Consider the following 144179-nt stretch of genomic DNA (forward strand, 5'->3'; position numbering starts at 1 on the left):
CAGGGATCTGGGAATGAGATACGTGATCTATGCTTCTGTCTTTGAAAGCCCTGATCAGAATACATTCACTGCAGGGGAAAAGCCAACATTCTCCAGTTTGCCCCCAACACTGGTATCCTTGCTGAGCCCAGTTATAGAACAAGATTATTTACTATGCTGGGCAATCCATTACTGAAATGGGGGAAATGGATAGGTCTCAGGAATGGACATGGGTGACTGGGAAGGCTAGATAGAGAGGAAGCCCAGAAAGCCAAAAGCCTATCTCAGGGGTCTAGTCAGAATAACCTGAAAGCAAATATGTTTGCTTTCAATGTCTCATTGCAGGGGCCCTGCCTAAACAGATAGATTGGGTTGGCCTATGGAAAGCCTTAAAACCTGAGCAATGCTGAGCCTTAAAACCTGTCTTATCCGCTCCTATCATCCCTTATGCCCTCCCTGTTCCAGAGGAGGCCTCAGGGATACAGACTTATTTGGGATGGGTGCCTCCCTCCCAAATAAGGCACAGGCCAAGACTGCCTCCAGGTGAGGGCCATTGGAGGTGATCAGAGGTCCCATGTTGGGTTCACTATTCATTGACCCTCCAAAAATGCATAAAATGGTGACAGCTCTGGTGGATACTGAAGCTAAATGTATTTTAATATATGGTAACTGCCAAAGATTTTTTCTGTCCCCTTCAGTGCCACTGATAGTTATACAGGACAGACAGTTATGGTCAGAAGGATCCTCTTGGGCATTCCCAACCACCCTGAGATTATGAGGTTTTTATCTCTCCAATACCAGAGACCATATTGGGCATTGATATCCTCATCAAACTCTGCAAATCTTTGATGCCTCCAGGTTAGAGTAATCAAACTCATGCTGAGGGGAAGTGCCACTTGGGAACAAATAAGCCTGCCATCTCCACATAGAATGGTAAATATCAAACAATATAAACTGCCTGGGTGCATTGGGAAACCAAGAGCTACACTGGGTGGGTATTTTACACCCTGCCCATAGTAGTTTCAACATCCCAGTATGTCCAGTAAAAAAACCACATGGCTCATGGTAGGTGTTGATGGACTACTGGACACTGAATAAGGTAGCATTCCCCATCCATGTGGCTGTGCCCAACATTGTCACTATCTTAGATACCTTAACCACATCCTAGGAATGTATTATGTTTTGCTGGATTTAGCAAATGCCCTTTTCAGAATATCCCTGGCCACTGAGTCACAAGATCAATGCCTTTACGTGGAAGGGTGACAAGGGACCTTTCAACTGGTTCCCCCAAGGTTATCTGCATAGCCCCCATGGTATGTCATGGGGTGGTAGCCTGAGACCTGTCTCTCTTCTCCTTCCTCACATCAATGAAATGTCAGGAACATACAATATGTGTGTGTGTGTGTGTGTGTATTTACACACATGAATAGCCTTTATGTTATGTTATTACAAGACATCCTATGTTTCCATTTTTAAAGCATTGTGGTAAAATATATATAGCACAACATTTATCATTGATGTTATAATGTTAGCATATGAAGATTTGCCTCCATTGCAGCACACCTTGTAGGCTTTATTGGAGCATCTGCAAGGGAGAGCTTAGGCAATGAACCCACAGAAAATTCCAGGCCCAGGCACCACTGTAAAGTTTCTAGGAGTTGTCTTGTTCTGTAAGACTGGTGTTTACTCTGAAGCAGTGATTGATAAAATGCAAACCTACCCAACCCCTAAGAACATGAAAGAGGTGCACGCCTTTGTAAGGATGTTAAGGTTTATGGAGGACTTTTATTCCACACCTGGTACAGTGCCTGCATCTCTTATATCACCTGATAAAGAAAGGACATGTGTGGGACAGGGCTGCCTTTGAGAAGGCAGAAATACTAGTGAAGCAGACTAAAGCTCTGGGCATCTGTCAAGTAGGGATCCCATTTGATTCCAGAAGGTATGAATTGGGCACTGTGGCAGAAACAAGGGACGGAGACAATTTGTTCAAGATTTTGGTCCAAGCTCTTGAAATGGGCAGAAAGCTGATATACCCTCATAGAGCAACAGCTCCTAGCACTCCACTCCTCCAGTGGAGCCTCTTATTAAGGAACAACACATTGTGATAATAACTTCCCTATTAAGGGTGGTTAAATATATGTTTCATTGACCACCTTTACCATGGCTCAAACCCCCAGTTGATTGAGTGGCATATCTGTTTGCAGCAGAGGAGTGCCCTGTTCAGGAGTGCTCTGGAAATGGGGGTACTGCTAGGCCTTATGGAGTATATATATCCTCTAGATGCCCCACACATATTCCTATGGCGGACCCACAGCCTAAGGAGTGGACAGGGGAGATTCCTGCTGATGCCTGGTATACAGATGGGTCTACTCAAGGGAACCCACCCCATATAGACTGCAGTCCTATTCAGCCCAATACTGACACCATCTGTATGAGAAAAGAAACCATAAACTAGTGGACTGAGCTCAGAGCAGTCGGGCTGGTGATTGTTTACTCATGAGCCCTGGCTGTTAACCCTCCCTCACTGACACCTGGGCTGTTCTAAAAGATTAACCCTATGGCTCAGACAATGGGAAGCTGAGGGGTGGATAATTATGAATAATCTCTTGTAGAGTCAAGATATATGGAAAGACTTTGGGTTCATCTATAAGAGCCTAAGACAGACCTCACTGTTTTCCATGTCCTGGCTAAGAAGGTGCTGATACCCTCTTACAATCAGGAAGCTGATGCCCTAGCTGAGGTACAAGCTTTAGCTACTGACAGTAGATAGGACAGATTGAGTGCATAGAAAGAGTGGCTGTTGCAGTACCCAGGTGTGATGGCATATTTCCAGGGGTGCTGGATTGCCTTTAGTTAATGCAGCAAGAGCCTGTCCTGTATGTTCTAAACAACACCCAAGGCAACTGACAAAAGTAACTGGGACCATTCACTGGACTGGTTCACCCAAGTGGTGAGGAATTGGAAAATTGATTATATCCCCCTTCCCTCATAAGTAGGGGTTCTAAATATGCCTTGGCTTTTATGGGCACTGCATCTAGCCTAACCCCGGCTATCTCCTGCCACCATATGAGCCAGGCTGCCACCATTAGGGGATTAGGGAAACACAATACTGCATATGGATACCCTCATTGAGTAGATAGTAATTGGGCATCACATTTCAAAGGTCATGATATGCCAGACTGGGCAAAAAAAATATGCCATGAAGTGGAAGTTTCATCTCTCCTATAGCAGGCAAATAGCAGGGTTAATTTAAAAAAAAGAATATTAAAGCAACAGATTAAATTGTTAACAGGTAAAACCACTTTGGCTAGATGGACCAAAAAGTATTGTCCCAGGCTTTAATACATTTGAATGATCAACCGAGAAGGCCGGACTGGGGGAAAAGGAATGATTTACTATTGAGTTATCCAGGAAATGATGAGGAGATAAGATGTTAACCTTGCTCAGTGACCTCCCTGAGCCACCAGTTTATGACAAGGGTACTTCCTAAACTGTACAGTCTTTGGGGCTTAAGATATAAGACTAGATGGAATCTCTCTTGTCAGGGAGCTTGGTGATTTACAGAAACATGCCTTTACACAGAGGGACAGATATCTCTGGAACATATAAGAAAGATCCAGATCCTCCTGCATTCAGGATACTCTCAGCTGATCATTAGAATGGTCACTAATTCACTGGGATCTAAAAACACAAAATTCAGGGAGAGTAAAAAGAGCATTTAGGTGAATGAATACAGATAACAACTCCACTATTTTCTCTAGTGTGGACGTGTGAGAGAGGCCTGGTAGCCGACTGTCAGAGATAATGGAAGTTGTGTCTAAGATACAGGAAAGCTTTAAGAGTCTGTTTTCATTTCTATTACATTAGAAAAACAATTCTGAACTCCTTGCCCATCTTAACCCTATCTAGAGATACTGAGTTTTTGCAGTGTTTGGATTTATTGCTACTTTAAGAAAACCTTGGTATCTTTGTTGAAAAATCAGCAAGAAACAAAAGGATTGAGTTCTAGTCTCTCAATTTATCTGTTAGATGTAGACTATGTTATTAAGTCAAGGAAGTTCCCTCCTACCTCTATGTTGTTAAAAGCTTTTGTCATGAACATTCATTTATCAAGTGCTTCTCCTACACCTTACTGAGATGATCTTTTTTTTTTTTTTTTGCCCTTTATTATCCTATATGATGTATTACATTACTTGGCTTTCACATGTTAAATCAACTTCACATTCCTGGTATAAATCCCAGTTAGTATGAGATAGTTAAATTTAGTTTGTTAATATTTTGTCAAGGATTTTTATGTCTTTGTTCAGTGAGGAATAATGGTCTATAGTTTTGTTCATATCTTTGTCTGACTTTGAAATCATGGTAATACTGACCTCATAGATTGAGTTGGCAAGTTTTGTGTCTGATTAGTATTTTTACCTTCTTAAATATTTGGTAGAATTTACCAGTAAAGCTGTTTCAACTTGGCTTTTCTTTGTGGACAGATTTTTAATTACCAATTCAACTACTTTACTTGCCATAGGTCTAATCAGATTTTTTCCATTTCTTCTTGAGTAGTTTTTGATAATTGAGGCCCTTCTAGGAATTTGTTAATTTCACTTAAATTGTCTAATCTGTTGGTATAAAATTATTCATAATGTTCTTTTATTACCCTTTTAGGTTTTGTATGATCGGCAGTAGAGATATTCTCTCTTTCATTTCTGATTTTGGCAATGTCATCTCTTTTATTCTTGGTTTATCAATTTTACTAATGCTGCCAGAAGACTGACTTTTGGTTTCATTGGTTTTATGTTCTCTACTTAATTTATTTCTGTTTATCACTGTGTACCTTCAAGTGATACTATACCACTTCATATATAGTATGAGATCCTCACAACAAGGTGAAGGCTAAGACTTCATCTAGAACCTTGGGACAGAGTCATATACCCTCATATCATAAGGGTTCTTCCTTAGTTATTCAGGTAAAAACACTCCAATTTATTGATTTCCCAAGGAAATGAGAAAACCCCAAAATGAGATCCCATTAAATGTACTCCCATGAAACTCTCCTGAACCAGAGGCTGATCTGTTCATTTGTCATAGAACTCATACAGTTTCCGTGGAAGAAGTGCTATTCAATTGGTCTTAAAAACTGGGTAAGGTTTTAAAAGTGAAGAAGGGGACAGACATTTCAGAGTGATCAACCACAGCAAAGACAGAGAGTTGTAAAAATGGCAGGACTTGGGCTGGGAACTGAAACTCTTCACACTCAAGCAAAGAAGGATGGGTTTTGACCACATGCCTGGAGGCGTGTAATGCTGTGATTGGGTTATTTTTCTAAGCAACAGGAGTCCTTGACAAATCTTAGAATTTGTCAAAACAATTAAATGGTCCATCTAGAAAAGAGAATGCTATAATTTCTAGGATTAAATTTTTAAAAAATAGAATAAAGAGGGAGAGATAAAGAAATATATTATACACGGCAGCCCCGGTGGTGCAGCGGTTTAGCACCACCTGCAGCCCAGGGTGTGATCCTGGAGATCCTGAATCGAGTCCCACATCAGGTTTCCTGCATGGAGCCTGCTTCTTCCTCTGCCTGTGTCTCTGCCTCTCTCTCTCTCCGAATAAATAAATAAATCTTTTTAAAAAAAGAAATATATTATACAATAGTAATAACTCTATTTGAAATCTTTTATCCTGGCACGGAAAGACAATCTCTATCATTGGAACAATTGTATCCCAGAAAATATATAACTATAAACAATAATGTAGTAAATGAGTAAGATTACATTTTAAATCAGTAGAGAAACTATGTATTTTTCAGTAAATTTTGTTTAGAAAACTTGACAACCATTTGGCGAAATAGAAAAGTAGATCTCTCCTTCACACCATATACGGAAATAAATCACACAGGAATAAAATAGAACAATAAAACCACTATAAGTTGAGTTGATTATATCTTCTTATTTTCTGTATTTCAGTGTTCTGGCATTTGAGGCCTTGATCCCAGAGAGATAACCCCTTCCTAGGGCTAGCTAATTTATAGATTGCAAACTACTTTATGAAGGTGTCTTTGATATACAAAGCAAACAAACAAACAACAATCCAGAGCCCACACCCCCAACTATGTCCTTTATCAAACTCACATACCAGCACAATATTTCCCTGCCCTAAATCAACCCAGGACCAGGTACTGGACACCCAGGGACCACACCTATGTCCCAGAGCCCATCAAAATTATTTAAACTATCCAATCCTAAACTTATTCATCATATTTACTCTGATTCACCCATTCCTTCCCATGAAAACCCAATAAAGGCTCTAGACTATGTTCTCCCCTTCTCTTCTGTCTCCTGACCAACCCTGGGCCTTCTCCATGAGGTCCTGAGCAGCAATGACATACCTTCTGTTTCTAGGGATCTGTGAGTATAAGCTTGATTTTTCATGACTATCATTTCTATATCTATGTCTTATCATGCCTGATTAAAACAAATCTCAGGAACATTTTTAGAACAGAAGTGAATATAGATGTGTACTCATTGGATACCAGGGAAGGAAGTCTTTGTAATTATACGGAAAAATACAGAATCCAAAATGAAAAGACTAATCAATTTGATCAAATAAAGTTTTGGTGGTTTTTAAAAACTTCTATATGGAAGTCCAAACTGGAAAAAATCATCATATGGGACAGAGTCAATACCATCTGTATGCAAGGAGAACTTACAAATAAATAAACAAAAGATAAAAACGGATAAAGGGCATAAAAAGGCAATCTACCCACCACTGACATGTTGACATTTATTCCACATCTCCATGAACAAAGAAATGCAATCAATAAGGAGACAGCATGTTTGGGCTATCAAATTGGAAGAAATTAAAGAAAATGACTCTTCCTAGTTTTGACACACTGAGATCGGAAGTCTAACTTCATCGGTGGACAAGGTGGTGACAGATATAAAACTAAAGAATCCTCAGCAACCACTTAAAATGAATTTATTATTTAGTGACTTAGAGAGCTACCCATGATACATGAAGTGGGAGAAAAAAAATTCTAAATATTATGATGCCAATATTGTGGGGACAAAATTTTTTAAATATACATTTACTCAAGGAGGAAATCTGGAAATACACAAGCCAAGATATTAATGATGCTTGTTTCTAGGTGCTCGGATTACAGAAGACTTTTAGTTATCTTACGTTCCCCCTTGCTTTTTCGGAACATTCTTTTCTTTTTTTTCCTTTTATTATACTTTTCTTATCAGTGATCATGCGGTGCTTTTGAAATTAAATTATATATAATATATATTTCATATATATAAAATTTACACCAAAACATCAATTCTTTATATCCCCTGGTGATGGGAATATGGATTTGTTTGTTGAAGCGTGTTGTCAGATTTTCTACAACCTGAACATGTTAGCAGCGAGTAGTAACTGTTTTTTAAGGAAAGAGAAAAAAAGGTGTAGTTAGTTATGCTCCAAAGCTGAGCGCCAGAACACCACACGTCCTCCCGCAGGCCAAAGTACAGCTGCTGCGCCTCCGCCTTTCACCTGCGCCTAGGGCGAGGCTCCAGGTGTACGCTCCTTTACGCCACCCTCTGGATTCTAAATAAGACCGGGCGTGGCGCAGAGGATTCTGGGAAATGTAGTCCGGGTCCACCCAAGCTGCCCACTTCCGCTTCCGGCCACCGCAGCGCTGCCATAATTTCTTCTGCGATGGTGAGTAGGTTATGGGACGTGGGGGCTTCTTGGAGGTCTTCGTTCTGGCCGCAGGGGCGGGGGCCGGGGTCTCTAGGATCTGCGGGGGAGAGGCGAGTGGCGGAGGTCAGAACCAGGGGATTTCGACAGCTCCACGCGGCGAGGGAGAGGCGTGAGGAGGTGGATGCGCTGGGCATCCCGGGTTGGGATGGGGGGCGGGGCTCGGGCCGGCAGCGCCGGGCGCCCCCAGGCTTGGAAGGAGCAGTTCGAAGTCCGCAGCGGTGGCTTCGAGAAGGGCTTCGCTCGGTTTGGGAGACTCCGGTCCAGGCAGTCTCGGATTAAATCTGCCATTATTTCACGGTAGCCGCACACCCACTTCTGTAGGAAGTCTGTATCAGACTTTTCTGTGAAGTTCTTTCCATGAAGAGCTGCAGAAGTTTTTCACCTTCTGTATGTGTTCCCTTGAGAATTATTAAGCGCCGTACAAGTTTTAAGCGATTATTTTGCTCATGTAGTGGTCCTAGGTCTCTTTGTTGCAGCTCCCGAGGCACATGGGTTGAATTCCACTTCGTCACACAACATATGAGAGTCACCGCTCTCAATTCAAATATTTTTTTAAGTAGTAGACCTTTAATCCATATGGCATGAATTTTTGTGTATTTTTTTTAAAGATTTTATTTATTTATTCATGAGAGACAGAGAGATAGAGGCAGAGGGAGAAACTGTCCATGCAGGGAGCCGGACGTGGGACTCGATTCCGGGTCTCCAGGTTCACGCCCTGAACCGAAGGCGGTGCTAAACCGCTGCACCACCGGGGCTGCCCTTGTGTATGATTTAAGGAGGGGTGCACAAGAATTTTCCAGTTGTTCCAACTCCATACGTTGAAAAGACTCTTCTCATTGACCTATTTGTCCATTGTTGCCAATACCACTATTTCTTTTTTTTTTTTTTTTTTTTTTTTATGATAGTCACAGAGAGAGAGAGGCAGAGACACAGGCAGAGGGAGAAGCAGGCTCCATGCACCGGGAGCCCGAGGTGGGATTCGATCCCGGGTCTCCAGGATCGCGCCCTGGGCCAAAGGCAGGCGCTAAACCGCTGCGCCACCTGGGGTTCCCAATACCACTATTTCTTGATTACTGTAGCTTTAGAATAAATGTTAGAAGGAATGAGTCCAAATTTTGTCCAGATTTTTCCTTCATTGAGTATCAGGATTGTTTTCGTTATTCTAGGTGTTTTTTCATTTCAATGTAAATTTTAGTATCAGCACGTCAAATTTTGCAAAAAGATTGAGATTTTGATCGAGATTGCATCGGAGAGAACAGATAACCTAAAGGCTTTAATTGCATGAACATGGTATATTTGTAGGTATATATTTAGGCATTTAAAAAATGTTTGAAGGGCAGCCCGGGTGGCTCAGCGGTTTAGCGCCGCCTTCGGCCCAGGGCGTGATCCTGGAGACCTGCGATCGAGTCCCCACGTTGGGCTCCCTGCATGGTGTCTGCTTCTCCCTCTGCCTGTGTCTTTGCCTCTCTCCTCTCTGTGTTTCTCATGAGTAAATAAATAAAATCTTTAAAAAAAATAAAAATAAAAAATGTTTAAACATACACCAGGTGCATAATGATTCAACAGTTCTGTACATTGTTCAGTGCTCATCAAGATATGTGTATTCTCATTCCACTCACCTCCTCCATGGTTTGTTCTCTGTGTTTAAGAGTCTGGCTTTTTATCTCTTTTTTTTCTTTGTTCATTTGTGTTTTTTCTTAAATTCTACATATAAGGGAAATAATATCATATTTGTCTTTCTCTGATTCATTTCACTTAACATTATATCCTCTAGGTCTATCCATGTTGCAAATGACAAGATTTCACCTTTTGTATGGCTGAGTAATATTCCATCATATATACAAATACCACATCCTTTTTAGCCATCCATCTGTGGATGGACACTTGGGTTGCTTCCATAAATTTGCTGTTGTACATAATGCAATAAATACAAAGGTGTGTATCTGTTCAAATTAGTGTTTTTTATTTCTTTGGGTAAAAACCCAGTAGTGGGATTATTGGATCATATGGTATTTCTATTTTTAATTTTTTGAGGCACCTCCAGACTACTTTCCACAGTGGCTGCACCAATCTATATTACCAGGATTCCTTTGTCTCCGCATCTTCACAGACACTTGTTACTTCTTGTCTTTTTTATTCTAGTCTTCCTGACAGGTGTAAGGTGATATCTCATTGTGGTTTCAATTTGCATTTTCCTGATGAGCATTTTTTTCATGTATCTGTTGGCTATCTAATTGTCTTCTGGAAGCTACAGTGAATGCAGGCTTGTAGATGAGGCCTACAGCAGGAATGGCATGGCCTGTCTGTCTGAGCCCCATAGGGATGGAGGTCCCCTTCTTGGTAGTAGGAGTGGATTACAGGAAGGCTAGATTACATTCAACTGGTGCTCAGAGATTTCTCCCTGTTGTGTGTTGGGATTGTGAAAAATCATGTTCTCTCCTGCCTCTTTTTTATTTCATGGCCTTGCCTTCTTGGGACTGTTCCTTTCTCAGAACTGCATAGAAGAGAAAGGAATAGCCCTTGGTCTCTTGACATTAGAGCTCCAAGTAAGTAGAATTTTGATTTCTTACTGTTTTATGGCAATGTCAGCTCTTTTCCCAGACAAGACTCTCCTTTCTGGACCTTACTTTTCATACCACGGTCTTGACAAATCCCATACAAGCCCCTCAGCCATGGCTGCCTCCCCACCCCCACTACCCCAAAATGATTTTTTTCTAAATTTGGGGCAATTTCCTGATGTCTTGATTTAGTGTACTGTCTCCCTGGCTTGTAGTATTGGTTCATTTAGTCAGTAAATCACTCAGGCTTACACTGCTTCAGGACTGTGCTAGGTGGAGGGAAGAAATAATTACAGTAACTATAATGGTGTGTATTAATTAAGTCCTTATTGTTTGCCAGTTAGGCTAAGGGCTTTCATTGCTGTATCCCTAGTACCTAGATAGTGCTTGGCATAGGGTAACCTGTCAAATACTATTTAATTTGCTCAGCAACTTTGTGAGGTAGATACTGTTAGTCCCATGTTACAGATGAGAATGCTGAGGTGTTCTAACTGGGAGTCAGGGCCTTTGCACCTGCACCTCCCTCTGTACTCTTCCTATCCCAGATCTTTGCATGGCTGATTTATTTTCATTCAGGCCTTGGAGACCGTCCTCGACAACCTGATTAATGTTGTCCCTCCCACACCTGCCACCTGTGTTCTGTCCCAGAGAACTTATGTTCTGGTTAGTAAACAAGAATCTGTTATGTTGGTCTTACTTTCTTCATTGCCCTTTTTGTCCTCAGAAATCACCTTATTTGTAGATTTGTTTACTCACCAGAATGCAAGCACTGTAAGAAGAAGTATCTTGTCCATCTTATTTGCTCCAGTGTCCGCAGTGTTTGTTATAGTCCCTGAGGTGAGATGCTGAATGTGTCTTTGTGCCTGTATTCCTAGGTTAGTGCTAGGATGAATGAATAACAGCAGTGATAGAGGTTGGCTAAGGATTTTGTGTGCCACGTAGTAGGCTATGAGCTTTATTCAAATAGGTATCCATGTGTATATGTGTGAAAAAGACAATTCTTTCAACTCTGAGTAAGAAGTACTGTTTTCACTTGACAGCAGAAAGAACAGACTCATTCAAAGATTTGTCTCTCTTCTAGTGTTAACACAGCTACAAAGCAGCTGAGCCAGAACTTACACCCAGGCCGTTTGACAGCTCCAGTATTGAGAGTCAAGACCTGCAACGTCCCAACCCTGCCTCTCGTTTTACTCTCTGGATTAAAGCGCCATAATTTGCCTGTTTTCCTTAAACTTTAATTCCAGACTCATATTTGATTTCCTTTCACCTGCGTGTAGTTATTCATCTATTCCTGTTATTTCTACCTTTGTAATGTCTCTTATTCCCATTACCCCTTTGTCCCACTGTCTGCTTCACCAATTATATTGGTCATCCTCTTTCTTTCCCCAGTGTGAGCTCCATATGGCAAAGGAGTGTATCTTTCTTTAAACCTAAGCACCTAAAAAAAAAAAAAAAAAAATTAAACCTAAGCACCTGACACATAGTAGAATGTCAGGGAATGTGTTCCCAGCTAGAATGTAGCTGCTCAAGCGCGGTCCTTGCCTGCCCTGATCACCACTGTGTCCCAACAGATCCAGCATGGTCCTTAGCACATAACTGACGAAGCGAACGCATGGCAGAAGAAAACCATTCTGCTCCATTGCTGGCATCAAAGAACCCAGGATCCAAGTATCAGCAGGCTGAGTTCACTTCAGTCCCAGTTTCCTATTTAAATATGTATTGGGTACCTATGTTGTGCGCGGAGCAGACTAAAATCCCAGCCATTGCATTCTCGCGGACACAGGAAGATAGTAAAAAAGAAAAACAGTAGGTTAGGTGATAAATTTCATGGGAAAAATGAAGCAGGGAAGATGCTTTGGGAGGGCTAGAAGAGGGGTTTGCAGTAGTAAGAAGGATAATTAGGGATGAATTCAGGGAAAAGGTGATGATATCACTGGAAAGGTGGTGAGTAAGGACCCAAAGAAAGTGAAGGGTCTGTGATACTGGGGAAAGGGAACATCAGTGAAGGCCCTGAGGCAGGCACAGTCCTGGAGCGTCCAGAGGAGCTGATTTTAAATGGCATTGGTCTGAAGGACAATGTTAGAGATCTGACCCCTGCTCTTTGTCCTCCACCTTGGAGGTTAGTAGGTGGCCCAGTGTTCCACGTTTGCTTCAGACAGCAGTCCCTTGTGCAGGGCAGTGCACAAACTGGGAGACGGGGAGGTGCTTGCCATAGTGGACTACGTAGAGGTCTGAGGGCAAAGTGGAGATGTGAGTTCAGGAAATATCTTATAGTGGGCACCCCAAAGGTATGTATCTCTCTGAACCTGCCCTGTGGCTTGGGTCTCAGGAGAAAGCAGATCAGGCAAAGAAGGGAAAGGAGGGAACTCACCATCAGTGTATTTATATTACCTACTGACTGGCTCCGAGCTGGTTCCAAGAGTTCTGTTTGTCTCTGTGCTTCACATCCCATTGATAGAATTTGTAAAATGTGTCCCATGTGCCAGGCCCATGCAAAATGGAGAACATGAATAAAGAGAAGGGCCCATTCCCTTGATGATTTAGAGATATCTCTCTCTCTCTGTTTTTAAAGACTCATTTATTTCAAAGGGAGAGAGGGTGAGAGCGCATGAGTGCAAACAAGGGGTGAGAGGCAGAGGCAGAGAGAATCCTGAAGCAGACTCCCTGCTGAGTGCAGAGCCTAACACAGGGCTTGATCCCAAGACTCTGACTGAGATCATGACTGGAGTTGAAATCAAGAGTTGGCTGCTTAATCATCTGAATCACCCAGGCACCCTGATGATTTATTTATTTAAAAAAAATTTTTTTTTACGATTTTATTTATTTATTCATGAGAGACACAGAGAGAGACACACAGAAAGGCAGAGACACAGGCAGAAGAAGAAGCAGGCTCCATACGGGGAGCCCGATGCAGGACTCGATCCTGGGCCTCCAGGATCACGCCCCAGGCCGAAGGCAAGTGCTGAACTACTGAGCACCCAGGGATCCCCCACCCCGATGATTTAGAGATCTTAACAGGGCAGCTGTGTTAAAGGTTGCAAGCCAGTAACCTAAAGTGGTTCAGGGTCTCAGAGTGACTAATTCAACTTGGTGGTGGCAGGAGAAGGATTCACTTAGAAAAGGAGTTCTTGAACTCCAGTCCATGGGCATAATGCAGGGGTGTTCATGAACTTGAGAGGGAAATATACACAAGTTGAGTGAAAATTAGCATTTCTTTTAATTATGAAGGCAGGTGACAAACTATAAAAGTATCATCAGAACCCATGGCTCTGTTATCCATGTAAATCATAGATATTTTTATATTATAGTTGATACAGATGTTTTAAAATATTACTTGCTCATTACTATTTTGAAAATACAGTAGTTAATAAATTCTTAATATTTAATGTGTAAAAAAACACATCCCTGGTGTTTTATTATTTTTTTAATGTTGTATTCCAGTGTAATTAGGCTTTAAAATAATCCTGTGTTTTGTTTTGTTTTTTTTTTTAAGATTTTATTTATTCATGAGAGACACAGAGTGAGAGAGAGGCAGAGACACAGGCAGAGGGAGAAGCAGGCTCCATGCAGGGAGCCCGATGCAGGACTTGATCCCAGGACTCCAGGATCACGTCCTGGGCCAGAGGTGGTGCTAAACCGCTGAGCCACCCAGGGATCCCCTGTTTGTTTTTTAATGCACTTACAATGTTACTCTGAGTAAGTCTGTGAGTATCATGCCAAAGGAGGCTATGGAACAGAAAAGATTACAAACCCTGAGTTAGAAGGCCATTGCTAACCTGTGTCTTAATTTACAGAATCTTTGAGGACAGAGATTTTTTTTTAAGTTTATGTATGTATGTATGTATGTATATGTATGTATGTATGTAATCTCTACATCAAACATGGGGCTTGTACTCATGACCCTGAGATCAGAGTACCATGCTCTTCTGACTGAGCCAGCCAGTACCCCCAGGACAGGGATTTTTAATCATTTTTATTTCCTCAGTGCCCACAGTATCACCTTAGTAAAGCTTTCACACTCTAGATTCTCCTTCACAGAACACAGGACTAATGTGTTGGTAGCATCTCCACCCTTCTGTACGGCTCTGTGTCTCACTGTGACTCTACTGCTGCTAGGCCTTCCCAGCGGAAACTTCTCAGACTGTCCACAGCCATCTGCAGTGTTCTTGGCTCTGTGGACTGTGAGTCCTTCTGGAGCAGGGATGATGCATACAGCGACTCAGTAAGCGTCCACTGAATGAGTGGTATCCAAAAGGTGTGCATCCAGAAGGGAGACCCAGAGCTCTGGGGTCCAGAAGAAAGGACTAGATCAAGTCAAGTTCCCCTCTTGAGCCCAAAGGTCCCTGGAGCATGGGAACGAACCAGGCTTGGAACGTGAAGTGGAGACAGGTCCTCCCTTTGGAGCCCAGCTAGCCATCTGACACTCCCTTGTCAGAGCTTTGAGAACCTCAAGAATACAGAAGGCCCAGATCTTCTCTTCTCTAGCTTAAGAAGATCAGAGGAGAACTGATTAAAAATTACTGCCACCCTGGGAAAACCTAGAAGGGACCATGGAGACTTGGACCTTGAGGCCCGGGGAGAGAGGTGAGAGCTCAGGAGGGGAGTGTGGTGGGAGAGTTGGAACCAGGTGTGGAGAGAGGAAAAGTGAGGCGGAGGAGAAGAATCCAGCATGTGAAGCAGCAGACATTGCTAGGGTCCTGGTAGATGGTCCCAGGCAGGGGCCACCCCTTCTCATGGCTTCCTTCTCCTGCAGCTGTCCACTCTCAAGCCTCAGCCCTTTCTCAGGATGGGGAGGACAAGACCCAGTTTCAGGTGGGTTGAGATCTCTTTTCTCTCCAGAAATGACACATGAGGTGTCAGAGCGTAAAAATATCCCCCTCCCTTGGGAGAAGAGATGAGAAAACAGTGTATTGAGCAAGTAATGGCATTGCTCATTGCATTTATGCACAAAGTAGCTATGTGAGAGAGATGGTAGAAAGGAAGAAACGAGTGAGGAATCCTGGGCTTGAACCCTGGTCAGTATGGCTATAATTTGCCATTCCGCACCTTGTTCTCCTGCCAATCAATAATCATTTCATCTAAAGGCCTGAGCCTAAATCATACAGAGAGGTGATGCTCAAATAATGAATCTTTCTCTGCCTGAGCTTTTCTCCTCCCTGGGACGTTTTCTCTGACTTCTTTACAGAGGTCATATTCTCCAGGTAATACACCCTACTAGTACCCCATAAACAAAGTTAAAAGAGAACATACTAGGGTCACCTGGGTGGCTCAGTGGTTCAGCGTTTCTGCCTTGGGCTCAGGTTGTGATCCCAGGGTCTTAGGATCAGTCCCCTACAGGGAGCCTGCTTCTTCCCTGCCTATGTCTCTGCTTCTCTCTGTGTGTCTCACGAATAAATAAATAAAATATTTTTTAAAAAGATCATATTAGGGGAAAAAATGTCATCTATGACAAAATTATAATCTTTGTTTTTGAAAGAGAGGTTCAAATACTCAAGCATTCTTAGGAAGGAAGAAAAGAAACAAATGGCCTATAGTTATATGAAAAATGATCAACCTCTATCAGTCAAGGTAGTACAGATTGAAACAAGGTACGATTCTTTTTTTTTTTTTTTTTTTTTTAGCAGACAAAGATTTGAAAGATCAGAGCTCAGTGTGAGCCGAATGGAGAAACGGGTATATTGCACAAAATTGCAAAAGACATTTTTAGCCTTTAGTTCCACATATGTTTACTCCAGTATCCCCCAGTCTACAGGTTCATTCCAAATCAGAGCAAGTGTTTGCAGAATAATCATTGCAGTGTTGTTCATAACAGCAAAGGAAGAAAAAAAAAATGTAGCAGAGTGGACTCCATATCCATCCTTTGGGTTGATGTTAGATTATTATAGTTTCATTTGTTATCTTGTCTAGATTTTGTGCTGCATCTAGTGAGATAAAGTGGATGAAGCTATTAGGATGTAGAAAGATATGCGCGTGCATGCTCTCTTCTCTCCATCTCATACACACCCACACACAGTACATACCTGCATATGTGTTAACATTTTTTTTAATCAAAAGAAAAAAATCAAAGCAATTGTAAAATTTTAGCTGCCTATTTTTTTTCAGCACATGCGAGATTCTTTTATAAAGCTTTCTTTTTTATGGAAAAACATTATGGAAGAATTTGGAAACTTAGTCACTTTTTTTCAATATAATTTTAAATATGATTGGTGAACTTGCTCTGAGAGCTGAAAATACAGTTAATTACTGTCATTACCTTCTTTTTTTTTTTTTTTTTTAAGATTTTATTTATTTATTCATGAGAGAGGCAGGGACACAGGCAGAGGGAGAAGCAGGCTCCCTGCGGGGAACTCAGTGCAGGACTCCATCCCAGGAACCTGGGATCATGCCCTGAGCCAAAGACAGATACTCAATCATTGAGCCACCCAAGTGCCCCCGTCATTACCTTCTGATTTGTCAGCATGGATCCCCACAGTGGACTTGTCTCAGTTGTGTATATAGAAGTCGTCTACCACCTGTCCTTTTTACCCGTTTCTTCATTCCTGGCTTCATTTTGATTTATCTGTTGGTGTGCTTAATGTCATTCCCCAATTTGCATTTCCCAGAGAAAACTTGTAGATGCCGTACCCACTGAGCATTCCCATGCTGAGAAATGTCTGTTGCCTTTATGCCCAAATGGCAAATTGCCTGAGCTGAAAATTCATCATTCATACCTTGAGAACTGGTCTTCAGTCTTGTGCTGGCCTTTTTTCTCATGGCCTCTCCATTCATCTCCTGGTGAGCAGAGTTTATTCTGGGTTCTTAGTTCCTTCAGCAGTTTTTTTCCAGAAAGGTCTGTTGTGTTTATACTTGACAGCGTCTTGGCTGAGTGTCATTTTCAAGGTCATACCTTAACTATCCTTGCTCTGCAGTCTTTTGGCATTAATTCTTTTTCTGCCTGGATGTTACTATTATGACTATTACTGTTAGTAATAGTTACTATTATTTTATTCATTTGGTCCTACTGGAACTCCTGTTATTAAAGGTATAAATTCTGGATCTGCCTTCCCTATCCTTTAATTTTTAATCTCCTCTTTGGTTTCCATCATATTCCAGGAGGCTCTCCTTTCCACTGCTTGTGCTTCAGTGATGCTCATTCTGCTGGTTAGCTCATCTCTTGAGCTTTCATTTTCCCATAATCATAGCAGTGATTTTTTTTTTTTTTTTACATTTCTAAGAATTCTGATTAAATCTGAGGGGGGCAAGATTTTCCCCCAAGGCTTTATCAGTACTAAACATTTTTGCTAATCTTATAGAGGAGGGGGTATGGCTAAGACCTTCCATGTCTTTTGCAGTTCCTCACACAGTAGGTACTGATGAGCATCTTCCCTATGTTTGCTGTAATTGTATTTTCTCATCTGCAAATTCCTTATGAAATGCTTTTGCCCATTTTTCATTAATGAAAGGTGCTCTTTCAAGAGTAGGGTTGTTAACTTGCCCATCAAAAGTGTTACAGTTAATTTCTCTCAATCTTGACTTTGTGAGTGGTGAGTTGACCATGTGGAAGTGTAACATTTTCACAGTTAAATGATTTGTTAGTTCCCTTTTGAAAATGTGGTTTCATGTCCAGCTGCCAAAGGCTTTACCCATTCTAAGCCTAACCGTAAAGGCACCTAAATAGTTTTTATTTAAAAATGTTTTAGGGGGGGATCCCTGGGTGGCACAGCGGTTTGGCGCCTGCCTTTGGCCCAGGGCGCGATCCTGGAGACCCGGGATCGAATCCCACATCGGGCTCCCGGTGCATGGAGCCTGCTTCTCCCTCTGCCTGTGTCTCTGCCTCTCTCTCTCTCTCTGTGACTATCATAAATAAATAAAAATTAAAAAAAAATGTTTTAGGGGTCAGGGCACCTGGGTGGCTCAGTTGGTTAAGCATCTGCCTTCAGCTCGGGTCATGATCCTGGGGTCCTGGGATCGAGCTCCATGTCAGGCTCCCTACTCAGCAGAGGAGTCTGCTTCTCCCTTTCCTTCTGCCCCTGCTCATGTGTACTCTCTCTGTTTCTCAAATAAATAAATAAAATCTTAAAAAATATATGTGAATTTAAAAAAATGTTTTAGGGGCACCTGGCTGGCTCAGTGGTTGAGTGTCTCCCTTTGGCTCAGGTCATGATCCCAGGGTCCTGGGATTAAGTCCCACATTGGGCTCCCTGCAGGGAGCCTGCTTCTCCCTCTGTCTATGTCTCTGCCTCTCTCTGTGTCTCTCATGAATTAATAAAATCTTTTTTAAGAAATTAAAAAAATAAAAATGTTTTAATCTCTAATATGGCTGTTTTTGTAAGTGGTGTAAGGTTGACATTTATTTGTTGTTTTTTTTTTTTTGACATTTATTTGTTTTTAAGATTTTATTTATTTATTTATTCATGAGAGACACAGAGAGAGAGAGGAGAAGCAGAGACACAGGCAGAGGGCAAAGCAAGCTCCATGCAGGGAGCCTGATGTGGGACTTGATCCTGGGACTCCAGGATCATGCCCTGGGCTGAAGACAGCACTAAACCGCTGAGCCACCTGGGCTGCCCAAGGTTGACATTTAATTTCATTTTCTTCAAGATGGATAGCCAATCATGACAGTGCCATTTATTATATTTATCATTTATTTGCAAGTCAAGAAGTACTACTTTTATCATTTATACATTTTTGAACATATTTATGCATATATATATATATATGTATATTTAGTAGTATGTTATGTATACAGAGGAAGAGAAAGATCAGTTGATTTAGCTTTCCTCTGATGGGACCGTTCCTGCATTCTGTACTCTGGTCCACTGAGTTACTTGTACGTCTTTGTATTGTTTTACTATTCATATTGAACATATGCTTTTGAAGTTCAGGAGTTGCTATTCTTCCTTTTTCTATTCATTCAACATTTGTCAGACACTTACTATGGGCCAAACATTGTTCTAAGTAAGCCCTGGTGATGTATCAGGGAGCAACACGGCTAATACCCCCGCTTTCATGGGGCTGGCATTCTAGAAGGTAGCAGACAGTTTAGAAACAAGATCGTCACTCTCAAGTGTCTTGAGCAACGTAGGCAGGGTGAATTGAGAGAAGATTTCTTCAGTCATCCAAGCAAAGGATGGTGATGAGTTGGATTAGAGAGGTGGAAGTAATGATGAGGAGAAACAGATTTGAAGTATACTTTGGAATAATAATTGGCAGAGTTTGTTGTTGTTATTTTTTTTTTAATGAATTAGATGTAAGGAATAAGGAAAAGGAAAGAAGGGTGCCTTTAAGGTAGATGGTACTTGTGTTTACCCACACCAGGGAGATTAGAAGAGAACTATTTGGGAGGAAAGACTCACTTCAGATTGGGCTGTTTCTGCTTCACGATACCTTTCAGACATCCAGGTGGTAGTTGAGTAGGCAGGGCTGAGTGTAGAAGGCAGAGCTGGATATAGATTCGGGAGTTAGTGGCAGGTCCACATCTGTTTAATTAATTGTCCGACTGGCTGCCTCTGGCCCAAGCTTTCTCCCCATCGTTATGCTGCCTCTAGTCTTGGGGTTGATCTGGGATTCTGCTCAGAAATGTACTCTGTCGGTGCCACTCCTCCAGAATGGGGAGGTCGGTTCCTTTGGTTTGGCCCTTCTGATCTCGTTGGGGCGGCAGGATAGTAGAGTGGTTTCAGCATGGTTAGCCAGGCTGCCCGACTTCAGTCCTGATTCACCACGACTTATTAGGTATATGGTCTTCGACAAATAACATTCCCTTTCTGAGACCGCAGTTTGCTCATCAGTGGAGGGGAGATAGTGCTAGCAGCTACCTTGTGAGTAGTTACTGATAACAGCAGATGAGAACATTCCCGATACTCCAGAAAGTTCTCACTTTCCATGAGTTCTGAGACGATTGAGATCAATCATGTAAAAATGCTTAGGCTAGAGCCTGCTTTACAGTCATTTTTCTATAAGTAGACGGTATTAATGTCATCTGCTTTATAGACTCGTTTCTGGTCCCCTGGTGACACACATCTTGGCCTTTACAGGACTGCTGTTAAAGTACAGTGGCTCTGCAACTAGGTTCTGTGTGTTCAGCTTGAACTAAACCTCTATCTCTAACCAGCTGTGTAACTGTGGCTGGGTTACTTCACCTCTTGGTTCATGCAGGAGTCCCTGAGACCACCCCCATGTTCAGGGATTTGCCAGGACCCAGGGGCTCAGTTGTTGTTTTATTCATGGCTAAGACTTGTTAGAGCAGCACACCTGGTTGTACCTGGCCTCCTCCAGACCTCACCCCATATACCTTTTCCCTTTGCTGATCTTGCTTGGTTTTTGTTTTGGGGGGTTTTTTGTTGTTGTTTTTTAAAGTTGTAGCTGTGAGTGTGATTATGTACTGAGTCCTGTGAGTCCTTCTCGTGAATCGTAGAACTTGGAAGTGAGCTTGGGGACCACCAGCACAAGCCCCATGGAAGCAGGGCTATTTTCTTCCTTATCTCTTTAATTCCTGTGTCTAATACTGTCTTATAGGTACTGAATATTTATGGAATGAGTAATATGTAGACAAGCATGCATTAAACCTTACTATAGCTACTTCAACTTCTTAAAACCGTATCCATGAATTTGGCGAAAAAGTTAAGTATGTATAGAATCAGCTCAACTTGTACCTTGTAATACCTTGTTACAGCTGTTCCAGGGACAGGCCAGAGGTAAAGTATAACTCTGAAAGCCCTCACATGCACTTGTCTCCCTCTTAAGAAGGCATGCCACAGTCTAAGTGAAGACAGTGAAGCTATCACAATATAGTCGATCACCATGTTTCAGGATTTACAACTGCTGTCCATTGTTTTCCTCAGTGGACCAGAGCAATCTGCTTAAAAACCTTGGGCCACAGTTCATAACCGAGGATGACACAGTGTGATTTGAAACTCCGCAGTTTGAGATGCTGCTTTAGAGGCCTCATCTGGTTGTGGACATGGTTACATAAACATATCCATTGGTCACTTCTGTTAAGTGATAACATGGAAGCCCATAAAAGGCGTGTGTGTGTGTGTGTGTGTGTGTGTGTGTGTACACACGTACGAGTGTCTGTAGGGGGCTGCAGGCTAGGGCCACAAAGAGCAGGATTCGCCGAGCTGCTGATGGAAGGGTGAGTGGCTGGTTGGTGAAGAACAGTCACTCTGGCAGAGAGGGTGATTTTGGGGTATGTGCAGACATGCTCACTCCTTTTTTTCTTTTTTTTTTAATTTTTATTTATTTATGATAGTCACAGAGAGAGAGAGAGAGAGGCAGAGACACAGGCAGAGGGAGAAGCAGGCTCCATGAACCGGGAGCCCGACGTGGGACTCGATCCCGGGTCTCCAGGATCGCGCCCTGGGCCAAAGGCAGGCACCAAACCGCTGCGCCACCCAGGGATCCCTCACTCCTAACGTTAGGCTGTGTGGGAGCAGTTATTTCAGAGGAAAAATTGTTATTTTACCACTTGGAGTCAAATTGTGAGATGGACAGACCATGTGATTGAAGCATTGCAGTTTGATGGAATTGCCCTCAGCAGTGCTCACACTGAGCAGAGAGTCGTGTTCCTTGCTTTCTTTGCTTGTTGGGTAACCATGGTTACCATTGGTTGGTTAGAATTGACATTATTGGCATCAGACATCAACAAAACTTAATTTGACCTGCCAGACTGAGCAACTGCCTGCTTTCTTGCCTGCTTTCCTTAGTGACTCTGGGTTTACCTTTCACCTGGTGGGTGTTTGTGTTTCACGGTGTTCCATGTTTTAGGAGCCATTGACCTTCAAGGACGTGGCCGTGGTCTTCACTGAGGAGGAGCTGAAGCTGCTGGACCCTACCCAGAGGAAGCTGTACCGAGATGTGATGCTGGAGAACTTCAGGAACCTGCTCTCTGTGGGTAAGGGGATTGTCTGGGTAATGGACGCTTACCTTGATTGGAGTGTTCTTGTTCCCTGGGGAGAGGGCGTTTTTGGTCTTTGCATACAGATTCAGTCCTCCCTTTTTTATTTTTATTTTTATTATTATTTTTTTTTCCTTTTTTAAAAAGAACAACCAGTTATAAAGAAGTTTCACTTGGCCAATCTTGAGTCCTTTCTGTGTCCTGCAAAGGCTTGAATGTTTTGGGATTTGGGCTACATTTTCTGACTATTTTTTGCATCTCAAGAATGTGCTTAATTAAGCCTTTTATTTTAGAGCAACGACCTTCCAAACCTGGTAAGATACCCACTTTGAAAAAAGGCAGAAAGACTTAGGTAACAGAGAGAGAAAGTCCCAGAGATGCACACACAGGTGAGAGAGAACCTTGGAACTTGGAGTCCTGAACAGGCAGGGAGGGAGGGAACTTGTCATGTAAAGGCCCCTTCTGACCCTTAATCCAACCTGTAGAAACTACATACTATTATAGGTGATTGTTCTACGATTTCATTTTTGCTACTCAGTTCCGACCTTCTCACAATTCCTCATGCTTTTCAGACAAGGACATACCCAGAGTGATCAAGGGGTACCTGGACTTGCCTCCCTCTGATAAGAACAGCCACGCAGTGTAAGACAAGCCAGTTAACTCCTCTATCCTACTTATACCCATTTAACCCCTTTAACCTGTATATCCTACAAGTGCTCAGTTATAAAAAGATACATGTGATTTCAGCCCCTGAAGGTAAAAGTCACACCCATTAAGAACTTCAAAAAGCAGGGACAGATTTTTTTTTTTTTTTTAACTTATCTGGAACTACATAGTAAACATGACAATCTGAAGACTTGCAGTCAGTAACAGGGATATGTTGGGTATTTTTATGCCTCTGTATGCTGTATCATGTGGATTCCTACCAGATATGCTCCCAGAAGACTGGGACACAGCTGGTACACTTTGGAGGATTTGCTGCTTCGTTCGTACCCCTGGGTTCAGCTCCTACATGCCCAGAATTAGAGTCATGCTGGGAGAGAGCACTAAGTGTGGCTCTAAAACCCAACTTCTGTGTTCGACACCTCGCCTACCCCTACCTCACAGCATGGCAGGGTGACTGCACCAGGTTACTCATCCTCTCTGTGCCTTGGGTCCCTCATCCGTAAAGCAGAAATGGTAAGGATCCTTATCTCCATGTTATTCTGAGGGTGAAAGGAGTTAATGGGTGTATATCATCAGCATCTAGGGAGTATTATGATAATGTTAGATATTATTATTTATAATTAGCAACAATGGCAGTAACTGGAGAGGTGAATTTTCTCAGCAGAAATCTGTTCTGAATTTCTTTCTCTCTTGGCAAGTAGATGATGAGATGTAGTTTGTTATAGTAGGGTCATACTCACATTTAGCTTCAAAACTTGTTAACAAGAACGTTGTCTTTTTTTCAGACACAAAAGAAGTGCCCTGGTAGTGATGATACATACAGGTGATTTTGCTCTAGGCTGATTACCAGTCTGAGCCTGAAAACCTGACTTGGCTTGAGATCCCTGAGCCAGTCTTGTATTTGTTCTCATCTCTGAATTGTCTTTCACCCCATAGGAGACAAGAATGAAAAAGTCCTGGAGTATATTCAAGAAAGAGAATTAAAGTGCCTTTCCTACAGAGAGCTCTCCTACTGGAAAATCTGGGAACAGGTGGCTGGTGAATTAACTGGGAGTCAGGACCATAGAGTAAATCTTCAAGGGAAAAGTTCCCAGTTCTCAGAAGACGCTTCTCCCTTCCAAGGGTGGCCAGGAATACCCACTCGGGGTTCACCAATGGATAGTTTTGTGGCCAGTCTTCAGGGACCCGTTGGTTCAGAAAATCAAGAATTTCCATCCTGGAAAGGTGTAAGCCTGGTATCTGTTCAAGATTCTTGGATGAAAGCCTTTGTGAATGAGCCATGGAACACTGGAGAAAGGTGTAAGAAACTCGACAGGCAAGATACAGTATGTAAACATGAGGGGGACAGTTACAGCTTCCACTGGATATCGCCTTGTTGCAATGACCATGGATTACCTGAAAGAGAGAGACCCTGTAATTGCGATCAGTGTGTTAAAAAGTCGATTCTTCATCGCCCCGACTCCCAAGAGGATGACTGGAAAAGACACGAATGTGGAAATGGCTTCAGGGGAGATTCACACTTTCCCACTCATCCAAGAGGGCCCTCGAGAGAGAAACCCCATAAATATGAGTTTGGTCCAGGCCTAAGGCCTACTGCCCGTCTGGAGAGACCTCAAAGGACTCCCTCAGGTGAGAAACCCCCTACAAGTAAGGAGTGCGGTCGGGGCCGAAGGCTGAACCCACGAGGGCCCAGCCGGCCCCGGGCCCCTGCAGGGGAGATGCCCTACCGGTGTGAGGCCTGTGGGAAGGGCTTCCGGTACCAGTCGATTCTCCTCATTCATCAAGGGGTCCACACGGGAAAGAAGCCTTACACGTGCGAGGAGTGTGGGAAGGCGTTTGGTCGCAGCTCCAACCTGCTGGTCCATCAGCGGGTCCACACTGGTGAGAAGCCGTATAAGTGCGGCGAGTGCGGGAAGGGCTTCAGCTATAGCTCAGTGCTGCAGGTGCACCAGCGGCTGCACACAGGGGAGAAGCCCTACACGTGTGGTGAGTGTGGCAAAGGGTTCTACGCCAAGTCTGCGCTCCACAAGCACCAGCATGTGCACCCAGGGGGCAAGCCCTACAGCTGCATCCAGTGCGGGAAGGGCTTCACCTGCAGCTCGCACCTCAGCAGCCACCAGAAGTCGCACACAGGACAGAAGCCCTACCAGTGTGACAAGTGCGACAAAGGTTTCAGTTACAACTCGTACCTCCAGGCACACCAGCGAGTTCACACTGGCCAGCGCCTCTTTGAATGCGACGTATGTGGGAAGACTTTCAGTTACAGCTCAGGGCTTCTCCGGCACCAGAGGCTGCACACAGGAGAGAAGCCCTACAAGTGCGAGTGCGGGAAGGGCTTCGGCCGCAGCTCGGACCTTCACGTCCACCAGCGGGTCCACACCGGGGAGAAACCCTATAAGTGCATTGAGTGTGGGAAGGGCTTCCGGCGGAATTCAGACCTTCATAGTCACCAGAGGGTCCACACGGGAGAGAGACCCTTCGTGTGCGATGTGTGTGGGAAGGGCTTTATTTATAGCTCTGACCTCCTTATCCATCAGAGGACCCACACGGGAGAGAAGCCCTACAAATGTGCCGAGTGTGGCAAAGGCTTCAGTTACAGCTCGGGGCTTCTCATCCACCAGAGGGTCCACACTGGCGAGAAACCTTACAAATGTGAAGCGTGTGGGAAGGGGTTCAGGTGTACCTCAAGTCTCTACAAGCATCAGCGGATTCACACGGGAAAGAAGCCCTATACGTGCGACCAGTGTGGCAAGGGATTCAGTTACGGCTCGAATCTTCGCACCCACCAGAGATTGCACACGGGAGAGAAACCCTACACGTGTTACGAATGTGGCAAGGGCTTCAGATATGGCTCCGGCCTCCTCAGCCACAAGAGAGTGCACACCGGAGAGAAGCCATATAGATGCGACGTGTGTGGGAAGGGCTATAGCCAGAGTTCACACCTTCAAGGTCACCAGCGGGTCCACACTGGCGAGAAGCCCTACAAATGTGAGGAGTGTGGGAAGGGCTTTGGTCGAAGCTCCTGTCTTCATGTCCACCAAAGAGTCCACACTGGTGAGAAGCCCTACAGATGCGGGGAGTGTGGGAAGGGCTTCAGTTACAGCTCAGGCCTGCGAAATCATCAGCGAGTGCACATAAGTGAGAAACCTGACAAGTAGGCATGCGTTGAGATGGAACCTGAACTTATTCACCTGGCTGCCAGCGCAGGAGGAAGACTTTGTGAACATGATGTGTGGGGTTGGCTGCAGTGGAGGCTGACCTGGTCACCATGGCCTGGTCTGCAGAGGAACAGAAGACCCAGAAGTTTGAGAGATGGGAAGGGAAGACCCAGAAGTTTGAGAGATGGGAAGGGAAGACCCAGAAGTTTGAGAAATGGGAAGAGCACTTGAGTTTCACACTTCCATCTCCAGAGTCTGTCGCTGGGCAGACTGTCCTCAAAGAAGTATGACAGGGACCTCAGTAAAAATCATCACTCTCATTAGAGTCGGCCCAGGAGGGAGTTTTTATAAATAATACGAGTGAGAATGGATCAAGGGCAGGTTTTGGACATGGATTCCTTGTGGAGAAAGGGGAGGAATACCTACAAATGGGACAAATGTAGGAAAAGGTGGTCACTTTAGTAAAACCAATATTGTGTGTACTTTTTAGATTGGTTTTACAAAAATTGAAAGATGATTTTTGCCATTGGTTGAGGGAGGCCAGTTGCTTTTAGAAGACCAGCAACAGTTAGAGGGAGGGTCCCTCTCTTGGCAGGTCTGGATGATGTGTCTCCATCACGTTTTTTTATATCACGTTGTGGTGGATATGTTTTATCCCCTAGAGATAAACTGCTGTCTTGGAGAGGTTGTACTGAACTGCAGGGCCATTTCGTTTTATCAGGTTGTTTTGTGTAAAATAGGCTCTCTGCCCAGCATGAAGCCCATCATGGGGCTTGAACTCACGATCCTGAGATCAAAACCTGAACCAAGATCATGAGTCAAATGCCCAACTGACTGAGCCACCCAGATGCCCCTCATTTTATCAGCTTTTAAAAACAAACAAACAAAAAAGCTGATTGGCATTGCATTGAATTTACAGGTTAATTTGTTTTATTGCTATCATGAGTATAATACTTCTGCCCTATTTCATTTTATAGTGTTTTTAAACAGGTGAGACAAAATACTAGAGCATTTGAAAAAATCAGAAATACCATTTTAACTTGTCAGAATAGCTGTGGTAAAATAGTCACCACAGAATTTATTGATAGGAGTGAAAAAAAAGTCTTTAGAAGGAATTTGTCAGTGTCTCAAGTTTAATTTGTATAGTCTTTGAAGTGGCAATAAGTATGTAGTAATTGATACTTGGGAGATAATTGCACATGTGGAAAAAGATGTATGCATATGGCTGAGTTTCTTAGCGTTTTCTTACTATAGAAAAAAAGATGTTAATACTCCAAGTGTAATAAGTTAAGGCACATGTAAATGAGTGAAAATCACTTAAAATGCTCAAGTACACCTACGTTGACATTGAAGATTGCCCATAAACTATTTTGTGAGCCAGGAAAGTTGTAGAATAATTTTAGTATGACCCTATTTTGTTAATAGTTTTTTGTGTGTGTATGTTTATTGAGAGAGAAAGAAAAAAATTTATGAAAGGTTAGTATGATATCTCTATCATACTATGCCTATCTCTAGTAAGTGGGATGCAGGATGTGTAATATATTCGTGTACTTTTATGTGTTTCACTTTTTAACAAAGTATATATCAATTTTATAACAATAGTAAAGCTATTTTTTAAAAAATTAATCGGATGGAACGGTGCCTTATGGTCAAAGATCCATGTCATAACCTCTATAATTTTGTTGTTGCCTTTTCTTTCTACTGTTTACTTAGCACCTACTGCCAAATATATGGTATGCAATGAACTGAGAAATTTGTGACAGATACTTTCAGAGGCTGCATAATTTTTGTTGGCATGGTCAGAAATGAGGGTGGTCTGGATACTTGGGAGGAGCTTTGGTGCTCCACACTGCATCCTGGCTCCCTGGGACCTGCACCCCCAACCATGGCTTCACAGAGGGCAGTACACCTCCGTGTGTTCCCTCTACTCTGACTTCCTCATCTGGGAGACGGGAGACCTGGGGCACTGTGTGGGCTGAGCTCCTCTCTGCTGCCTATAGGAAGGTGGGGAAAGGGCCACTTTCTATCTAAATGAATAAAGAACATGTCTGGGGGTCAGAAGCAAAGTGGCGATAGCTGAAATGGTTAGCTTTCTGAAGGGGCCTGGAAAAAAGATCTCAGGTGTTTTTTGGAAAAGCAGCTGCATCGTTCCAGTCGTGGAGTGAGTTTTATAGCCAAAGAACAAATGTAGACACCATCCCTGCAGCTCAGACTCTCAAGGTTTGTGGTTGAAAAGTTCACTAAATGGATTTCCAAAGGATGATGGCAGATTCTTTTTTTTTCCCCTCTAGTTTTATTTATTTATTTTTAAAAGCTCCAAAATTTGAAAATTTTTTTGTGTTTGTTTAGTTTCAGGGGTAGAATTGCATATAACAGCCAGTTCTCATTATATCATGTGCCCTCCTTTTGCGTCTGCCTGTCTGTCGCCGAAACACAACATGTCAGCTCATGTGCCCTCCTTAATGCCTGTCACCCATTTAACCCCAGTAGTAGAAGATGAGGTCAAAAAGGAGAGGCTGAAAGGGAATAAGTTAACACAGATGTGGAAGATTGACATAGTTATTGCAGTTATTATCAAGGCATTTGTTAAACATCCTCCTCCATCCAATAGACTGTTTTAAGATCTGCCAAAATTAAGGGTGACTCCCATCTCTGGCAGATCTTACTAGATTTTTTTTTTTTTTTTTTTTTTAAGATCCCGATGAAACTAATGTGAAGGGCTAGGCCAGAAGAACTTCACTGTCCCCTTTATGTGCCATGAGTTGCAACACCAAGCTGTATAGCTGGATATTAAACTTCAGCTCCTGCTCACTGCTTGGTGGTGGGGGCTCTTCAATTATCTGCCTGGTTTAGGACCTGGGCTGGCAAAAAAGAGAGTATGTTCTCACCCGTTTTTCAGTCCTTTCTTCCAGGCCAGAACTGTGGGCCTCTAGTGAAATAATTATTCAGTTTTCTTACTCCATGAAGGCACAAAAAAAAAGATACTTTAACAGTAATCTTAAAATGCAAAAAATAAGTCCCAACGGGGGAGGCTTCTCCAAGGGAATATAAAAACTTTCCATGTCTTCGTGATTTGTGGAAATATGTCTCTTATAAGACTCCCACCTACCCAGACTCGTGCTGACCCCTGATTCAAAACAGAAGGCACTGGTGGTTGATTCTGCTTCTCTAGAGAAAGGGAAACATGATGGGACTGTCAGCTCTCAAGTGCGGAAGATTTTCCAGAGTGTCTTCAATAGAAATGGAAAAGGTATTTAAGTTTTAATTGAAAAATTGCATGTGTTAAAATTAGTATGTCCGCAGATTAAGAACCTGTAAGGGTTTTTCATTAGAATGGGGGAGGCAGCCGGGTTGCCCAGGTAGTGTTAAGCATCTGCCTTCAGCTCAGGTCATGATCCTAGAGTCCTGGGATCCAGTCCAGTGGTGTTGGGCTCCCTGCTCCGTGGGGAGCCTGCTTCTCCCTCTCCCTCTGCCTGCCACTCCCCGTTTGTGCTCTCTAATAGATAAAATCCTTAAAAGTAATAATTAAAATGGGAATAATTGCTCATTTGCGGGTGATAGGATATTGAATCTTGCCCCTCCTTTATATCATGGGCAGAGAATGATTTGTCTTAATTATTGTTAACATTTCGCTTATTTTATCACTATTCGGATTGTTATTACTGTTTTAGATAAATGGGCAGAGCACAGGTGGCCCGGCAAGAGGGCCACGGATCCCCAGACTGCCACCCCTACCCCACGTGCGGTTTCTACGGCGGCGCAGGGGCTTCTGGGGATTGTAGTCCACAGGCTTCTCGCGCCTGCGCTGTGGGCCCGGGAGCTCGCTGTGGGCGGCATTGTTCGGGGCGCTGAGGTGAGTCAGGCCGGGACCGCGCCCCCCTTCGGAGGCGTCCCGAGCGAGGAGGGGGAAAGGTGTGTGTGTTGCTGGGACCGGCCCTATCGACGTGTGGGAGGAGTTGGAAGCGGGGACTGGTGGCCAATGGAGGAGCCTCCTGGGCGGGGCGGAGTGTCGAGGGGGTCGCCCGGCATTCCCTGGGAGGAGGTGGGAGGACTGGAGCCGGGTTTGGGGGAACTGACTCCGGCAGCGCCTCTGCAGGCTCGGGATCGGGGCTGTGCGTCCCCGCGTCGGGGTTGCTGTCAGTCTCGGAATGTGCGTCTCTGGCCCGGGACCGGCACAGGAGGGCGTTGGCTCAGGTTTGAGGGTTAACGGTTTGGGCCAAGCATCCCCTGACTGTGGAGAGGGATTGGCTCCGGCCGTCATCCCCGAGTGTGGGGACGGCTTGGGCTCCTCATTCCTGGCCTCGCTTGGCTCAGCAGCCCTAGATGCTCTTGGATTCTGAAGTTTGGGATTTGGCAGATTTCTCTTGAGTCTTGGATCTCCGAGTTTGGGACTTGGCAGGTCCGACTCTAGGGGGGCATCTTTGTTACCCAAAATCCATCTTTGTTCACTACTTGGTGGGTGTTGAGGCAAAAGACACAACTAAAGCCGGATTATAGGAAAAGGAAGGATTTTCCTTGCTACAAGTAAAGGGGACGGGGGGGGGGGCGGGCGGTATTTTCCAAAGCAGGGTCTCCTGGAATAACAAAACTGGGGAAGTTTTAAGCTAATGGCTCATACATATTCATGAAGGGGCTTGCGTGCAATGAGAAATTCAGCCTGGAATTGGGGGACAAAAGTCATCCCTAAGGTAACAGAGCCCAGGTCTAATCAAAGTCATGAGGGCAAGGGTCAGCATCATCAGTTCTCTGGATCCAGTTGGTCTGGTATCTCGGTGCTCAAGTGGCTTTAGATCCTAAAAAGATAACTCAAGAGTGTGCTTCCCCTCACTTCACTTTGGAATCAGCACCATAGAGTTTACCATTGATTGATTGTTCCTGACCTGAGCAGGCTATCTCCAGCTTGATAGTGACTGTTTATTTTTATACTCTTAAGTTCCTTTAATAAAAAAAAAAAAAGATTTTATTTATTCATGAAAAGCACACAGAGAAAGGCAGAGACAAACAGGGAGGAGTAGGCTCCCCGCGGGGAGCCCGATGCGGGACTCGATCCAAGGACCCCGGGATCACACCTGAGCCAAAGGCAGATGCTCAACCACTGAGCCCAGCAGGTGCCCCTTTTTTGTTCCTTTAAATTACTAACTACTGAGGTCTATTGTGCAATTTCAACATATCCCAGGAAGTTCTGTGAGGAAGGTGCTTTGGGCATAGTGCCAGTCAGGCTTAGATCTCAAGATGGCCAGGACCTAGAATGACTGAACTGACTTTTTTTATGTCAAGAAGCTATGTCTCCTCTTTCTTGGGGGACCCCTAACTCTTTCTGCTTACCTCTTGACTTTTCTCCTCTCTCTGATTAGAAATCTGGTCTCTGAATACTGTTTGAAGAGAATTGCCTCAAATTATAAACCCCATCCTCACCTTGCATGTAGTGAGGCAGGGAATGGAGACTTTGAGGCTTATGGGATACAGAGCAAATGGCAGATTGCTCAATTGCTGTCAACAAATTAGAAATCTGAGGGGCATCTGAGTGGCTCAGCAGTTGAGCATCTGCCTTTGGCTCAGGGCGTGATGCCAGAGGTCTGGGGATCAAGTCCCTCATTGGGCTCCCTGCAGGGAGCCTGCTTCTCCCTCTGCCTGTGTTTCTGCCTCTCTCTCTCTCCCTCTGTGTGTGTGTGTGTGTCTCATGAATAAATAAATAAAATTTTTAAAAATTAGAAATTTGAACAGTGACTCTACATTTGATAAAATCAGAGAATTGATGTTAATTATTTTAGGTGTGATATTAGCACTTTTAGAACTATTTCATATCTTTTAGAACAACATAATGAAGTATTTCTGGATTACACAATATGGTGAATATGGTGTCAGGGATATGCTTCCAAATAATATGTATGTGGGCAGTGGGTAGAGGTATAGTTAAAACAAGAGAGACCAAGTGTTGATAATTGCTTAAACTGCATGATTGGTACCTGGGGGTTCATTAGACTATTCTATCTACCTCTGCATGTGTTTGAAATTCTTATGATAAAATATTTTTGAAACAATTTTCCAGTTAACCAGCTAGGAAGTGCCCTGAGAAAGCAGAAAAAGTTGGATTTACTTGTAGTTGCGTATAGTATGTGGTGGCTAGATGTTGCGAATTCCCCCTCAAACTAGACCCCTGGGCCCTGGGAGTCACTGTGAGTTCAGGGGTGTGGTCAGAGCGTCAGATGTTTCAATAAAATCCTGAAGTTTTCTTCTTTTTGTAATGAAACTGATTCATAGGTATTTTATGTCTCTTCTTTCCTTTTGAGAATGGGATAATTTTATCTTCTATCTCTGCAAACATAGGTGTGTTTTTCAACACCTCAAACCTAATATTTCCAAAACTGAGCTCCTGATCCTCTACAGAACTGGCCGCTATAAAACCTTCCCCATTTCTGTTAATGGCAGCTCCATCCTTTGAGTCATTGAGGCCAGAGCCTCCTCTCCCTGCTTTCCACCCCAGATGCAAGTGATCAGCAGATCCCATTGACTGTATCTTCAATATAAAAGCAGACCCCAGCAATTTCTCACTGCCTCCACCGCTACTTCCCTGACCCAAGGCACCATCGTCCCTTGCTGGGATTATCATGATAACCTCCTACCTGGTCTTCCTGCTCTCCTTCTTGCCTTCCTTAGTCCATTCTTAACAGCAGCCAGAGAAATCCTGTTGATAACTACATTACATCATGTAGTTATCAAGTTCAGAATCATTCCATTGTTCCCATCTAATGAAGGTAACAGCCAAAGTCCTTAAAACAGCCTAGAAGACTGCATTCCATCTGGCTCATGTTTACTTCTATTTCATGTCTGATGGCTCATTCCCTGACTCATTTCACTTCAGCCACATGCCATGTATGCTGCCACTTCTGGGTGTTGATGCTCACTTGCTGTCCCCTCTGTCTAGAATGCTCTTCAGACACATGTTTGTATTGTTCATTCCCTGACTTTGTTGGGCCTTTACCTACAGATCACCCCCGTGAGTCTTCTCCTGACCACCCCATTTCATTTCCTATCCTCCTGCCACAATTTTTTCCTTCATAGCCCTATATCTCCAGTGTCTGGATCACTGCCTCGCATATAGTACGCACTTAAGAAATATGTGTTGAAGGAAGAAATGCCATTCTTGTTCTCTCTGAGCTTATAGCCGAAGGTGGAAGATGATTAAGCAGCTGTCGTATAGTGTTATAATAGGAGAAATGCCAGCCACAGTACATATCTGCCATGGTCTCAATATTTGTATCCTCTGAAATTCATATGTTGGAATCCTAAGGCCCAATATGATGGTATTAAGAGGTAGGCTTTGAAAAGTGGTCATGGCATGAAGGCAGAGCCCCCATGAACTAGATCAATGCCCTTATGAAAGGGGCTCTAGAGAACTCCCCTGCCCATTCTGCCATGTGAAGATACAAGAAGTCTGTGATCCAGAAGAGGGCCCTCACCTAATGGTGCTGGCACCCTCATCTTGGACTTCCAGCCTCCAGAACTATGAGAAATAAATTTCTGTTGTTTATAAGCCACTCAGTATGTGGTAGTCTGTTATAGCAGCTTGAACAGATGAAGATAGTACCTAAAATGGTGATGGTTATCAAGGAGGACTTCCTGAAGAAGTAATACCCAAACTGGGACTTGAAGGATGGTAATAGTAGTAATACAGCGTTTAGACTCTGAGATTCTCCAGGATTTGGCCCCTGTTCATGTTCCCGCATTATCCTAGCCACCCTGCCCTGTGAGTCTGCGTTCTGGTCTGTACTCAGTGTGTCCTGGCCTTTGATGGGACCCCACGTGTGTGTGTGTGTGTGTGTGTGTGTGTGTGTGTGTGTGTGTGTGTGTGTTTTGCCCACACTGCCATTGTTGCTCATTAGCCTTTTCCTTCCTTGTGAGTTTGGCAAGTGCTTATTGTTTCTTCAGGCATCAACTACACAGCTCAATTATCATCTCTCAAAAGCCTCCCTGACCAGGAGGGGTTGTGTTGGATTCCTGTTCCTTGGGTCTTTGTTCAGTTATGTGGAATGTCTGTTGCAGTCCTTCTCACATCCCAGTGAATTTATTTGCTCACCTCTCTGCCTCCTCGTTTGCCTACTTTTAGATCAGGGACTGAATTTTACTTTTACATCTGGGGCTCTTAGCATGCAACCCTGTACCCAAGAGCCAACACGTATTGATTGGTTGTTGTACACTAGACACTGCTCTGAGAGCTTCACGTGTAATGACTTACTGAGTTCCCACACAACACTAAGAAATAGGTTCTCTCAACATCCTGTCTTATACACAGGAAGAAACTGAGGCACCAGGAGATAGTTTGCCCAAGGGCACACAGCCAATGGATGGTGAAGCCAGGCCTCAGACCTAGGCAGACTGGTCTCAGAGTCTACTTTTTTTTTTTTTTTTTTTTTTAAACAGCTAAGCTCTGCTGCCTTTTCTGAGTCAGCACTGAATGCGTGGGTCACATACAGGCAGTTTTCCTTGCACTTCTGATCTCGTGATCTGATCTTTTCAGTCTGAGAATTAAGTCTGGCAAAGGCCCAAACTTCTCCATTCATTCATCTATTTGGCACCTATTGCTACATGTACATGACTAGCATAATTTCCACTCATCAAAAGCACACATTACAGGAGAGAAAACAAAAAGTAACCAGAAAAATTGCCGTACAATGTGAAGAGTTATAGTGGGTGTCAGTACAAGATCTTGTGATCTGACCAAAGAAATAAGAATGATTCCCATGGACAGGGAATTTGGGAAGATCATTAGAAAAGCCCTCCCAGGGGTGCCTGGGTGGCTCAGTGGTTAAGCATCTGACTTTGGCGCAGGTCATGATCCCGGGGTCCTGGGATCAAGTCCCACATTGGGCTTCCTGCAGGGAGCCTGCTTCTTCCTCTGCCTGTGTCTCTGACTCTCTCTGTGTGTCTCTCATGAATAAATAAATAAAATTTTTTAAAAAAGAAAACTAAAAAAAAAAAAAAAAAGAGAAAAAGAAAAAAAGAAAAAAGAAAACTCTCCCATAGTCCTGTCCTTTGTAGTCACTTGGACTGGCCAGTGATGGGCTTTGTCACATTCACACAGCCATGCCTCACCAGTCTTACATTTTGTTTGTTTGTTGTTTAAAGATTTATTTATTCGAGAGAGCATGTGGGGGTAGGGAGGGGCAGAGGGAGAGAGTGTCTCAAGCAGACACCCCACTGAGCGTGGAGCCCCATGTGGGGCTTGATCCCAGGACCCTGAGATTGTGACCTGAGATTGTGACCTGACCAAGAGTTGGATGCTTAACTGACTGTGCCGCCCAGACACCCTTTAGAGATTTTAGTTGTTGTTTTGTTTTTTGTCTTTTTTTTTTTTTTTTAGATTTATTTATTTGAAAGAATGAGGAAGAGGCAGAAGGAGGGAATCTTCAAGCAGATTCCCTACTCAACAAAAAGCCTGACATGGGGCTTGATCCATGAGATCATAACCCTGAGCTTGAAACTAAGAGTTGTATGCTCAACTGACTAAGCTACCCAGACACCCCCAGCCTTAGGATTTTGGATAAGCTTTCTGAGGGTATGACTGCTGTATACATTTGTGCAGGTTGGATTCTGCACAAGGAGACCACATTGAAGCTGTGCCATTCACATAGAAAACACACACAGTTTTTCAACAAGTAGCAGCAAAAGTGCTTTGTTTCTTTGTTCTAACAAAAGTAGTATAAGAATTTTCCAACAGGTGGGAGAAAAGCATCTTAAAGAAGGGATGCATTTTTCTAATCAGTCCAAAGGTAAATGAGCATAGACAAGAGATAGCCCTGCCACAGGCCCTTAGAGCTGAAGTTAGATCTCATAGAGTCCTTTGGCTCAGATACTCACAGATCCACAGATAGACACTTTTGTCATTATCACATGACATTTACTCTCATGCACATGGAAGAAATGGCCTTTATCCTGTTCCCCAGGTGATTACACAGGATTGCTAGGTACATCCGAAAGAGTTCAGGTTAGTCTCTCTCCTCATCCTGGATCCTCTAGAAATTCTAAGAAAAAGAGCCAGGAATTTAGAAGCAGGATTTTGGGGAAGAACTTGGGGCTTAGAATTCTGACTGTGTTTCTGGGCAATTGCAGTTCCAAATTCAACTGCTGCTTTCCCCATGGATCCTCTTCCCCTCAAGAGGTTGCTGTGGGGCACCTGGGTGGCTCAGTGGTTCAGTGTCTGCCTTTGGCTCAGGGTGTGATCCTCAGGTCTGGGATTGAGTCCTGCATCAGGCTCCCCCTGGGGAGCCTGCTTCTCCCTCTGCCTGTGTCTCTGCCTCTCTCTGTGTGTCTCTCATGAATAAATAAATGAAATCTTTTTTAAAAATGACGTTTCTATGAATACCTGGTCTCTATCCTGCTGCAGTGACTCAGATAAGAGTGATGATCAGATTGAGTGAGTGAGAGGAGCATTTGCGGGGGAGAGCTGCATACACCTGGGCAGGGTCTCAGGGCATCATGCACCACATTCTCTTTGTTTCCCACTTCCAGTTCCACTTTACCTTTTTAGCCGGCCATCTGGCCTGGTTGTCTTCAGTCAGTGGGAAGTCAGAACCTGGGAGTTTGGAGAGAGAGAGAAGAGTGAGTTGGAGTATCCAGTCCTCCAGTTCTCTCTCTATAGGCTGGCTGCACTTCTCAACAAAAAGTTACAGTTCCTGCCAAGGACATTTTGCACACAGTACTCTGTTCCAGCTCCAGGGAATCCCCCTCCTGTTACCCCTTCAGGCCCAGAAGTAGTAATGACACCTTCCTGTCACTCCCAGCATAGTGCCTTCTCCCCTGTGGTTTCCTTACACCCAGCCTACACCACTGTGTAAGTAGTCTGTTTATCAATTGCCTGCCTCAAACTCGAATGTGCCATCTGGTTCCTACCAGGTCCCAACTTTATAAAAGCAGGGAGGGCTTGAAACCAGAAATCTAGGAAACCAAACTCCATCCCATATATGTGTGAGTGCATGTGTGTCCATGTGTGCATGTAAATCAACCTGACCCATTGCTGGCTCTTCAGGGAGAACAGATTTTGGAAGAGGAGAACCTGGTGTGCTTGTGTCTTTGCATGAGCACCTAGTATATCAGAGCAGATTCTATTTATGTGTTTGTTAATCTCAAGAAACTCTGAGTGCTTGATAAATGGCAGGATCTTTACCAGGTACAGCAGATAAAGGACTAAGGCTTGGTTTTGTCTTCAGGATTTATAGGTTTTTTTGGGACAGGGTTAGAGAGAAATGTTACTTGGTAGGTTTTATAAAACTATGTGATTGACACCGTACTACGAGATTTAGCAAATCTTTGTTGGAGCCCAGAATAAGGGTGATTGAAGCTTTCTAATAAAGGCAGTGAAGGAGGGGTGGAAGAGTGAAAATTTGCAAAAAGTCAATTCATATTCTATTAACCTGATTCTGTCACCCTGTAAGCTGCTAGAACATGCAGCTCAAAGGAAGGCCACCAGGCTGGTGGCAGTTGGAGAACTAAATGTTACTGCTCTATGACCAGATAATTTCAGAAATTGAGTGTATACATTTAAAAATTTGTAGAACAGTTTCAGTGATCATATGATGATTGATTACTCGAATTTTATTTTTATTTTTTTAAAGATTTTATTTATTAACGAGATGCACAGAGAGCGAGGCAGAGACATAGGCAGAGGGAGAAGCAGGCTTCCTGTGGGAAGCCCAATGTGGGTCTTGAGTCCAGGACCCCAGGATCACAACCTGAGCCAAAGGCAGACACTGAACAACTGAACCACCCAAGTACCCTTTAATCACTTTTAAATGGGCTTGAAATTTATGTCTCTGTATTTCCTTTTTCTATAAATTTCTTTTAAACTGTATTTTACCAAAATATTAGTGAAAATAATATGAAACTTGTCCTTTACCACAGATAGTTTTATTTTATTTTTTAAATAAATTTATTTTTTATTGGTGTTCAACTTACCAACATACAGAATAACACCCAGTGCTCATCCCGTCAAGTGCCCCCCTCAGTGCCCATCACCCATTCACCCCCACCCCCCGCCCTCCTCCCCTTCCACCACCCCTAGTTCATTTCCCAGAGTTAGGAGTCTTTATGTTCTGTCTCCCTTTCTGATATTTCCCACACATTTCTTCTCCCTTCCCTTATATTCCCCTTCACTATTATTTATATTCCCCAAATGAATGAGAACATATAATGTTTGTCCTTCTCCGATTGACTTCACTCAGCATAATACCCTACAGTTCCATCCACGTTGAAGCAAATGGTGGGTATTTGTCGTTTCTGATGGCTGAGTAATATTCCATTGTATACATAAACCACATCTTCTTTACCCATTCATCTTTCGATGGACACCGAGGCTCCTTCCACAGTTTGGCTATTGTGGCCATTGCTGCTATAAACATTGGGGTGCAGGTGTCCCGGCGTTTCATTGCATCTGTATCTTTGGGGTAAATTCCCAACAGTGCAATTGCTGGGTCGTAGGGCAGGTCTATTTTTAACTCTTTGAGGAATCTCCACACAGTTTTCCATAGTGGCTGCACCAGTTCACATTCCCACCAACAGTGTAAGAGGGTTCCCTTTTCTCCGCATCCTCTCCAACATTTGTGGTTTCCTGCCTTGTTAATTTTCCCCATTCTCACTGGTGTGAGGTGGTATCTCATTGTGGTTTTGATTTTTATTTCCCTGATGGCAAGTGATGCAGAGCATATTCTCATGTGCATGTTGGCCATGTCTATGTCTTCCTCTGTGAGATTTCTCTTCATGTCTTTTGCCCATTTCATGATTGGATTGTTTGTTTCTTTGGTGTTGAGTTTAATAAGTTCTTTATAGATCTTGGAAACTAGCCCTTTATCTGATATGTCATTTGCAAATATCTTCTCCCATTCTGTAGGTTCTTTTAGTTTTGTTGACTGTATCCTTTACTGTGCAAAAGCTTCTTATCTTGATGAAGTCCCAATAGTTCATTTTTGCTTTTGGTTCTTTTGCCTTTGTGGATGTATCTTGCAAGAAGTTACTGTGGCCGAGTTCAAAAAGGGTGTTGCCTGTGTTCTCCTCTAGGATTTTGATGGAATCTTGTCTCACATCTAGATCTTTCATCCATTTTGAGTTTATCTTTGTGTATGGTGCAAGAGAGTGGTCTAATTTCATTCTTCTGCATGTGGATGTCCAATTTTCCCAGCACCATCTATTGAAGAGACTGTCTTTCTTCCAGCGGATAGTCTTTCCTCCTTTATCGAATATTAGTTGACCATAAAGTTCAGGGTCCACTTCTGAGTTCTCTATTCTGTTCCATTGATCTATGTGTCTGTTTTTGTGCCAGTACCACACTGTCTTGATGACCACAGCTTTGTAGTACAACCTGAAATCTGGCATTGTGATGCCCCCAGATATGGTTTTCTTTTTTAAAATTCCCCTGGCTATTCGGAGTCTTTTCTGATTCCACACAAATCTTAAAATAATTTGTTCTAACTCTCTGAAGAAAGTCCATGGTATTTTGATAGGGATTGCATTAAACGTGTAAATTGCCCTGGGTAACATTGACATTTTCACAATATTAATTCTGCCAATCCATGAGCATGGAATATTTTTCCATCTCTTTGTGTCTTCCTCAATTTCTTTCAGAAGTGTTCTCTAGTTTTTAGGGTATAGATCCTTTACCTCTTTGGTTAGGTTTATTCCTAGGTATCTTATGCTTTTGGGTGCAATTGTAAATGGGATTGACTCCTTAATTTCTCTTTCTTCAGTCTTATTGTTAGTGTATAGAAATGCCACTGATTTCTGGGCATTGATTTTGTATCCTGCCACACTATCAAATTGCTGTATGAGTTCTAGCAATCTTGGGGTGGAGGCTTTGGGTTTTCTATGTAGAGTATTATGTCATAGGTGAAGAGGGAGAGTTTGACTTCTTCTTTGCCAATCTGAATGCCTTTAATGTCTTTTTGTTGTCTGATTGCTGAGGCTAGGACTTCCAGTACTATGCTGAATAGCAGTGGTGAGAGTGGACATCCCTGTCTTGTTCCTGATCTTAGGGGAAAGGCTCCCAGTGCTTCCCCATTGAGAATGATATTTGCTGTGGGCTTTTCGTAGATGGCTTTTAAGATGTTGAGGAATGTTCCCTCTATCCCTACACTCTGAAGAGTTGATCAGGAATGGATGCTGTATTTTGTCAAATGCTTTCTCTGCATCTAATGAGAGAATCATATGGTTCTTGGTTTTTCTCTTGCTGATATGATGAATCACACTGATTGTTTTACAAGTGTTGAACCAGCCTTGTGTCCCGGGGATAAATCCTACTTGGTCATGGTGAATAATTTTCTTAATGTACTGTTGGATCCTATTGGCTAGTATCTTGTTGAGAATTTTTGCATTCATATTCATCAGGGATATTGGTCTGTAATTCTCCTTTTCGGTGGAGTCTTTGTCTGGTTTTGGAATTAAGGTGATGCGGGGATCCCTGGGTGGCGCAGCGGTTTGGCGCCTGCCTTTGGCCCGGGGCGCGATCCTGGAGACCCGGGATCGAATCCCACGTCAGGCTCCCGGTGCATGGAGCCTGCTTCTCTCTCTGCCTGTGTCTCTGCCTCTCTCTCTCTCTCTCTCTCTCTCTCTGTGACTATCATAAATAAAAAAAAAAAAAAGAAAGGAATTAAGGTGATGCTGGCCTCATAGAATGAATTTGGAAGCACTCCATCTCTTTCTATCTTTCCAAACAGCTTTAGTAGAATAGGTATGGTTTCTTCTTTAAACGTTTGATAGAATTCCCCTGGGAAGCCATCTGACCCTGGACTTTTGTGTCTTGGGAGGTTTTTGATGACTGCTTCAATTTCCTCCCTTGTTATTGACCTGTTCAGGATTTCTATTTCTTCCTGTTCCAGTTTTGGTAGTTTGTGGCTTTCCAGGAATGCGTCCATTTCTTCTAGATTGCCTAATTTATTGGTGTATAGCTGTTCATAATATGTTTTTAAAATCGTTTTTATTTCCTTGGTGTTGACAGTGATCTCTCCTTTCTCATTCATGATTTTATTAATTTGGGTCTTCTCTCTCTTCTTTTTAATAAGGCTGGCTAATGGTTTATCTATCTTATTAATTCTTTCAAAGAACCAACTCCTGGTTTTGTTGATCTGTTCCACAGTTCTTCTGGTCTCAATTTCGTTGAGTTCTGCTCGGATCTTTATTAACTCTCTTCTGGGTGTAGGATCTATTTGCTGTTTTTTCTCTAGCTCCTTTATGTGTAAGGTTAGCTTTTGTATTTGAGTTCTTTCCAGTTTTTGAATGGATGCTTGTATTGCGATGTATTTCCCCCTTAGGACTGCTTTTGCTGCATCCCAAAGATTTTGAACAGTTGTATCTTCATTCTCATTAGTTTCCGTGAATCTTTTTAATTCTTCCTTAATTTCCTGGTTGACCCTTTCATCTTTTAGCAGGATGGTCCTTAACCTCCACGTGTTTGAGGTCCTTCCAAACTTCTTGTTGTGTTTTAGTTCTAATTTCAAGGCATTATGGTCTGAGAATATGCAGGGGACGATCCCAATCTTTTGGTATCGGTTCAGACCTGATTTGTGACCCAGTATGTGGTCTATTCTGGAGAAAGTTCCATGGGCACTTGAGAAGAATGTGTATTCAGTTGCGTTTGGATGGAAAGTTCTGTAGATATCTGTGAAATCCATCTGGTCCAGTGTATCATTTAAAGCTCTCGTTTCTTTGGAGATGTTGTGCTTAGAAGACCTATCGAGTATAGAAAGAGCTAGATTGAAGTCACCAAGTATAAGTGTATTATTATCTAAGTATTTCTTCACTTTGGTTAATAATTGATTTATATATTTGGCAGCTCCCACATTCGGGGCATATATATTGAGGATTGTTAAGTCCTCTTGTTGTATAGATCCTTTAAGTATGATATAGTGTCCCTCTTCATCTCTCACTACAGTCTTTGGGGTAAATTTTAGTTTATCTGATATAAGGATGGCTACCCTGCTTTCTTTTGAGGACCATTTGAATGGTAAATGGTTCTCCAACCTTTTATTTTCAGGCTGTAGGTGTCCTTCTGTCTAAAATGAGTCTCTTGTAGACAGCAAATAGATGGGTCCTGCTTTTTTATCCAGTCTGAAACCCTGCATCTTTTGATGGGGTCATTAAGCCCATTCATGTTCAGAGTTACTATTGAGAGATATGAGTTTAGTGTCATCATGATATCTATTCAGTCCTTGTTTTTGTGGATTGTTCCACTGAACTTCTTCTTAAAGGGGAATTTTAGGAGTCCCCCTTAAAATTTCTTGCAGAGCTGGTTTGGAGGTCACATATTCTTTCAGTTGCTGCCTGTCTTGGAAGCTCTTTATCTCTCCTTCCATTTTGAATGAGAGCCTTGCTGGATAAAGTATTCTTGGTTGCATGTTCTTCTCATTTAGGACCCTGAATATATCCTGCCAGCCCTTTCTGGCCTGCCAGGTCTCTGTGGAGAGGTCTGCTGTTACCCTAATACTCCTCCCCATAAAAGTCAGGGATTTCTTGTCTCTTGCTGCTTTAAGGATCTTCTCTTTATCTTTGGAATTTGCAAGCTTCACTATTAAATGTCGAGGTGTTGAACGGTTTTTATTGATTTTAGTGGGGGGGGGGATCTCTCTATTTCCTGGATCTGAATGCCTGTTTCCCTTCCCAGATTAGGAAAGTTTTCAGCTATGATTTGTTCAAATACGTATTCTGACCCTCTGTCCCTTTCAGTCCTCTCGGGAACCCCAATTAAACGTAAGTTTTTCTTCCTCAGATTGTCATTTATTTCCCTTAATCTATCTTCATGGTCTTTTAATGGTCTGTCTCTTTTTTCCTCAGTTTCCCTCTTTGCCATCAACTTGTCTTCTATGTCACTCACTCATTCTTCCACCTCGTTAACCCTCGTCGTTAGGACTTCTAGTTTGGATTGCATCTCATTCAATTGATTTTTAATTTCTGCCTGATTAGCTCTAAATTCTGCAGTCATGAAGTCTCTTGAGTCCTTTATGCTTTTTTCTAGAGCCACCAGTAGCTGTATAATAGTGCTTCTGAATTGGCTTTCTGACATTGAATTGTAATCCAGATTTTGTAACTCTGTGGGAGAGAGGACTGTTTCTGATTCTTTCTTTTGAGGCGAGGTTTTCCTTCTAGTCATTTTGCTCAGTGCAGAGTGGCCAAAAGCAAGGTGTATTGGGAAAAGGAGAAAAAGAGAGGAAAGAAAGGAGAAAAAGAAAAAAGAAAAAAGGAAGAAAAAAAGAAAAAAGAAGAAAAAGAGAAAGAAAAAGAAAAAGAAAGAAAGGAAAAAAAAGGGTGGGGGAAGCAAACAGAAATCAAAAAGCAAAAAAAAAGAGGGGGGGGTATCTTCTGATTCTGTATACCTTAAGTCCCTTGACTTCCCCTGGAACTTGTCCCTCTAGTTGGTCTTCTGGGGGAGGGGCCTGTTGCGCTGATTTTCAGGTGTTAGCACTTGGGGGAGCTGCTCTGCCCCCTGCCTGGTGCAGGGCTCAGTGGGGGTTGTTTACCCCGTGAGGCCCCAGGAGGAACAACCCCAGTGGCGGCGGCCAGTTCTGGAACCCTGGCTTCAGCTCCCGCAGTAACTACAGAGCTGTCCTCTCCGTCTGCAGGGGCCTGGATGTTCCGGGGCGGGGCGACTGATCCCAGCTGGGGTCAGGAGCGTCCTTGCGGTCCTGGGCCCTCCCGGCCTCTTCCTTTTGGGGAAGAGGGGGGAGGAGGCCGGATCCTGGGCTGTGTCCCGGCGCCCGTTGGATTCGCGCTCTGGCCGGCCGCGCAGCCCCCTCTCCGCGGAGCCGCCACCCGAGCCCCTCCGAGCTGCTCCCGGAGCCGCACAGCCCCCTCTGCATGGAGCCTCTTCCTCTGCCGGAGCCGCCTCCGAGCTGCTCCCGGGGCCACGCAGCCCCCTCCGCGGAGCCGCCGCCCGAGCCCCTCCGAGCTGCTCCCGGGTCAATGCGTGCGCGCGCTGCAGCCCTTTAGGGAGCTCAGCGCACTCTCCCCGGTGCGCAGTTGCTCTGTTAGTGTACCAGGGAGCCTGAGGGCATCCCCGCCTTCCTGGGGTCCTGCTCTAACTTCCTGCGAGCGCCTTTCCGCCTGGGAAGGTTGGTGCAGCTCCTGCTTCTCCATGACGGTGCTTTCCTGTCCTGGGGGCGCTCGCCCCGGCCTTAGCCCGGCTCCTCGCGGGGCCCCTCCCCCTTGGAGGCCTTTTGTTTATTTCTTCGCCACCCCCCCCCCCCCCCCCCCCGTCTTCCTACCTTGATAGAAGCACGAACTCTTCTCACTGTAGCATTCCAGCTGTTCTCTCTTTAAATCTCAGGCCGAATTCATAGGTTTTCAGGATGATTTGAAGATTATCTAGGTAATTTGGTGGGGACAGGTGATTTGGGGACCCTACTCTTCCGCCATCTTGCCCTTCCTCCTACCACAGATAGTTTTAAACTGCATTACTGGAGAGGATAGAGAGGACAAAGACCTGGTTTTGGGGTTTTATTTTGTAATCTTTGAGGTTCCCATTCTAAGGCAGAATTTTTATACTCCTAAGTTTTTCCTGAAAGGCCAGAGGCCACCATGGTTACAGAGTTTATCAGACAGGAAATAAACACCACAGTCAAAATGATAACTTGAGAAGAGCTTAAAATAAAGGGACGGTTTATAAAAGTGCAGGCAGGGCATGGTCATCAGGAAAGGATGTTGCAATATCCCAGATCTGGTCATAGCAGGGTAACTTACCATCCCTAGGGTGGAAGGGCTAAGGAGGAAGTGGTTGCCAGACCTGGAGAAAGATTTGAGACAAGGGCCACTGACAGGCACTATGACCTTTGGTCAAAGGACATGAAACAGAGTCAGTCCAAAGCAACCTCCAAGGGAAGAGCTGGGTGAATAAAAACTCTGACTTTACTTTTGTCCCTTCCCCTGACCACCTGCTGACTTTTCCTGTTGGCTGAATTCAACCAGAAGGTAGAGGGCAAGGGGGATTCCCTGATACAGGTGGGATGGAGAAGAGAACTGAGTGGTTGTGGAGCAGCAAGTTCCCATAGCTTCCATCTACCTGTTTCAGTCCACCTACAGTCTTAGAGAGTTCCTAGTTCAGTAGCCTGTGAGCTTGTCCAGAGCAGAGCATGTGCCTTTCATGTCCTAGGTATATCGTCACATATTTGAAAAAGTCACAGGGCTCCTGAGGATAAGGACAGGTACTGGAGAAAGAGAAATCATTTTGGAAGCCAAGAGTTAAAATCTTAGCTAACTGAAAATTCTTCAGCTTACAGGTCCTAATTACACAAGAATAAGCATTGTATGCGAAAGTGCAATCAATGGAAGGTCCCCCATCATCCTGAGATCACTGTCCAAGTCAGAAATTCTAGAGCCTCTTATCCGGAGTTAATTAGGATATAGGTGATGCCAATACACTCACAAGTCTGAGAAATGAAAAAGTGTGGCAGTGTGGACCCAGAAGCTTGGGGAGGGAGATAGGATGAGAGAATCCATGAGAATCTGGATGGAGTGGGACAGGGGACAAGGCTTGAGGAGGTAGGATGGAGTGTGTTGGGAATGAGAAGAGAGGTGAAGGTATCTTGGGAGAGAAGAATGTGTGTGAAAATTGTACAGGTAAGGAGAAACCAGGATTCGCTCACAATTTATTAAACCCACGTTCTCATGGATTCTTTCTTTGCAGTTCTGCTTTCACAGGATTCTGCTCTTTCCAAGACAAAGACAGTATGATTAAATTCCAGGTAAGTTAGGGCTTCCTTTCTCTCTCTTGAAGGTCTTGTCACTTTTTTTTTTTTTTTTTTTTTTGGTCTTGTCACTTCGAGGAGCTAGATACCTCTATTCTCTGAAAGGAGGTCGCCCATTTTTGAGTGACAGCTCTGTTAGGCACTTTACCTTGCTTATAACAGCTGCATGAAATAGGTGGTTTTACTCCCTTTGCAGAAATGAAGAAACAGGCTCAGAGATGTCCAGATGTCTAGTTCAGTGCTACTCCAAGTGAGGTTTGCACACAAGTGCTAGTCCACGAGCTGCTTGTCACTGAGCAGATCAATATAGCAATCAAGAGTAAGAGTTCAGAGCCCCTTTAAAAAAATACTTATTTATTTTAAAGAGAGAGTGTGGGTGGGGGAGGGGCAAAAATAGGGAGAGAGAAGCAGTCTGAGCATGGAGACTGACGGGCTGGATTCCACTACCCTGAGCTCATGACCTGAGCCAAAATCAAGAGGTGGTCACTCAACCAACTGAGCCATCCAAGAGCCCAGCATTCAGAAACTCTTAGAGCAATGTTGTATTGCCACAGCATCCAAGTGCCTGTACATGACTACACATGGAGTAGCGCTGGGTCCAGTCCACAGAAGTAGCAAGATTTGAGTGTGTATGTATCCATATCCATCAGGGTTCAACCAGTAAAGCAGAAACAGTATAAGATATATATTGAGATTTGTAAGAGATTTATTTTATATGACTATGAGGGCTAGGCAAATTGTTAAGTCCCAGGGCAGGCTAGAACTCTTAGACTGATGCTACTGTTTACAGGTAGAATTTATTTTCTTAGGGAAGCCTCAGTTCAGGTCTTGAGGCCTTTCAACTGATTGGATCAGGCCCACCCATCCAGATTATGTAAAAATAGTCTTCCTCCCAAGTCATCTGATTATGGAATTTAATCACATCTACAAAATATTTTCACAGTAACACCTAGATTAATGTTTGCTTCCATAATGGGACTGTAGTCTAGCCAAGTTGATGCATCAAAAAAGGCTATCAGAGGGTAGAACAAGGATTTTTTTTAAATCATGAAAAATGTTTTAATTATGAAAATACACAAAAAGAGAAAATAGTACTATGAATCTCTGTGTGTAGTACCCATAATGCAGGTTCAGCATTTTGCCACATCTGCTTAATCTATCTCTTTCACTTTCCTTTTTTCTTTCCCGAAGCATTTTGTTTATTTTAAGGTTGGTTTATTTATTTGAGAGAGAGAGGCTTAAGCAGACTCCATGTTGAGATGGAGTTTGATGCAGGGCTTGATTTCATGATCCCAAGATCACGACCTGAGCTGAAACCAAGAGTTTGATGTCCCAAACATTTTAAAAGATCCTGGGTGTTATTTCATTTTATATTGATTTTGTTCTGAGCTCATTACTTTCTTAGAGTAGCTTGTGTGCAAGCTAAAATAAATGAGCTCTCACTCATTTCCTCTGCCTGGAAACCATCTTTTTTTTTTTTAATTTAAAGATCTTTATTTATTTATTCATGAGAGACACACACAGAGACAGACATAAGCAGAGGGAGAAGAAGGCTTCCTTCAGGGAGCCCTTTGCAGGACTGGATCCCAGGACCCTGGGATCATGACCTGAGCCAAAGGCAGATGCTCAAACACTGAACCACCCAGGTGCCCATGCCTGGAAACTATCTTGCCTGAGTCCACACTGAGTCCCATTAGGTACATTTTCCCTCTTCTACATTACTGCCAGCAGCTGTTTTACCAAATATTCCACACCGTATCACCCTACCATTTCTCCAGCCTCTGATAAGTTTCCCAAAGTATTGCTGCTGGATCCCAAAGTCAGTGCCAGAGATATTTATTTGGTAGTGCTCTGCTTATGGTAGCAGTTTTTGTATTGGTTAGTGTAGATGTGTTGGGTGCTGGCAGAGGACCAAGGAAATAAGTGGAAACATGCTAGACCTTTTAAGGCCCAGGCTCAGAACTGGAACAAATCACTTGGCCAAATCCAAAGTCAAGAGGCAAGGAAATACACACTGGTCCTTGAGTGGAATTGGGGAGCATGAGGGAATTTTGCCAAATTGCAAAGTGTAGCTATTGCTATTGAAAATACAAAAAAAAAAAAAAATGGCTGAGATTATCAGTAATTCTTTGGTATCATCTAATACCTTGGCAATAATCATCTTTCCCTTATCTCAAAAATGCCTCTTTTTGGCTTTTTGGTGTAATTCAATGGGTTCCTCTAGGTACAACGTTTTCTGTAAGTGGAAGCACTATGTGCTTGAATAAATTTAGGTTCCAGATTTTACAGGAAGACTTCATAGATGATACTGTGTGCTGAGAAAAAAGGATTTTAAAGTCTTTGATTAGGGATCCCTGGGTGGCGCAGCGGTTTAGCGCCTGCCTTTGGCCCAGGGCGTGATCCTGGAGACCCGGGATCGAATCCCACGTCGGGCTCCTGGTGCATGGAGCCTGCTTCTCCCTCTGCCTGTGTTTCTGCCTCTCTCTCTCTCTCTCTCTCTCTCTCTCTGTGTGTGTGTGACTATCATAAATAAATAAAAATTTAAAAAAATAGTCTTTGATTATATCTGTATTGGTTTATAAATTTGGTTTATTAATATTTTTGGACTGTCCTTGTACTTGCATCATATGGCAATCTCTGCATAGGATCCCAGCAAGGGACCCACCCTGCTGCAAAAGGTGGTGGGAAATGGGTGTTTTGTTTTGCCAGACAGTTGGAGCCAAGAAAGGAGAAGGAAGTTAGGCTGGTTGAGCTTGCATTCCTAACCCCTTTTTCCTACTGTCTGTCCTACGTGGGCTGTCGGGTATCTGTACTTCCTGGTCCACTCACTCCAACTCCATTTTTTCATCATCCACTGAGAAAAGCAGTGCTGGTAAAACTTACTGAGTGGTTTAAGAGCATCTGACGCTTATTTTCTCAGCTCTGAGGACTAAGAAATCCAAGATCAAGAAGCTGGTAGATTTGGTGTTTGATGAAGGCCCGCTTTCTGACTAATAGTTCGTCCTCTTCTTGCTGTGTCTTCACATAGCAGAAGGGGTCAGCACTCTAGCAAATCTTTTAGAAGGGCACTAATCCCCTTCATAAGGCTCCACTCTCATGACCTAACTACCTCCCTCTGGGCCTCACCTTTTAATACTGTCACTATGAGGGTTAAGATTTCAACATATGAATTTTGAGGGTACACAAACATGCAGTTCAAAAGCCTCTCCCCAGTTTTTTTTTTTAATAATTGTCAGGTTTAAAAAAAAAATAAAAAAAAATAATTGTCAGGTTTTGGTTGTTGAACAATAGCTAGTAATAAATTATTTGTGAAATACATTGTAACTACTCACAACTTTAGTTGGAAGTATTTTTGAGGTACAGAGTCTATTGAGAGAACATGTAACTGGGTAGTGTGATAAGTGCAGTGATAGTATTTTAAATTTTTATTTATTTATTTTTTTGGCTAGGGGATGACTGGGGTTTTTTTTTAAAGATTTTATTTAAAAAAATAAAAATAAAAATAAAGATTTTATTTGTTTATTCATTGGAGACACAGAGAGAGAGGGAGAGAGGCAGAGACACAGGCAGAGGGAGAAACAGGCCCCATGCAGGGAGCCCGATGCGGGACTCCATCCCGGGACTCCAGGACCACGCCCTGGGCCAAAAGCAGGTGCTAAACCACTGAGCTACCCAGGGATCCCCAGGGGATGACTGTTAATACTAGATTACTGTTTTCGGTTTTTTATTTTGGAAATTTTTAATGTATAGAACAATGGAAAAAATAGTGTAATGCATAATCACCTATATTCACAAGTTGTTAACAGTTACACAAATGTACATAATACACCTATATACACACATAATATCTATATTTCATTTTGCTGACCCAGTTGAGAATAAATTTCAGGCATCATTATTCATCCCTAATACTATAGCATGTATCTATTAAGAATAATGTTTTCCTACATTTCCACATTATTGTCATCACACTCAAGAAATTTATATTTTTATTCAGATAAAATTAACAGAGTATTTTATTAGTTTCAGGTGTACAATGTAATGATTCAACAATTCCATACATTTCTCAGTGCTCACCATAAGTGTACTTTTAATGCCATTTATCTGTTTCCCCACCTCCCCGCTACCTCCCCTCTGGCAACCCCAGTTTATTCTCTGTATTTAAGAATCTAGTTTTTTGTTTGTCTCTTTTTTTCCTTTAATCGTTTGTTTTTTCCCCTTAAATTCCACATTTGAGTGAAATCATATGATATTTGTCTTTCTCTGAGTAACTTGTTTCAGTTAGTGTTATTCTCTCTATATCTATCTATGTGGTTGCAGATGGCAAGGTTTCACTCCTTTTTATGGCTGAGTAATATTCCACTGTAGATGTATACTACATCTTCTTTATCCTCCATTCATCTATATCAGTGGGCACTTGGGTTGGTTCCATTATCTTGGCTATTGTAAATAATGTTGCAGTGAACATAGGGGTCCATTTATCTTTCTGAATTAGTATTTTCATTTCCTTTGGGTAAATACCATGCATAAAAATAAACTCAAAGTGGATTAAAGATCTAAATGTGAGTCCTGAAACTATTAAATCCAAGAAGAAAACATAGGCAGTTATTTCTTTGACATTAGCCATAGAAACATTTTTCTGTATATGTCTCCTCTAGGAAGGAAAACAAAAGCAAAATTAAACCATTAAGACTACACTAAAATAAAAAGCTTTTGCACAGAGAAGGAAACCAGCAAGAAACCAAAAAAGAACCTATTGGATGGGAGAAGATATTTGCAAATGCTATCTCTGATAAGGGGTTAATATCCAAAATACATAAAGAACTTATACAACTCACCAAAAAATCCCAAATAATCCAATTAAAAAATAGGCAGAGTACACAAACATTTTCCCAAAGAAGACATGCAGATGACCAACAAACACATGAAAAGACACTCAACATTACTCATCATTAGGGAAATGCAAATTGAAACCACAGTGATAGGGCACCTGGGTTGCTCAGTTGGTTAACCATCTGCCTTTGGCTCAGGTCATGATCCCAGTGGCCTGGGATCATGGGTCCTGGGAGGGAGCCCTGTGTCATGCTCCCTGCTCAGTGGGATTCTGCTTCTCCCTCTCCTGTAGCCCCTTCCTCTGCTTGTGCTCTCTCTCCTGATCACTCGCTCACTCTCGCTTTCTCTCTCAAGTAAAAAACCTTACACCTGTCAGAATGGTTAAAACCAAAACCACAAAAAATAACAAGTGTTGGCCAGAATGTGAAGAAAAAAGAACCCTTATGCACTGTTGGTGGGAATGAAAATTGGTGCAGCCCCAATGGAAAACAGAATGGAGGTTCCTCCAAAATTAAAAATAGAACTACCCTATGAGCCAGAAATTCCACTACTGATTCCACTGTTTTTTAATACTTAGTTGATACCCAAATGCTCCCAATTTTCCCCATAATTTCCTTTTTATTTTTTAAGAAGTCTGGCAGCCAACGCTCTTAATTGCCTTATCTGCTTAGTCCAATAGAAATAGATTAATTTGCCATGACAGAGAAAATAAAATATCCAGTCTTGATGTATGATAGGGAATGAACACCCAGACACTACTAGGCCAATGTATCAGCACAACCTTTTTGGAGGACAATTTGGACAATATCAGTCAAAATGTAAAATACGCATACCCAAGTAACTCAGTAGTCTCTGGTCTAGGAATTTATTTTATAAAAATACTCTTATAAGCGCTCAAAGACAGATGTTCATGGATGTTTACTGGAACATTCTTTGTGTGACTGTGGATGGTTAATGGGGACATAAGCAATGCAGAGGAAAGAAGAGAAACTTGGCCTACACAAAACTTTGAATTTTTTCTGTTTCTCAATTTTTTGTACTAGTAAGGGTCCATTCAGGATAAAAAGGACACTGGCTTTTTTTTTTTTTTTTTTTAGATTTAATTTATTTATTTGAGAGAGAGATCACAAGCAGGGAGGAAGGGGCAGAGGGAGAGGTATGAGCAGACTCCCCACTGAACAGAGAGCCCCATGCAGGGCTCCATCTCAGGACCCTGAGATCATGACCTGACCTGAAGGCAGACACTTAACCTATCGAGCCACCCAGGTGCCTGAACACTGGCTATTTGAACAGGAAGAATTCAATAGAATTGTTGATTAGGCATGGAGTTGTGAGCCAAGACACTGATGGGTAAAGAGAGAACTCTATTATGGGAGTACCAACTTTGGGAAGTAACTACTAACCTGGTGGAGGGAACCAAAGGGAGAGATTGAATTATGAGAAGTTAGAGGGGGGGGCCTTGTGGGGCTGAAATGCAGAATTGTGAGGAGGGGGTGCTGGCTGGCTGGTGTCTCTGAGCTCAGCGAAGAAACCTAGGGGCCAAGGACCCAGACTTCAGCTATTGGTACCCAGAAGGACTGCTGCCACCAACAGTAACACCAGAACAGAAGGCAAACAGGCAGGAGCAAGTCCCTTCTTTCTCCCCCAACCTTGCAGAATTCCTCTTGTGCCCCCTTGGGGCAGACAGAACCTCACGTAGAGCCAGTTCTCAGATTGAAAGCTTGATTTGCAGAATGGTGGCTCCAGCACTACAAAGTGAGTTTAAACTGGAGAGTTTGGAGCAGAAAGATAAAACCTAATGACCCACACATCTTCCAGCTCTGCTCTTCTGCCACTGGTCGTCTGTGGATGGTCCATTTGGCATGTGCTCAATGTTTTAGGAAACTGTGACCTTCAAGGATGTGGCTGTGGTCTTCACCGAGGAAGAGTTGGCGCTACTGGACAAGACCCAGATAAGCCTGTACCAGGACGTGATGCTGGAGAACTTCAGGAACCTTGTTTCAGTGGGTGAGGACAACAACTCTCTATAACTAAGCAGCAAACCACTGGTCCTGTTTCCTCAAATAATCAGCTTCAAACCAGATAGAGCATTCCAGTTGGAGGACAAAGAGAAACTTTGCCCACTGGAGAGAATACCTGAGGGATGCACATGCTAAGGAGACCCCTGAAGTTAGTGAGTTTTAATAGATTAATGTGAGCAATGGCCCCTTGTGAAGTGTTGGTGAGGGAACCCTCACATCCTGCACCCCCTGGCCCCATGGGCCTCTAATACCGTTAGCGAGACCATCCTGGCTTCCTTTCACTCTAGGTTTCCATTCTGCTCTCATGTTTCTCAAAGCGAGGTTGATAAAGTTCACACCCTACCACAGGCCTTGGTCCCTTGGTTGCTTCTAGAGAAAAACCAGTGCTTTGGGCAAACTAGTGTTCAAGGAACCAAAACCAGGATCTGTGTATAGTGAGTGTGATAGGAGTATCAGCTTATTTGCTTTCTCATTGATAAATATCTAATTTTTACTTCTCAGAGGCTCATATACAGATATGTATTACCTTTTAATTTATAAGATAGTTGCTATTCCTTCTTTTACAAAAGAAACAACTGAGGCATAGAGTAGTTAAATAACTTGCCCATGGTCACATAGCTTGTAAGAACTAGATATGAACCCTCCTAATCTGGTTCTAGACCCTATGGGGTTTTGTTTTGTTTTGCTTTTTTTCTAGAGAGAGAGAGAGAGAGCAGAGTGGGGAGGGGCAGAGGGAAAGGGAGGGAGAGAATCTCAAGCAGACTCCCCACTGAGTGAGGAGCCTGACTCAGGGATCGATCTCACCACCCATAGACCATAACCTGAGCCAAAATCAAGAGTCAGATACTTAACCAACTGAGCCACCCAGGTGCCCCTAGACCCTGTGTTTTTAATAACCATATGAAACTAAGTACCACTGTGTCTATAGATTATAGACATATGGCTAGTCTGCAGGATTCAACTGTCAGTGAGTCTGAAATCAAGTTACTCTATCAAAATCAGCAGCTTTTAAAAAGCAAGACAGATTAATGGACCAGAACACAAAAGAATTTATCAGAGTACATTACACCTAGTAAGGTAAGTATTAGCTGATAAAAGTGTTGTAGTTAACAGTCTATTTGTGCATACTGGGTCACAGTACAAATGCTTTTCTTACTATGGATACAGTTGAAACAACTGGAAAACTGCTCCTTTAGGCCCCTTGTGGGTAGCTCCAAGTCCCCCTTTCTCTGATACTATCTTACAAACTACATCACTCTCAATAAAGTGACTCAGAAACTACCTTGAGCCAGAAGCAGTGTCCAGATGGTCTTGACCATAGTATTCATGTCATTCTGAAGCCCATTTTAGGGAACCAAGGATGTGACGACCCTCTTCTACCTCATCTCCCTATGTTTTGTGGCCCTGTAGTACAAATCTTCCTTCTCTGGGGCCAGGCCATTGACAGTGCCACATTGCCCATTCTCATAGTCATAGCTATTTGAGGTTCTGCAACTATTTAAAGAAAAGATGTTAAGGAAATAGTTTACAGAATCTTAGAGCATGCGACTCTTGATCTCAAGGTCCTGAGCTCAAGTCTTACATTGGGAGTAGAGGTTACTTATTAAAAAAATAAATAAATAAAAGAAAAAATCACTTTATCTCTTTGTGGAATCCAGAAAATCTCAGAGAAAAGGGTGTATCTTTAAGCCTGCCTCAAAGGTGTACATGTGCCTCCCCCCACCACCCCAGGACCATATTTCACAATATTATCCCTATATCAGTTCCCAGTGCTGTTTTAGGCCAACTATATACAGTTGGGCAGGTTGTAAGAAACACACATGATATTCCCACCTCATGTGACAATAATGTGAAGGAAGGGACATTAACAGGAGACAAGACTTGTTGCTTGTTTCTGCAATTTCATATGGTATCTTGGAAGGTCTTTGTGTCTGTTACCATGTCCAGCACTCACATTATTATCTGTACACACAAATACACCATGAATCATATGGGAGCCTTCCCTGTACCTTTTTTGAAAGAGAGAGAGAGAGCAAGCACAAGTGGGAGGAGGGGCAGAGAGAGAAGGAAAGGGAAAATCCAAGCAGGCTCCATGCTCAGTGCAAAGCCCAATGTGGGGCTCAATCTTACAACCCTGAGATCATGACCTGAGCCAAAGTCAAGAGTTGGATGAGATGCTTAACCGACTGAACCACCCAGGTATCCCTTCCTCATTCCTTTTGTAGCGAAATGATTAAAGGTGTCTTATCAGCTGCTCTTACAGCAGGAGAGTGAATTTCTTTATAATTGTTCCCAAAATTTCCTTTGATTTCCCTGCAACATCTGATTTTTAATTGGCAGTTCATGGATTAGAAGTACTGTGATTCTTATTGTTTCCTATAGCAATAGAAGCCAGTGGCAACTTCCCACCCCATCTTACTTCATTTCTCAAAACCTCTGGAGGTATGACTTACTTGTTTTCTTAGCCAAATTCTCTTTCTCCTCATAGGAGACAGGATTAAAAACAACATTTCACATCTTCAGGGGAAAGGGTTGAGTTATCTCTCACAAGAAGTGCTCTACTTCTGGCAGATTTGGAAACAAAGGATCAGTGAATTACCGGTGAGTCAGGAGCATGTCATGAATCTTCAAGGAGAGGGTCCCCAATATTTAGAAGATATTTCCCTCTGTGAAGAGTGGGCGAGAGTCTCCCTTCAGATTTCTGAAAATGAAAACTATATAACAAATGCCATTAATTTAGAAAATCAAGATGGCACATCGTGGAAAGGCCTGACACAAGTCCTTACCCCAGAATCTTGGAAGGGAGCCAATATGATGACTGAGCCCCAGAATTCTCAAGGACAATATGAGAGAATTCATGTGAACAAGAAACTGTATGGATGTGCTCAATGTGATGATGGCGTCAGTCAGACATGTGATCATGGTGATTCCCAAGAATGTAAAGAAGAGGAACCTTGTAGACCCACTGATTGTAGAAAACACTTGGCTACAGAATCAACAGTCAAACAGCATAACGTGGTCCCTGTGGTAGCCCAACCTGTTAAATGTAATAACTATGGTGTGGGCTTCATAGATGGTGCAGACCCTCCTGTTCATCACAGCACTCCCATAGGAGAAAAGTCTTGTGCATGTGACCAGTGTGGAAAGGACTTTAGTCAGAGCTCAGATCTTACTGTTCATTATAAAACTCATTCAGAAGACAAAGCTTATGAATGTCAAGAGTGGGCAGAGGGCTGCAAGCAGAGCTCAGAACTTCCCAGATATCAAAAAGGACCCTTGGGAGACAAACCCTATAAATGTCTTGAATGTGGCAAGGTCTTCAGGCGCAACTCGTCTCTTCACAACCATCACCGGGTCCACACAGGGGAGATGCCTCACAGATGTGATGTGTGTGGGAAGGGGTTTGGATTTAGGTCGCTTCTTTGTATTCATCAGGGAGTACACACAGGGAAAAAGCCCTATAAATGTGAGGAGTGTGGGAAGGGCTTTGATCAGAGCTCCAATCTTCTTGTCCACCAGAGAGTCCACACTGGAGAGAAGCCCTACAAATGCAGTGAGTGTGGCAAATGCTTCAGTTCAAGCTCTGTTCTTCAAGTCCACCAGAGGCTGCACACAGGGGAGAAGCCTTATAGGTGTGGTGAGTGTGGAAAGGGCTTCAGCCAAAGCACACACCTTCACATTCATCAGAGAGTCCACACAGGGGAGAAGCCCTACAAATGCAATATGTGTGGAAAGGCTTTTGCATACAGTTCGGTTCTTCACACTCATCAGAGAGTTCACACGGGAGAAAAACCTTACAAATGTGAAGTCTGTGGTAAAGGCTTCAGTTATAGCTCATATTTTCACTTACATCAAAGAGACCACACCAGAGAGAAACCATATAAATGTGATGTGTGTGGTAAGGGCTTCAGTCGGAATTCAGATCTTCATGTGCATCTCAGAGTGCACACAGGAGAGAGGCCCTATAAGTGTAAAGAATGTGGGAAGGGCTTCAGTCGCAACTCATATCTTCTTGCTCACCAGAGAGCTCATGCAGGTAAGATGCAATATACATGTCACGAGCATGGCCAGGGCTTTAGCTACAGCTCAGACGTTCTTGCTCAACAAAGACTGCATGAAAGGACAGAAACAGTCTCAATGTAATTCTCAAATGAGCCAATTGGGAAAGCAAGCAAGTCTATGTATTCCAGGCAATAAAGGCTTACTCAGTTCCTAGAAGGCCTGCGGCAGCAAAGGACAAAAATACTGCCACCTATGATGTCATCCTGCAGCACTCAAGCAGGGGTTCTTAAGAGCATTCTACTGTGGATCCCAAGAACTTCTGCAAAGCTCTCATCAGCTGTCACATGCTGCAGTGGCAAAGTAAAGGAGTATCACTGGAAAGATATTCAGAAGAGTGCTCAGAAATGAAACCCATGTTATTAACGTGGTAAGAATATTAGTCCATTCCATTAGATTTTCTACACAGGAAGAAGCTCTGTCGAGTGTTAACTTTATAGGCATGGCTGTGTGTTTGTCTCAGCTGGTTCCATTTCTTGGTCACATAAAGACTCCATTTCCCAGAAACCCTTGCAGTTAAGAGCTGGTCCATGTGATAGAGTTCCAAGCAACAGAGCGTGAGCATAAGTAATATAAGCTCCTTCCCGGCCTGGCCCTTACAAACATCTTGTGATGTCCCTCTGGGCACCTTTTCTGTCTTGATGGCGACTTTGGAGGCTGTTCCAGGCTTGATTGGTAGAAGATGGCTATCTGACCTCTGTTGGACTTTATTTTTCTTGAGTAAGAAATAAACATGTATTGTGTTATACTACTGATATTTTGGCAGTTTATTTCTTGCTGGTATTGCCCAGGTTATGCCAACTATGACAGAGGGATTTAACGGCAACATATTTCATGGTCATTGGAGTTCACGTAAGGAAACAACTTCATAATTGAATTCAAAACTTCTAAATATTTAAGGTTATATGTGGCAGTGCAGCTACCTTAAATGGTGTGGATAGGACTTCTTCAGTGAGAATCTTCATTCATTGGTTTGTGCATAAAAAAGAAATGTTCCAAACAATGTGCATGTGGTAAAACTAGCAAAAATGCAATCTGTAGACATAAGAAATCCCGTGTAGTAGAGAAACTCTGTAAAGTGTAATAATGGGAAATGTTTGTCAATAAGAAATTAGCCAGACTAGGTGTCCTTCAAATAGTCTTAATAAAGAGGATTAAGTAAAACTAATATTTACTGAAGTAATTAACAACTTACAGAAGGCCAAGGGTGTTCATTATCAGAAGCTGGCTACCACTGCTTCTCTTTTAATAAAAGTGGGATTTTAGAAGGTGCTTATTTTGTCAAGTACCTCCCACAATTGTGATTTAGTTTGGGATTATAGATGGATTTGGGAGGAAGAGATATATTCACAATTTATTTTTTCATCTTTAATAATATCTTTTTTGGTATCTTAGTTTATTTATAGGTTTCTTCACTTGGATAATGTTTTCTTTTCTAAGATTTTATTTATTTGAGAAAGAGAGAGAGAGTGAGAGAGAACACAAGCAGTCGAGGTGGGGGAGAGGGAGAAGCAGACCTCTTGCTGAGCAGGGAAACTGATAATATAGGACTCCATCCCAGGACCCTGAGATCATGACCTGAGCTGAAGGCAGACACTTAACCAACTGAGCTACCCAGGAGCCCCTTGGATCATGTTTTCTTCTTTTTTTCTTTTTAAAAAAGATTTTATTTATTTATTCATGAGAGATTCAGAGAGGCAGAAACAAAGGCAGAGGGAGAAGCAGGCTCACTGCGAGAAGCCTGATGCGGAACTTGATCCCAGGACCACAGGATCATGACCTGAGCCGAAGGTAGACACTCAACCGCTGAGCCACCCAGGTATCCCTGGATCATGTTTCTTTCTAGTTTTTCTTGCATTATAATTTCCTAAAGTTATGGTTTCCATATGGAACAGCCATTCAAAATCAAATAAAACCATACTAAGGTGTTGCTTTCTTAGTGATCCAGGTGAGCATCCACAGTGAAACATTAATAAAACTCAGTGTCAGTAACGGAATGGAAAAACCAGTGGTTGGTGGGAAAAAATACGAGTGCAACATTCCTGGAGAGGAATTTGTCTATATGTATCAAAGGGTATAATGTGCATTGTCTTTGAACTAATAATTCCACTTCTGAGAATTTATCTTTACAGTATAATTGCACAAGTGGGAAAAGATGGCTTCAGAAGGGAACTTATTCTAAAAATATTCATAATAATAAAAGTTGCAAGCAACCTGAAAATACTTAAGAGATTGAATAAATTATGGTACTTCCATGTAATGAAACAAAATATCACCATTAAAAATGATATAGACCTATCATTGGAAAAAAAATCACATTGTAAAAGATCATTACAGGATGACCCCTGACTGATAAAGAAGTTTTAGAGCACAGAGTAGCCCTGGGAGTGGTCCCCTTCACCACTCTACACTTTACTTTTCAGTGTTGTTTCAAGGGTTATTTTGATTGTTTAACCCAAGTGGGGATATGCATAATTTGGGAAATGCTTCCCCCAAATTATTTTCCTTCTCTCTATTCAGATGCTTGTGATAACAGTTTTGTCATTAGACATTTACCAATCCTTATATGATGTTTTTCCATAATGGGTTGTGAGTAGAGCTCATGGTGGAGAGAGTAAGTTGTTGGAGAAAGCAAGTCCTGGTGAAAGGTTTTGAGGTTTTGTTTTATTTATTTATTTATAAAGACTTTATTTATTTATTCATGAGAGACACACACACATTGAGAGACAGAGAGAGAGAGGCAGAGACACAGGCAGAGAGAGAAGCAGGCTCCATGCAGGGAGCCTGACATGGGACTCGAACCCAGGTCTCCAGGATCACGCCCTGGGCTGAAAGTGGCGCTAAACCGCTGAGCCACCCGGGCTGCCCGAGGTTTTGTTTTAGAAAGGTGCTTCCAGGGATGGAAGGCAATGGGCTTAACCTATCACCAGATGGCTGCTGTAGTTTAGCGCCTTGCATGGATGAATACTCTAAATGGACCAGCGGGAAAGCCAGCTGTCTTACATTGTGTGACCTTCCTTTGTGTCTCTGTGTTGATTATTGTTTTTTACATTCCTTGGTTTTCTGACTTTACTGTATGTCTTCCTATGTAATCCAACATTTACCATACCAGTAGCTGGGACTTTGGAAGTGGCAATGATTACAGTTCAGTGTAGGGGCACTGTGCCAGGTTATTGCCTTTCAGTTCCAAATTCACCCTTTGATACATACTCTATGATAATGGAAGAAATTTCTTTGAGCATTTCTCCTTTGCAGAAAACACAATGTTAAGCTTTCTCAGCCAAGGGTGTTGGAGGGAGATTTCAGGAGAGAGGAATCTTCTGCTGTTTGTAGCAGCTGCATGGTCAGTGGAATTGAGGACATCTGGTCCTACTCTGCACTAGCCACACATCAAGAATGCAGTCCCTTGATGATCTTGAAACTCTAGCCTGTTGATCACATTCCTGTGGACCTCTGGATGTGGACTCTACCCTTTGCAGACGTTCTACCAACATATGCACGCCCATTGTCTCTGGGCATCCATGTACGTGGCCACTGGCTGTGGCTCATCTGTTCCCCATCTGCACCCTTCCTCATTCTGCATGCCCATGCATTCCATCACCTGTTACAACTTGGCTACATACCACTCATACCCTAGAATGTTGCTTCCCACTTGACCAGCAATCAGAGACCACCTTTGACTCAAGCAAAACAGAAAACTTCTCTGCTATCCGGTAGGCTACAGCTATATTTTCTTCATGAATCTGAGGTTTGTCCCAAGTTTGTCTTTCCTTAGATACTCTCAGTATTGTACCACATAGAATTTTTTAAAATATTGTATAGTTACTTTTTAAAAGTTTAATAATTTGTATATTAAATTTCCACTTAAATCACTGTATGGTTTCTGTCTCCTTATTGGACCCAGACTGATCAGGTGACAACTATAATTGCTGTTTCGGTGGGAGTTTTAAGGTCAAAGAATACAGTGAGTTTCGGGTAATTCAATGGTGATGAAGGAGAAAATATGAGAAATATATTCTTTGTCAGCCTTGATAGCTGCAGACATAAAAGACTTGGAAGACTCACTTCAACATCTGTATGCAAACTGAAAGACATGATGAGAAACCTGGTATGAGAGATCTTGGTGAACAGGCTTCTTACACCTGATGTGGACAAAGCCTTTCTAGGGAATAAAGTTTTATATATATATATTTTTTTAAGATGTTATTTATTTATTCATGAGAAACACAGAGAGAGAGGCAGAGATACAGGCAGAGGGAGAAGCAGGCTCCATGCAGGGAGCCCAATATGGGGCTTGATCCTGGGTCTCCAGGATCACGCCCTGGGCCCAAGGCAGGTTCTAAACCACTGAGCCACCCAGGGATCCCCATAAAGTTATATTTTAATAAGATTATCCACTATCTATAAGATGATATTAATGTAGTAAAAGATTAACTCAGAGGTGAAATCCAGGGTAACCATGATTTGGTATTTACCAGGGAAAGAAACTTTTTGGGGTCCAGAATTAGTTCAACTTTTCCTCAGGACAGAGATCAACCTTCAACCTTTGCGTAGACCCCATGAACAATACTCCTGTTTGGCCAGGAGAAGCCCTTGTGTGTCACATTTAGTTCTCAGCTTTCTTATGGCATAATTGTTACACAAAAACTGTAGATATTTAATGTATACAGTTTAATGAGTTTAGATATGTGCATACACCTGTAAAACCAACATAACAATCAAGGTAATAGACATATGTATCACCTCTAAAAGTTTCCTTCTGTCTCTTGGATTTTTTATTTTTTGCAGTAACATGAGATCTACCCTTTTAGCAAACTTTTAAGTATATAATACAGTATTGTTGCTTTTAGACACTATGGTGTACTGCAGATCTTTAGAACTAATTTACCTTTCATAACTGAAACTTTATACCATTGAACAACTCCCCATTTCCCCTTCCCCCTGGCTCCTGATAATCACCATTCTGTTCTCTCTCCTATGAATTTGACTAATTAGGTAACTCATTTAAGTAGAATCATGCCATTTTTACCCTGTGACTGGCTTATTTCCCTTAGCATAAAGTCCTCAATATGCTAAAGAATGAAACTGGACCCCATCTTACAACACACACACACACACACACACACACACACACACACACACACTCAAATTGATTAAAGACTTAAATAAAAAACCTGAAACCATAAAACTTCTAGAAGAAAACATAGGGGGGAACCTCTTTACATTGGTCTTGGCAGTGATTTCTTGGATATGACACCAAAAGCACAACTGACAAAAGTGAAAGTAGACAAGTGGGATGACAACCAGCTAAAAAGCTTCTGCAAGCAAAGAAAACAATCAAAGAATGAGAAGGCAATCTATGGAATGGAAGAAAATCTATGCAAATCATATATCTGATAAGGTGTTAATGTATAAAATATAAAAGGAACCCCTACAATCCAATAATAAATACCAACACAATAACCTGATTTTAAAATGGGCACAGGACTTGAATAGACACTTCCCAGAGAAGATGTACAAATGTCCAACAAGTTTACGAAAAGATGCTCAACATCACTAATCAGTGAAAAGCAAATCAAAACCACAATATGATATCAACTCACACTGGTAAGATGGCTATTATTTTAAAAAAAACATCAAGAGATAACAAGTGTTGAGGACATAGAGAAATTGGAACTCTTACACTGTGGGAATTAAAATGGTGCAACTTATATGGAAAACAGCAGCGGAGATTCCCCCTAAAATTAAAAATGTAACTACAATATAATTACCTTTATGGATATGTATCTCAAAGAACTGAAAGCAAGATGAGATATCTGCTTTCCCATGTTCATTGCACCACTATTCCCAACAGCCAAGAAACAACCCAAATGTCCATTGACAAATACACGGATAAAGAAAATATGGTATATACTACACACAATGGAATATTATTCAGCCTTAACAAGAAGGAGATCTTTTCATTTGTACATTTAGCTTTGTAAATAAAATTCTCAGTATTCAACCTGGCTTTGAGAGATCAAGAGAAGGCATACATTTTAAGAACTTTCCCCAAGAGGAGACAAAAGGTATGGCATGGACACATCCATAGAACAGGTCTAAGAAAGCCTCAGAATTCGTAGCCAAACTGACTGGTGAAGAGATTGCTTTCCTGAAGCCAGTCAGTAAAGACTGGAGGAAGTGTTTTCACTAAATGCAAAACCAGCAATGCAAAACCCCAAAAAACAAAAAAAATCAATGAAATGTGATACCACCAAAGAAACAATAATTTTCCAGTAACCAATCCCATAGAAAGAAGCTCTAGGAATTGCCTGACAAAGAATTTAAAATAATTTTTTAAAGAAAGCTCAGCAAGTTATCAGAGAACACAGATAGATAATTAAATCAGGAAAACAATACATGAACAAAACAAAACTAGAGAAATAGAAAAAATTTTTAAAGAAGAGTTGAACACATTCTAGCACTGAAGAGAACAATGACTGAAATGGGAAAAAAAAAAAAACAAAAAAAAAAAAACAGTGTCAAAATGAACTTGATCAAGCAGACCAAAGAGTCTGGTAACACGAAGACCAGCTATTTGGAATTATCTGGTCAGAGGAGAAAAATATCATCTGCTCTCACTTATATGTGGAATCTAAAACAAAAAAATAAACTCATAGAAACAGAAAATATTTGTTTCCAGAGGCAGAGGATGATGAATAGTTGAAATGGGTGGTGCAGTAAAAAAGTAAAACCTCAAGTTATGTTTTAAGTCCTGCAGATGTAATGTATAGCATGGTGATCATAGTTTAATACAGTATCGTATATTTGAAAGTTGCTAAGATAGTAAATCTTAAAAGTTCTAATCACCAAAAAATTGTAACTATATGTGGTAATGGATGTTAACTAGACTTATTATGGTGATTCTTTGATAATATATACATATATCAAACCATTATTTTGTACACCTAAAACTAATGTCAATTACATCTCAATTCTTAACATCTGAAAAAAAGTTAAGGGTGGTGAATTACAGTAGCTTTATTTTTATGGCACTTTATACTCTACAAACTGTTCTATACTTATTTTATTTTGCCAGTTTTATTCAATATTCAAATGCAATTTATAGGTAGTAGATCATCAAACCTAAATCAAAAGTCTTGAATTATCTTTCCAATTTGAACTTTTAACTCAATAAGAATTATATATAATTATCGCAGTTCTGCATCGGCGTTGTCTGAATTAATAAGGTTTTGCTCTATTGTAGCTATAATAGACCTGACAATTTTATGGCCATCTTATATCCCAGAGTGCTACTTCCACCTACATGTTAGTAATAAATACTGTTTCTTCAAACAGAGCATCCCAGTTCAAAGAAAAAAATAGTGGCAATGTCAAAAGCTGGCAAGGATGCAGAGAAACTGGAATTCTCATACATTTCTGTTGGGAATGTAAAATGGTACAGGCACTCTGGAAAAAAGTTTAGCAGTTCCATAAAGAACTGAACATATAGGGATCACTGGGTGGCGCAGCAGTTTAGCGCCTGCCTTTGGCCCAGGGCGTGATCCTGGAGACCTGGGATCGAATCCCACGTCAGGCTTCTGGTGCATGGAGCCTGCTTCTCCCTCTGCCTATGTCTCTGCCTCTCTCTCTCTCTCTATCTCTGTGTGACTATCATAAATAAATTTTTAAAAAATTAAAAAAAAGAACTGAACATATACTTACAATACACCCCAGCCACTGCACTCCTGGACATTTACCAGAGAAATAAAAAAATTTACAGACACATAAAAAATCTGTACATTAATGTTCATATTTATTTATAATAGCAAAAAAGCTAAAACAAAATTTCCTCAATAAGTAAATGGTTAAACAAACTCTGGCACATCCACGTTATGGAATACCACTCAGTACTAAAAAGCAATGGATCATTGATACATGCAATTACTTGGATAGATCTTGAGATCAGTTTACTGAGTGAAAAACCCAACTTCCTTTTTTTAAATTATTTATTTTTATTTTTTTTATTTTTTAAAGATTTTATTTATTTATTCATGATAGTCACACAGAGAGAGAGAGAGAGAGAGGCAGAGACACAGGCAGAGAGAGAAGCAGGCTCCATGCACCGGGAGCCCAACATGGGACTCGATCCCGGGTCTCCAGGATCGCACCCTGGGCCAAAAGCAGGCGCCAAACCGCTGCGCCACCCAGGGATCCCAAAACCCAACTTCCTATATGATTCCAATTATATAACATTCTTAAAGTGACCAAGTTATAGAGATGGAAAACGGAGTTATGGCTTGTTGCCACCGTCCGACCTCATGACAGAGTATCTTCTTGCATATTGCTAGCCTGGAAAAGATCAAAATTCAAAATATGGTTTCTACTGAGTGGGTGTTGATTTCACACCATTGTAAGTGGAACCACTGTAAGTCAGAGAATGTCTGTACTTATAAGATGAACATTAGGATTGCTGGATGGTTTACTGTAGGCTCTACTGACTCCCATTGCATTTATTTTTTTAAAGATTTTATTTATTTATTTATTTATTTATTCATTCATTCATTCATTCATTCATTCATTCATTCATTCATTCATGAGAGACACACACAGAGAGAGGCAGAGACACAGGCAGAGGGAGAACCAGGCTCCATTCAAGGAGCCCAATGTGGGACTTGATCCTTGGTCTCCAGGATCACTCCCTGGGCCAAAGGCAGGCGCTCAACTGCTGAGCCACCCAGGTGTCCCCCTCCCATTGCATTTAAAAATTCTTTTACTCTAAAAAAAAAAGCTTTGCTTTTATCTTATCCTAATATATGTGAAACTTCAAAACTGATATTAATACATATTTTTTTTCCTTTCATGGAGATAACATCTGTTATATAAGGGATCACATAGTCTGATTTGTGATCATGGTTTCCTTGTTTTAAGCCCTGTTTTTACATATTTGCTGTTCTTTTTGCTTCCTCTCCAAAGGGAAACTTTATTTTTTTAAAAAAGATTTTATCTATCTATCTATCTATCTATCTATCTATCTATCTATCTATCTATCTATGAGAGACACACAGAGAGAGAGAGACAGCAACGCAGGCAGAGGGAGAAGCAGGCTCCATGCAGGGAGCCCGAGGTGGGACTCGATCCTGGGACTCCAGGATCGTGCCCTGGGCTGAAGACAGGCGCTAAACCACTCAGCCACTCAGGGATCCCCCCAACCTAGCCTTTAAATAAGAATGATCAAATACAATTAATCTGTTTGGATTTTTAAAAAGATTTTATTTATTCATGAGGGACACAGAGGCAGAAACATAGGCAGCCGGAGAAACAGACTCCCTGCAGGGAGCCTGATGCAGGACTTGATCCCAGGACCCCCAGATCATGACCTGAGCCAAAGGCAGACGGTCAACCATTGAGCCACCCAAGTGCCCCTCTGTTTGGATATTGATTGGAATAAACTAGCTATAAAAGGCAATTTTTCAGTAAACAGGAACTCAAACTGACATTAGATAATACTAAGAATTGTTAAGTTTGTTTCATAAAGTAACAATTTTGTGTGTACATAAGAAAATATTGTAATTTTAAGTGATATATATGTAGTATTTGGAAGGAAATCACAATGTCAAGGAGTAGCTTTATTTTTATTTTTTTGGAGTAGCTTTAAAATACTTCAGAAAAAAAAAATTAAGAAATGATAAGTGAAGCCACTGTGGGAAAGATTTTAAGTGTGGAATTTAAGGTATATACATTTGGTGTTTCATGTTACTGTTCTCAATACTTTTATATTATTCTCAATACAATACTTGTTGTATTATTGTTTCATTTTAAAAATTGTTTTCTGCCCAGAAGGAAAGAGGTGAGTACATACTTCCTGTAGTTTAACTTGTCAGTTACCTGGACTCCATCCCCACCTCAACCTATCCCCCATCCTGAATAAAAGAAAAATACTCATAGCAAATATTTAATATCAAAGAGCAACACAGGAGTAGTCAAAGGGAAGTCTGAGTTCAAACTAAAAAATTTTAAAGGAAAAACCTTTTTTCCCCATTGCAGTATTTTCTCCAACTCCTTGCCAGAGCAGTTCCTTTCACTTGTCAGAAATAACATTGCTGTTTGTTTTGTAGCATGATCTGTGCTCGGAATTCCTTGTGGATTCTTAGCATCTTGAAAGAAATAGTTTATGCCAGATAGCACAGTCAGAGGTAGATGAATACAGGCATATGTAAAGAGGCAATCAAGGCAAACTGAGCCTGAGATACCGTATCCCCTTCTCCCCCTTTTTATAGATTTTACTTCATTCTTCCTCACAGAGACAGGCAGAGACATAGGCAGAAGGAGAAGCAGGCTCCCCTCAGTAGTCTGGGGACTCGATCCCAGGACCCCGGATCATGACCTGAGCCGAAGGCCAACGCTCAACCACCGAGCCACCCAGGCGCCCAGAGATATACCATATTCCTTAATGCAGCACGCAGCCAGTCCCTTTAAAAGTTTGTCTTAAAAAAAAAATAATAATAATAAAAAAATAAAAGCTTGCCTTTTTTCTGTCTTTTCTGCTAAAAAGTTATATTTTCATATGAAAAGCTCCGCTTTCTTCCCAAGTACTAGTTCTTGGGAAGAGAAAAAAAAAATTACAAAAAGAAAAAAAACGCTTATAGCGCAGAAGCCACTCAGAATTTAACCAAAAGCAATAGAGGCTGGGGGGCCGGAATCACGATCCCGCAGAGGATTCTGGGAGGTGTAGTCGGAAGGGCCTCCACTCCAGGAGGGCGGGGCCGTAGCCCTAAACCGCTCAGGGATTCTGGGAAGTGTAGTCCAGAACTTCCGTGCAGTGGACGACATTTCCTCTTCAGCAGTGTGGGGTTGGGTTTCGTGCGTGGCTCCTGGTTGGGGGAAGGGAGGAACTTCCGCTCGAGGAGAGGTTGCAGCCATTATTCCCCATGTAGTAATGAGATTTGAGTCCTAGCAGCGATTCTAGTGCTCTTCAGCTTAGGCGAGAGACCAGTGATGTCCCAGACCTCTGCCTTAAGGACAAGGGATGTCGATTGGAGGACAAGGTGTAGAGGCATTTGCATTTCCCTCTCGGCAGGCAGAGCTTCTTAGTGTTTGGGGCGGATGGCGTCCCAGCTTGGAGGCGGGCTAGGGTCATGCATCGCTATCCGATGCTCCTGGGTGCTGAGCTCCCCCAGCCCTCTTCTGTTCCTGCCAATCAGCTTTGCGGCTTCCTAGCGCTGTAACGTTGGGCCAGTTGATCTTGGTGAATAAGTTTCCTGGGTGTAATTATAGCTTATGAGAATTAAATGAAGTTAATACTTCTAAAAAGCTGGAGAACAATGATGAAACATGGAAAAGATTGCCTCTGGTTACTCGTGCACAGGGCTTCAGCCAAAGTAAATGTTACAATGAGCAAGTCTGTATGAAAATTTTAGATTTCCCTATGTTAAAAAGATGCCATACATACAGGTGTAGAGGATTTAGAGTAAACTGAGATGAAAATATTAACAACATACATGCTAGTAAGTGGCTTAATAATCTTGGGGATTCATAAAGTAATGAAACTCCAATGGAAATAGGGATATGAATACATAAAGGTGTGAATAATTAACTTGTAGCTCAACACCCTGACTGCACAGCCCGTGGTCTCCAAGCTGATACTAGAGTGGAATCTACAACAGACTTTTCCAGCATTCTGTAAGATTTCTGTATCTGGATTACAGGGAGACTGGGAAAATCAGTGGATCCCATTAGGGTTCACTGAACACACTGCTGTCCTTTTCTCAAGTTTATAAGAAGCAGCACAGTATATTTGCATATGAATAAAAGGATGCAAGGACAACTCAACTATAAGTTATTAGATGGACTGCCTGGCAGCAGTCAGTAGTCTATGTATCGTATAGTAAGCACAGTGGGCCAATATGCTAAATTCAAGTCCAGGGAGATTTACAGATGATTCAAATAGTACTGGAAGAGCACACATTTTGCATATTTTTCTACCCTCTTTTAGATGTCTGAACACTATATCCATAGCATGGGCTCTGAGTTTTTATCTTCTGCCAATTATTCCATGAGATGCTTTCTTGGTTTCATTTTTACCATTTAGAAACTGATCTTTAACAAATTAATTGTCCTATTTAGAAACAAAACCCTTGCCTAACAAAACAGATCCTTGGTACCACTACATCGTCAATCCATTCAACCTGCTCCCACCCTTTGGCAACCATAGATCTAGTTTCTTTCCCTACAGTATTTTTTTCTTTTTCTTTCTTTTTTTTTTTTTAAGAATGTCATATCAGTAGAATCATAAATAGTATACTTCTTTGTCTCAATTCTTACACTTAGGATAATACTTGTGAAATTCCTCCTTATTTTTGCATAAACCTAGTCAATATTTCTAGCTTTTTCTTTTCAATGTTGATTAGTACTTCCATCGTATCGATATATGCACATTTTTAAAGTAATTGATGGGATTCTGATTAGGAACAAATGAGAAAGTAATCTTTTGCTTTACACTTCTGTGGTAATGTATGATATAGATTGATGTGTTCATATTCTTTTTCTTTGAAGATTTTATTCATGAGAGACAGAGAGAGAGAGAGGCAGAGAGAGAGAGAGGCAGAGACACAGGCAGAGGGAGAAGTAGGTTCTATGCAGGGAGCATGACATGGGACTCGATCCTGGGTCTCCAGGATCACGCTAAACTGCTGAGCCACCCAGGCTGCTCAATGTGTTCATATTCTTTATAGACTTCCTCATCTTCAGTCTTCTCCTTTGAGTTCTGAAAAAAGTTTATAAAACATTCTTCTCTGCCATATATTCAATTTACTTTGGAGCATATGACTGATTTTTTATAAAGATATTTACTTGAGACACAGAGAGAGAGAGAGAGCATGAGCAGAGGGAGAAGCAGATTTCCCACTGATCAGGGAGCCCAATGTGGGGCTCCATCTTAGGACCCTGAGACCATGACGTGAGCCGAAGGTAGATGCTTAATCAATTGAGCCACCCAGGCACCCCATCATGATTTTTTTTAAACTTTATTTCTAGGGCAGTTTTAGGTTTATAGAAAAATTTTGGAGAAGGTACAAAGATTTCCCATATATTGGACATCTTCCCCCCCAGTTTCTCCTGTTATTAATACCTTGCATTAGTGTGGTATGTTTGTTACAATTGATGAAACAATACTGATACATTATTATTAACTTAAGTTCATGCTTTACATTAAAGTTCATTCTTTGTCTTGTACAGTTCTGTGGGTTTTGAAAAAAATCCATAATTGTCCTGTATCTACCATATAGTATCATACAGAATAGTTTCATTGCTTTAAAGATAGCACTGTGTTCAATTAATTAATTTCCCCCGCCTCCTGCCGCCCCAGGCAACTACTGGTCTTTTTACTGTCTCTGTGGTTAAATTCCATAGTATGTGGTTCTTTCAATTTGGCTTCTTTCACGCAGAAACTAGCACTTGATGTTATTCCAAGTCTCTTTATACCTTGATAATTAATTTTTTGTTGCTGAATGATGCTCCATTGTATGGATGTACTAGTTTGTTGATCATGTATCATTGATTGTCAGGCATGTGAACAATCACTTGTATTCAGAAAAATGCTCCAATCATATACATTTGAAAGTATACACAGAAAATGGACAGCTGAATAATCACCACCCACATCAAGAAATGAAGCCTGCTGGAACTGCAGGAATTCCACTCTTACCCACAGCACCATATTTCCTTCCCTATCATAAGTAACCACTACCCTGATTTTTGTACAATCCTCTTGATTTTCCTTACATTTTTACTACTTAAGTGTGCATCCTAAATACTATAGTTCAATTTTGACTGTCTTATGGATTTTATATAAATGGTATCATAGTGTAACTTCTGTCCAGCTCTTTTATTCAACATCCTATTTATGAGATTCATCCATAGTGTTGCATGTAGCTAAAGTTTTTTCAATATCCTTGCCTTGTACTGATCCATTGTATGAGTATGCAAAAAAAGATTCATTCTATCATTAATAAACATTTGGAGTATTTCTAGCACATCATTATCATTGATGTTGCAATGAAAATTCTTATACATGTCTTTTGGTACACAAGTGCACACATTACTTATGGGTATATATCTTGAGTAGATTCGAATTTTCCTAAGAAATGCTTCAAGTTTGGCTCTATAGTCCACCAGCATGAGATTTTTGCTTATTGCTTGAGGTAGAGATCATTTTTCCCCCTCAATACCAATTTAACTCAGTACCATATATGGAATATCTTCCTTGTTCCCACAGCTCTGCACATTTGTCACATTTCTTGCAAGTCTGAGGTCAGCAGTGTTCATGTACTTAGTAAGTACAAAGGAGCCATATATAAATTATTAAAATTAATCAGACAAGCTTGCAAGATTGAAGAATAAAGGGGCAAGTGCAATGTTATCTTTTTCCATGAAATTTTTTTTGCATTTTTTGCATGTTATCAATTTCCAGGAAATTTCCATGCATTTTCCACAGAAAATGTTTTCAATACTTCACTGTTGCTTTCAATTTTTTCTGTAATTTATTGCTAGTTTCCTAAATTTTCTCATCATGAATGGATGATAAATTTATCAAACGCTCTGGGTTTTTTTTTTTGTTTGTTTGTTTTGTTTTGTTTTTTGCATTCCTGGTAAGTCTGCTAGGTCATGATGTATAATCTTTTTATGTATTGTTGAATAAGTTATGGCATAGAATTTTTACATGTAGATTTATGATGAGATAGACCTGCCATTTTCCATTCTAAGAAAGACTGCAACAGATTTTGGTATCAGTGTTGGTTGCAAATTAGTTGGAAAGTGTTTCCTATTTTGTTATTCTCATTAAGAATTCTAAGATGAGGGATCCCTGGGTGGCGCAGCGGTTTGGCGCCTGCCTTTGACCCAGGGCGTGATCCTGGAGACCCGGGATCAAGTCCCACGTCGGGCTCCCGGTGCATGGAGCCTGCTTCTCCCTCTTCCTGTGTCTCTGCCTCTCTCTCTCTCTCTCTCTCTCTCTCTCTCTGTGACCATCATAAATAAATAAAAATTTAAAAAAAAGAATTCTAAGATAAGCATGGTTTCTTCCTTAAATATATATATTTTTTAAGATTTTTATTTATTTATTTATGAGAGACACACAGAGAGAGGCAGAGACACAGGAAGAGGGAGAAACAAGCTCCCCACTGGGAGCCTGAAGTGAGACTTGATCCCAGGATCCGAGATCACGACCTGAGCCAAAGGCAGTCGCTCAACTGCTGAGCCACCCAGGCGCCCCTCTTCCTTAAATATTTGATAGAGTTCACTGATGACACTGTCTGAGGTCAGAGAATTCCTTTGTGGATTTTTAATAAATTCAATTTTTCAGTATTAGCTCTATTCAGATTTTTGATTACTTATGTCTATTTTGGTAAATGCTGTTTTAAGTTCTGTAGAAATGTATTTATTTAAGTTCTCAATTTCATTGGCTTTACATTCCACATAATATTCCTTTAAGTTCATAGAATGTATAGTGATTTTTTTCATTCTTTTCCTTGTGGTAATTTGTGATTTCTGTTTTAATAATAAATCTTATGGATTTATCAACATTTTTTTCTCATTTCAAAGAATAATGTTTTAAATTCTTCTGTATTATGTTTATGTCCTACTTTATCTGTTCTCATCTTTATTGTACCTTTACATTGGGAAAAGAAGTGATTTGCTCTTTTTCTAACTTCCCGAGATGGATGCTTCATTTTTTTATTTCCAGCTTTTTTATCTTCCTTCATGCACATACCTAAAGCTTTCTATTTAATTTGAAGTATTGAATGCATCCTATAAGCTTTGTTAGGAGGTATTTTTATTATCATCCAGTTAAAATATACTTTTGTTTTGAATACAGTATTTCTTCAATTCATACGGGTTTGGTTTACTTCCAAACATGGTGTATAATTTGGAGTCAACTGAAAAGACAGAGACCATAGTTATTTGAAAAGAAAGAATTAGTATGTATACAGAATTGGTGACTGGATTGCTGAAAAGACAAACACAATGCAGGTAACAATTGCAGCAAGTAGCAGCAATCACCCCAGGGTCTGGGGTAACAGGGAAGAGGTAGGGTTTATTAAAACTGAGCAGCTTGGAGGAAGGTCCTACTGTCCTGAAACTCAAATCTCTGAGTACGGAGTTGTGTTCAGAGGTACCCGGGCTCAGAGGCAGAGAGCCCTGCAGTTATAGGACTTAGGCACCTGAGGAACAGGGTTTGAGAAGCTGTTTCATAATGTCTACGAAGAGCCATGATGAAACTGATTGTCAAGTGTTGGAAAAACTGCAAATTATTTAATTGAACAGTTGCAGTAAGAAAGTGGTGCTGCTCCTGGAAGCCCAAAGGAAGTATCGAGTCTCTTTCTCCAGCCTTGCACTCTCTTTATTGGCAGAGAACCAGATGGCATAGCAGCAAGATAGGCTTCAGATTTTACATAAAACAGAGTAAAGAAGGGTGGTTTGGGAACTGAGAGACAATACTTTATTAGATGCACACATGGCAGCTTTTAAATTATCTTTTTGTTATGGAGCTCTGGCTGAATTTCATTACATTCAGAGAGCATATTCAGTATTACTTCAGTATTGTAAAATTTGTTGTTATTCCTTTATAGCTCATCATGCGATCCCTTTTGTAAATATTTTATTTGTGCTTGAGAAGATGTATGTTTTGTAGTTTTTGCCAGAATCTCTTGTTTCCCTACCTTCAAATGGGTGTCAGAAATGCCTCAGAGTTTCTAGGCTTTCCAGCTCTTTGACTAGACCATCACCCCATGAGAAAAGTCACCTCAGGTGCATGACCCCCCACACACACTTTTTCTGAATTTTAGTAGACTAATTTTCCATCATCTTGCCTTTTGATGCCTCTCAACAGTTTTATTTTATTTTATATATTTTTTAGATTTTATTTATTTATTCATGAGAGACAGAGAGAGAGAGAGAGAGAGAGGCAGAGAGACAGGCAAAGAGAGGGAAAAGCAGGCTTCATGTAGGAAGCCCGACATGGAACTCGATGCCGGGTCTCCAGGATCACAACCTGGACTGAAGGCAGCGCTTAAACCACTGAGCCACCTGGGCTGCCTGCCTCTCAACAGTTTTAAAACTATGTCTACCCATCATCCGCCAGAAATTTATTGCAAGTTACCTATTTTACTATTATCGGAAGTGTATGCGAATTAAAACATTCCTTGTAGGGATCCCTGGGTGGCGCAGCGGTTTGGCGCCTGCCTTTGGCCCAGGGCGCGATCCTGGAGACCCGGGATCGAATCCCACGTCAGGCTCCCGGTGCATGGGGCCTGCTTCTCCCTCTGCCTGTGTCTCTGCCTCTCTCTCTCTCACTGTGTGCCTATCATAAATAAATAAAAAATTAAAAAAAAATAAAATATTCCTTGTATATTGCATTTTAAATTTTCCCTGTCATTTTATCCAAAAAACTCAACTATTATTAGATTGATCCTCCTTAATTTATAGTTAGATAATTATTTAATAATTTAAATATTTTAAATTATTTTTAATCACATGGTAAGATTTCTTTTTTTTCTTCCAACTTTATATTCCAGTCGTTAACATGGTGTAATATTAATTTCAGGTATAGGATTTAGTAATTCATCACTTACAACACTCAGTGCTCATCACAAGTGCCCTCCTTTTTTTTTTTTTAATTATTTATTTATTTATTTATTTATTTATTTATTTATGATAGTCACACAGAGAGAGAGAGAGGCAGAGACACAGGCAGAGGGAGAAGCAGGCTCCATGCACTGGGAGCCCGATGTGGGATTCGATCCCGGGTCTCCAGGATCGCGCCCTGGGCCAAAGGCAGGCGCTAAACCACTGCGCCACCCAGGGATCCCACAAGTGCCCTCCTTAATGCCCATCACCCATTTAACCCATCTTCCCCGCCACTTCCCCTCCAGCAATCTTCTATATGATCTCTATAGTTAAGAGTCTGTTTTATGGTTTGTTTCTCTCCTCTATGTTCATCTGGGTTTTCTTCCTTAAATTCCACATATGAGTGAACTCTTATGGTATTTGTCTTTCTCTGACTGACTTATTTTGCTTAGCATGATACACTCTATCTCCATGTTGCTGAAAATGGCAAGATTTCATTTGTTTTTATAACTGAGGAATATTCTATTGTATTTACATACCACAAGTTATTTATCCCTTCATCAATCGATGGACATTTAGGCTCTTTCCATAATTTGGCTATAGTTGATAATGCTGCTATAAACATTGGGATGCATGTGTCCCTTTAAATCAGTATTTTTGTATTCTTAGGGTAAACACCTAGTCGTGCAACTGCTGGATCATATGGTAGCTCTATTTTTAATTTTTTGAGGAAACTCCATACTGTTTTCCAGAGCGGCTGCATCAGTTTGCATTCCTACCTATGGTGGAAGAGAGTCCCTCTTTCTCCACATCCTCACCAATATCTGTTGTTTCTTGTTGTTTGCAATTTGGCACCCTGTATGATTTCCTAAATTGGTTCTGGTCCTTTAAACCACTGACCATTTTCATATAATGGATATGATGAGAGAACAAAACTCTCTAAAAGCCTGAGATATAAGGGAAGCCATTTTATATTTCTTCCTAAGTCAGCATGACTGTACATAAACTTTGCTTAAACCCAGAGCCCAGTTTATGGCCCACCAAGGATACATTGTGCAAATGCTTTCTAAATGAGTAGCCTAAAGGAAACCATCTTGTCCTTAAGACACTGATCAGTGCTCCTACTCTCTGCATTCTTAGATGTTAAAACTTGTGATTCCTCCATTTATGCTAACCTATAACCTTTTGAGCTTTCACAAGATATAAAAAAAGTATAATAATCCTCTGAAAACTGTTCATTCTCCACAACACTTTTTCCCCTGTAAAGAACATGTTTCCTGAACAGCTGTACTAACTTGGGCTTAAATAAAACTCTCTTTCTTACCTGTAGAGATTGTAAAAGATTTCTTCACTTTGTATCAACAGCTGTTAGGTCATTTTTCTTTCACTCCTCAGTGAGAATACTTGCCCAGCATTTGAGTAGTTTCAGCTGGACATTGTATTGGATCTTGTTCTGCTATTTTCAACACCACATTGTACTTATTATGTTAAAAATCTAGGCTTTACCTTACAGTTTAATGAAAAAATTGTCATTTCAGGAAAACAGATTCCAGAAGAGCCATCAGATAAATCCAGAATGTGAGCAATCCTACATGACTACTGAGCTAGTTATTTCAGCAGGTCAAGGGCAAACAAAAAAAGGGAAAAGGAAATTGTTCTAGATTACAAGAGATTCAAGACACATAATATCAAATACAATTAATGTACCAGCATAAAGGAAAACAATTTAGATTTCTTCTTCAGGAGGAAACTGGGAAATTAAACTTGCTCTTCTCTTTTTTTCCCTTTCTGCTAATTTTCTGGATTAAGTCATTACCTCATCCTCTGTCCTCCTTGAGTCACATCCTCCATAAGACAATTTACAGTTTTTATATCAAGAGGAGGAGAAAAATAAGTGATGTGATATTAAAAGCTCAAAGAAGGGAACACCTGGGTGGCTCAGCAGTTGAGTGTCTGCCTTCGGCTCAGGACGTGATCCCAGGATCCAGGATCAAGTCCTACATTGGGATCCTTGCAGGAAGCCTGCTTCTCCCTCTGCTGATGGCTCTGCCTTTCTCTCTCTGTGTCTCTCATGAATAAAGAAATAAAATCTTTTTTTAAAAAGCTAAAGAAAAAACTTAAGATCTTGTAAAGGTCTTAATTCCTTCCCATATTACAGTGTTTTATATCTATCAATACAGTTGCTTCCATTTGCCTTATGACTCAGGTTTCATAATCAGCAATTAGAGCCAAGGAAATGTGGGAAACATTTGTTGCTTCTGCTTTAAGTCCTGATCAATGGTTGCATCTGATTCTTATGAATTCTTGGCATCCACGTCCATTCTTGTGGATCTTGGGATGAACAGCTCAGGGTAGGTAGCATGGACAGTTTTAGATGCATGCGTGTGCCTATAGAATAAAAAAAGGCAATCCGGTCAGAGTAAGATTTAGACTCTATATTTGTCAAATTCAGTACTGAATACAGGTCAGCACAATTTCCTTATAATATCTGAATTCTGGGGCGCCTGGATGGCTCAGTGGTTGAACGTTCGCCTTTGACTCAAGTCATAATCCTAGGGTCCTGGGATCGAGTCCTGCATCAGGCTCCAGCAGGGAGCCTGCTTGGCTCTCTATGTCTCTGCTTCTCTCTGTGTCTCTCATGAATTAATAAATAAAATCTTTAAAAAAAGAAAGAAATCTGAATTCCGCTGCCTCCTCCAATCCCCCACATGGCTTCCTTTTCATAACGTCTTCCTTCCTTCCCTCCCTTCCTCCCTCCCTCCCTCCTTTCCTTCCTTCCTTCCTTCCTTCCTTCCTTCCTTCCTTCCTTCCTTCCTTCCTTCCTTCCTCCCTCCCTCCCTCCCTCCCTCCCTCCCTCTCTCCCTTCCTTCCCTTTCCTCTTTCTTATATTTCAAGGTTCTCTAATCTCTTTGAGGTAGTTTCCTAGAATAGGTAGATAGTTTGCTTTGGTTAAGTTTCTTGTGATAGTTTTCGTCATGTTTGGAAGAAAAAAATTCAAGAAAACGACGTAAGGGACGGCGGCCAAGCTCCACTAACAGCATAGAATTAATTCAGACTATCCAAATACTATCTCAAAGAGAGGGGAGCCCTGAGGAAGAGGCCCCTCCGCAGGACATGCCGGGATTTGTAGTCCACAAGGTCAGACGCATCAGGATCCAGAAACAAGCTCTGAACGTGTGGCTGGCTGGAGAAAATAACAGCAGTCTGTAAAAGTTCTGTACATTGGGCAGCATTTCCAGGCTCCGGAATTCACGCCAGAACCGCACGCTGTTAACAAGGACCCATGCTCTCCCTGCGACAGCCCGCACTTCCGTCCCAGGAAGGCGACGAGGCGGCCTGGGAATTCTGGGAAGTGTAGTCCGGGAACACTTCCGCTGCAGGACGCCAAGACGACCTCCCGGCTCCTGTCGGGAATTCTGGGAAGCGTAGTCCAGGAGGTCTCTGTGGGTAGACTCGCTTCCGCTCCAGGTACGCGAGGCCGCGGCCTTCATTCCTCTGCGAAAGGTGAGCCCTCCCTCCCCGGGCGCCCTCCCCGCGGCCGCGCTGACCTGGCCTCACTTTCCGTTGGGCCCGTGGTGACCAGGCCCTCGATCCGGGGAAGAGAACCCGCCTGTGGCGGAGGACGGGGTTTGTGTTTCCTTTGAATGGGCTCCGTGCAGTCCCGGGCGGCGGGTGCATCCCCGGCTCAGGCCCCGGGCCAGGTTCCCACGTCGCCAGGAGTGAGGGTCTCCTGGGATCTGCACCTCCCGGCCCTTCCGCGACCACCAGCCAGTGCTGCCGCTTCCCAGCTCCATTAACATTCGGAGAATTTCTTCGCGTCTCTGCCTCCTTCCTCTTCTTGAAGTTGATATTAGTGTCTACCTAATAGAGTTATTTTGAGAGTTCAACGAGGATGCAGAAGTGAAAGACTGAGGTCCCTTGATAGCAGTCCTTTTAAATTTTAGTTCCCTGAAATCAGCATCGGTGAACCTGGGATGGGGTGGTCAGAGCTCTTGCTGCAGTGTCCCTGGCCCTTCTCTGATCCCTGGAGGAAGTGAGGCTGCACCTAGATACCTAATTTTTTTTTTTTTTAAATCTAAATTTAAGTTTTTGTAGAGGGTCATTCCTGGGTGTTGTCTGCGATGTCCACTGTGATTTATGCGCGGGTTCTAATGAAGTTGTGATTTCTCTCAGCCTCCTTTCCTTCCCCAGCCTGGATTCCTTGAGAAAGGCCGTGTGGGAGGAGGGAATGACACTTTGGCTCCTGGAAGCAGAGCCTTTCCTGAGTAGGACTTAGCATTCTTTTTCTTCTTAGGTTATCTCCTGTCAGACGAGAAGATATTTCCTTTACTCCTCTATACATTCTTCTGCCACAAAGATGCCCTGACTTTTGTTGAATACATGCAGGAACGGATAGGGGAGTACTTGAGCAAGAATAATCATGATTATATTTATGTGTGTTTTTTTTTAAAGCTTTTGTTTAAATTCCAGTTAGTTAACATAGACTGTAGTATTGGTCTCAGGTGTACAATATAGTGATCCAACACTTTCATACATCACCCGGTGCTCATCACAAGTGCACTCCTTAATCCCCGTCTCCTATTCCACCCATTCCTCCACCAACCTCCATTCTGGTAACCATCAGTTTGTTCTATATAGCTGAGACTCTGTTTCTTGGTTTGCTTCTCTTTTCCTTTTGTTCCTTTGTTTTGTTTCTTTAATTCCACATGAGGGAAATCATATGGCATTTGTCTTTCTTTGAATGACTTATTTCACATAGCATCATACTCTGGCTCCATCCACATTGTTGCAAATGGCAAGATTTCATTCTTTTTTGATGGCCGAGTAATATTCCATTGTGTATATATACCACATCTTCTTTATCCATTCATCAATCGGTGGACACTTGGGCTGTTTCCATAATTTGGGTATTGTAGATAATGCTGCTATGAACATCGGGGTGCATGTGCCCCTTTGAATCAGTATTTCTGTGTCCTTTGGATAAATACCAGCTAGTGTAATTGCTGGGTCATAGGTAGTTCTATTTTTAAGTTTCTGAAGAACCTCCATACTTTTTCCACATTGGCTGCACCAATCTACATTCCCACCAGCAGTGTAAGAGGGTTCCCCTTTCTCCATATCCTTGCCAAAATTATTTCTTGTGTTGTTGGTTTTAGTCATTCTGACAGATGTTAGGTGATAGCTCATTGTAGTTTCGATTTGCATTTCCCTGAGGATAATTAATATTGAGCATCTATTCATGTGTCTGCTAGCCATCTGGATGTCTTTTTTTTAATATATATTTAATTTATTTATTCATGAGAGACACAGAGAGGTAGAGTCACAGGCAGAGGGAGAAGCAGGGTCCCTGCAGGGAGCCTCATGTGGACTCAATCCCAGGACCCTGGGATCACAACCTGAGCTGGAGGCAGATGCTCAAACACTGAGCCACGGTGCGCCCTATCTGGATGTCTTCTTTGGAGACAGATCTGTTCGTGTCTTCTGCCCATTTTTAAATTGTATTATTGTTTATTTGGGTGTTGATTTGTGTAAGTTCTTTCTCTATTTGGATACTAACCCTTTATCAGATATGTCATTTGCAAATATCTTCTGCCATTCCAAAAGTTGCCTTTTAGTTTTGTTGATTCTTTCCTTCACTGTGCAGATTTTTATTTTGATGTAGTCCCGATAGTTTATTTTTGTCTTGTTTCCCTTGCCTCAGGAGATGTATCTAGAAAGAAGTTGCTATGGCCAGTGTTAGAGGCTGCTGCTTGTGTTCTCTTCTAGGATTTTGATGGTTTCCTGTCTCACCTAAAGGTCTTTCATCCATTTTTGGGTTTACTTTTGTGTACAGTGTAAGAAAGTGGTCCAATTTCATTCTTTCGTGTGTGCTGTCCAGTTTTCCCAACATCATTTGTTCAAAAGACAGTCTTTTTCCCGTTGGATATACTTTCCTGCTTTCTCTAAGATTAATTGACCATATAGTTGTGGGTCCAATACTGGGTTTTCTGTTGTGTTCCATTGATCTATGTGGAGTTTTTTTGTGTGTGTGTGCCAATACCATACTATCTTGATGTCTGCAGCTTTGTAATATAACTTGAAGTCCAGAATTGTGGTGCCTCCAGCTTTGTTTTCTTTTTGGGAATTTTTATGTTTTCGTACAGATTTTAGGATTTGTTCTAGCTCTGTGAAAAATGTTGGTATTTTGATAGGGATTGCATTAAATGAGTAGACTGTTTTTGGGTAGTATAGACATTTTAACAATGTTTGTTTTTCCTGTCCATGAGCATGGAATGTCCTTTTTTTTTATTATTAAGATTATTTATTTGTTTATTCATGAGACACAGAGAGAGAGAGAGAGAGAGAGAGAGAGAGGCAGAGACACAGGCAGGGGGAGAAGCAGACTCCATGCAGGAAGCCTGATGTGGGACTCAATCCTGGGTCCCCGGGATCATGCCCTGGACTGAAGGCAGCGCTAAACCACTGAGCTACCAGGGCTGCTCAATGAGCATGGAATGTCTTAACATTTCTTTGTTTCCTCTTCAATTTCTGTCATCAGGTTTTTCCTAGTTTCAAAGCAGAGGTTTTGCACCTCTTTGAATTTATTCCTAGGTATCTTAAAACCATAAGATTTTAATGTGCAATTGTAAAAGGAATTGATTCCTTGATTTCTTTTTCTGCTGCTTTATTATTGTTATATGGAATGCAACAGATTTCTGTACATTGATTTTTGAATCCTGTAACATTATTGAATTTGTGCATCTCTTCTAGAAATTTTTTGGTGGAGTCTTGTGGGTTTTCTAGAGTATCATGTCATCTGTGAACAGTGAAAGTTAGACTTCTTCCTTGCCAATGTGGATGCCTTTATTTTTTTTTGTTGTCAAATTGCTGCCAGTACTTTGTTAAATAGCAGTGGTGAAAGTAGACACCCCTGTCTTGTTCCTGACCATAGAGGAAAAGCTCTCAGGTTTTCCCCATTGAGGATGATATCAGGTGTGGTTTTTTTTTTATATGACCTTTATTATGTTGAGGTATGTTCCCTCTGTCCCTCTTTGGTGGAGGATTTTTATTGTGAATGGGTGTTGTATGTTGTCAAATGCTTTTTCTGCATCCATTGAAAGGATCATATGGTTCTTTTCATTTATTGATGTGGTATATCACATTGGTTAATTTGCAAATATTGTACCGCCCTTGCAGCCCAGAAAGAAGTCCCACTTGATCATGGTGAATGATTCTTTTAATGTACTATTGGTTTTTATCTGCTAGTATTTTTATGAGAATTTTTGCATCCATGTTCATCAGGTATATTGGCCTGTAATTATTCTTTTTAGTGGGTTCTTTGGTTTTGGAATCAAGGGAATACTGGCTTTGTAGAAGAGTTTGGAAGTTTTCCTTCCTTTTCTGTTTTCTTGGAATAGTTTGAGAAGAATAGGTATTAAGTCTTTAAATGTTTGGTAGAATTATCCTGTGAAGCCATCTGGCCCTGGGCTTTTGTTTGTCAGGTAATTTTTGATTACTGATTCCATTTCTTTGCTAATTATTGGTCTGTTCAAGTTTTCTATTTCTTCCTGTTTCTGTTTTGGCATTTTAGATGTTTCTAGGACTTATCTATTTCTTCCAGGTTTCCAGTTTGTTGGCATATACTTTTTTTTTTTTAAGATTTTATTTATTTATTCATGACAGAGAGAGAGAGAGAGAGAGAAAGAGAAAGAGAAAGAGGCAGGCAGAGACACAGGCAGAGGGAGAAGCAGGTTCCATGCAGAGAGCCCAACGTGGGTCTCAATCCTGGGTCTCCAGGATCACACCCTGGGCTAAAGGTGTGCTCAACTGTTGAGCCATCCAGGCTGCCTGGCATATACTTTTTCATAATATTCTCATAATTATTTGTATTTCTGTGGTGTTGGTTGTTATTTCTCTGCTCTTGTTTGTAATTTTATTTACATGAGTCCCTTCTCTTTTCTTTTTGAAAAGTCTGGATGGAGGTTTATCAATTTTATTAATTTTTTTGAAGAATCAATTCCTATTTCATTGGTTTGTTCTATTGTTTTTTTAGTTTTTGTATCATTTCTGTTCTTATATTTATTATTTCCTTCCTTCTTTTGGCTTTAAGTTTTGTTTATTCTTTTTCTAGCTCCTTTAGATGTAAGGTTAGGTTATTTATTAGAGATGTTTCTTGCTTCCTGAGGTAGGTCTGCATTGCTATTTGCTTCCCTCTTAAGACCGCTTTTGATACATCCTAAAGATTTTAGACCATCATGTTTTCATTTTTATTTGTTTCCATGTATTTTTAAATTTCTTCTGTATTTCTTGGTTGACCTATTCATTGTTGCATAGCATATTATTTAATCTACATGTATTTGTGATTATTCCAGATTTTTTCTTGTGGTTGACTTCAAATTTCATAGTGTAGAAATATGTGTAGAAAATATACATGGTTTGATCTCAAATTATTTGTATTTGTTGAGGGCTGATTTGTGACCTAATATGTAGTCTATTCTGGAGAATATTCCATGTACACTTGTAAAGAATACATATTCTACTTTTTTAGGATGGAATGTTCTGAATATATCTGTTAAGTCCATCTGATCCAGCATGTCATTCAAGTCATGTTTCCTTGATGATTTTCTGTTTAGGTGATCTGTCCATTGACGTAAGTGGGGTGTTAAAGTCCCCTACTATTATTGTATTGCTATCAACTAGTTCCTTTATTATTAATTGTTTTATATATTTGGATGCTTCCATGTTGGGCAATTGTTATATCTTTTTGTTGGATTGTGTCCTTTATTATATAGTGCCCTTCTTTGTCTCTTGTTACAGTCTTTGTTTTAAAGTCTAGTTTCTCTGATATACATACTGCTATTCTGGCTTCCTTTTGACATCTATTTGCATGGTAAATGTTTCTCATCCCTTCACTTTCAATCTACAAGTGTCATTAGGTCTAAAATGAGTCTCCTTTAGGCAGCGTGTAGATGAGGTCTTTTTTTTTTTTTTAAATCCATTTTGACACACTATGTTTTTCTATTGGAGTGTTTAGTCCATTTACATTCAAAGTAATTATTGATATATATGTATTTATTGCCATTTTATTACTTGTTTTGTGGTTGTTTTCTAGAGATTTTCTCTAATCCTTTCTTGTCTCTCTCTTTTATGGTTTGCTTATTTTCCTTAGTGATATATTTAGATTTCTTTCTCCTTATTCTTTTTTTTTTAAAGGTTTTATTTATTTATTCATGATAGACTTAGAGAGAGAGAGAGAGAGAGGCAGAGACACAGGCAGAGGGAGAAGCAGGCTCCATGCTGGGAGCCCGATGCAGGACTCAATCCTGGGAGTCCAGGACCGTGCCCTGGGCCAAAGGCAGGCGTGAAACTGCTGAGCCACCCAGGGATCGCCCTTATTCTTTTTTTTTTTAAAGAAGATTTTATTTTATTTTATTTTTAAGATTTTATTTATTTATTCATGAGAGGCACGGAGAGAGAGGGGCAGAGACACAGGCAGAGGGAGAAGCAGGCTCCATGCAGGGAGCCCAACGTGGGACTCGATCCTGGGTCTCCAGGATCACACCCTGGGCTGAAGGCAGCGCTAAACCACTGAGCTACCTGGGCAGCTCTTTCCTTATTCTTTGCATGTTTATCAGTGGTTTTGGAGGGGTTTTGTTTTTTAGTGGTTTTTGATATATGATTACCATTAGGTTTGCATATAGCCTTTTCTGCATATAGCAGTCTATATTAACTTGATGGTTAAATTTGAACCCATTCTTTTCTCTTTCCCCATGTTTTTGGTATATGTTATTATATATCTTTTTGTGTCTGTGAGTTCCTTGACTTACTTTTTACAGAAATACTCGTTTTTATTGCCATTGTTTTTCCTACATTCGTACTGTGACTCTGGTCTCTCCTTTCCATTCAAAATTTCTTGCAGAAATTTTATGACCACAGACTCCTTTAGTTTTTACTTGTCTGGGGGAACTCTTTATGTCTCCTTCTATTCTGATTGATAGCCTTGCTGGGTAGAGTATTCTTGGCTGCAGATTTTTCCCATTGAGCATTTGAATATATCATGCTTCTGTCTTTTGGCTTGCAGTTTCTGTAGAGAAATCTCTTGCTAGCCTTATGGGTTTTCCCTCGTAAGTTACTGACTCCTTTTGTTTTGCTGCTTTTAGAATTTTTTCTTTATCACTGTATTTTGTAAATTTAATTATAATATGTCTTGGTGTTGGCCTACTTTTGGTGATTTTGATGGGAGTTCTCTGTGCCTGCTGGATCTGAATGTCTGTTTTCTTCTCCAGATTAAGAACGTTTCAGCTTTTCTTTTTCTTTCTTTCTTTCTTTCTTTCTTTCTTTCTTTCTTTCTTCCTTCCTTCCTTCCTTCCTTCCTTCCTTCCTTCCTTCCTTCCTCCCTCCCTCCCTCCCTCCCTCCCTCCCTCTCTCTCTTTCTTTCTTTCTTCTTCTTTCTTCTTTGTTTTTAAGATTTTATTTACTTATTTGCCAGAGAGAGAGAGCACAAGAAGGGGAAGCAGCAGACAGAAGGAGAAGTAGGCTCCCTGATGAGCCCAATGCAGGATCCAGTCCCAGGACCGTGGGATCATGACCCAAAGGCATGTGAAGGCAGATGTTTAACTGACTGAGCTGATCAGGCGTCCCTCAGCTATTACTTCTTCAAATAAATTTTCAGCCCCCTTTTCTCTCTTCTTCTTCTGGTACTTCTATAATATGAATGTTACTACATTTGATGGAATCATCAAGTTCCCTAAATCTATCCTCATTTTGTGTAATTCTTTCTCTGTTTTGTGTAGCTTCATTGCTTTCCATTATTTTGTCTTCTAGGTCATTGATTTGTTCTTCTTCATCTAGCCTGTTGTTTATTACATCAAGTCATTTTTGTTAAGATTTTATTTATTTATTCATGAGAGACACAGAGAGACATAGGCAGAGGGATAAGCAGGTTCCCTGCAGGAAGCCTGGTGTGGGACTCAATCCCAGGAACTTGAGATCATAACCTGAGCCAAAGGCAGATGCTCAACCACTGAGCCATCCAGGTGCCCTGCATCAAATATGTTTTTAATCTTGTTTATTGCACTCTTCATCTCTGATTCTTTTTTTAAGCCTTTTATCTGTGTGTTAAGGGTCTCAATGATGTCTCCATTCTTTCTCAGGTCCAGTGAGTGTCCTGAGTATGATTGTTGCTTTAAATTCTCCATCAGAGTGCTCGCTTCGGCAGCACATATACTAAAATTGGAACGATACAGAGAAGATTAGCATGGCCCCTGCGCAAGGATGACATGCAAATTCGTGAAGCGTTCCATATTTAAAAAAAAAAAATAAAAAAAATAAAAAATAAAAATAAATTCTCCATCAGACATCTTAGTTGCTTAAATCTCTGGCTGTGGTCTTGTCTTATCCTTTCATTTGGTATAAATTCTTGTCTTCTCATTTTGTCGAAGCCTCAGCCTGCTTCTTTCTCTATGTTAAAAAGCCAGTTATGTCTTTGCTCCCAAAAGTAATGGCCTTACCAAGAAGAGGTCATGTAGTGTCCAGGGCCTGGCACTTTAGGGAGCATCTCCCGTGTGTGCTGCAAGCACTCTGCTGTTGTGTCTGGCTGCTCTGTCCTTCAGGCCAGTTGTCTGCAGATGCTCTCCTTGCCTACTGTGGACAGTGATTGGTCCCTGACCTGAATGGGGTGAATTATATCTAGGAGTGCTCTATCTGCTTGTGAAATGAGACTTTCCACCACCTCTACCAGAAATGAGGCCATGTAAAACTCTCTGGTCAGGAGACGTGGTGTGGCAGGGTTTTGTGTTGTGTTCAGGGGGAGGGGCCTGCCACGCTGGGACAGATAGATGTGACTGAGAAAGGCCTTCTGCTGGAGCGCAGCAGGGTGGGGCTTGATGTAAGCAATGAGTGTCAGCACTGCACTGCTTCCCACTGGCTCTGTGTTTATGCTGAGGGGTGGTGGAGGGAAATGGTGCCAGTCAGCTCCTTTGTTCCCACAGAGGTGTCTCTGTGAATGCTGCCTCTCAAGGACATGCTCTGAGAAGAGCAAATAATCTCACTGTGTGCCCAGGTGCTCTTCAGATGACTATTTTCATATTGTATGCCCCCAGGTTGTTTACCTGCCTTTCCTTCAAGAGTAGCACAGTGCCACTTGTGTATCTCAGCCAAGCCTGCTGACCTTTAAAACTCCAGGCTTTCATAGTAGAGGTTGTACTGTTCTAGGGGAGTTCCTCTAAAGTATTTGTTCAAACCTTATAGGTCACCCCAAGTATTATTTTTGTTGTCCAGGAATCCAAGGTACTCATATATTACTATAATCCAGTATCATAGCTTTTGAGGTTGTACCTTTATCTTAAGGGCAGTAGTTTGCCCTAAAATTCTTATGTAAGGATCATTGGATAAATGTCTTAGACATGAAGTTTATGAATGGCCCTTTATTATTTCTTTACCCCCCTTCCTGACATCCCAGGCTTGCCTCCAATTTTAGGTCCTTCAGTTTGCTTCTGCAAGCAGAGAGAACTCCTACATGAGGGGGCTCCTTTTCCTCATGTACAGTTCAAGTAAAGATCAGGAACCTTTTTTAAAACTAAGAAGGTTTACTATGCAAATGTCTGATGGAATATTTCCCTGCTAGTGCAACTTTTGGAAGTTGCTTTCTCCATTGATTTAAACCTACGCATGCAATTAAAAAATGCAATGCAAAAAAAAAACAAAAACAAAAACAAAAAAATGCAAAAAAAAAAAAAGAAAAAATCCCCACCAAAAAACAAGCTTTAAGTCCCACTGTTTGTAAGAACTTACAAAATTCAGCCCCTCTTACTTTCCAAGCCAATGGCAATAGGGAAATGTTCTCCTTGCACTTTCCCCTGTGTGTTCCTCTCTCTCACTCTTCTCTGTGAGCATGGCTTCCACCCCTCCAAAGCAGCCAGGATTCATTTCTTCTCTAAACCACATCTCCATATTTTGTATTGAAGAATTCTTGTCGCCTCTTCTTTCTATTTAGTAGGGTTTGTTCTGTCAGTCTTCAGGCTGATTTCTGGGATATTTAGGATGATTTGATAGTTACCGAGTTATATTTGTGGGACAAGGCAAGCCTAGAGTACTCTTACTCTGGCACCATCATCCTGTCTCCTAACTATTATATTTAAACATTCAGTGCTGGGATCCTTGGGTGGCACAGTGGTTTAGCGCCTGCCTTTGGCCCAGGGCGCAATCCTGGAGACCCGGGATCGAATCCCACGTCGGGCTCCCAGTGCATGGAGCCTGCTTCTCCCTCTGCCTATGTCTCTGCCTCTCTCTCTCTCTCTCTGTGACTATCATAAATAAATAAAATAAATAAAATAAAATAAACATTCAGTGCTAAATATTGTAGGAGTTTTATATGAGTTAACATATTCAATCTTCAAGAGTTCCTTAGGGTCCAGTAGATATTGTTAGTCCCATGTTAAAGATGAGAGAAGGGAGACAGAGTCAGCATAAGTAATTTATCCTGGGTTCACATACATAAGAGGCTGAACTGGGATTTTTTTTTTAATTTTTATTAAAGATTTTATTTATTTATTCATAGAGACACAGCTAGAGAGAGAGAGGCAAAGACACAGGCAGAGGGAGAAGCAGGCTCCATGCAAGGAGCCCAACGTGGGACTCGATCCCCGGTCTTCAGGATCACGCACTGGGCTGCAGGCAGTGCTAAACCGCTGCGCCACAGGGGCTGCCCCTGAACTGGAATTTAAATTTAGATTTCAATCTGTTGCCTTAGTTCTGACTGTGTTTGGTATCAGGTTGAGAAGTCATGTTTTAGACTTTTGTAGATGGCCATAAAAGCTATGTCAAAAAAAAAAAAAAAAAAAAAGCTATGTCAATGAGCTTTCAGTTTTTGATGATATTTTCAGTTGTCTGAGGTATAATTGTATTTTATCTAAAATTATATTTATAGTTCTAAGTGAAATAAGTCAGAGAAAGACAGCACCATATGATTTACCTATATGTGGAATCTAGAAAACCAAAGCAAACAACAATAACAACAAAACAGAAACAGACTTGTAAATACAATGAACAAACTAAATTGGTGGTTGCCAGAGGGGAGGAAGTGGGTGCAATGGGTGAAATAGATGAAGAGAATTAAGAGGTACAAACTTCCTGCTATAAAATAAGTAAGTCATGGGGATGAAGAGTACAGAATAGAGTCAATAATACTGCACTAATTTTGTGTGGTGACAGATGGTAACTAATCACAGGGAGAACTGCATAACATATAGAATTGTCAAATCATTGTGTCATACCTGAAATTACTATGTCAACTATACTTTAAAATAGGCTAAATCCTAGAAAGAAATTTGTAGTTCATATTCTGATTATAGAAATGACTATATATTGCATTTTGTAGAGAATTAGGAAAATGCGTGAAATATAAAAAATAATAATAGCAAATATTTTTAGACTCTTATGACTGGAGGCAATGTTTCCAATAGTTTACGTGTATTGATTTATTTCTCATAACAAATCTATTACCCCTACTTTACAGATGGGGAAATGGATTTTTAAAAAACAATTATTGTATGGTAAAATTCATTGTTTTTTTCTTTTTGGGATACAGTTTTATTAATTTTTTAAAAAGATTTTATTTATTTATTCATGAGAGAGGCAGAGACACAGGCAGAGGGAGAAGCAGAGTCCACGCAGGGAGCCCAACATGGGACTCCACCCTGGGAACCCCAGGATCACACTCCAAGCCAAAGGCAGGCGCTAAACCGCTGAGCCACCCAGGCATCCCAGTACTACCATACTTCTACTTTTAGCTTGAATTTAAGAAACATCATCAAGTCTGTAGCTAAAGCTAGTTTCTAAAGCCATTCAGCATGATTGAGGTAAATTTTTCTCATTTAGAAATATTTTAGTCCCAGTTCTGAGATTTTTTAAAAAGTCACAATAAGGGAATCCCTGGGTGGCGCAGCAGTTTGGCGCCTGCCTTTGGCCCAGGGCGTGATCCCGGAGACCCGGGATCGAATCCCACATCGGGCTCCTGGTGCATGGAGCCTGCTTCTCCCTCTGCCTGTGTCTCTGCCTCCCTCTCTCTCTCTCTGTAACTATCATAAATAAATAAAAATTAAAAAAAAAAGTCACAATAAAACTTTACTGCTGTTCAGCCATTGAACTGCTGTATGGTAAGGCGAGTTAGGATATTTAGTTTCTGTTTCTGACAAAATTCATTAAACTGATGATGGTTAAGTCTGTGAGACTGAATGAAGTTTACTGTTGACACTGCTGGTTCTGTAGCACATAATAGATTACAGTATTTTCTGCAAAGTATGTGCTTTGAATAACAAAATAAATAACCATAGGCTTACACACATTTGTATAAGCTTTAAAAATTTGTAATCAGTTTTAACACATCCTAGCTCCTTACACTTCAGGATTTACTGAATTAGGATTTTTTTCAACTTTAAAAATATTTTTACCTGTAATTGTTCCACAAGACTATTCCTAGAGGCTAATTATTTAGTCACTTTAAACTTGGCATTGATTCCTTGAATGAACAACTACTGAGGAATGTCATTAATATATGTGGAATTATCAAGAGTGAAATAAAATTCATTGAATCATATTCTTTGTATTTTATTTTTTTAAGAAAGTTTCAGGAGACAATATATTTTTTTAAAGATTTTATTTATTTATTTATTCATGAGAGACAGAGAGAGAGAGAGAGAGAGAGAGAGAGAGGCAGAGACACAGGCAGAGGGAGAAGCAGGCTCCATGCAGGGAGCCTGACCTGGAACTCCCCAGGTCTCCAGGATCAGGCCCTGGGCGGAAGGCGGCACTAAACTGCTGAGCCACCTGGGCTGCCGTATTCTTTGTATTTTATTTTATTTTTTTTTTAATCTTATCCATTCTTTTTTTTTTTTTTTTTTTAATGATAGTCACAGAGAGAGAGAGAGGCAGAGACACAGGCAGAGGAAAAAGCAGGCTCCATGCACCGGAAGCCCGATGTGGGATTCGATCCCGGGTCTCCAGGATCGCGCCCTGGGCCAAAGGCAGGCGCCAAACCACTGCGCCACCCAGGGATCCCATATTCTTTGTATTTTAATTGACTATAATGTTTCAATTGTTTTCAACTCTTCAAGGACTATTCTTGCCCCAAGTCTAATAATCTTAAACAAATTTGTTTTCTCTGGACACATTTCTTTGGCTGCTATAATCAAACAAGATTTATTTAACTCATCATTGGTAAATTACCTTTCTTTGCTTAGGTCAGAAATAGAAGCTGAATGTCCTAAACTTACTTTGGTTGTAGCTTCATTTTCATTACCTGTTTTTTGTGAAGAAATTCTGCTCTGATGAGACATTTTATTTATTTATTTATTTATTTATTTATTTATTTAATTTATTTATTTTTCTGATGAGACATTTTATTTTAAATTTTCTAGTTTCTCTGACCACTCCTTTACCATAAATTGAGGATACTTGTGATAAATGCTTGACATGTTTTTTTTTTTAGCATAGCGATGTTGTCACTGCATAATAAGGAAAAGGCTTTGTCATCTAATTTAGTAACAAAATATTTCACTTCCAATGTGCCTTAGAAGTGCAACATTTAAAGTCTACTTTTCTCTTCTTGTTTTGACAGGATGAGTATGTACTTGTAAAAAAAAAAACAAAAGGTTGTGTACAACAATACACACATGGTATTTGAGGTGCTGGTAATTCATAACTGAGTCATAGTGATTTGAATTGTGCTTAGTAACAGTACAAAGAAATGAGAGTGGCAGTACAGTCTCTGTTACAGCTATACAACTGCTGCTGTAGTATGAAAGCAGCCAGAAATAGACTTAAAGAGATGAACATGGCTTTGTTCCAGTAAAACTTATAGAATTTGTGGAATAATACCATTTGATCAATTACACATGCCATAAAATAATGATAAAGTTTTTCCAACCATTAAAAAATATCAGTGTTAGTCCATCACTAAGTATGGTAAAAAACCAGTGTTAGCTCATAGCCTAAACAAAAACAAGCAGCGGGGCTGTATAGTGGCCACATTTAGCTAAACTTTTTATTTTCTCTAGTGTTCTTATGTTTTCAGTTACATTTGTTTATGTCTTATGTTTAAGGGATTTATTGATTTCTATCCACTTTTTTATTTTTTCCTTTTTTTCTATTTACTTTAGGTGTAGTTTATTTGCCCTTTCCTAGTTAGCTTAAATTGATTTAAGACTCTTCTTTCCTAACACATGAATACATTTCTCTATAACATTTGCTTTACCTGTATTTTACACATTTTGATATGTTCTTTTTTCATTTTGATTCCATTCAAAGTATGTTCTAGTTTCTTTTGTGACTTTGGCCTTTTGGTTGCTTAGAAGTATGCTGTTTAATTTCCAAATGGAGGTTGTCTAGACATCTTTTTGTTATTCATCTCTAGTTTATTTCTATTGTAGTTTGAGAAAATACTTTATAAGATTTCAAATTCTTATCAAATTAATTTTTATGGAAAATGTAGTATATGAAATTTAAAAATTTGTTTGATGGTCTCAATAGCAGACTGGAGATGACAAAGCAAAGAATCCACGAACTTGAAGATAAAAGAATATAAATACTTCAATCTGAGCAAGAGAGGAAAAAATATTGACAAAAAGAGCAAAGAATTAAAGCCTTGTGGGACAATATCAATTCTCATAATCATGTCATTAGAGTCTCAGGAGAAGAGGAGAGGAATATTTGTGTGGAAGTACTGGCTGAAAACTCCCCAAATTTGGTGAGATACATTTACAGATTCAGGAAGCTTGGTGAATACCAAATACCAAATACAAGAAGCTCAGAATCACTTCTGGATACATCATAAAGTTCTGAAAGGTACAGGTAAAAATTCTTGACTACAGCTAGAGAAAATAGTACATTATATGTGACAGAATGATGATTCAAATATCTACAGATTTCTCAGGAAAAATTATGGAGGCTAGAAGATGGAACAACATTTTTAAAGTGCTTAAATAAAGGAATTGCCATCTCAAAATTATATATCCAGTGAAAGTTACTTCTGTGGATGAAGGGGAAAATGTCCCATCTGTGCTAAAAAAATAAGTGCTAAAAGAGGTTCTTTAGGCTGAATAGAAATGATACCAAATGGAAACTAGGAACTTAAGACATTGAAGAAAGAGTAACAGAAATAAGTTTTTTGATAAATATAAAATATGATTTTTCTCCTTTTAAAAATCTACATGACTGTTTAAAGTGAAAATTAGAACTTTCTTTGGCTAGAGTATGGTATATAGAGTAATACAACAACTATTACATCCGGGGGGAGGGTTAAGGGAAATACTTGATGATAAGGGTTTTGCAGTTTACTGGAAGTGGTAAAACAGTAAAACTAAGTGCACTGTGAAAGACTAGATGTGTATAGTGCAACCCTAAAGGAAAAAGATCCCAAGAGCTATAGCCAGAGGTTAATAGATAAAATGATTGGAATCCTAAAATCTTTTTTTTTCTTTTTTTTTTTTAATTAATTTATTTATTTATGATAGTCACAGAGAGAGAGAGAGAGAGAGGCAGAGACACAGGCAGAGGGAGAAGCAGGTTCCATGCACTGGGAGCCCGACATGGGATTCGATCCTGGGTCTCCAGGATCGCGCCCTGGGCCAAAGGCAGGCGCCAAACCGCTGCGCCACCCAGGGATCCCTTTTTTTTTTTTTTTTTTTTCAAATAACCCCAAAGAAGGGAGAAAATGAGTAACTGAAGAAGAAAATTAGGGAGGAAAAATGGGGAAAAAATGGTAGACTTAAATCCAACCATATAAAAAATTACATTAAGTGCTAATGGCCTAAATACATTAATTAAAGAGATTATAAAATTGGATAAAAAACAAGAACCAGGTATATAATGTTTTAAATAGCCTACTTTACATGTAAAGACATAGATAGGTTAAAAGTTAAAGGAATTACCCAAAAAAAGGTATGCCATGGAAATACCAATCAAAAGAAAACTGGAATGGCTGTAGTAATAAAAGACAAAGTAGACCTCAGACCAAGGACTATTACCAGGAATAAAGAGGGACATTTACATCAAGGGTCAGTTCACCAAGTAGATATAACAATCCTAAATATGTATTCACAAAATATCATAGCTTCAAACTACACGAAGAAAACTGGTCAAAACCAAAAGAAGAAATGGAGAAATCCACAATTTTGTATGGAGATTTCAGCACACTTCTCAGTAACTGATAGGACAAGCAGACTTGTTCAGTAAGAATACAAAAGACCTGAACAATACTATTAGCATTTTCAGAAAACACCATGAAATAAATAGAATGCATATGATTTTCATGAGCTTTAATTTTGATCATTTCTGCTGACCTGTCTTTGAGTTCACTGGTGTTTCTGCTCTCCCACTCAGTTGCAGGTTTCTATGTAGTAGGGACTATATCAAGTTTTCAGTGTGCTTATTGCCAAATATAGGTATTGGCAGAGAGGAGTTATTCAATACCTGTTTGTGGTTGGTGTAGCTTTCCAACAGACATCAAGGAAGGGGGACCTTCAGCTCAGTGAGGTTGTATTAAATTTTCTGAAAATGGAAAGGAACAAACAATATAAATATTTCTTGTTCTTTATCAATCAGATTGGATAGGATGCTGAAGCCACCCACTTTTTACAGAATGATCAAAGGGTGATATACACCTATTGATAATTACGGACCTAAAATAAATACGCTTAGAAATTAAGCAAACTAGAGCTTATGTGTGGCTTCTATATTTATTTCATGGTGACAGCAAGGTAATAACAGCTAACATTTGTTGAGTGCTTATGAACTACACTGACTTTCTAACACTTGGATGCATTAACTCATTTATTCCTCATAATAACTCTACTTCTATCTTCATTTTACAGATGAAGAAATAGAAGCATCAAGAGGTTAATTAACGTGTAAAGTTTACCCTGCCAGTAAGCGGCAGAATCTTGATTGAAGTTTCGCAGCCTAATTCTATAGCCTAGGCTCTTGGCCCAAACATTCTGCTTCCATTAGACTGGCAAAGTAGGTTTTAGGAGTTGATATGGCTATAGTAAAGCCTGTTAAAAGGTATCCTAGAACAGGGGACATGAAGTTGAGTGTAAAAAGCCAAGAGGATCTAGGACTCAGGTAGGCAAACTACTACCCATAGCTCATTTTTGTAAATTCTCTCTTCACATATAAAATCCTAGAAGCTTAAAAAAAAAAAAAAAAAAAAAAGATCCTGGAAGCTTTCCTGTGAGATCAAGTGATTTACATAGCTGGAGTTTACAAGGGAGAACAGACATGGAAGATTCCTCTATGGGTGGCTTCCTAAGAATCTAGACTTTATACTAAAGGCACTGGGCAGCCATGCACATATTTTAACCAAGAAAGGAACAGAATCAGACTTTTACTCTTTACAAAATATTAAAAAAAAAATTTTCTGTGGAATGACAAGTGTTTAAATGCCTATTTAACATGAATTGCTTTATATTTATGTTCTGAATTCTTAAGTCCCTTGGATGATTAGTGATTCTTGTTGCTTGATAAACCTGATCAGACAAGTCTAAGCTGGAAGACTGCATTCATGCCGAGTATGTGCCCGAAGAAACATGCACAACTCACAGTGCTTAGACACAACTCCTGGAGCACCTTATAATAGGGAGCTGTGGTGAGTTGGGAATCAGGGCCTGAGTTCCAGGCCCTGCTCTGCTCCTTGCTTATGTGTTCTCGAGTCATTCCCTATGCTCATTGAGAGGCTGAATAATGGTTGATTGCATAGGCTCAGCTTGCAAACTGCCTCTATTCATTTCAAAATCTATGTTTGCAAGCCTCTCTGCAAACTGTAGTCAACCCGAGGGGAATGGTTTCATTTTCAGGAAAACGCTTGCTCCACTGGTACCAATTTATAGACCCTGAACCGGGGCCTGGGCATTGGTTTGATATTGCTTCATTTTTAAAATTAACTTCCCAGCAATAACCAGTGGGCTGGTAGATTGAGAATCACCATCCTAGTAATTAAGAACATGGATTCAGGGATGATAATGCTGGCTGCTCTGCTGACTAAATGGATAATCATGAGTAAATAACTTAAAATCTCAATGCTTCAGCTTTTCCAGTTACTGCAACACATGGCAGCATGAACAGCGAAGTCTCCTGCAACACCCCGTATCAAGAGATGTGGGAAGTCCTGAATGGCAACCAGCATAAGCACTGGAAGTTTTTGGAGACTGCAGAGCTGTGCGTCTCGGACAAATGCTTCTCAGGCACCATCAGGCTTAAGTCACGCCCTGCTGCAAATTCTCCATGTGTGATTTAGGGAACCAGCAGTACTGTGATGAGGCCAAGGCTGTGGATATTTCCCATATGGGCATTGAGGCACTGAAGACTCACCAAAAGTAAAAATTAGTCAAGAAATATGATGTCTTTATGGCTTCAGAATCTCTGATCGAGCAGATCCCACAAATTCTGGGCCCAAGCCTGAATAAGGCTGGCAAGTTCCCTTCCTTTCTGACCCGCAATGAGAACATGGTGGCTAAAGGGGGTGAAGTGAAGTCTACAATCGAATTCCAGCTGAAGAAGGTGCTGTGTCTGGCAGTAGCCATTGGCCACATGAAGATGACAGATGATTTCTGTGTATCATTGCTCAAGAAAAATAGGCAGAACATCTGAGCTTTATACATCAAGAGCATCTTGGGCAAGCCCCAGTGCCTGTACTAAGGCACAGCTTAATAAACCCTAGTGTTCTCATAACAAACAAACAACCCAACTCAATGCTTCAGTAGTCTCAACAGTAAAAATTGTCTCAATCCTTTGAGTTGTAAAGATTACATGAGGCAACTTTCTCTAAAGCATGTGATTTGGTTCTTCTCACCACCTTTTCAGCTGCTTCTTTGCCCCAGGCACCCTCTGTTTGAGTACCCTGTTGAACTTAGAGTGGCTAATACGGCTCTGTCTCCTCCAGGGCTAACATTGGGCCTCATTTTCTTCATTGAGCCCATCTAACTCTCTCCCTTATCCAGTCTAGGTTTGGGGACCCTTTCCATGTTCCCCCAAAGGACCCTGTTTAAACTCTACTCTGGCATCTTCAGTGTGTAATAGCTAATTTACTAATCGATCTCCCACAGTTAGGTGTGAGCAATTAGAGACCTGGGCACTATATCCCTTTTAGAAGGTGATCTATAAATATTGGGTAAGTGGAAGAAAACAACTCTTTCACTGCTAACTACAAAGCCAAGTCAATGCTTGTTCTTGGTAATTATGTGTACATTCTGTGGATTCTTCAGCTGTGGTGTATGTGGGCAGGGACCTGGAAGCAAGCAGATGGGTACCCTACTGGAGGGGCAGAAAACCTCTCTGTCAGATAGTATGAAAAGGTTCAATCTTATTCACAGCCTACGGCCAGCCCTTTTTTTAAGTTCTTTCTCTTCCACAAATGATCTTGAAGTTATTTGAAAACAGTAAATCACAGTAAATACCTATTGAAAACAATAAATAATCTTGCCCAAGAAATTCAACTCCGAAAAAAAAGAAAAAAGAAATTCAACTCCTGGTCCCCAAGTCCTCACAAGCATCAAGCACTGAGCCAGTGCTTTCCATAGATATAAGAAATATAGTGGCATCACTGGCTTCTTTAATCTTTCATTATATCCCTGTGGGAAGAGGAATGTGCTATCTGAGCCTCTTCTGGCTTCAAGAAGAATATGGGGACAGATGGTAGCTACCCTTGTGGGGAACACAGAGCAATGTATAAACTTGTAGAATACCTGAAACTAATGTAACATATGTGCCAACTATACTCAAAAATAACTAATAAAATTAAGAAGTTAATTAAAAAAAAAAGAATATCAGTCATTAAACTTTTCAGAGGGGTGGTCTCTAAACAAGTCTAAACAAGTATTATTACTGGGGCAACAGAGTATTAAGTAAGAAGTGTAAGAAGTCGTCTTTGTTGCCAAGATGTCTTACAAGACAGATTTACAAGGACAGTTTTATAATGGAGAATAGTGTCTGATTTTCTGTTATAATAGAAAACGTTGGTATAATTACAACAGTTTTCTGTTAGTCACATGTAATCCTAATAGCAGTCTGATAATGTTGGCTGTATTATGGTCCTAATGCTTCAGATTACACAAATGAAGTCTAGAGAGGTTACTAAATTAACCATGGTTAAATATATGTATATATTATATATTTTGTGTGCTACCTTATATATTATATGTCCTATGTATATTACATATGTTTTCTGTAGCAATGCCAATATAGAGCAAATGTACAGCCAGTACACAACAGTGCCAGGTTTTGAAACTGAATTCTATGCCCAGAGTCCACTTTTAACCAGTACATTCCACTGCCTCTCTGTTTCCACATTTTCCAGTGTCAGTGAGTTCTTAGGAGCAGAGAGGTATGTGAGGAGTGCTGAGTATCACTCAGACTGTCCTATGCATGTGGGCACCCTGCCAGGATAACCTCATGGTAGCTGGAATACAGCTCATGCTCTGCCTGCCAAGGGGTGTGTGGCTGTATCTGCTCGGGCAAGGGACACTTTTTTCTATTTTGCATAAAGATACATTTCACTTTCTCTCATGGCTTCTTTCTTACTGCTTTGTTTTGCTTTCTCAGGTCTTGGCCTTTCCCTGGGAAAAGGAGGAGAAAATGATCAAGTTCCAGGTGAGCTGGATTTTTTTTTTTTAAGATTTTATTTATTTATGCATGAGAGACATGACATGGGGCTCAATCCCAAAACCGTGAGATCATGACCTGAGCCCAAACCAAGAGTTGGATGCTCAACTGACTGAGCACCCAGGTACCCACAAAAAGCAAGAGAAAGAGAGAGAGAGAGGCAGAGGGAGAAGCAGGCTCCATGCAGGGAGCCTGATGCGGGACTCAATCCCAGGACCCCAGGATCACACCCTGGACTGAGGGCAGGTGCTAAACCACTGAGCCACCCAGGGATCACAGTGAGCTGGATTTTTATTTCTGTCACTGAATGTTTTATTTCACTTCTCAGGCGGATATGTTTCTTTCTCTTCCTTGCCAAGAATAAAGAATTATAGCAGATGTTTAATGCCATTTATATGCCATGCTCTTTGTTCTTTTTAAAAAACTTTTTCCTTTCAGTTTTTGTCTTACTGTCCTTTTATTTTTACTAAAAATAATGTAAAAGAGAAGAGAAATTTTTTATTATTTTATTTTTTTAATTTTTTTTAATTTTTATTTATTTATGATAGTCACAGAGAGAGAGGCAGAGACACAGGCAGAGGGAGAAGCAGGCTCCATGCACCCGGAGCCCGATGTGGGATTCGATCCCGCGTCTCCAGGATCGCGCCCTGGGCCAAAGGCAGGCGCCAAACCGCTGTGCCACCCAGGGATCCCAATTTTTTTAAATTTTATTTAAATTCAATTTGCCGACATATAGTATAATACCCAGTGAAAGTTTTTAAATAGGGATGCCTGGCTGGCTCAGTCAGTGGAGCATGTCACTTGATCTCAGGGTTATGAGTTCAAGCCCCACGTTGGGTATAAGATTATTTAAATATAAAATCTTTAAAAAAAAGAAATTTAAAAAATGAAAAAGTCCATATGTTACTGTGCTTATGAATTTCTTGTTTTTCCATAGTCATTTTATATGCATTATTATATGCAATAATAGATATAATTTTGAACTGTTTTCATTTAAATTACAGCACTTAATTTTTGTCGTCTAATATTTCAGTGAGCTGCTGTACCCCTCCATCTTTAACTATTCCCCATTTACAAATTTTGTTTTTGATGATTCTCACAATTTTATGCAGAAGTATCAGTTTTTACTACCTACAACCTTTATTTAAAAGCAATTTTTAAAAAGATGTATTTATTTATTTGAGAGAAAGAGTGGAGGGTGGGGGTGGGCAGAAGGAGAGAGAGAGAGAAAGAGAGAGAGAGAGAATATCTCAAGCAGACTCCCTGCTGAGTGTGGACCCCCCCCCCCCCCGACATGGGGCTCAATCCCAAAACCCTGAGATCATGACCTGAGCCCAAACCAAGAATTGGATGCTCAACTGACTGAGCATCCAGGTACCCACAAAAAGCAATTCTGAGAGAATTCTAACAATTTGTTGTAGGTACTCAAAACTGAAAAAAACAAAAAACAAAAAACAAAACAAAAGAAAAAACCTTTTTTTTCTCCTAAATGATGGCTCAGGTACTTTATAAAAAGAATACCTAAAAGATGGTTTTATGTAACAGGATCTTACTGAAGCTGAACTCAGAAAAAAATTGTGGGATGTGTTCACACAAAGAGAGCTAGATTTTTTTTTTCCCAGAAGCTTTCTTTGTGTGTATCTGTGTATGTTTCTGTACTTCTGTGTGTTTGACCCTTCATGTATTAATTTCTTTTATTAGAGCAATGCAGGCCTTTGTTAAAAAATTGTAGTTATGCTGTAGGACATGCAAGCACTTTCCATCTGTCACTTTATTCACTGCTCCAAGGGAGAGTTAGAATAATCTGCACTGTTAACATGAAGGTAAGAGGTTCATGGAAGTTTTAGTCCTGTTCAAGTTCCTTCAGCAGACAAGTGTCTAGCTAACTCTGTTTCCCTTCTGGATAAAGAGTATCAGGAAAGAGGTTAACTGGAGGAAAGAGAAGCAAAACAAAATCCAAAACCAAACCAGAGTTTTCATTCAGAGACCAAGGCCTGAGGTTGTGACATTTGGAGCTCCAGCCAGAACAAATACAGCATTGGACAGGTCTTTATACAAAACACTTACATTTCCCAGGATACCTGGGTGGCTCAGTGGTTGAGCGTTTGCTTTTGGTGTAGGTCGTGATCCCAGGGTCCTGGGATTGAGTCCCACATCAGGCTCCCCGCAGGGAGTCTGCTTCTACCTCTGCCTATATCTTTGCCTCTCTCTCCATGTCTCTCATGAATAATAAAATTCTTTAAAAAAAGAAAACATTTGCATTTCCCTATAATAAAAGGAGACAAATGACCAAATAGAATGAAAAATATTTGCAACGTATTTGGAAGAAAAGGACTTAATGTCTCCAAAATGAATATTTTGAATACAACAAGAACAAGAGATGACCAGCAAATACATGAAAAGGGAATGGTCTTCATTACTAATCAACTATGAAAATTTTTCTTTTTTTTTTTTTTTTTGTTTTTTTTTTGAAAATTTTTCTAAATAACTGTTTTTTTACTTCTGAGATTATCAGAGATTTTTTTTAAGTATTCATATCCGGTGTTGGCCAGAGTATAGTGGTTTAGGGATTTATACTTGGAAGAAGAATAAGCTGGAAAAATCTTTTTTGGAGGAAACACCTATCACGAATTCAAAATGCTAAAGGTTGTCACTTAGCATTACCATTTCTACTTTTAGAATTTATTTTAAGGAGATACTCCAGGGTCTGTGTGACAGGATTTTTTTTGTGACATCATTTATGATAGATAATCTAAAACTAAGTAACTGAACATTATTTGGGTGAGTTAATCATAATCCTAAATCATTGACTTACTTACATAGCGCTGTAGTGGGAAGACAGACATGATCACAATAATAATCATAATAGCTAACATTTATTGGGTACTCTGTGCCAGGCACCGCTCCAGAGTGCTTTGCCTATAGTCACTCATGTTATTATCAGTACCCTATGGTATAGGTAGCAGCGTGCAGAGGAGAAAATGAAGAACTTATCCAAGGTCACTTAGCTAGCACGAGGCAGAGCATTCCAGTGTGAATACAGGTGGTCAGGCTCTAGAGCTGTGCCCACAAAACACCGTAAACGCTATGCATTCTGGATGGGGCATAGAGGATGAACTACATACTTCAACAGCAGGGGTGATCAATAGCCTATAAGTTTGGCACATTTAATAAGTGGAATGTATGTGTGTATGTAAAAGAGAGAACAGAGAATCCATCACACACTACTAGATCTGAAGCTTTGCTGGGGGCAAATGACGTTTTTTTGGTTTTTTTTGCAAATGACGTTTTTAATAAAATTTAAAATATTAGTAGCTCATGAAGCAGCAGAATTCCAGGAACTTACCTCTAGGAATGCTAACAACAAGCAGCTATCAGTTTGTTGGTTTGTTTGTTTGTTTGGCACTAAAATAATGTGCAAGGATTTCTTTTCTTGCAGTCCTTTTGGTAGATGGAATGAGTGGTATAGAAGGCAAGTAGAAGGTAGCTACTTTGATTGGGTCTCCCAAATTCTAGAACTGCTTCCCGTCCTTGACACTTTCTTAGTGCTGCCTTTCTTTCAAAAGCATTCTGTGTGTGCTTGGTGTTGTAGGAGCCAGTGATGTTTAAGGATGTGGCTGTGGTCTTCAGTGAAGAGGAGCTCGGGCTGCTGGACTCCACCCAGAGGAAGCTGTACCGAGATGTGATGCTGGAGAATTTCAGGAACCTGGTCTCTGTGGGTGAGGACCAAGCACTTAGTGATTACATGTCAGCCCCCTGGAATGTCTGAGGTGTTTAAGCTCCAAGACTCTTGAAATCATCCCCTGAGCTTGGGCAAATAAGAGTCCTCATAATCCCTGTACAACACAGATAAGATGTTTCTATCCTTCCAACTATGTAACTGGGCAAATTGTGGTCCAGCCCCATCACTTGTCAGGAAGTCAATTTAGTGAGTTGCTCCAGCTTTCTTTTTAGGGTGCTAGTAACAATAACTGTTTTATTAACTTGATTTTGCAGAGGTATTTTGTTTTTTGCATTAACAGTGTATTTGTAAACTTACAAATACTTACAAAATATTTGCAATAACTTACAAAATATTTGCAAAATATTTGCAAAAGTAAAGAATAAGAACACCTCAATAGCTTTTACATGGATTCACCTATAGTAGTAGCATTTTACCCCATTAATATTTTTACTTACATACACATTCTTTCTTTCTCCATGTATATTTGTGTATATATATGAAAACATATGTATATTCCTAATATTTTTTGTGAACCATTTGAGAGTAATTTACATACACCATGGCCCTTATCTCTAAAGACTTCAGTGTATATGCAGAGTTTGGGAGTCCCCAAGACTGCTCTTACTCCAACACCAATTGTAGTAAGCTCAGGGGTCCCCAAGACAATTCACTAGGAGGATTCTCAGAAGGCACTGAGAAGGCACTAATCATGAAAATGATACAAGTTAAAATCAGCCAGGAGAAGAGGCACTTGGGGCAGCATCAGGGGATTTCCAGCACCATCTTCTAATTGTCTCTCCCAGAGGAGTCATAGGCAGCGCTACCTCTTCCCAGCAGTGATGGGTCACAGTACACAGGGAGTATTGCCAACAAGAGAGGCTCACACAAGCTTTGGTGTCCAGCACTTTTATTGTGGTTTGGCTACGTAGATATGGTTGGACACCTGTGTGGCTAACCTTAGTTTCCAGCCCCCCTGGAAATGAAGCTGATAGCAGGTGGCCCAAAGGCCCCACCATAAATCACATTGGTAACCAATCTGGTGTAGTCCAAAGCCTCCAAGTGAGAAAGACACTCTTCCCAGACAGAGAATCTCAAGGACTTAGAGATCGCTTCCTAAGAGCTGAGGCCAAAGACCAGACCTCTCTTTGAGCAGCTTAATTCTTCACTGAATGGTATATTTTGTAGAAATAGGAATATTCTCTTACATATTCCCAGTATAAATATAATACTTCTATCCAATCTTTCATTTATGCTCTGCTTTTATCAGTAGAGCCAGTTATATTCCTAAAAGCATATTTTTCTTTCTCCAGAGTAAGGCCTAGTCTTCAGTCTACTGTAGCTGTCATGTCTCTAGCTTCCTTTAATTTGGAACATTTCCACAGCAATTTCTGTGTCTCTTATGAAAGTGACCTTTTAGAAAAATACTGTTATTTCTATCCTCCTCCACCCCCATATTTCATGTAGCATTCCTAATACTTCCTTATAATTAGGTTCAGATGATCCATTCTGGCTGGAACTCTGCATTGATAGACCTTTTGAGAATATGACATCTAGAGAGGTCTGCCATCTGTTCCTCATTGGTGGTGCGAATTTTGATCATGCAGTCAAGATGTCCAATTTCTCCACTACAAAATTATTGCTTTGTTTCTCTTGCAATCATAGGGCAACATTGTTTAAGACCACACAAATATTTCTGTGTAGATATCGCATCCAGTGATGATTCTTCCCTTATCCATCTGGTCTTTACCATGATCGTTACAAAATGATTTTCTGACTTAGTACCTCCTTCACAGTTAGCAGTCAGCTCTTGGCATTCTACAGTAAGCAAGAGCCCCCCACACTTAAATCACTTATTTATTTATAGAGACTTGTGAATTATTTTTTTAAAATGGTTTATAATATTGCCATAATTGTTTTGGTGCTCAAATTGTTCCAAATTCAACCTTTCATAATATGCCCCCACCACTTTTTTGAGCACTTCCTTACCTTATGGCATAGGTGCTGTTGTGTGTTCATATTTCACTTTATATCCCAGCTCTGGAATCATCCGTCTCTTGGAGAATGGTATTTAAGGTCTGAATGCTAGATATTGTCACTGCCACTGTAGTGGCTTTGTTTCTTGGTCTCAGGGGATAGAGCAGGTAGGTAAGAATAAGTATGTGTGCATATATTTACAAACATATACATACATACATGTGAGTAGATGTTCAATTTTATTAAACATACAGGAGATGTTAAGTAAAATTATACTGAAATACCATTTCTCCCACATGAGATTACCAAAAATTCAAACACTTAACACTGTACTTTTTTGGGCATAGCTGTGGGAAATAAAGCACTCTCATGCACTGAAAGTAGGAAAGCAAAACAAAACAGTCCCGAAGGAGGGGAATTTGACAATTATCCAGCAGTGTTCCCAGCAATTCTTCTATGAATTTTCCCTAAAGACAGCAAAGTGCAAAAGAGCATTAATAGTATATTACAATTCATGTAAGTAAGAAGGGGAAATAAGGAAACCTACATATATCTGCTTGTCTTTATAAGAAGAAACCCAAGAAGGATTAATCAGAAATTCATGAAGTTAGTCTCATACAGTGGTAAGGTAGGAGTGTGGAAGATGTGTCACACTCCTTTCAGTATGCTTTTCTGCCTGGTTGGGACTTTTTGAAAATACGTTAGTTCAGTCCATTTTAAAAACTAAAGAAGAAAAAGGTAAGATGGGTAAATGAGTGATGGGCATTAAGGAGGACACTTGTAATGAGCACCGAGTGTTATATGCATCTGATGAATCACTAAATTCTACACCTGAAGCTAATACTACACCGTATGTTAGCTAACTAGAATTTAAACAAAATCTTGAAAGAAAAAAAAGAAAAAAGTAAGAATGCAAAGGTATGATAATCTAAAACTAAAAGAAAAATGAAACAAATTAAATTAGTTATATTTGAAACTAATACCATAACCACTCTGAAGAAAGAAAAGAAAGAACGAACTCTGGAAATAGCTAAGGAACACAGCATGGAACTATATCCTCTTAGTGTTAGGTATAGTGGGAGGGGGATGAGGAAACAAACTGCAATCCTGAACAATTTTTAGTGGATTTGCTCATCAGGGTGATATGGAAGAAGCCATCATGAAACTATTTTAGATGTATTACAGGTGCCACAGCAATTTAGTGGAGAAACTATAGTCTTTTCAACAGAGGGTGCTAAAATGTTGGACTTTTGTATGCAGGAATCTATACCCATGCCTCACATCTCACTAAGAAATTGACTCTTAAGTGGATAATAGACTTAATGGAAAATGGAAAAGTGTGAAACTTCTAAAAGGAAACAGAAGAAGATCTTCATGACCATGGGTTAGGCAAACAGTACTTGGGCACCAACAGCATGATTCAGAAAAGGAAAAAAAAAAAAAAAAGGATCAATTGGACTTCATCAAAACTTAAAACTTTTGCTCTCCTTGCTTTTCTACAGGGAATCAGTTCTACAAACCAGAGCTTATATTCCAACTGGAGAGGGAAGAAAAGCTCTTGATGATGGAGACAGAAACCCAGAGAGATGGATATATAGGTAAGAACTGTCCCATGGTAACCTCTCATAAGATGTGAGTCAGAACATGTCAGGCCTTAGGGTGTCTGTCCCCTCAACCTCCTCTGGCTTTCCATATTTATCTGTAATTGTTTATTTCCATCCATTCATTCAGTTCTGCACTGCCCCATTGCTGCCCATCAGACCCATCATGATGATGCTTCTGCTTCAGGTTACTTGCTTTTTTTTTTCTCTTTGCCTTCAATGAATGAATTCATTAATAGATGCACGGTCCTCACTGTCTTCAGTCCTCTGGAACAGCTGGTAGGCATAGAATAAATCTGCACAGTTGAAGGATACTATAGAATGCTGTTTTCTGATGGAGGCCTGTCCTAATTCTAATTGTGTAGGTGTCCTTGAGTATAGGTAGCCAGTCACTAAAGTCAGTATCAAAAGTGATCAATGCCAGCATCATAACTGGTCCTTTCCATGCAGCAGTTCCAACTGAGACACTCTTATATTAACTTCCTTAGTCAAATACCCAGCTCTTTATCTTTCCATTCTGTCCTTTCTTTTCATCCTCTTATCCTCTATCACCTTTAAGAGTCCCTTGACCTAGCTACAGTTTTCTTAAAATTCTTATTCAATTTCTTTAAACTTAAAAAAAAGGGAACACCAAAACTATTTTTCTCAACCCTAACCCTTTCCTCTTGAAACCATCAGTCTGTTCTCTGTATCTGTAAGCTGGGTATCATTGTTATATTTTAATCTACATATAAAAGAGATCGTACTGTGTTTGTCTTTCTCTGACTTGTTTTGCTTAGCATAATGCCCTCGAAGTCTATCCATGTTGTTGCAAATGGCATGATTTCATTTTGTCTTGTGGCCATCTCTATCTATCTATCTTTCTATCTATCTATCTATCTATCTATCTATCTATCTATCTATCTATCTCCATTCATCTATTGATGGAAACTTAGGTTGTTTCCATATCTTCACTATAATAAAGTAAATAATGCTGCAATGAACATGGAGTATGTATATCTTTTCAAATTAGTGTTTTCATTTTCTTCAGATAAGTACTGAGAAGTGGGATTACTAGATCATATGATAGTTCTTTTTTAAAAATTTTTTGAGAAACTCCATACTGTTTTCTGTACTGGTTGCATAAATTTCCATTCCCACCAACAGTGTGTGAGGATTCCCTTTACTCTGCATCCTGGCCAACACCTTTTCTCTTGCATCTTTTTGATACTGGCCATTGTAACAAGTATGAGATGGTATCTCATTATGGTTTTGATTTTTCATTTCCCTGATTATGAGTGATGTTGAATATCTTTTCATGTCTGTTGGCCATCTGTATGTCTTTTTTTGAAAAAATGTCTATTCAGATCTTCCGCCCATTTTCTAATTGAATTGTTTGGGGCTTTTTTTGCTATTGAGTTATAGGAGTTATTCATGTATTTTAGCCCCTTATCAGCTTATGATTTATAATTATTTTCTTCCATTCAGTAGGTTGCCTTTGTATTTTGTTGAAGGTTTACTTTGCTGTGCAAAAGCTTTTTAGTTTCATGCAGGTCCACATTTTATTCTTGCTTTTGTTGCTTCATCTTTTGGTGTCAGATTAAAAAAATTTTGCCAAGACCCATGTCAAGGAGCTTATTGCCTGCGTTTTCTTCTAGGAGTTTTATGGTTTTAGTCTTTTTTTTTTTTTTAAGATTTTATTTATTTATTCATGAGAGACAGAGAGAGAGAGAGAGGCAGAGACACAGGCAGAGGGAGAAGCAGTCTCCATGCAGGGAGTCCGATGTGGGACTCGATCCCGGGTCTCCAGGATCACGCCGAAGGCAGGCACTAAACCACTGAGCCACCCAGGCGTCCCTGGTTTTAGTCTTATGTTCAAGTCTTTAATCCATTTTGAGTTAATTTTTGTGTATGGTCTGAGAAAGTGGTTCAGTTTCATACTTTTGCATGTGGCTGACCAGTTTTCCCAACACCGTTTGTTGAGGAGACTTTTTCCCCTACTACATATTCTTGTTCCTTTGTTGTAAATGAATTGACCATATAAGCATGGGTTTATTTCTGGGCTCTGTTCTCTAGAATAGATCTATGTGTCTGTTTTTATCCCAATACCATACTGTTTTACTCACTGTTGTGTTATAATATAGTTTGAAATAACAGGAGTATGATGCCTCTAGTTTGTTATTTCTCAAGATTGCTTTGGCGTCTTTTGTCATACAAATTTTGGGGTTGTTTGTTCTATTTCTGTGGAAAATAACCATTGGAGGGTATCCCTGGGTGGCTCAGCAGTTTGGCGCCTGCCTTCGGCATGATCCTGGAGTCCCAGGATCGAGTCCCGTATCAGGCTCCCTGCGTGTCTCTCATGAATAAATAAATTTTCTTTTTTAAAAAAGAAAAGAACCATTGGAATTTTGATAGGGAGTGCATTGAATTTGTAGATTGCCCTGGATAATATGGACATTTTAACAATATTAATTCTTCCAATCTGTGAGCACAAATATATTTCCATTTATTTGTGTCTTCTTCCATTTCTTTCATTAATTCTTGTTTTCATTAATTTTGTGTCTTGTCATTTTTCCAACATCTAGGTCTTACACTTCCTTGGTTAAATTTTTTTGTGGATTTTTTATTCTTTTTGATGCAGTTGTAAATGTGATTGTTTTCTTAATTTCTTTTTCTGATAGTTTGTTATTAGTTTAAAGAAATGTCCAAATTTTTGTGTATTGATATTTTATTCTACAACTTTACTGAATTCATTTATTCTAACAGTTATTTTGTGTGTGGAGTCTTTAGGGTTCTATATATAACATCATGTTATGTGCAAATACAGTGACAATTTTTCTTCCTTTCCAATTTGAATGCCTTTTATTTCTTTTTCTTGCCTAATTTCTCTAAATCTGTATAAAACATGTGAGACTGGACATCCTTATCTTGTTCCTGAGTTTTGTTTCACCATATCATATTATCTATGGGTTTTTCATATATGGCCTTTATTATGTTGAAGTACATTCCCTTTATACTCACTTTGTTGAGAATTTTTATAATGAATGGTTGTTGAATTTTGTCAGATGCTTGTTATGCATCTGTTAAGATGATCATATGATTTTTTAAAGATTTTATTTATTTGTGAGAGAGAGTGAGCATGAGTGGGGGGAAGGACAGAGGGAGAAGCAGACTCTCACTGAGCAGGATCCTGGGATCATGACCTGAGCTGAAGGCTGCTGCTTATCCTACTGATCCACCTAGGTGTCCCAAGTTGATCATATGATTTTTATCCTTTATTTTGTTAATGTGTTGTATCATATCGACTGATTTGAGAATGTCAAACCATCCTTGCATTCCTGGGATAAATCCCACTTGATCATGGTGTATGATCTTTCTAATGTATTGTTGAATTCAGCTTGATAATGTTTTGTTAAGGATTTTTACATTGCATCTATGTTCATCAGAGATATTGGCCTGTATTTTTCTTTTCAACGTAGAATTTTCAAGTTTGTCATTTATGTCTAAACATTTTAGTAATATTTCTGGGGTCCTCAGGACTCTGACAGCTATGTAGCTAAGAATGCTCCTGGGTAGGCAAAAGTCAGTAAAAATTTTCAAAGCAACTTATTTCACTTCTATAATGTTTTGCTGCCATCTCAGTTAAGATTCAAGGTTACAGATTATACAATATAATTTTAGATAAAATACATTCTTAAGATGCATTTAGGTATAATACATTCTTTATATATAATATATTCTTTATATATATATATATATTTTTTTAAGAATTTATTTATTTATTAATGAGAGACACAGAGAGACACAGAGACATAGAGGCAGAGAGAGAAGCAGGCTCCATGCAGGAAGCCCGATGTGGGACTCCATCCCAGGTCTCCAGGATCAAACCCTGGGCTGAAGGTACCACTTAACTGCTGAGCCACCCAGGCATTCCATTCTTTATATTTTTTAATATACTAATATTTAATTTAATTAACCTAATTTTAACAAACTGATTTTTCTCTCTCATAATATTTTGGGGAAATCCCACCCAGTCAGTGATTATAACTTTTTTTAAATCATGACTATAGAATATTACAATATGTGCTATAACATGTATCATTTATCCATTTTTTAATTGATGGGCATTAGTTTATCTTCTCCCCTTTTTTAATAGTACAGAAAGTACAGTGATAAAAATCTCAATCTAAATGTCCTTGGATACTAGAGTGATTTTATTTCTGTGGAATAAATTACCTAGTGATTCAAAGATTCAGAGAGAAAACCCAACCCTTACTAAGCTTTAACTTTGGAGTTGCAGCCCAGAGAGACATAATTCTCCCCCATTGGCTTTCTTGGCTATAGCAACTGATTTAATTGATTTGGGTAAAGAAACATTTTTAAAATTAGTATTCTTTTTTTTTTTTTTAAAGATTGTATTTATTTATTCATGAGAGACACAGAGAGAGAGAGAGAGAGAGAGAGAGAGAGAGAGAGGCAGAGACACAGGCAGAGGGAGAAGCAGGCTCGCTGCAGAGAGCCCGATGTGGGACTCGATCCTAGGACTCCAGGATCACGCCCTGAACCAAAGGCAGATGCTTAACTGCTGAGCCACCCAGGCGTCCCTAAAATTAGTATTCTTATAACCACTCTTTTGTCAGGCTCCTCATAGAAGAAATCTTTACATTTACAATAGGAAAGAGAAAGATGTCAATAAATAACAGTTTCTTTTTTTTTTTTTTTAAATAACAGTTTCTAAACTATTCATTTCCTTGCAAGATTTTCTAAGTTACAGACCATCCATCTTGTCCAAAGTTGGCAACCACATAGATTCCCTAGATTCCCTTTTTCTGTGAGAGGCAAGAAAGATTCAAGATGAGAAAAACTGGACTTACAAAATGAGTATGTATTCAAAATGTGTTCAAAGATGACTATGTAGTTCTTCATTTTTACGCCCTCCAGATTAACTATTAAATAAACAACTGTTAAAGTAGATTTCAGACAATTTTCAAATCTTCATTATCTTGAAGATCTAGTGTACAACTTTCAACTGGTGATCATTGTAAATTGAAAAAAAGAAGTTGTACTTCCAGGGTTCACATATCCTAAGGGAGAGAAAGAATCTATTCTAAGTGGTAATTTGTTCTTTATATTTTGAAACTTTAGCCCATACAGGCATGAAACTAAGAGGTACAAACCTACCTGTTGATATTTTTCCACATTTCCATGTTTGAACTTTGCGTTTGAGCCTTGCTATTGTTTCATTATGAAGTTTACACCTTCTTCAAATATTTAGACCAGTGGTTTTCTTTTCTTTTTTAAGATTTTATTTATTAATGAGAGACACACAGAGAGAGGCAGAGACATAGGCAGAGGGAGAAGCAGGCTCCCTATGGGGAGCCTGATGCAGGATTCAATCCCAGGATCATGACCTGAGCCAAAGGCAGACCCAAAGGCAGATGCTCAATCACTGAGCCACCTGAGCCACCCAGGTGCCCCTAGACCAGTGGTTTTCATACTTTTTTGGCCATGTGCCCGAGTATATAATGTAACCCAGTACACATGTATGTATATGTACATATCTGCACATCTGAAATAAGCATTTCATGCAGTGGTATCTTGACATGCAGTGCACCTCTGATATTTTCTGTTTTTTTTTTTTAATTGCATGCATAATCTACTAAATTGACTTTCAGCCTCACAAATGGTTTCTCACCATTAGTGTTCTCAGGCTGTTCTAGGTCATACGTTCCAAATACATCCAACAATATCTCATAATCTGTTTTCAAAAGTACAGCCTTCCCTCCTGGTCATTATATTTGTCTTCTGTTTGGAAAGTGATAAGCAAAATAATTTTACTTACCGTAAAACAAGACCAAAGTATTTTCAGAACACGTATTAGGCTCTTTCAGTATTGAAGCTTTCCTGGCTTCATAACACTAATCCATTTTTTAAAAATGCCACAAGGGGCACCCGGATGGCCCAGTCAGTTAAGTGTCTACCTTCAGCTCAGGTCATGATTCTGGGGTCCTGGGATGGAGCCCCACATCTGGTTCCCTGCTCAATAGGGAGTTTGCTTCTCCCTCTTCCTTTGTCCCTCCCTCTGCTCTCACTCTTTCAAATAAATAAATAAATAAAATTTAAAAATTAGAAAATGAAATGCCATTAGTTGACTGGTAGGCCAGACTTCTTCAGCATTATCTTTAAATAATCTCTTATAGAGATCTGATCTCCTTTTCTGTCCTATCTTGATTGTCACTCCCTATAGTGAAAAAGAACAACTGAGAAGTTGGTGTTTTTCTTAGAGACAGTCCCTAAGAATTCCTCATCTTTAATTCTGCTTCCTTTAGGTTATTACCTGGCACTGAACAGAGAAACATCCTATTCCTTCCATTGGGTCTTAGACAGCTGTTCTCGGCTGTTTCTTCAATAATTTTAATTCCCTTTGGCTTACCAGGATATCAAACATCACTGTGTTAAAAATTGCTGCAACCACAATTAAACTTTAGATGTTAACCTTAACTAAACCTCAAGTTGTTTTTTTTGTTTTTTTTTTAAGATTTTATTTATTTGAGAGAGAGAGAGAGCACATTAGCAGGAGGTAGAGGGAGAAGCAAACTCCCTCTGAGCACAGAGCCTAATGTGGGGCTCAATCCCAGCATCCTGGCTCATGATTTGAGCCAGTTAGGATGCTTAACCAACTGAGCCACCAAGGTGCTCCTGAACCTCAGGTTATAACACAACCTTTCATAAATATTCAGTGACATCTTACAGGTGTCATACATGTTTATCTGGAATTACAATTCCCTGCCAAAACTAACTTCTTAATAAAAACTTACCGTGTTTGCCTTAACTAACTTCGTAAGAAAGAAGACATAAGAAAGACGTGGAGAAAATGGCATGTTGCTAATAAAATATGACAGATCTCTTTTTTTAATTACACATATGTTTAGTCTATTTTTTCTTATAATTTTTTGATTGTTAATAGTGGTTCTAATATCAGATCTCAGGCTGTGATAAGCCAGCCAATTTTATATTGTAATATAAAGGGGCATCTTTGTTTTCTGCATTTGCCCCTCTGCTCCCACTCTACATAACCTATTCTTCTTTTCATACATTATATGTTTCCCCTTGCAGACTGAATTAAAACTGTGATTCTGGGCAGCCCTGGTGGCCTGGCGGTTTAGTGGCCTGCCTTCAGCCCAGGGCATGATCCTGGAGACCCAGGATTGAGTCCCGCATCGGGCTCCCTGCATGGAGCCTGCTTCTCCCTCTGCCTGAGTCTCTACCTCTCTCTCTCTCTTTCTCTCTCTCTCTGTCAAGAATAAATAAATAATCTTAAAAAAAAATGTGATTCTAAAATTGTAGCATGAAGCAGGGGTGTTGGAGCCATTTTTAACATGGATAGATTAGAAAGGTAGAGTTCCTCTCAAGCTCACATGGGACATTCACACTCTGGGCCATAAGATACACCTTACCAAATTTAAAAGAATAGAGATCATACTATGTCTGCTCTCAGACCACAGTTAAATTATACTGGAAATCAATAAACTAAACTGGGAAATGAAATCCCAAAATATATGGAGATTCAACACATACTTCTAACATGAGTTAAAGTAGAATCTCGAGAGAAATTTAAAAATATTTTGAACTAAATGAAAATTAAAACACAACTTATCAAGATTTGTGGGATGCAGAGAAAGCAGTGCTAAGAGGGAAATTTAAAGCACTGAAGACATATATTAGAAGAGAAGAGAGATCTAAAATCAACCATCTAAGCTCCTACCTTAGAAAATGAGAAAAAGAAGAGCAAGTTAAATCTACAGTAAGAAGATGGGTTGAGCACTGGGTGTTATGCTATAGGTTGGCAAATCGAACTCCAATAAAAAAATATACAAAAAAATAAATAAAAATAAAAAACAGAAAAAATAAATCTAAAGTAAGAAGGAAAGAAAAGAAATAATAAGAATTAGAGCAAAAATCAAATTGAAGACAGGAAACCAATAGAAAAAAAAAATGAAAACAAAGACTGATTCTTTGAAAAATTAAAATCAGTAAGCATCTAGCCAGGCCAACTAAGGAGAAAAGAGAGAGAATGTAAATTACTAATATCAGACATGAAAGAGGAGACATCTTCGGGTCCTATGGGCATTAAAAGGATAAAAAAGGAATACTGTGGATGAACTCTATGCCCACAAATTTGATAACTTTGATGAAATGGACCAATTCCATGAAAGAATTTGCCAAAACTTACACAAGAAATTGACAATCTGTTAAGGAAATTAAATCAATAACTAATAATCTTCCAAAACAGAAAAAAACTCATTAATTTGTGAGGAAAACCAGTGAAGACACAAGAAATCCTCCAAAGGTTAAATATACTCTCACAGAGCTAAGTCTCAGATGTGGTGAGGAGAGTAGCCAGCTGTGTAAGCATTTGTCTGTATCCTCTACTGCCTGCAAAATGCCTTCCTTTCTCTTACTGCCTTAAAGGTCAGTAAGAATGCAGGACCATCTCAACCTGGGTCATCTGAATTGATATTCTTGACTAGCTTCTATTGAAGGAAGAGAGAAAAATGAAAACATAAATTGAGTTTTTTTCTTTTAATTCTTTATTATTAACTATTACTAACTAACTAGCTAACTATTAAATTTAAAGGAGTTACTTGGTGTTTACAACACCTATAACATTTTTGTTGTTGAGTTGGTTCATGGTGGATGCTGGAATGATTGACTTTCTCCAATTCTAAAGCAGGATCACTAAAGAGACGAAATAAATTCTCAGCTTTCCTACTTGAAATGAGATAGTGCTCTTTTGCAGTGCATATTTTCTCCATCGAATAGGTTCATTTATGAATATGACTTAATATCATTTCTCATGTAAATACCACGTGCAAACCAATTACGCGACTGGAGCTCCTTAACACAATTTCTCATTGGTACCCTGCCTTTGATACTAAGATAGAACTTAAATGCTGAGAGAAGGAAAGGAAATGACAGGGTGTTTTGGTATGCACCACTGGATAAAGGAAGTTCAAGTTACTGTTAAGTGTGTGATCTCTTCCATAGAGCCTGAAACTGGGTGAAATGACCTTTCCCCCCTTCCTGCATTGCTTTAACATTGTAAAGCCACCATCAAAATGAAACTTTAATCTCTTAAACATTTGAGAAGGGTCATGCCAGGGATCCTTGGGTGGCGCAGCGGTTTAGCGCCTGCCTTTGGCCCAGGGCGCGATCCTGGAGATCCGGGATCGAATCCCACGTCGGGCTCCCGGTGCGTGGAGCCTGCTTCTCCCTCTGCCTGTGTCTCTGCCTCTCTCTCTCTCTCACTGTGTGCCTATCATAAATAAATTAAAAAATTAAAAAAAAGAAGGGTCATGTCATAAATGTTGTACAAATTTCTATTGAAATGGCTTTGTAAAAAACTGTTTTTTGACTAGCAAAGCACTTTCATGTCCTCAAGCCACCATGTCAGTCCCAAAAGATATATTAAACTATATCTTTATGGATGTATACTGAGTGTTTCTGATGATACCAAACAAGACTGTAAGCATTATGAACTCTAGCTGGATGGCAAACTTCTCCACATAAGCTATTTACTTTATCTGCCTCCTGCAGTATGTCCCTTCACCTCATCTTTAGGTGCTAAAATATTAATGTGATAACTGGAAGCTTGGCTTTTAAGAAGCCAGAGACACCAATAAGTGAGTTTTTTTGGTGGGGGAGTATGGGAGAAAGTCAGAGGGTAGAGAGAGAGATTTTTTTTTTTTAAGATTTTATTTATTTATTCATGAGAGACATACACAGAGAGAGACAGAGACACAGGCAGAGGGAGAAGCAGGCTCCTTGCAGGGAGCCTGATGTGGGACTCGATCCTGGGACTCCAGGATCACGCCCTGAGCCAAAGGCAGATGCTCAACCGCTGAGCCACCCAGGCGTCCCGAGAGAGAGATTCTTATGCAGGCTGCATGCCCAGCACAAAGTCTAATGTGGGGCTCAATCTAACAACCATGAGAACATGACCTGAGCTGAAACAAGAGTTGGATACTTAACTGGCTGACCCACCCAGGCACCCCACTAGCATTTTTTTTAAGTACCGAGAGGAGTACGTATGGATGTGCCAGAAAGTGTTACCAAGCAGTCACTGTAGTGCCCCAGAGCCTAGTGCCACCCAGTCATCAGTGTGGCATTTTCATTTTTTTTTTAAGTTGGGGATAATGTGGGGCTACCCATAAGATTTTATACAAAAAAAAAAAAATACACTATTTGAAGTTATTTTAAAAATGAAAAAGACTCAATCCACAAGAGATTCCTGTGACCTTTGCTTTTCCCATTAGCAGGTGGTCCCATAAGTGTAGCCCTACCTCTTACACAGTTTTTCAACTTTGTGGCAAAATTACCACCACCAGTTTCTTTCCCATGAAAAACAACACATATACATGTCTTTTTAATTCTGAGAGTGAGAATGACTCACACTGTGATCTATTCATTATATGCTTATTGAGCAGCTCCTACTTGCTGGAAATAAAGTCCTTGTCCTTGTAGATAATATGTTCCAGTGTAGACAGACAAAAAAGAAAGTATGAAAAGAATCCTGTTTTACTGCTTTCTTTTCTGGATGCTGTAGAGAATTGATGTGCTGCCAGGTGTTAGAAAAGTACATGTTGAATCCAGTGTCTGCAGGGAGAATACTTCTTACCAGGATATGAAGATTTACTGTCTGCTTGGAAGCTGAATGTTAATAACTAAGTGACAGATCATTTCCACTCAAATGTGCCTCTCTTCATTTCTTTTGGTACTTCAAATTCCCTAAACGTTAAAGTATCTTTCTAGTAAAAGGACACAACGCAAAATCATTATTCATTGAGTTTTGGTTTTTGATGGTGTGCTTCAAAGGACGCCTAAAGGTGCCAGGGAACTTGGCTGTGCTCCGTCCCTCCACCTCCATTTTTTTCTGTCTTTGGAGTTGAATTCTGTCACAGTGCTTCACATTCAGACCTATACAATAGCCTTTGCTAATTGTAAAATATTTTTTTTAAAGTTGAAACTGATATGGCATACAGTGACTTAGAAGAGTTTATTATTCTCATGAAGATAGCTTATTAGAGGCCATATGATGCCTCAAGCATAGAGGTCTGTGTTTACCTTTGTGTGCACAGCATTTAACACTGTGCCCTAACACAAAAACATTCCCATACCCACATGCCAGAGAAAAAGAGCAAAAGTTATTAGGACAAAAAGCATTTGTCCACTTGAATCCTATTTCCAATTTGATAATATCCCCTTCTAGTTTGTCCTTGGGGTCTCCACACAATCCATGATAAACCCATGCTAATACATATATGGTTTTACTAGGCCTTTTGAACAGGGCCACCAAGTTTGATGTTTTCACGTTGTGTTGCAAAGCTTTGATTTTCAGGCATACAGATAGCCTGAATTATGTGGGTTCTACTTGTATTCCTGATATAACCAAAGAAGAGCCACTTTCTAAGTATTCTTCGGAGTAGTAACATGAATTTTCCTGTAGTTCATTGAAGTTTCATGTCATAACCTAAGGGTAAAATTTTGAAATCTCTGAATAAAAACATTCACTTGTGCATATGTCTAAATTCTCTTTATCATTATAGGAACCAAGAGTCAACATAATATGGAGAGTAATCAAGAAGTGGGATTAGGCTACATTTCTCCCAAGGAGCTTTCGTCCTGGCAGACCTGGCAACAAGGTGCAGGTAGTTTAATAACCAAGTGTCAAGATTCCATGAAAAAACTTCAAGGGAATATTTCTCATTTGCAAAAACAAGGTGATTTCCCCTGCCAGGTTTGGGCAGGAGTGCCAATTCATGTATCTGAAGATGAGAACTGTATACTGACTCATATAGAGGATGTTTCCAATTGCCTAAAAAGCCAAGAATTTCCATCTTGGAGAGCCCAGCATTCTTGGAGGAAAATGTATCTGACAGAGTCACATAATTATCAGTGTAGGTGTCAGCAAATTTTGATGAAAAATAATTTCTGTAAGTGTGACAGCACCAGTTGGGTCTCACATCACAATGATAGTGTGGGAGTACACAGAACAGAAAAAAATTACAGCTGCCATGACTGTGGAGAGAACATCATAAAGGTTTCTTTGCTTAATCAAGACTTAATACAAATAGGGCAAAAGCCCTACCCCTGTAATGAGTACAGAAGAGCCTTCAGTGATGACTCCGGCTTAGAAGTTTATCAGAAGTTACAATTAGAAGGGAAGGGCCACACCTACAGTCCGTGTAGAAAGGGCTGTAGTTACAGTTCAGCTCTTTGTATTCATCAAAGTGTTCATAGAGGAGATGGTTGTGTTTTTGAGAGTTCACATCTGCAGTCCCATCAGAGAAAACATACAGAAGAGAAGCCATGTAAGTGTGGATATGGTGAGAGCTTCAGTCAGTGCTCCTCTCTTAACACTTGTGAACTTATTCACACAGGAGAGACATCCTGTACATGCAATATTTATGAGAAAGACTTCAGTCATAGCTTAGACCTTAATAGTATTTTTAGGGTTTGTACTGTGGAGAAACCCCATGAATATGAGGAGAATGGGAATGTCTTTAATCAGAGTTCTTGTCTTCAAGTCCACCAGAAAATCCACACTGAAGAGAAACTATACACAAATGTGGAATATGAGAAGGGTTTTATTTGTAGCTCAAATCTTAACATTCAGCATAGAGTTCACATGGAAGAGATTCCTTATAATTCCAAGGAATGTGGTAATGACTTCAATCTGGCCTCACATTTTCAGGACCTTCAGATAGTCCACACTAGGGAACAACCATATAAACATTATGCATGTGGTAACAGCTTCAACCAAAATTCATATTTTCAAGGTCATCAGAAAATTCACATTGGAGAAAAAGCTTACAAGGATTGTGGGAATGGCTTCAATTGGAGTTCAAAACTTAAAGATCGTCAGAGAGTCCACACTGGAGAGAAGCCATATAAATGCAATGCATGTGGTAAAGGGTTCAGTCATAGATCAGTTCTTAATGTTCATCAGAGAGTCCATACAGGAGAGAAACCTTATAAATGTGAGGAGTGTGACAAGGGATTTAGTCGGAGTTCATACCTTCAAGCCCATCAGAGAGTCCACACTGGAGAAAAACCGTATAAATGTGAAGAGTGTGGGAAGGGCTTCAGTCGCAATTCATACCTTCAAGGCCATCAGAGAGTTCACACTGGAGAGAAACCATACAAATGTGAGGAGTGTGGGAAGGGCTTCAGTCGGAGTTCACACCTTCAAGGCCATCAGCGAGTCCACACTGGAGAAAAACCGTTCAAATGTGAGGAGTGTGGGAAGGGATTCAGTTGGAGCTTTAATCTTCAAATTCATCAGAGAGTTCACACAGGAGAGAAACCCTATAAATGTGGCGAATGTGGTAAGGGCTTCAGTAAGGCCTCAACTCTTCTGGCCCATCAGAGAGTCCACACAGGAGAGAAGCCATACCAATGTGATGAGTGTGGTAAGAGCTTCAGTCAGAGATCATACCTTCAAAGCCATCAGAGTGTCCACACTGGAGAGAGACCATATATATGTGAGGTATGTGGGAAAGGCTTCAGTCAGAGGGCATATCTTCAAGGTCATCAGAGAGTCCACACTAGAGTGAAACCATATAAATGTGAGATGTGTGGGAAGGGCTTTAGTCAAAGTTCACGCCTTGAAGCACATCGGAGGGTCCACACAGGAGGGAAACCATACAAATGTGAAGTATGCACAAAGGGCTTCAGTGAGAGTTCACGCCTTCAAGCACATCAGAGGGTCCACACAGAAGGGAGGCCCTATAAATGTGAACAATGTGGTAAGGGTTTCAGCGGGTTTTCAAGTCTTCAGGCTCATCACAGAGTCCACACTGGGGAAAAACCATACAAATGTGAGGTATGTGGAAAGGGCTTCAGTCAGAGATCAAATCTTCAGGCTCATCAAAGAGTCCACACAGGAGAGAAACCATACAAGTGTGATGCATGTGGTAAGGGTTTCCGTTGGAGCTCAGGTCTACTTATTCATCAGAGAGTCCATAGTGGTGATAAATTCTATAAAAGTGAAGAGTATGGTAAGGATTATCCTTCACCAGAGAACCCATACAGAAATGAAGTTCTATAACAGTTCTATTTGTTTTGAAGTCCTCAAATAGGAACTGAAATTTTCAATGCACTAGAGTTCTTATAGTAGAAAAAGAATTTCTTTAATGAAAATGTAATGCATTCACAATAGTCAGACCACACAGCAGAGATATCTAACAAGAGAGTTTCCATAATGGGTTTTGTGACAACTTTAACAGGCATTGCACATGACTTAATTATCATTGTACTAGGGCTTATAAAAGATAAGAGTAACAAAAATACAATGATGAGTGTGTCTAAATCCATGTCCACTCTAACATAAGCTTTAGTGAGAGAAAGGGCTTCATTCATTGCTGAGTTACAAAACCATGACATTGCATAACTCAGTGCAGGTGCTCAATACTTTTTGCTAAATCACTAAAAATGTATAAAAGTGTCATATTTGAAAATTTTATTAAGCTCATTCCCCACCCCCTACCAAGAAAACAATTTAAAAATGTATTTGGAGGAAGAATCCTGCAAGTAATCTTAATATAAGCACTTCAAGTGGGAAAATTTACTTGAAATGTAGGATAGATTCAAGGAATACTGCAATGAAATTACATGAATTTGGCTGTAACCTTGCTGGAATTGGTTTCCATCCTTTGTCCTATCTCAAGCAGGATAAGCTAAATTCTTACCATTTGGTCTCTTTCTATACAGTATACCATCAGTTTAAGTTTAGCTGTGTGTTTGTGTATGTGTATGTGTGTGTGTATGTGTGTGTGTGTATACACATATGTGCACTTTAAATGACAGTACAAACTGATAATGTTTTTGGTTACACTGCATTTTACGTAATTGACTTTCTACCCCTGCCCTGTGTGTTAAGGCAGAGTTTTACTGTAATATTCGCAAAGTGTCAGAAATGGTTACTAATGAAAAATACTTTCTTAATAAAACTCAAAATTACAATACTTTGGTTTTTTTAGTCTCCATATTGACATCAAAGTTCTTTGGATCTAACCGATTTCTAAGAGTTAAATTAAAGCCTTTGTGCAATTCAGACCTCCTTAGACAGAATCTGTGATGCTTTTGGAGGGCTTTAATTTTATCAAGTTCTATATCCTTATCCTCCCAGTCACACAAAGAAAGGAAAAATCTGGGATCCCTGGGTGGCGCAGCGGTTTAGCGCCTGCCTTTGGCCCAGGGCACGATCCTGGAGACCCGGGATCGAATGCCACGTCGGGCTCCCGGTGCATGGAGCCTGCTTCTCCCTCTGCCTGTGTCTCTGCCTCTCTCTGTGTGATTATCATAAATAATAAAAATTAAAAAAAAAAAAAGGAAAGATCTTGAATTTCTCTAAACATCTTATCAAATATATTGGTTACATAAGATAGGATTTTTTACTTGTTGGTCTCTATCTTACAAAAACAATACATTCTGTTGGGAGTGAAAAATACACAGGTTTGTTAGACAAGTGTCATAATATATATTATATATATAATTATATATTTAAATATATATTTTATATATATAATGTGTATATATAATAGATATACATATATATGTAAACGTGCATACCTACAGGAAATACAGAATAATGTATGATAAAGCAATTTTAATAGAAAAAAATTTTACAATGAGGGTAATTTTTTAAACTGGAAATAAATAGGGATTTGAAGGAGTTTCTCCAAGTTCCTATACTATGGAGTTATAGAAAGTAAGGAATTGATCCAAAATGATAGGAAGGAATTGCACATATTGTGTAGTGAAAATGTGTATTGTACCTTCATAATATCCAGCTAATTTAAGTTTGTATACATATATGTTCAAATACATGTTTCATAGATGATGTATAAAAGATTACTCATAATCATGTATACAATGGTTTTCTCTGACAAGCAAGGTTTTGGCTTAATCTTTTCTTTCTTGTACTTCATTTAAAACTTTTTTCAACTAACATTTACCAGTTGTACTGAAGTAATAAACTACTGATATATCATCCTTTATAGGTAAGAACTCATAATATGATTGTTCTATTTCACTGGGTGGCTTTATAGCCAAAACTAAAGAATAAAAATCCCTGACATTAATTTTCAAAATTCCCTGGGTTATTGAGGATACAGATAAATTAGGTGTCAGCACCTTTATCTTTCTGTGAAATTTCTTTAGATCTCAAAGATCATGCAGCCTAGAATGCCCTAGTACAATTCAGTAGTGTTATAAATTGGTGCATTATAATTTTTCTATCACGTCCCTCATTGGATGAACAAGATGACCAAGGGACTCACCTAACCTGGCTTCAAAGGTGCTAGTTCAAATTGCACAATATCATTAGAAACCAGGGCTTCTAATACATTTCTTTACTATCATTGTTTATAAGGGAAGATTATGAGAGCTCATGGTGGTTTTATCATTTAGGGTGCTCTTAGTTGTAAGTAACAAGAAATGTAAGAAACAAGAAATGTAACAAGAAATGTAAAAAGAGTTGCCTAAACCAAAAATATTTCTCAGTTCATATAAATGAAGAGATACAGGTAGGGTAAGACTTGGGTCTGGGTCAGCCAAGGAGGCCTTGTATTGCTTTTCTTTAATTCTCTTACCTCTGTCCTTGTGTATGAACTCATCTTTAGATTGCTCACAACATGGCAGTATCACCATTTTTCCTCATAGCTGAGGGAAGAGAGCTTCTGTCTCATTTAGGATTATGTAGTCCTAGCTCCCACAAATGCATAAGATCTCTGTCGTCTCCAATCCCCACTCAAGACTGAGACTAAACCAAGATGATTAAAAATATCCCTCTTTCCTGTAAATAGACTAGCTTGCTCCTAGTGATAAGCAATATAGCAGATTACACTGGGAAAGTGGCAAGAACATGGATCTCTGAGAATCCTGGGGCACAGATACATAGGGATGGCCAAAAGCTGAGGGTGAAGAAGGAACATTGAGAAAAATCCTCCAGCACTCCAGTCCCTACCCTAAGCACCAGGTAACATTAGAAAAATTTGAAGTGGTGTACTAAAGATAACTATTACAACAACAGAATTTAATTCCAACTTAATTCCTGACCAGATTGCTTCACCCTAACATCCTAGCAGAATAGCAGTGCCCTAGGCAAAAATAGTATTTACTTCAGTCTCCACTGTTTCATACATGTTATTTGGCATGCAATCAAAAAACTACAAAATGAGAAGAACAATCATCTGGCAAGCAACAGCAGACTAATTAATAAACCATGCATTGAGATGAACTAGTTTTGGAAATATTAGAGAATTTTATGTAACTAGTTGATGTGTTGAGTGCTTTTATGAGAAGGACAGACAATATACATGAACAGATGGGGGATTTCCGTGAATATTAACAAAGAATCAAATAGGAAATGCTAGAAAAAATTTATCACAAAGGATGCTCATGAAGGACTCAACAAAACAGAATAGTCAGAACTTGAATATAGGTCAATTTAAATCAAACTAAAAAAGTGTGAAGGATACAGAAGAGAGTTTCAAAGAACTGTGGGAAAACTCTGGTCTAATATGTGTTAAATTAGAAATCTAGGAAGAGAAGAGAGCAAGAATGAGAAAATAAATATTTGCAGATATAATGGCTGAGAATTCCCCCCCCCCCCCAAAAAAAGACCTCTACCAGATCCAAGAACCTCAGAGTACCCAAGCAGGATTTTAAAACAAACAAAAACATGATCTATTGTTTCCAAACAGCTGAACATGAACAAGACAGACAAAATATTGGTGGCTGAGGAAAAGGACAAATTACATACAAGAAACAGATGAGAAGAAGAGCAGACTTCTAATAAAAAAAAAACAAACAAAAACAAAACAAAACAAAACAACGAGCCAGAAGTCAATGGAGTGATATCTTTAACATTCTGAAACAAAATACTGTTAATCAGAAATTCCTAGCCCAGTGAAAATGTTTTTCAAAAAAATATGCAAAATAAAGATTTTCAGATGAATAAAAGGTAATAGAATTCACTAGCAGCAGATCAGCACTATAAGAAATATTAAAGAAATTTCTTTAGACAGAATATTATACCAGGAGTAAATTTGTATCAGAAAGAGAGAGAGGGAGGAAGGAAGGAAGGGAGAAAGAATGAACTTTGAAAATGCTTAAAATCAAGTCAAGGGCAGCCGGGGTGGCTCAGCGGTTTAGCACCACCTTCAGCCCAGGGTGTGATCGTGGAGTCCCAGGATCACGTTGGGCTCCCTGCATGGAGCCTGCTTTTCCTTCTGCCTGTGTCTACCTCTCTCAGTCTCTCATGAATAAATAAATAAAATCTTTAAAAAATCAAGTCAAATATTTTTCTCATTTTTAATCACTTGAAAATATTCATTAAACCAAAAATGTGAGCGAGGTTTTGTGAGTTTATAGCTTATATAAGAAGTAAAATGTAACAATACCATAGAACAGAGCAGAGAGAAATTGGAAGTATGCTGTTCTATACCACATGAATTGGCATAATATTAGAAGGTAAACTGTGAAAAATTATAGGTGTATATTATAAGCCCCAGAGCAACCATTAAAAAACAATTTAAAGGGACGCCTGGGTGGCTCAGCGGTTGGACGCCTGCCTTTGGCTCAGGTCTGATCCCGGAATGCGGGATCGAGTCCCACATCAGACTCCCTGTGAGGAGCCTGCTTATCCCTCTGCCTAGGTCTCTGCCTCTCTGTCTCAGTCTGTGTCTATCATGAATAAATAAATAAATCTTTAAAAAACCCAACAATTTAAACTGGTATATAATAAGCCAGTAGTAGAGACAAAATGGAATTATTAAAAAAACAAAACTCAATCCAAAAGCAGGAAAATTGAATAACACATGGTGGAAATAGTAAAGATTAGCATGATGGTAGGTTCAAATCCTGTGATAATAATTATATTAAATGTAAGTGTTCTAAACACACCAGTTAAAACATTGTCAGACTGGATAAAAAAGCAAAACCTAACATAGGCTGTATGTTTTCTATAAAAAACTTTTTAAATATAGAGGTTAAGTGGGCTAAAAGATGAAGAATGAAAAAAGGTATGCTATCCAAAACTAATCCAAAGGAAGCTGGACTATTACATTCATATCAACAAAGAATTCATACAAGGAATATTACAAAGTGTACAGCAGGTAACATACAATTCTAAATGTATATGCACCTAACAACAGAGTTGAAAGATTCATGAAGCAAAAACTTATAGAAAACCACAAGTATATTTGGAAAACTAAACCGTTCTCTTAGTAATTGGCAAAACAAGATGATAGAAAATCAGTAAGGATATAGAAGACTTGAACAACACTGCAACCCAACTTGACTTATTTGCCATTTAGAGAAAATTTCATTCAACAGTGGTTGAATATATATTACTTTCAAGTGCATTTGGAATGTTTGCCAAGATAAATTGTATTCTGAGCCATAAAGCAAACCATACCAAATTTAAAAGAAGTAGTCATGCAAAGTATTTTTCCTTTAATCCAAATGAAATTAAACTATATCAAGCAAGTGATAACCTTTTGCCAACCATCAGGAGCAGCAGTTCCAGAATGGGTTGACATTCTGTAAATGTTCCTGTAAATATTAGGAACACCTTTATGCCTCTAAAATGAACAATTTCAACAAGATGTATGAATTCCTTGAAAGACAAATCACCAAAGCGTACACAAGAAGTGGACAGTCTGGGACGCCTGGGTGGCTCAGTGGTTGAGCAACTGCTTTTGGCTGAGGACATGATCCTGGGCTCCTGGGATTGAGTCCTGCATCAGGCTGCCCTCGAGGATCCTGCTTCTCCCTCTGCCTATGTCTCTGCCTTTTTCTGTGTGTCTCATGAATAAATAAAATCTTTTTTTAAAAAAAGAAGTGGACAGCCTGAATAGTCCTATATCTCCTAAACGAGTTGAATGTATAGATAAAAACCATCTAGCACTGGGTGTTGTATGCAACTGATGAATCACTAAATTTTACCTTTGAAATGAATAAAACAGTATATGGTAATTAAATTGAATTTAAGTAAAAAAGAGAAAAACTAGCAAATAATACCTAGGGGCAAATGGCTTTACTGGCAAATTCTAGCCAATTATTTCAGGAAATAAGATTACCCTGATAACAAAATCCAACAGTGACATTTTAAGAACAGAAAACTATTGACTGATATCCTTCATGAACCTAGACATGGAGATCCCCAACAAAATATCATATTTAGCAATTTCTAAAAAGAATAATGCATAATAAAGTAGTATAGATTCTGAAAATGCAGATTGTTTCAATATACAGAAGTCAAACTGTCTAACTCAGAAGGGAAAGAAGCATTTGACAAAGTTGAACATCAATTCATGACTTAAAAAAAAACCCAACCCAAACCTAGGAATTAAAGGGAAACTTCCTCAAGCTGATAAAAGACATTGGCAAAAATATTGACATCATTTTTAATGATGTCATTTTTTAATGTTTTTACTTTAATTCCAGTTAATGTTAAAAAGATAAAATGCAAACTGCTAGAAGGAAAGAAGATTGGATACTTTTCACCTGTAGTTTGGAAACAAGGCAAGGACTTCTACTCTCACTACCTCATGTCAATATCATATGGGAGGTACTAGCCAGTGCACTAAGGTGAGAAAAATAAAGAGGAAAGGAAGAAATAAAACTCTAATTGCAGAAGCTAAGATTATGCAGAAAAGTTAAAGGAATCAACAAAAAAAGCTAGTAGAACTAATAATTTAGCAAAGTCACTAGATACAAAACTAAATATACACAAAAATCACTATATTTGTTCTGAACTATTGGAAATTGAAATCAAGAAAGAAAAAAACAGGACCATTTACAATAGCACCAAATATATAATGTGGAGGGGGTAAGAGACATGAGTGTATGTGATCTTTATGCTGCATATTACAAAATACTGATGAAAAATTTAAAAGACCACTCAAACAAATAAATATGAGTTTGTCATGGAATTGAAGACAATCTTGTTAAGCCATTTATCCTAATCTATAAATCCAGCACAGTCCCACTCAATATTCCAGAAGGAGTTTTTGCAGAAATTGACAAGCATTTCTAAAATCTGCAAGAAGTAAAGAAGAATGGCCTAAAACATAAAAAAGAAAACAATATTGGAAGACTCACATTATCTGATCTCAAGACTTACTATAAAGCTTCTATAATCAACACAGTGTAGTATTGGTAAAAAGATAGACATATAAAACAGAACATAATAGACTCCAGAAATAGACTCACATATATATGGTCAATTGATTTTTGGTAAATGTGCCAAAGCAATTCAATGGGAGAAATAGTCATTCAACAATGTATTCAGGAATAATTATTTTTTTTTATTCAGGAATAATTAAACATCCATGTATGTGCAAAAGAATGAATCTCAACCTATACATCATACTATACAAAAAAGTTAATTCAAAATGGGTCTCTTTAGATCTAAATGTAAATCCTAAGCAATAAGGGGTCTAGAAGAAAATGTGGGACAATTTTCTTTATCACTTTGAGTTAAGGAAGGAGTTCTTAGTATGATCCATATAAGAAATTTAGTAGACTGTACTTCATCAAAATTTAAAACCTCTGCTTTTCAAAAGACACTGTTATGAAAGATCAAGACTCTATAGATTGGGAAAATATTTTCAAAATATGTTAAAACAGGATTGTATTCAGAATATATAAAGAATTCTCAACATTGAATACTAAGAAAATAAACAGCTCACTTAAAGACAAGTTTTGAAAAGTGCTTCAAAGAACATATATGGATGTCAAATAAACATATGATACTGTGATCAACAAAACAACCACAATGAGATAGAACTACACACACCTATTAGAATAACCCAAATGAGAAAACCAGACAATATCAAGTGCTGAAAAGGATACAGAGCAAGTGGAGCTCTGAGACATAGCTGTAGAAATGCAAAATACTACAGCCACTTTGAAACACAGTGGGGCAGTTTTTAATGAACATACACATTGCATACAATACAGCAATACCTTGAAAACAGGTTCAAGCAAATATGCAAAGGTTGATGGCAATATAATTATAACTGCAAAGCCTCAAAACAACCTAAATATCCTTTATCTGGGGAGTGGAAAAGCAAACTGTTATAGGCCTACAATGCAATATTACTTGGCAATTAAAATAACAAACTATTGGTATAACAGCATGAGTGCATCTCAAATGCATTATATTAAGGGAAAAGAAGCCAGACTCAAAAGGCTACATACTGTGTGATTCCATTTATACAACATTCTGGAAAAGGCAAAATAGCAGTGACTAGTAACACATACTATTTGAGGATAGAGCAGGGGGTGATTATAAAGGGCATGAGGGAATTTTTTGGACTGGATGGAAGATTCCATATCTTGATTTCAGTGACATATATGTTAGTCAAAATTCACAGAACTGCACGCTAAAAAGAATAAATATCATATGTAAATTATACCTCGATAAACTGCCTTGAAATGAATGCCTGAACATTGATAAATAAAATTGTATAGAAAAACTCAATGTGTAAGTGAAATATTTGAAAATTCAAACTCACCAACTCATCACTCAGATACATACTGTGAATACTTTCATCTACTATGCATCATGTTATATAGGCAAATACCTCTGTATAATATTTTCCAAAACTACAACTATAGGATGCATACTATTTTCTAACTTTAAAGAAATTCATCAATATGCTAAAAATATTTACCCTATCAACAAATTAATCTACTACATCCTTTTATTGGCTACATAGTATTCTACAGCTTATGTAGCAATTTTTACTTATTTCTTAATGATGAATGTTTTTCACTCTCCAAAAAAGTCAATGAAAAATTGAGAACCATAAAATTTCTCTTCTTTCAAGTCTCCTGTTAACTCTGTAACACAAAGTAATCAATTGTCTTAGCAGACTTACATGACTCATAGTTCTTATACAATAGATATTATTAACGATTGAAAGCATATACAATAAAATCACATCCAAATGTAGCTTTCCTTTAGGAGGGCCTCAAAACCATTAAACACACACCTTCCAAAGAAGTCCTATTTCTTGCACTGGAAAGCAATTTGGGGAATAACAGATGAACACTAAAAATGTGTGTCAATATTTGCCCAAATCAGGCCCAGATGTACCATTCCTTTTTTGAGCAGCCTGAAATGATGAAGCACAGCTTGTAATTATGCCCTGGATAGCATTTTGGCTTCACAGTAACAGCTGAACAGCAATGTGAGTGATGCATGCCAGCTTAGAGGAAGAAGTTTAGTTTGAGAACTCTTAGATTTTATATTTGACCACTCATTCATGTAAGGATAAAGAAATTGCATTATAGACTATATTTCTTCAGCAAACCATATATGAATTATATACATAAATTCTGAGTTTATTTGCAGTAGACAATTTGGACAAACCAGGTATATCCAGTTAAAGCCTACTTTTAAATTAGAATTTAAATTTATTGATTATTGGGATGCCTGAGTGGCTCAGTGGTTGAGTGTCTGCCTTCAGCTCAGGGCATGATCCTGGGTCCTGGAATTAAGTCTCGCATCAGGCTCCCTGCAGGGAGCCGGCTTCTCCCTCTGCCTCTGTCTCTGCCTCTCTGTGTGTGTGTGTCTCTAATGAATGAATAAATAAAAATCTTTTTAAAAATTTATTATCTTTATGCTAGTAAATATTATTTCCATTTTTTAACTATTCACATTTTTACATGGTAGTTAGATTGATATCACAATTCCTAAGATATTCCAGGGAGAGGTGGTGAATTACCGGGTCAATATTAATTATTTTCTTTCCATTTTTGTAAGAGAAATTTTTAAAAGGTTATTGGTCCCAAAGATATATATTTTAAATTTGATGTTTCCTGAACACCTTCCTTCCAAAAAGTATCTAAGAGTATCCACATTCTTCATGTCCTCATGAACAATGGATAACCATTTCTCATCAAATAAAGGTGATCTGCTTTACCTGCCTGCCCTAGAAAATTAATTTTTTATGAAACATGATAAAATCATCCAGAACTTTCATAATTGTTCATACAAAATATCTGGCATTCAAAACATTATCAAGTTTGCTAGGAATCAGGACCAGATAAACAAAAGCAATTCGGGTGATCTAGACACCAGAGTTATCTGACAGACTTAAAAATAATATTGAGGGGATCCCTGGGTGGCGCAGCGGTTTAGCGCCTGCCTTTGGCCCAGGGCGCGATCCTGGAGACCCGGGATCGAGTCCCACGTCGGGCTCCCGGTGCATGGAGCCTGCTTCTCCCTCTGCCTGTGTCTCTGCCTCTCTCTCCCTCTCTGTGTGACTATCATAAATTAATAAAAATAAAAAAAATTTTAAAAATAAAATTGATTAAAGCATTCAAGAAGAAAGACAAGAAGATGGAAAGTTTCACCAGAGAATTTGAACTCCTAAAGAAACCTTAGAACCAAAAAAATACAATAACTAAAACTAACAGATGATAGCTAGATTTACTGTGGTAATCATTTTGCAATATATACAAATATTGAATCATCATGTTGTACGCCTAAAGTTAATATTCTTTTTTTTATAAATTTATTTTTTATTGGTGTTCAATTTGCCAACATATAGAATAACACCCAGTGCTCATGAGTGCCTGTCACCCAGTCACCCCCACCCCCCGCCCACCTCCCCTTCCACGACCCCTAGTTCGTTTCCCACAGTTAGGATTATACATCAATTTCTTTAAAAGGTGGTTCTTCACCACCCAAAGCAACCTGGATTCCATGGACCATCTAAGTCTCCATGCATGGGCTTCAGAGAGTCAGAGAATCTTCTGAAATTATCTATACAATTGTTTGAGTATGTTTATTTGGGGAAGAAGAGGGCCTATTAACTTTCATCAGCTGCTAGAGAGGGAGATCTGACTCCAAACCCCCCAAAAGCTTCAGAATCACTGAAAGTCCTTACTTTCTTAGCATGCCCTCTACAGCACTCATGAGCTAGCCTGTTCCTACCTCTGGACATCTTCCAAAAATAAATATAAAAAACAAAAGCTACCTACTTTATTGCCTACCTGTATTAGTGGGGATAGGCTAACTGCTGTAAATCAACCCCCCACATCTCAGAAGCTTAACACAATACGATTTTATTTCTGGCTCATTGTCCAGTAGAGAACAACTGGTTAAAGGGCAGCTTCCCTGTGATGAGTCAGAGACCCAGCCTCTGTCATCTTTGTAGCTCCAGCCTCCTCGGTGCTCTTTTCATTCTGTTGAGAAACACAAAAATAACAGAGGATCAAGCATTGGGGTTTCCCTGAACCAGGCTTGTGAATGGTGTTCAGGGCTTCCCTTCACATTCCGCAAGCCTGAACCCATGTGCCACATCTAACTATAAGGGAACCTGGGATATGTGGCCTAGCCCCAAAGGAAGAAGTGAGTTTGGGGAGCAGATAGCAATCTCTGCCACACTTACCTCCCCTCAAAAAAATCAATGCACTTAATAGTACATTAAATACAGTTTACACACCTGTCTCTGTGACTCACATTTCTAGGAAGTTAACAGTTCAGTAACTCAAGCTTCTCCAAGGTAGACAATCTGCCTTAAATGCAGTATGTATGTAGTCACTGTTTCCAGAACAAATGGGCAAAACAAATCGCATTTTTGGTAGAGAGAGACTTTTGAAAACCAAGATTTGAGATTTCGGCTAACTTACAGCTTTTTCTCAACCTAAAGGACTACCAGAACAACAGTAGAGTTCTAGAAAATGAAAACAGGAGGAGCCCCTACTCCTTAATAACAGAATTTTCCCTGAGATACCCCCCAAGGAAGCAGCTCTGTAGCCTCCTATTCAAGTTATATAAAGGACCTAGGTGATGTCATTGCATTCAGGGAATTGAAAAAAAGGTAATAACATGACGTGTGAATAAATCATGCTGGTGAGAGACCCACTAGTCACAGCTAGTTAAGTGTTTTCATCCTGGGTCCCTGTAGACCCCACCTAACTAATCCAGGTAGAGCAGACAACAGTGATGTCAGGAGCTTTTTCTTCTCCCTCAACTATGCCTTGTTATTACATTGCTTTTCTTCAAAAGTAAGATGTTACCTAAGTTACAGGTAATTTGGGATTTCCATTATTTCTCCTAAAAGTAGTGTTCCTATTCTGAAAAAGTTAACACATCCCAATTGCAGAAATGGAAAAAAAACAGATTTAGGGAAATTAATCTACTGCTTTATTTCACAAAAATAGCAGAATCTGAATTGATTGGGCTATGATTACTTTTGAGTTTTTCTGTAAAATTTTCAAATCCCCAAAAGAGTAGTAAAGTGGACTCCTCGGTTCCACTTTACAACAGTGAAGAATACATTTTTCTGGACCTCAGTCCATCTCTCACAGAATAAATCATGGCTGCTCTGATTTTAATTGGTTTGTGGAATAATAAGGCTTGTTTATTATTTTCATTATCAAGAATACATTAGAAGTAGGTGATGTGATACCTAAAGATGAACTCGATGAGGAAACATTTTCAAGATTTTATAAAGGATTTACTCCTTTTGATACTGCAGTGCTTTCTCCAATTCCCTGCCAGTGACGCTCTCATTCATCTAAAGAGATCATGTTTCTTTAGAGTGAGCAATTAAAACCAAGGTTTTTGCTGCTTATACATTATGCCCTGATAACATTTGCATTTTTGTCATTTCTTGGTACCTTGGAATCAACAACTCATGCCAGCTAAACTGTTAGAGCTCCCAATGTGTCCAGGTACACATGGAACAAGAAACTCCAGTCCAGGTAAGATTGATACAGTATTCCTTAAATTCATTGTCCAATGCAGTTCAAGCCAATCCTCCTTCAAGATCTCCATTTTAACCCACATGTGGTTTCCACTTTATGATGGTTTTTATTTTCTTTGTGTATTTCAAGCTTCACTTTTCTCTCCTATACATGATATTTATTTTATTGACCATTGCTGTTTAGTGTAGTTACATGTGTAACTAAAAACAAAAGTGAGGCATGCCTGCGTGGCTCAGTTGGTTATGCATCTGCCTTCTGTTCAGGTCATGATCCCAGGGTCTTGGGATCCAGCCCTGCATCAGGCTCCCTGCTCAGTGGGAAGTCTGCTTCTTCTTCTCCCTCTGCCCTGTCCCCTGCTGTCGCTCTCTCTCTCTCTCACGCTGTTTCTCTCTCAGATAAATACATAAAATCTTTTTTTACACTTGATCTTAGCCAAAAGGACGAGAAGCGAGATAAAAAAAAATTTTTTTTTTAAGGTGAGAAAGAGAAAAGACTGGGTTTGACTGAAGGCACAGAATTCATCCAAAATGAATCGAATTACAGGTTCCCAATATCTAAAAGTACAGCGTTCCTTTAACGCACAGGAGTATCCCCCACTTTCTGAACATTGGAATAACTTCGTTTTTATGAAAGATTTACATTAGTATGGTAATGGATTTTTTCATACAAGGGAAAATGCTTTTTGGATTTCTTCTAGTTACCAAAGCCAGTACTAAAGTAAGTCTTTTATAAAAAGCAAAGTGGGGAAAAAAAAAAAAAAAAAAGCAAAGTGGAGTAGAGCTTTACGAAACAAGGGATACCTGTATTCAAAACACCGAAGGGCAACCTGACAGGAAGCACTACTGTACAGGACGCTCTGGACATTAGTGTAGAAGATCTATGTATGTAGTGGAAAAAACTTCTGTGCCAGGCAAGCGTGTCAGTGGCGCTCAGTCCACCAGAGCTCTGTTTTTTTGGAGACGTTTTGGCTCCAGTATGACGTGTCTATGGAATATTTTCCCCTCCGGGATTCTCGGAAATTCAGTCCAAGCACTCTGTGTGGTAACCCACTTCTCTGCCAGACTGCCAGAACTGTAGTCATCGTTGCCCTAGCGCACTGCAGGAAGCACAGTCCAGACGCTGCCAGTGGCCCCAAGCACTTGTGCCCCTGGGAGGGGTAACCCGTGGCCTTTGTTTGCTCTTTTCCGAAACTCTGTAGAGTTCAGGAGCTCCAAGTACTGGGACCGGGCTGTGGATGGTGTCCTCCTGGGCATTCTGGGAAGTGTAGTCCCGGGACGCCGTGTAGTCTCAGGCACTTCCGTTCTGGGGAATTCTGGGAAGCATTGATCTAGAGCCGCCGGAGGCGGGGGAGGAGGCCACTTCCGGCCCCCGGTGGGCGAGGTTGTGGCCAATTTTCTCCTCCTGCTGGTTGTCAGTTGGGCATCCCGCAACATATGGAACTTTTTTTTTTTTTTTTTTTTTTATTTATGATAGTCACAGAGAGAGAAAGAGAGAGAGGCAGAGAGGCAGAGACACAGGCAGAGGGAGAAGCAAGCTCCATGCACCGGAAGCCCGATGTGGGATTCGATCCCGGGTCTCCAGGATCGCGCCCTGGGCCAAAGGCAGGCGCCAAACTGCTGCGCCACCCAGGGATCCCCATATGGAACTTTCGAGACCTGCCCTTGAGGCGGCAACAACTCAGTAATCGGTTTGAAGGGTGGGGGGTTGGAGTTGATGCTTGAGGAGCTGGGAGGACAGTTGTAGTTCACTTAAGCGGAGTCTTCTGGCGTCTGGGAAAGTTCTTGCCTCCTGGGGTGGGTGCAGCTTGGGTTGCAGTATCTCCGCGCGCCACTCCCTGCCGCATCACCCACCACCAGCCTTATAACAGGATAGCTTTGGGAGGAGTTGCTTAATCTCGCTGTGCCTTCGTTTGCTCATCTGTAAAATGAGGATAGTGCCTTGCTAATAGTGATGGAATGGCCACTGTGGTTTGTTCCGGCAAAGGTGATATTTCACAGCCTCCTTTCCTTCCCCAGCCCTGCTTTCTCAAGGACTGTGTGGAAGTGGAGGCGGTGACCCCGTGGCTCCTGGCAGCAGGGCCCCAAGTGAGTAGGGCTTAGCATTCTTCTTCTACAAAGATATTCACATAAGTTGGAGAACGTGTGGAATGTGTGCTTGGTCATGATCAATGCCAGTAAGTAATTAAGCCTTAGTTCTCAAGTTCCAGTCTAAGGGCTTTCTTTATACTGTGAAAAATAATAAAAGGAAACCTCATTTAAAATGGAGTGGGGAAACCAAAAAGGGGCACTCTCACCCCCTATAACAATTGAAGTCAATCACAGGAACAATTGTCAATTATCGACCCCTACAGAAGAATCCTCAACAGGTAAGAATCAATTAAGGGCCCCAATAGGAAAAGAGGTACATTGCATCTCCTACGAGAAATTGCCCCAGCACCTTACCCAATGAGAAACCTCATCACTCTGAACTGTTGCTTTTCTCCAATGGGCTTTCATTCAAAACCATCCCTTCCCAATTTCCTCCTCCGTAAAATATTATGCCCTCCTTTGTTTATTGGGCTTACCTATGGTTTTACCATAGCTTCCATGTCCTAGATTGCACTTCTCTGCTATTTCCAAATAAACCCATTTTTTCCCAGTAAAAATAACTTATTTTTAAGGTCAACAATTGAAATTACATTTAGTGTGGCGCTATGAAATGTATATTTGCTATTTAGGAATTAATGCTTAAGCTTTTAATTTATTTATTTAAAAAACAAACTTATAACATGAGATCATAAGTAATAGCATTTGTTAGGAAACTATATTTACAAAATTTAATAAGAAAAGTAACGTTTTACATTTTTGCAAATCTCTTTAATTTCTGCCTTTAAGAAAAACAGAGAGGGAGGAGGGGCAGAGGGAGACATTTCAAGGAGACTCTTCACTGAGCATGGGGCTCAACTAGGGGTTCAGTCCCATGACCCTGAGATCATGACCTGAACCAAAATCAAGAGCTGGCTGCTTAACCAACTGAGCCACCCAGGCACCCAGGAAAATAGTTACTTTAATAGACTATAGTATCTTCTTTGATACTGCATCAAAGTTCCGCAAGTGATAGTTTCTTTTCTTTTTTTTTTTTTTTCAGGTAGCCTCCATGCCCAGTGTGGAGCCTGACAAATGATAGTCTCTCAAAGGTTATTGGATTGTAGATCTGAAACCATATCAGTGTACTTTTTGTATTCTGTTACATTAAAATCCTTTGGTCTGTCTTGTGCTTTGAGTGTTTTATACATTTGTGATTCTGTGACATTATGCATTGCTTATTTAGGAAATATTAAATGGCTGCATTTTGCAGATCTTTCAAATATTGACACATTTGGCTTTACAATATTTTTAAAAATTATAGTCATCAATATCATCACTCATATCATCAGAAAAATTTTGTTTCTAATGACCTCAAGTCTTTAAATATCTGGAACCTGTCAATCTCTCAATAACGCAAATTTTTCAAAGTTCTGTTATTTGCTTTACAACATAAATTTTGTCATTGGCAGCAAAAGCTATCAGCAGTTTTCCTTGAAGTGACAAGCTCCTTTTGCTCATTTCCAAAAGTTCTGCCAAATATCTAGGTCTGAGCAACTGTAGTTTGTCAGTTTTTTCAAGAGAGGGCTGTCCTATGAGAAGACATGTCTAATTTACCTTATAGCTCAAAGAATGGCACAACTGCTTTTCCTAGGAGCATCATCTGATAAGTAAACATAAATTTTACCACAGAATATATCAAGGACATATACTCAAGGTTTGAGATGCAATAAAATTAATAAATTTGCTGTTTCATCAAGTAATTCATTTTTTAAAAAGATTTTATTTATTCATTCATGAGAGACACAGAGAAGAGAGAGAGAGAGGGAGAGACACAGGCAGAAGGAGAAGCAGGCTCCATGCAGGGAGCCTGATGAGGGACCCGATCCTGGCACTCCAGGATCGCGCCCTGGGCCAAAGGCAGGCGCCAAACTGCTGCGCCACCCAGGGATCCCCTGCAGTTTCTTTTAAAGCTGATCTAGTAGGTCTAAAATAAAGTTGGCCTTTCTACTCTGAGTATTTGCCCCCAAGAGCACTTACAAATCATGAAGCTCCTCTTCTCAAGGAGAGCTCTAATAGTGTCTTATAATGGAAATAAGCTGGAAATCTAGAGGCCTGGATGCCAGTATCAACTCCCTTCATGGTTTTCTGGGAGCCGAAGGGCAGTTCCCTTACTCCTAGTGAGACCAGAAAGGATTCGGATCATGGATCACGAATTACCTTGGTTCTCACCTGGTGGGGTGGTTCCCAGCCATGACTGCATCCTGAAATCACCTAGGGAGTTTACCAAAGTTACAGATGTCTTAACAGATTCTAATGTGGTTTTAGAAGAGGTCTCAGCAATTTCTGAGCTCCCCTGCCATTTTAACATGCTGCCAGGATTGAAAGATACTATCTTGGAGGTAAAGCTGTAAGTGAAAATCCTGGCTTTTCTGTTCGCTACTGGCTTATCAGGAACAAGTTATTTAACTTTCTCTGTGCCTCAGTTTTGTTATCTGTAAAATGAGGATAATTATTGTCCTTATCTCTGTCTTATTGCTATGAAGATCAAGTGAGATATTATATATAGAGCACGTAACTTAGTGCCATGATACGTATAAGTGCTCCATGAATATCACCTGCTGTAATTATTATTGGCAGAATTTTACTAATGCCTACATTTCATTATGGGATGGAGACTGTCAGGTCTCAGTAAGGCATGAGGAGGATTTCTTATTTTACTATGAATAACCAATTTTCCACTCACATTTGAGCAGAGATCGAAGGAAAGTGAAGAGTCCCCCATACACTATTTTCGAGGAGTTCCAGCCATGATATAAGTACATTTCAAGGGCTGGCTCTAAATTTGTGTTGTACCCGGTTCTTTTCATTCTCCCAGGCTCTTTCTCTGTTGTAAAAGATAAATTTCTAGGTTTTCACTTTTTTCCCTTTAGAATATATCCAGTCCTGAATTACTGTTATATTGTGAAATAAGGTGTATTATTACTTCTGCTTTCTTTCCCCTTCATTTTAATGAAAACATTCCAAACGAGCTAAAGGACCACTCTCTGCTTACAGACTGCATTTCATGAGTGGGTGACAATGTATTTTCTTCCAAACTTGCGAGTTACTCCAACTATTCCAGGGCCTCACAGTCCCCTAGACATTGGCATAACTTTCCAATACGATATTCAAGATACAAAAGGCTTTAAACTCAGTATGAAAACATTCCCCTGGTAATCTAACTGTAAACATTTTATTAAATATTTTGAGCAGGGCCCTGGAGTCCACATGTGCAGGGTGTGCAGTGTGACTCTGGTTCCAAAACATTCAGGTAGGCAGAATTACATAGAGGCTTTATTGCTTTATTGCTTTATTTCCAGTACAATTAATGTACAGTGTTATATGAGTTTCAGGTGTACAATATATGATTCAACAATTCTGTATATTACTAAGTGCTCATCATGGTAAGTGTCCTCTTAATCCCCATTACTTATTTCAGCCACACTCTGCCCCACCTCCCCTCTGGTCACCATGAATTAGTTCTCTGTAGTTAAGACTCTGCTTTTTTATTTGTCTTTTTTCTTTGTTTGTTTTGTTTCTTAAATTCCACATGTAAGTGAAGTCATAAGGCATTTGTCTTTCTCTGAATGACTTATTTCACATAGCATCATACTCAAGCTTCCTTCATGTTGTTGCAAATGGCAGGATTTTATTCTTTTTGGTGGCTGAGTAATATTCCACTATATATATTTTTATATATAATATATATAATTTTTTGTATTTCTGTGGTGTCAGTTATCTCTACTTTTTAATTTCTTTTTTAAAAAATATTTTATTTATTTATTCATGAGAAACACAGAGAGAGAGAGAGAGAGAGAGGCAGAGACACAGGCAGAGGGAGAAGCAGGCTCCATGCAGGGAGCCTGACGTGGAACTCAATCCCGGGTCCCCAGGGTCACGCCCTGGGCCAAAGGCAGACACTAAACCACTGAGCCACCCAGGATGCCCCTCTCCTTTTTAATTTCTGACTTTGAGTCTTCTCTGTCTCTCTGATGAGTCTGATAATCCCTTAGGATTATCAATTTTTGTTGGTCTTTTCAAAGAACAAGCCCTGGTTTCATTGAATAGAGTTTTCTTTGCTGCAGGTTTATTTTTCTTTTAGTGCTTTGACTATATCATGCCACTCTCTTCTGGCATGCAAAGTTTCTGCTGAAAAATCAGCTATTAGCCTTATGAGGTTTCCTTAGTATGTTACTGTTTTCTTTTTCTCTTGTTGCTTTTAGAATCATCTATCATTACTTACTGCCATTTTAATTACTATATATCTTGGTGTGGATTTCCTTGGATTAATGTGGGGGGAGAGCTCTCTGCCTATTGTATTTGGATTTCTGTTTCTTTCTTCATATTAAGGAACTTTTCAGCTATTATTTCTTCAGATAAATTTTCTGCCCCCTTTTCTCTCTTTCTTCCTTCTGTGATCCCTGTAATACAAGTGTTATTATGCTTGGTGATGTTGCTGAGTTCCTTTAGTCTATTTTAACTTTGTTACTCCTTTTTTCTCTCTCATTTTCAGCTTGATTGCTTTCCATTATTCTATCCTCCAGCTCACTGATCCATTCTTCTACTTCCACTCATCTACTATTTATTCCTTCTAGAGCATTTTCAATTTCAGTTATTGAGTTCTTCATCTCTTATTGGACATTTTTTATGTTTTCTCTTTGTTGGGGGTCTCACTGAGTTCCTTCACTCTTTACTCAAGTCCAGTATCTTTATAACAATTACTTTAAATTGTCTACCAGACATATTATCTCCATTTCATTTAGTTCTCTTGCTGTGATTTTGTCCTATTCTTTCATTTGGGACATATTCCTCTGTCTCCTCATTTTGTCTAACTCTCTGTATCTGTTTCTATGTGTTAGGAAAGCCAGCAATGTCTCTTGTTATTGAGAGTAGTGGGCATATGAAGAAGACGTCTTGTAGTGCCCTGCAGTGCAATGTTCCCTGTTCACCAGAACCTGGCATTTCAAGGGTGTCTCCTTTATGTGTTGTGTGCACCTGACTGTGGTGGCTAAGCTGCATTTGCTTTAGTCCAATCATTTGCAGTGCCTCTCTTTGTCTGCTGTGGACAGTTTAGTCCCTGTGTTGTTAGTGGGAAGTCCTGAGCCACCTTAGGCTTGAGTTAGGTCAGAACAGGCATTTGCCAGAGTACTGAACTGCAGGGAACTCTCCCTGTTGTCTCCTGAGAAGCTTTCATTGGTTTGCAGGGCCTATAATCAGACCAAATGTCTGCCCCCCAGTCCATTTCTAGGGCCACAGTTGGACTAATGTATGTGCTTATCTTCCCTTCTCCCTGGAAATGGATTTATTTTGGAATGGTCCTGGCCTCTTATGGCTACTTACAGACTGCCATGCTTGTGTCACCACTTTGGATAGACTCATACTGAGGGTGTGTGGGAGGGGTTGGTCTGCAAGAGAGTGCAGGGGCAGGCACATGGTGTTAGCTAGGTTTACACAGGTCTGATGTGGGGGACCTGTAGCCACTTTGGAATGCTGCTGAAGGTGGGTTAGAGGGGGTCATCTACAGAATGTGTGGTGATGGAGCACACTGTTAGCAAGCTAGATGGAGAGTGTTCACAAAACTGGTTCTCACAGGTATCTGTGTATCTAGACTGGGGGCAGTGGAGGGAAATGGTGCCTGCCAGTTCTTTTGTTCTTGAAGAAGGACAAAAGTCTCCTAAAGATCCCTGCCCCTCTAGCAAATGTTCTTTTTTTGTTAGAAAAAATATTTTATTTATTTATTTATTCATGACACACACACACACACACACACACACACACACACACACAGGTGCAGAAACACAGGCAGAGAGAGAAGCAGGCTCCATGCAGGGAGCCTGATGGGGTACTCGATCCTGGGTTTCCAGGATCACACCCTGGGCCAAAGGTGGCGCTAAATGGCTGAGCCACCCAGACTGCCCACATGTTCTGAAATTAGTAAATAAATGTCCTTTCCATATACCCCAGGCATTTTTCAAACCGTTGCTTCTATGCTGTATCTCAGTGGGGCTCTTTATTATGCTCTTTTTAAGGGAAAGGCAGCTCAGTTTCCTATCACCCTGCAGTTCTCCTAGACCCAGATTTCACTGATTTTTAAAGTTTCAGGCATTAAACCACACTGATTGTAAGAATTCACAAAGTTAAGCCTCTCTGGTTTCAAAGCCAAATGTTATTGAGATTTGTCTTCCCAGTGTGGATCCCCCATGCCTGGGGTGGTATGGTCTGGTATAGTCTGCTGCTCTCCCTTCTCTCTACATGAGGCATCCTTTCTCTTGTGCACAGTCTTACAGGCCAGTTTGGTTCATGTGCACATCTTCACCTTTCCTACCCTTTTGATGGTCCTCTTCTCTACATTTAGGTGTGGAGAGTCTGTTTTGCCAGTCTATGAATCATTTTTTGGGTTATTTACACTGATGTGTGTTATCTAGATGTATCTCTGGGACAAGGGTAGTTTAGGTTCCTCCTATTCCCCCTTACCACTGCTTAGCACTTTGTAGCTGTGCCAGAACTTGTTAAATGGAGTTGAGTTATATTATATTGAGTTAATCTCAAAAATTTCATATAAAATTTATTAAGGAGAATCCTGCAAAAGGTCTTAATAAAACTAATTCAGATAGTCAAAATGAAGACCAATGATATTGCAGTCTGTGATACTAATTTGGCATGGCACTATTGTGATCAGCTTCTGTCCTCTCCAAGGCCTCTGTTCTTGTAACTCAAAGATTTAGGGATGATTAAGAAAAAGACATGATGGCGAACCCTGGGTGGCGCAGCGGTTTGGCGCCTGCCTTTGGCCCAGGGCGCGATCCTGGAGACCCGGGATCAAGTCCCACGTCGGGCTCCCGGTGCATGGAGCCTGCTTCTCCCTCGGCCTGTGTCTCTGCCTCTCTCTCTCTCTCTCTCTGTGTGTGTGACTATCATAAATAAATAAAAATTAAAAAAAAAAAGAAAAAAAAAAGACATGACCACGAATTGGCAGTAGCACACAATGAGATTTATTTGGGTGGTGCTTTGACAGATATTCATGTGGAGGGGACATTTCTCGCAACACAACAGCTTCCAAAGACAACAGGGTGTGGTCACCACCCAGAAAAGGAAGAGGCAAGGGAACTCAAAAGGGAAACAGAAATTGGAAAAGGAGTTTACAGGTCCAAGTGACACTGCTCAGTAGTGTAATAAGGAGTCTCTGGGGCAAAGACTTTAAAAGGTGTCAGCAGTACAGGGCCTGTTATAACTGTAGAGTTTGCTTTATCTATGGCTGGCAGATATTGGATGCAGTTCTGCAGAATATACAAAAGAAGCATGCCCTAAATGATTAAAACTGTGTTTACTTGGGCTATAATTAAACAATCAAATGTGTTTAATTGGATTTGAGTGTTGTACCAGCAGGATTCTGAGCTAATGGTCCCAGCCTGCTACAAAGAAGTAAACAACATAGGGCCAATATACAGGGGCCATCTTTAGCTAATTTATAAAACAGTTCTCAAGTTAGGTTCTTATTGCTTGGGGCTCTGTCTAGTGTTCCACTGCTTCTACACAATATTAGTTCAACTATCCTTTGTGATTTTTATTGCAGTACAGCCTAACTGAAAATTATTTTTGTTAGTCTTTCAGTAACAGGATAGTACATAACACTTGATCTTTTATCCCCACTACAGTGTTAAAATAGAATTTTAATATGACACATAGAAAGTGTCAAAAGTATTTACTAATGACAAAAATAGTAAACTCTGAATTGATAATTACATTTTTATTCTGCATATTTTAATTGAGGCTTTGATATGATTGTATTCAAAGTATAGTAGCATTTCTTCCAACAACATTTCAAGTAGAATTATGTTGAATTTAAAGGATAGTTGTTTTCTCAAGTTCCTCATCCAATATTCTCTTTCCTTATCCCCAAAGGAAATGATTTTTTTTAAATTGCTGGCATTTGGTCATTTAATTTTTCTTTTAAAAGTAGGCTCCATGCTCAACATGGGGCTTGAATTCACAACCCTGAGATCAGGACTTGAACTGAGGGACTCCTGGGTGACTCAGAGGTTGAGCATCTGTCTTCAGCTCAGGGCGTGATCCTGGAATCCCAGGATTGAGTCCCACATCAGGATCCTTGCATGGAGCCTGCTTCTCCCTCTTCCTATGTCTCTGCCTCTCTCTTTATGTCTCTCATGAATAAATAAATAAAATCTTAAAAAAAAGACTTGATCAAGAATTGAACACTTAACCAACTGAGCCACCCAGGCACTCCTGGTCATTTAATTTTCAAATGTATTCATTATTGGGACAGGTTGACATATTTATACACTTTTCTCTATAGGTGCCAATAAAAACATGCAGAGATGATGGCCTGAGCTGAAAACAAGAGTCTGGTGCCCAACCAACTGAATCACTGAGGTGCCCCTAAAATATTTAAATGCTGAAAAAATGAGCTTTTAACAAGTCATAATCTTTTTGCTAGAGGAAGGTCTTACCTCTGTCTTGATGACTGCTAACTGGTCAGGGAGATAGAGTAGCTGTGGCAATTTCTTAAAATAAGACAACAATGAAGTTTGCCACATCAATTGACTCTTCCTTAGAGGCCATTGTAGCATTATTGATGCATCTATTTTCAGTGTTATTGTGTCAGGGAAGAAGGGGATTTCAGGAGAAAGAGAGAGACAGGGGACCAGTGGCTGAATGTAGCAGTCAGAACACATTTATTGATTAAGTTTGCCATCTTATATAGGCACAGTTCATGGTCCTTCCAAACCATTACAAAGTAACATATATGATCACTCATCAAAGATCACCATAAGAAATACAACAATGAAAAAGTTTGAAATATTATGAGAATTACCAAAATATGACACAGAGTCATGAAGTGAGCATACGCTGTTGTAAAAATAGTGCCAATAGACTTGCTTGACACAGGGTTGCCATAAACCTTCAATTTGTAAAACAAAATATAATATTTGTGAAGCACAAAGTGATAGGCAATAAAACAATGTATGCTTGTATGTGATACTGCAGTGAGAGCTATAAGTATTCACCTGCTTGAAGGCATCAAAGTGGTTGATCATCCCTAACAGTGATGTGTGAGGCAAGAGTTTTAGTGATAGCTCAGATGGAATATTTTCAGTGTGCCAAGAAAGACAGAGGGGGGGATCCCTGGGTGGCGCAGCGGTTTAGCACCTGCCTTTGGCCCAGGGCGTGATCCTGGAGACCCGGGATTGAGTCCCACGTCGGGCTCCCTGCATGGAGCCTGCTTCTCCCTCTGCCTGTGTCTCTGCCTCTCTCTCTCTCTCTCTCTCTCTCTGTGTGACTATCATAAATAAATTTTAAAAAAATTAAAAAAAAAGAAAGACAAAGGGTTAGAAATCAGAGGAGGAAAACCAACAACAAACTTTTAAAAAATCAAATGAAAAAAATTAATAAAAAATTTTTTCACAGGAAATGAACAGGCAAGTCACTGAAAAAAAGTCCAAATTGTTAGTGAAGATATGAAAGGATATTTAACCTTCTTAGTAATTGGAGAAATGAAAATCACAACCATATCCATCCCTTCAAGGTTATCAAAATTGTTTAATTTTGATATCAACTATAAAAGGGATGGAGAAGCAGCTACTCTCATAAACTGCTAGTTGAAGTGTAAATTAGTGTAGTCACTTTGAAAGATTACTCAGCAGTACTTGTGAAATATTTAAATACCCAGACCACATGTTCCATGCCTTGGCCTCCTCCATGGAGAATGTTCATACTTGAATGATCACAAGAGTGCATGAAAAAGATATTTTCTGCAGTTTTGTTGTAATAGTGAAAAACTGAAAACAATTTCAATGTCTCTCATCAGCAGGAAGATTTAATTAGCCATATAAGCACATTTGTAAAATATTATGCAGCATGTAAAATGAATGATGTTTTCATCTTATAAGGATACAGTTGACACACTTAAATGGATATAAAGTAATCTTAAAGGATAGATACTAAACTGATGTTGGCCTCTACCACAGGGAGTGAAAATGGGAGAATTAGCTACTGAGCAGCCATGGTAGTCAAAGGAGAATTTTGCTTTGTAATGTTTATAAGAAAATAGTTGATTATTATCTTTAAAGTTAAAATCAGTAATATTAACATCACTACTAATAATAATGGAAATTACATTAGGAAATGCCCAAT

At 40.1% G+C, this 144179-nt stretch overlaps 4 protein-coding genes, 2 long non-coding RNA genes and 1 other non-coding gene across 22 annotated transcripts; 6 read left to right on the plus strand and 1 right to left on the minus strand.

Moving 5' to 3' along the window:
* The first annotated feature begins 7603 nt into the window (after positions 1-7603).
* ZNF229 (zinc finger protein 229) lies at positions 7604-27732 on the plus strand. Of its 7 annotated transcripts, XM_072774844.1 has the most exons (6): positions 10221-10268; positions 10857-10943; positions 11040-11117; positions 11362-15092; positions 22026-22152; positions 23758-27732. In XM_072774844.1, the coding sequence occupies exons 4-6, from the start codon at positions 14985-14987 to the stop codon at positions 25977-25979; spliced, it is 2457 nt and encodes an 818-aa protein (XP_072630945.1). In that variant the 5' UTR covers positions 10221-10268; positions 10857-10943; positions 11040-11117; positions 11362-14984; the 3' UTR covers positions 25980-27732. The 7 variants fall into 7 exon arrangements, with proteins under 7 accessions (XP_072630981.1, XP_072630964.1, XP_072630990.1 ...); XM_072774846.1 differs by lacking the exon at positions 11040-11117 and having other exon boundaries at positions 10219-10268; XM_072774872.1 differs by lacking the exon at positions 10221-10268 and having other exon boundaries at positions 10338-11117; positions 11362-14864; positions 15034-15092.
* A 1998-nt stretch (positions 27733-29730) lies between these two features.
* LOC140604053 (zinc finger protein 285-like) lies at positions 29731-67111 on the plus strand. 4 transcript variants are annotated; one of them, XM_072774982.1, is made up of 5 exons: positions 29731-29832; positions 45640-45697; positions 52414-52540; positions 53483-53631; positions 55043-55155. In XM_072774982.1, exons 2-4 carry the CDS (start codon positions 45683-45685, stop codon positions 53581-53583), a joined length of 243 nt encoding a protein of 80 aa, XP_072631083.1. In that variant the 5' UTR covers positions 29731-29832; positions 45640-45682; the 3' UTR covers positions 53584-53631; positions 55043-55155. The 4 variants fall into 4 exon arrangements, with proteins under 4 accessions (XP_072631083.1, XP_072631068.1, XP_072631075.1 ...); XM_072774967.1 differs by lacking the exon at positions 53483-53631 and adding an exon at positions 66873-67047 and having other exon boundaries at positions 29738-29832; XM_072774974.1 differs by lacking the exon at positions 53483-53631 and adding an exon at positions 66897-67047 and having other exon boundaries at positions 29739-29832.
* Positions 55162-60485, plus strand: ZNF285 (zinc finger protein 285). Its single transcript, XM_072774953.1, has one exon. The coding sequence runs from the start codon at positions 55174-55176 to the stop codon at positions 56695-56697; it is 1524 nt and encodes a 507-aa protein (XP_072631054.1). The 5' UTR covers positions 55162-55173; the 3' UTR covers positions 56698-60485.
* A 9223-nt stretch (positions 67112-76334) lies between the features above and the next one.
* On the minus strand, positions 76335-77778 carry LOC140604084 (uncharacterized). The gene is made up of 2 exons (XR_012007128.1): positions 77336-77778; positions 76335-76605 (listed from the first exon to the last, which is right to left on the minus strand). It is a non-coding gene; the product is annotated as an uncharacterized lncRNA (long non-coding RNA).
* On the plus strand, positions 77586-123484 carry ZNF112 (zinc finger protein 112). Of its 7 annotated transcripts, XM_072775026.1 has the most exons (8): positions 77671-77721; positions 91723-92037; positions 94681-94837; positions 95277-95748; positions 97789-97836; positions 101441-101567; positions 105049-105144; positions 116733-123484. In XM_072775026.1, exons 4-8 carry the CDS (start codon positions 95596-95598, stop codon positions 119234-119236), a joined length of 2928 nt encoding a protein of 975 aa, XP_072631127.1. In that variant the 5' UTR covers positions 77671-77721; positions 91723-92037; positions 94681-94837; positions 95277-95595; the 3' UTR covers positions 119237-123484. The 7 variants fall into 7 exon arrangements, with proteins under 7 accessions (XP_072631106.1, XP_072631138.1, XP_072631134.1 ...); XM_072775005.1 differs by lacking the exons at positions 91723-92037; positions 94681-94837 and having other exon boundaries at positions 77586-77721; XM_072775037.1 differs by lacking the exons at positions 91723-92037; positions 94681-94837 and having other exon boundaries at positions 77586-77721; positions 95277-95564.
* On the plus strand, positions 85399-85505 carry LOC140609143 (U6 spliceosomal RNA). The gene has a single exon (XR_012011092.1). It is a non-coding gene; the product is annotated as a U6 spliceosomal RNA (small nuclear RNA).
* Positions 123485-133232: 9748 nt separating the features above from the next.
* On the plus strand, positions 133233-135171 carry LOC140604083 (uncharacterized). Its single transcript, XR_012007127.1, has 3 exons — positions 133233-133609; positions 133938-134006; positions 135049-135171. It is a non-coding gene; the product is annotated as an uncharacterized lncRNA (long non-coding RNA).
* Positions 135172-144179: the final 9008 nt, after the last annotated feature.

The sequence above is a fragment of the Canis lupus genome, chromosome 1, assembly GCF_048164855.1.
Source record: "Canis lupus baileyi chromosome 1, mCanLup2.hap1, whole genome shotgun sequence".
NCBI lineage: Eukaryota > Metazoa > Chordata > Mammalia > Carnivora > Canidae > Canis > Canis lupus.

What these genes read in the sequence shown, in the direction of transcription:
- LOC140604053 (XM_072774993.1), top strand. An exon ending in CAGGAACCTTGTTTCAGTGG is followed by an intron (nt 52,541 to 66,872) that starts GTGAGGACAACA and finishes CCCTTTTTATAG; the next exon opens with ATTTTACTTCATTCTTCCTC.
- ZNF229 (XM_072774863.1), top strand. Translation starts at nt 14,985, where the DNA reads ATGGTCCCAGGCAGGGGCCACCCCTTCTCATGGCTTCCTTCTCCTGCA. An exon ending in AGGACAAGACCCAGTTTCAG is followed by an intron (nt 15,093 to 22,025) that starts GTGGGTTGAGAT and finishes TCCATGTTTTAG; the next exon opens with GAGCCATTGACCTTCAAGGA. An exon ending in CAGGAACCTGCTCTCTGTGG is followed by an intron (nt 22,153 to 23,757) that starts GTAAGGGGATTG and finishes TTCACCCCATAG; the next exon opens with GAGACAAGAATGAAAAAGTC.
- ZNF285 (XM_072774953.1), top strand. Translation starts at nt 55,174, where the DNA reads ATGAATCTTCAAGGAGAGGGTCCCCAATATTTAGAAGATATTTCCCTC.
- ZNF112 (XM_072775005.1), top strand. Translation starts at nt 95,596, where the DNA reads ATGGCTTCAGAATCTCTGATCGAGCAGATCCCACAAATTCTGGGCCCA. An exon ending in TCGAATTCCAGCTGAAGAAG is followed by an intron (nt 95,749 to 97,788) that starts GTGCTGTGTCTG and finishes TTGCTTTCTCAG; the next exon opens with GTCTTGGCCTTTCCCTGGGA. An exon ending in AGAAAATGATCAAGTTCCAG is followed by an intron (nt 97,837 to 101,440) that starts GTGAGCTGGATT and finishes TTGGTGTTGTAG; the next exon opens with GAGCCAGTGATGTTTAAGGA.